The 143,423-nt window shown below is 46.1% G+C and overlaps 2 protein-coding genes and 1 non-coding gene across 3 annotated transcripts in view; 2 read left to right on the top strand and 1 right to left on the bottom strand.

The window, feature by feature from the left end:
- The first annotated feature begins 25,437 nt into the window (after positions 1-25,437).
- SMS (spermine synthase) lies at positions 25,438-71,587 on the top strand. Its single transcript, XM_037512614.2, has 11 exons — positions 25,438-25,543; positions 45,981-46,101; positions 49,213-49,306; positions 49,820-49,884; positions 54,371-54,546; positions 55,306-55,460; positions 56,172-56,261; positions 63,655-63,769; positions 64,454-64,533; positions 69,008-69,123; positions 69,515-71,587. The coding sequence occupies exons 1-11, from the start codon at positions 25,495-25,497 to the stop codon at positions 69,552-69,554; spliced, it is 1,101 nt and encodes a 366-aa protein (XP_037368511.1). The 5' UTR covers positions 25,438-25,494; the 3' UTR covers positions 69,555-71,587.
- LOC119246831 (small nucleolar RNA SNORA3/SNORA45 family) lies at positions 59,266-59,396 on the bottom strand. The gene has a single exon (XR_005125582.1). It is a non-coding gene; the product is annotated as a small nucleolar RNA SNORA3/SNORA45 family (small nucleolar RNA).
- Positions 71,588-97,702: 26,115 nt separating the features above from the next.
- Positions 97,703-143,423, top strand: part of PHEX (phosphate regulating endopeptidase X-linked) — a 167,010-nt gene continuing 121,289 nt past the window's right edge. Inside the window, exons 1-7 of the mRNA XM_037512613.2 lie at positions 97,703-97,961; positions 105,198-105,266; positions 111,310-111,471; positions 132,574-132,660; positions 133,684-133,910; positions 140,663-140,731; positions 143,133-143,249. Coding sequence (XP_037368510.1) covers positions 97,844-97,961; positions 105,198-105,266; positions 111,310-111,471; positions 132,574-132,660; positions 133,684-133,910; positions 140,663-140,731; positions 143,133-143,249 — 849 coding nt within the window. The 5' untranslated portion in view covers positions 97,703-97,843. The remainder of the gene's footprint in view (positions 97,962-105,197; positions 105,267-111,309; positions 111,472-132,573; positions 132,661-133,683; positions 133,911-140,662; positions 140,732-143,132; positions 143,250-143,423) is intronic.

The raw sequence follows: 143,423 nt of genomic DNA, 5'->3' as shown, positions 1-143,423 counted from the left end.
GCATAAGTCTTCTGGGACCTCTGCTCACCAGAGTGACTCAGAAATCCGAGGCTGATGGTGTAGGGGGAACATTATGTCCTGAATGAACACCCATTGATGTTTTATGGACTCCACCCCCCCACACCCATGCCAAAGAGATCCCAGGTACCGAGGTCTGCAGCTCCCAGCATGTCATGAACCTGCCAGGATTCTTGACTTCCTGAAGCAGGGCTGCTGGGAAATAAGGGTGGAGTTCAGCTGCAATGACTGGTATGAAACTGAACACATATGGGCCTGGAGGGGGGCTGTGTTTTGCCTGTCTTCGCGTGCATGGGGGTCTCAACTCAGACAGCATTACTATAGGACTTATTGACCAATTAATAATCTCTTTCTCTCTGTCTCACTTTCCTCTCCCTCGTTTCATTTCCCTTGTAAATAAGCCTTTTACTAACCTTTTCCTGTGTGCCTGCCCTTGGGTCTTGTCCTGAGATTTTTTTTTAAAAAAGTGCAAGGGTGAGGACTCACATCCGGGCCATCCCATTTCCCTTAGGGGTTGCCCTGTAACAATGGGTCAGCATGTCATCTCCAACTTTGCCAGATGCCATGGGAGAGGGGAAAAAAGAGCTTTGAGATGTCACACATCAGCAACAAAAGTCAGCAGCCTGGAAGTGATGCGTTGCACAGTGGCCACAGTTTGCCATGTAACCCCACCCAACAGGAATAGGACCGGTAAGTGGGTAAAACAGGCTTTATTTAGTAAATAACACCTAGTAACATTAGCCTCAAAAAATAATAAGCAAATAGTGAAAGAACTCCAAGACATCAAGAGATCTATCACTACCATGGTTAGATTTCTGGCACGTTCTAATGGAGTTTGTGGCAAGTACACAGATGTGTCAGGTAGGGACCAGAAATCACAAGACAATAGGATATGTTCCTTGTGAAATAAAAGGAACAATGCATTTGTTGAGCTGGAGGAGCATGAGATACGTACATAGGTGGCAACCTCTCACACTGACTCACAACGTTCCCAGCCAAGGCGAATGTGTCACTGTCTTATTTCTCTCTGACAGCTCTCATGGCCCTTACAAGGTCCCATCTTCCAGGCAGAATTGGGGCGGGGAAGACGAGATTGAGTTAATTTTATTAACCTCAACCCAATCTCTTAATCTAAAATGTCCTTGTAGGTAAACATGTCTCTACTAGGATGACTGAGTGAACTGATCAGCCTTGAGAGTTCCAACCCCCCTCTGCGCCTCTCGTAGATGGCAACTGTGGGGGGGGGGGCGTGGCTTCCGTGACCTCATAATGGCGAAGGGCAGTTGTTAATCCTCCCAAAGAAAAGCAGGATCCGGGCCTCCCCCCTCCTTTCCTCCGCTTTCCCAGGAACCTAGCTAACACACACACACACTTCCTGCCTTGGTATTTCAACCTGGAGGGAGGAGATCAAAACAATGGTGTCTTGTGACCTCCCTCCCAGATTCCACTCCCCCTTTCTTTTCCCTACAACTGAGGCCAGAAGGGGGGAAACTTTCCCTTCTCTTCTTCAGGGCTAGAGGAGGAGGGGGGCTCCCTTCAATTCTGTACACAGGGCCTGTGTATTAAAAAGGAAGCTTTGTTACTTAGAATTCCCTTTCTCCAAAAAGCCTGGGGTTTATGCACATTGTCTTACTAAAAAAAGGTCAAGAAAATCAGCTTTGAAATTCAAAGCTGATGAATGGCCTCTGTGTTCTGGCAGCACCTGTCTGTCCTTTCTTTCCTGGGACAATAAGCTTGATGACTTTGTTAGACGAGACTACCAGGAACTAGAACCTCAAGGGAGGGAATCAAAGTGCATTGGTTTAATTCTTATCAAATGTGTGTCCCGGAAAGATGAGATTGGATGAACTAAAGTAACAAGATTCATTATAACTTTCAAAAACATGACCCCCCCAATGAAAATATAGAATGAACATATGTCACAGGTTTTAGGCGGTAGTGAGAGAACCAACAGGGTGGTAAATCTGAAGAATTCCTAAAAAGGAGAATTCCAAAGACATGTATATGTTCAAAAAGGAAAAGCATACAAAAGCATGTTTGCTAAGTTAGAAGTAAAACAGGGCAATAAAACCATAACCTCTGGGGTTATCACTTCTGCACAGCAATCTTTTGTTTCTCCAAGTTAACATGTGTGAGCCTTTATGAGGTAACAGTGTATTCCGTTGAAGCCCTGAGTAATCTTTGGGTGGGCCTGTTAGATAAAGGCCTTGAAATAGAGCTTTATTTCCACATTGAAAGGACAAGCAGTCATCCTTTTGCCTTGTTCCCAAGCGTTAAGTCATCTTTCTTAACATAGTTAAATGTTGCATGCATCCCACCCACCTTAACAGACACAAACCCAGTCCAGTGAGAGCTGACAGAATAAACAGCCATAAGTGGTTGATAAAGAACCTACAGGAAAAAAAGCAAGTATTTTAAGCTGATTCAGGTTTCTGCCTTAGAGACTCATGTGAATAAGTTATCTTTAAAAACCTAAAAGTGTGATGTTGTTTCAAACCTACAGATGTTAGAGATACTTTATTATTCACAGTTACCTTTTTTCATAGAATCATAATCTAGATAGATTCAATTAACCTAAAAGTTTCCATTACCAAGGCTGGTTAAATGAAAGCTTAATAAATCTGGTTAAATGAAAGCTTAAGGGCATGTGATAATTATTTTTCAAACGTCATAGGTTACCACCACCCATGAAATGTATGCCAGCCTATCAGCTTACTAAAGTCAGACATTATTTCATAGATAATGCATATTCAGAGTTGGCTTAACTTTAAGGAATTTAAAGCTAAAACAGTTCATATGTAAGCCACTCCAGCTGATAGTAGCTTCCAAAACAGATCTGATTTGTTAAAAAATCTCCAAACAGCTCATTTGTAATACCATCCTTCCTCTTCAGAAAGTTTTTGAAGTGTCCCCTTGGTTAGAGAGAAATAAAAGAAAACAAATATTATAAAAGGACAAAAGCTGCTCTGAGTAGCTGTTTCCCCATGGAATTTTACTTTCTGAGCAGAGAAAAAGATCATCTGATTAAAAAGCTCAAATTTTCAGAAACTTTCTTTGGTGTGTAACATAAGCACATTTCCATATTAAGGTTAATTCAGCTGAGGAAAACATAATAGCGCACACAAAGCTTTTCCTTTAAAAGTTGAAGAAATCTAAGACACTGCTTGTTGGTGCAGAAATAAGAAATCCAAAGTGTTGCTTACTGAATGCCTGACTGTTTTGTTTCCTGCAAGAAAACAGAGGGATGTTTGGAAAAGCATCATAACTCAAAAGCAGGGCCAAAGCTAAGAAACTGAACTGACTGTGTCTCAAAAACCTGGGGACATGGACTCTAATCCAATAGGGAATTACTCATGTTCCTGACCTTGTGGGCTGCAGATGTGCTGCTATTTGCAGAGACTGTAGCAGGCTGGCCAAGAGTTTTCATGAGTAATGGAATCTGCAGTGGCTTAAGGAGCTGTAAATCAGTAACTCTGAGATCTCCTGATTTATGGGACCAATAAAATTTCAAAATAACGTGCAAGTCCAGCATGGTGTTAACAACCTCTTTTTTCGCCAGATAATAATATGGGAGGGGGGACTTACTAGTTTTAATCCCCATCAGTTCATAAGAGATGAGGCTTCATGGACTCTTTATTTTTGAGGCTAGTTCATCACCAGTGCATTGGGGGTTAAGATCACTTCATTCTCTACCTTGTATTATGAGTAATAGGCACAGAGAAGAACGTGTGTTCATGGCCCATAGCAATGCAGGCTGCTTGCTCCTATGACAGGTGATGTGACAGGGTTATCATCTGCCTTAGATAGAATCTTGGTTCTTGAAAGCTCTTCTTTAGATCATTGTCTCACAAAGAGGATTTTTTTCAAATGGTGAGGAAATAGCTTTAATCACTAACCAAATTCTCTGACTAGGGCACATATTCAGCTTTCTTCTGCCCTTCCTGACCTTTAAACAAGATCAGATCACATTCCCTGAATGCCGATTACTAAGCTTGCTGGGCTAAGCTTTAGGGCAAAATTTCTCCAACTTCAGTCTTCATAATTATAGTTTGAAAACTTACCCAGGGGCCTCCCTGGTGGTGCAGGCGGTTGAGCGCCACACTGTGAAGCTGTCCGCAGCCTCTGCAGTGCGGGTTCAATCCTGGCCGGCTGGTGAGAATCCCACATGGCGCAGCAGACCTCTTCTGTCATGCCCGCTGCTCCCCTCAGCAGTGTATTTCGTCAGTCTGCCTGCTCCGTTCCCCGCTCTGGCTCTGGTGAATCCTCTCACCCTCTTGCGCATCTGGCCTGTACTTTGGTTCTTGTATAAATAAAATTACAAAAAAAAAAAAAAAAGAAACTTACCCAAACAGCAGATTTCTCGGTTTTAGTGCCTTTGATTCTGAATGAAGTCTGAGATGGAGACCTTGGGATCTCATTTTTTAATAAGCATAGTATGATTTTTGATGCACATGACCCGTGGACCCCCATCCTGAGAAACATTGCCCTAGAGGCGATAAAGAGGTAACACACCCAATTTCAGTAATGGCAGCCAGTTCTGATCAACCTGCTCTAAGTCATTGCTGTCCCCTTCATAATTACCATGTCTTCTTGAGTTACTTGAATCCTGTAACTATCCCGTTACTACCCACACTTTCACCAACTGGTTGTAGCATTCATTGATGATTCTTGCCTAAGTCAATTAAGAAAGATGACAGGGGATAAACTGTGAATTTTATATTTCCATCAGTCTTCTATGTTTATTATTTGGCTCTCTACTACATATCAGAAAGGTCTTTCTCTTCTTATTTATATGCACACTTATTCATAAGTATGGACTCATAGATTCTTACTATGTTCAAGAAACGTCATTTATTAATTTTATGGTCAAATTGTTCCAGAGTTGGCCAGTGGGAATCTTCAAACTGGCTTCTTTGACCTTTTATATGTCCCATCATTTCTTAAGCGTTGTCTTACTTTTTAGTACAACATCATCCAGGCTCATCTCGTATTTTCCTTGCTCTAGTTTGAAATCACTCACTGCACTAAGGATTCCTGCTCCCTTTTCAAGGAGAATATTCTTTAGAAACCAAGATCTGGGTGCAGGGTATGTTCATCATTACTGGTGTAATTACTTTTACCCTCTCAGCAGACAGAGCTGGAGAACAGATACACACATATGTGTGTGTACTTACATACATGCATATATGTATTGAATACACAGAGAAACATATCTATATCCATTTCTCTATCTAAAAAAATGATCCCTCAAAAATAAATAGAATGAAAGAGACACCTCCTGTTCCAATCCAACACAGCAGCATCTAATCTATTCCTGCCTCCTTCCATAATTGTAACTACCTTCTCCAACAATGAAGAATATCATTCACAAAATATACACTTATTTACTTAATCCTGGAATGCACAGAAAGTAGTTTTCAGAATTGCAAACTCTCACCTATGCAAAAGAAATAGATTTCTAACTAGAGTTCAGTGTTTGCTTAGAGTTCTTTTTCTCCAAATTCTGTGTATCAAAGTTTCTTGGATTAATGCCTCCTCCCCGGTTGACTACATTGTTAATTTGAAAACTGCTTCAGTTCCTTTGTCTCAATTTGTCTTCAATTTTAAGGTCCCCTCAAATGTTATCTGAATTCACTAATTTCTGGAGTGGTCTATCATGCAGCAATGGAGAACCCAGTCATCATGGCATCACATGACATCACTTTGTCCCCTTGTCAATGATGAAAAGTTGAATCATTTGGTCCAGCTCTTGTCTACCAGAACTTTCTATTATAATTAATTAGTAATCTGTGGGGTGTCTCATCTTCTTTCTTTAGAAACTTTTGCTACATGAACTTACTACCACCACATCAATGATCAAGGGATGCTACTTCAGCATTACCTTTTTCTCAGTGGAAATGCCTGCCTTAATGCCACAGGGATACAGGACAAGGTTAGAACCTATTGACTGATTTACCCAACATGTGGGCACCGCAGCTGACAGAGGAGGTAGAATTCCAGCTGTGATGAAAACACTTGATTCTTTTTTTTTTTTTAAAGATTTATTTATTTATGCCTACAAGAGCTGGGTACAGGCCAGAGATATGGGGTGGGGGGTGAGAGGATTCACCAGAGACAGAGTCAGGCTGACTGAGTGAAATACACTGCTGAGGGAACACCAGGCGAGACAGGAGAGGTCTGCTGCGCCATGTGGGTAGCTCCCTGGCCGGCCGGGAGATCAAACTCATGCTGCAGAGGCTGCGGACAGCTTCATAGTGCAGTGCTTAACCCCTTGCGCCACCAGTGTTTTCATCAAGTGAAAACACTTGATTCTATTTGTAGTTCAACAGAGTCAGTGCTTAGAACAAAACACACTCTGCAACTTTGCCAACTTATGATTCTGCTCCTGAATCATGAGATTTGAAAAAATGAAAAAGCAAAGAGCAGTCTTTTCATTTTAAGGTTTTCATAAGGAGGATCGGGTGTCCACCGAAAAAGAAACCTATTGAGGACACTTGTGGGATCCCCAGCCCCCTTATTCTCAAGGAGATTGTCTTGGTGCCCAGAGTTCCTGCTTGTCAGCTGGGTGTAGGGTCACACAGGGGGCCTCTCACCAAGGGCAAAAGTCCTGGTATGAAGAACATACTGAGAAACCAGTATTTGCTGAAAACAGGAAGCAGATATTAGAATAGAGATCATATGCTTAGACTGGCAGGAATAATAGAGCCCCTCCCCCCAGGCAATAGCCCCTGGTCACTCCCCGCTAGCTTACTTCCGCAATATCATCCCCCACGCATATACACTCCCTGCATGCCCCACCGCTGCACCTGATTCCAGTAAATACAAGACGGTCTTTGGAGGCTGCACATTACAGCCCTGTGCAGCCCCTCCGGGCTTCCCATTGCTTCACATGGACTTTTAGAAATCTTTCCTCATCCTGCACCGCTCCAGACACTGCCGCCCTGGGAGTTGACAGGCACGCTTCTGGCTTCCACAATAACACAGTTGTTTCCTAGATAAGATTAACATCCAAAACTATAAAACTAGGGCCTCCCTGGTGGCACAGGGGGTTAAGCACTGCACTATGAAGCAATCCGCAGCACCATTTACATCCCTAGCAGGCCAGACAGCTACCCGCATGGTGAGCAGACCTCTCCTGGCTCACCCGCTGCTTCCCTCAGCAGTGTCTTTCAGTCAGTCTGCCTGTTCTGTTCCCCGCTCTGTCTCTGGTGAATCCTCTCACCCCCCACACCTCTGGCTTGTGCCCCAGGTCTTGCATGCATAAATATTTTTAAATGTATTATTTGATCCTCTTCAAGCCATTAATTCATGGTCCTCTTTTATTCCAAATGTACACAAATTCATGGAGTTAGCTCCAGTGCCAAGGATGACACATTGTAGGGGCTAAGTGTGTGCACTCAAGAATGGGAAACCCGGTTCTCTTACTCACACAGCATGCCTACTCTCCTGCTGTATGCCAGGAACTATCCTAGGCATTGAGCCTCAGAGCTTAATAAAACGCAGCCCCTGCTTCAAGGACTCACAAACCATAGAGGGTGAGAAACAGAAACAATGAATTATAGCACTCGGGGTGGGGGCAAGCATAGATACAAATATGCATTGGGTTTGCTGTGGGTGCATTTATAAGATATTGTCAATTTACTCCATAATTTAGGCTCACTGAAGTGTTAGTCATAAGGAAGTACAAAAACAGCTCAGCATCTCAGTAAGCAGCTGAAAGAAAATAGCAGTCACTGAAAAGACAAGCAAAGGATTCCATAGTCTTGTATTCCGATGTATCAATGTCATCCTTTCCTCCTCATCATTTTTTTAAGGGAGTATTTCAATTAACTGACAAATTCCTAGAATTCCAGTGTTGCTAAACTGTCTCAGAGTAGTACACTGCCTCTTATAGGAACAGAGAAGAGGGTAAGGAAAGGCCTCCTGCAGTTAACCTGAGTTAAAATGATACAATGATTTTTAAAAAAGATTTATTTTATTTATGCATACAAGAACTAGGGTATAGTGGGGAGGGCAGTGGGTGAGAGGATCCACCAGAGACAGAGTGGGGAGCAGAACAGGCAGACGGACTGAAATACACTGCTGAGGGGAGCAGCAGGCGAGTCAGGAGAGGTCTGCTGCGCCATGTGGGTTGCTCCCTGGCTGGCCAGGGATCAAACTCGTGCTGCAGAGGCTGTGAATAGCTTCATAGGTTGTGTCTTAATTCCTTGCACCACCAGGGAGGCCCCTAAAATGATGTAAAGATTTTATGAGGTTTTTCTTAGTATAGCTGTAGCTTTAAAAACGAACAGTCAGAGGCCTCCCTGGTGGCGCAAGGGTTAAGATGCAACCTATGAAGTTATTTGCAGCCTCTGCAGCACAAGTTCAATCCCTGGCCAGCCAGGGAGCAACCCACATGGTGCAGCAGACCTCTCCTGACTCGCCCGCTGCTCCCCTCAGCAGTGTACTTCAGTCAACCCCCCTGTTCTGTTCCCCACTCTGTCTCTGGTGAATCCTCTCACCCTCCGTGACTCTAGCCTGCACCCCAGCTCTTGTATGCATAAATAAATAAATAAATAAATAAATCTTTAATAAATAAATATGAACAGTCAGAAAAAGAAATCTATTCTGAAATCTTGCATAGGTCTATCCATACATAATGACAAACTTCTTTATTTTTCTATAAAAAATATACTTAAAACTATCTGGAAATAGGACTAATCTGTATATTCTTTTCTGACCTGCTTTTCCTACCTTTGTAATAATTGCGGAATATTTTTCCACATCATCAAATAGTCTCCCTATGATATCAAATTTAAGGACAGTAGTATAAGAAAAGAGAATGTTGGAATAAAATTGCTGACTAACTACAAAGTTAGATTAATATGCATTATTAGTGTTACAATTTCCACCAGGAAAAATCATTTGCATTTCTCCAGGACCCCCCAAAAATCACTCATAATCTTATCTTTCTACTAGTTAATAGGTAAAAATATAACTTCACAGAGTCTGGGCCCTAATCAATAGTAATTATTACATTAAAGTTATATTTCTCTAGACCACTGCAACCAATATGGCAGCTACTAGTCCCACATGACTACTGAGCACTTGAAAGTCCAATGAGACTGAGAAATTGAAGTTTTAATTTTATTTAATTTTACTAAGTTTTAATTTTTTTTAAAGATTCATTTATTTATTTATACAAGCACTGGGTACAGTCAGAAGCGCGGGAGGGTGAGAGAATTCACCAGAGCCAGAGCGGGGAGCAGAACAGGCAGACTGACGAAATACACTGCTGACGGGAGCAGCGGGCGGCAGGAGAGGTCTGCGCACCATGTGGGACCCTCGCCTGGTGGCCGGGGATCGAACCGGCGCTGCAGATGCTGCGGGCAGCTTCGCAACCCAGCGCTGAACCACTGTGCCACTGGGGAGGCCCCCTAAGTTTTAATTTAATTGAAACTGAAGTAGTGGGCTTTCCAGTTGGTGCAGGGGTAAAATCTCAATGCTATGAAGCTATCTGAGCCAGCCACTGCAGCATGAGTTCATGAGTTCAATCCCTGGCCAAGGAGCTGACTCACATGGCGTAACAGACCTCTCCTGTCTCGCCCGCTGCTCTCCTGGGCAATCTCAGTAGATTTGCCTGTTCTGCTCCTTACTCTGTCTCTGGTGAATCCTCTTACCCTCTGCACCTCTGGCCTACACCCCAGTTCATGTATGCTGAAACATAAATTAAAAAAAACCTGAAAGTTGTAAAAAATATTTTCTCCATTAAGCTCAACTTTATTGTTTTAGTAGGACTACATTTCACCTTAACTACTACATCTCATAGATAGTGCCAGACCACACTGCACATGTCCAGTCTGAGTCATCTCTCCTGTGACACATACACCCATTGTTACCAGTGAGTTTCAGCAGATTGACTCAACTCAAAATGCTTTCCTCTATGCACTAATTTAATGTTGAAATGTGATTATTTGAACCTTTTTTTTAAAGATTTATTTTTATTTATGCATACAAGAGCTGGGGTACAGGCCAGAGGTGTGGGGGTGAGAGGATTCACCAGAGAGAGAGTGGGGAACAGAACAGGCAGATTGACTGAAATACACTGCTGAGGGGAGCAGCAGGCGAGTCATGCTGAGCCATGTGGGTTGCTCCCTGGCCGGCGGATTGAACTCATGCTGCAGTGACTGCGGATAGCTTCATTGTTTCCGTCTTAACCCCTTGTGTCAGGGAAGGCCTATTTGAACCTTTTTTACAGAGAGCATCATTCACAGTGATACCTTTGTGAATCATGATTGGTAACTAAATTGAGATATGGCATATGCTTTATAAGTAAACATTTTTAAAATAAACCTAAGTATAAACTAATTTTTAAATTCAAAATGAAGGTATATTACTAATGCAGAATTCAACAGAGATGTAGACACTAGTACTACAGCACAAGGGGGGAGTAAACCAAGGAGACTGGAAGAAAGAATGTTGAAACTTCCAAGTAACTGCTACAACAGAGCAAAACAAAACAGCTGGTATATAAAAATTGTTTAAAGATAATAAAGAGTGCAATAGTAAGGGACATTATCAGCAAATGCAGAGAGTGAATTTGATGAGAACAGTCAACAAAGAATCAGTAAAATTAGTTGCCTGCATTCAGAATTGAATATCCAGTGAAAATTGTTTACAAAAATGAACATAACACGCTCTGAACTTGTAACTTTGGCCCACTTTATAATGGTTTGGATTCTTGCACATGAAAGGAAACCAGTTATAGATGGTGATAGTTAAAAAGAGTATTTCAGTTATGGAAATTTTGTTTAAAATTTATGACTTTTTTATAAAATGAAATATCTTCAATGAAAGTAAAAAGAATTATCTGTAGGTTAACAGGCAATTTTAACAGTACCCAAGATAAATTGATTCAGAATTTGAAAAATTGTAAGTATTTTTCCTTTGCTTTAGTTGACCTATTATTTAGGACTGTTTGACTAATACTTTGGGTATGTTTTGTCTCAAAGAACTGCCATATTTGCAAAGAAATGCCAATTCAGAGTCTAAACACGATGGCACAGATTTTTCTTAACGTTTTGCATCAGTCAAAGAAGAATTTCAGTTAGATATTAAAAAAATACATCATGATATATGGTCCTCCAACTGTAAGGTCGAAATTCCTGATTTGTTGAAATTTGAAAACAGAGACTGGTCTTTTTCTGGTGATGCCATACCAGTATATGATACACATTTGTGCTCGGTTTTCTGAAATTGACTTTCTGAGAAGTCTCCTGGATATGTTTCTTACAACTGTCCAGCATATACATGCAAATGCAGTGACTCATCGCCAGTTGAGGAAACCAGTGAGAAAAGTCCACGATGAATTTAATATTCTGTGTTCCTTGACAAGCTTGTTAGTTTAGCCACAAAGAGTTTTACAAGGTTTTATTGTGCTATTGCCACCAGTTCAAGATTTACTTGCAGCAAAAATAATGCTTGCCGGATAACCATGAATTGTAAAAAGACAATTTGAGTTACATGTTTTCTCACGTATATGGCATTGCATGTATTTTTTAAAAAGATTTATTTATGCAAACAAGAGCTGGGGTGCATGCCAGAGGTCTGGGGGGTGAGAGGATTCAACAGAGACAGATTGGGCACAACAGACAGATCGACTGAAATACACTGCTGAGGGGAGCAGTGGGCGAGTCAGGAGAGGTCTGCTGCACTATGTGGGTCATCTCCCTGGCTGGGGAATGAACTCGAACTCATGCTTTAGTGGCTGCGGGTTGCTTCACAGTGCTGATGCTTAACCCCTTGCGCCACCAGGGAGGCCCCTCGCATTGTATGTAAACAAGATAAATGTGGACCTCCAAAAAAGAGCAAAAGCTTATTTATGACTTAGCTAAGTAGGTATAAGAATTTATGTGGTTGAAACTGAAACTTCAAAAAAAAAAAGATACTGAAACTTCATGATTCATATCAATAATTATGATTTATATATTTTCCTAAAGAATCTATATGCAGAAGATTTGATTGGTGAAAGACCATGATGTGTCTGAGACACAGTAACTTAGCAGGTTTAGAGCCCTGTGTCTCTGCAAAAACAATAGATGCTGAGTGGAAAAAAAGAAAGGCCAAGACTAGATTATGAAAAGTCTTTAAGCCATAGGTGACGTTTGAACTTTATTCGGTAGGCAATTGGCAGTGATTGAAGAGTCAGCGAGGGGGTTGTTGAGTCATTGCATTGGTGTTCTCCGCCACTAACTATAGAAGTTAGAGGTGCATGAATTGCAGGGAATTAGTTCTTACTGTACAGGTTAGAAAGACTAAAGGCTTGGATTTAGGTAGTGGGAAGTAGCTGAGAGAAATAAGCTGGATCTAAGAAAGATTTGGTGAGTATGGCGAGTCATGGGAAAGACTCATGAATGACTCCAAAGTTTCTGATGTGGCCAGCTTTGTGGATGGTGATTCAAAGTCTGGTTTTTTTTTTTTTTAAAGATTTATTTATTTATTTATACAGCACTGGGTACAGTCAGAAGCGCGGGAGGGTGAGAGAATTCACCAGAGCCAGAGCGGGGAGCAGAGCAGGCAGAGGGACCGAAGTACACTGCTGAGGGGAGCAGCGGGCGGCAGGAGAGGTCTGCGCGCCATGTGGGAACCTTCTCCAGTGGCCGGGGAGCAGCCGGGGATTGAACTGGCGCTGCAGAGGCTGAGGGCAGCTTCACAACCCAGCGCTCAACCGCTGCGCCACCAGGGAGGCCCAAAGTCTGTTTTTTTTCCCCACTACTTATTAGTGTGTAAATGTCTCAAGTCTGAGATTACATGAGAGAGACCAAGTTAAGAAGGTAGGTAAAGCGTTCAGTTTGATGATTTGACTTTGACTCTGTAGTGGGTGAATATAATCAACAGATAAGACCAAAATCAGGGGACGAGGTGAGAGCCAGGAGTGGAGAGAGAAGTTCTCCACCTCCACCGTGTCTCACTTCACAATTATTTGGGGGGAATGAAAAACCCCAACGTCCAGCCCATGCCACAGCCAATCAAATCAGGGATGGGACCCAGGCAAACCAATTTTGGAAAGATTCCCAGATGATTCTAATATACAGCCAGGTTTGAGAACCATTGGTGCAGGAGAAGGAGGGTAGATGTGCCAAGGAGAGAAGCCTGCAGAAGCTCAACAGTCCGAGAGTAGACACAGAAAGAGCTAAGAAGTCTGTGAAGGAGTTGTCAAGTCAATGAGAGGAACCCAAATAGCGCGATATCATGGAAGCCATGGGAGAAGGCGGCTTCAACAGTATGAAACAATGAAGAAAGATCAAGTACTAAAAGCACTGAGAAAAGGTGAGTAAAGATTGCCAAGTAGGGTGAATGCAAGGTTGTGCTGGGGAAAATAATCGGAATAAAAAGTGTGTGTGTGTGTGGGGGGCCTCCCTGGTGGTGCAAGGGGTTAAGACACAGCCTTGTGAAGCTGTCTGCAGCCACTGAGGCATGAGTTTGATCCCCAGTCAGGGAGCTACCCACATGGCGCAGCAGACCTCTCCTGACTCGCCCGCTGCTCCCCTCAGCAGTGTGTTTCAGTCAGTCTGCCTGTTCTGCTCTGCCTGTTCTGCTCCCCTGTTCTGCTCTGTCTCTGGTGAATCCTTTCACACACCCCTACACATCTCTGGCCTGTACCCCACTTCTTGTATGCATAGGTGGATAAATCTTTTTTTTTTTTAAAAGTGTGGGCATGTCTCTACATACACATATACATGCATATGTATACATACACATATACGTGTGTGTTTGTGTGATTGTGCCAATCGGCACCCATGTGAGGTTTGCCCCATTACCCTGAACAAACAGGAAGGACAGGAGAAAGCAAAAGGCTGAATTGATACAGGGTTGGGAGTTTGTAGGGAGAAGGGTGAGGCCTTGAGGGTTGAGGACATGGTGATAATCATGAGAGGTGAGTGATAAAGTGAGGGCAAGAGGATGTGGTAGGGGACAGAATGTCCTACTGTGATCAAAGAATGGGCACATGAACTTTTAGTGTGCTCTGAGGACTGTCCTTGGCCTTGACCTGAAGCTGCCTTTACCCCACCCACTCACCTGTACTGAGAATTACTGGAGCAGAGAGGGCCTTGGGGAATCTTCTAAAGAGAAGCCGAAACCCCACTCAGGCTGAGGCAAGCACGGAGGTTACACAAAGTTGTCGGTGAGGGTGACCTGCTTCCAGGAGCCCTGGCGGAGGGGAACAGGGCTGGACCAGGCTGCGCCTCCTGGGTCTTTTTGCTGTTGTTACATCTGTGAGCAGTGAGTGGAGTGAGAGTATCAAAGAGACGACTTTTCTGTTTTCTTCAACCCTTAAAAGGCAGAATGTTTCCAAGACATTTAAACTTGTCTTAGTGGCTGCGGTGTCACATGAACCTCAGGAGCGTTGCTTCACTTTTTCCTTCTTTTTAAAACATTCTTGGGCCTCCCCCGGTGGCGCAGTGGTTGAGCGCTGGGTTGCGAAGTTGCCTGCAGCCTCTGCAGCGCCGGTTCAATCCCCGGCCTCACTGGGTGAGGGTCCCACATGGCGCGCAGACCTCTCCTGCCGCCCGCTGCTCCTCTCAGCAGTGTACTTCGGTCCTTCTGCCTGCTCTGTTCCCTGCTCTGGCTCTGGTGAATTCTCTAGCCCTCCCGTGCTTCTGACTGTACCCAGTGCTTGTATGAATAAATAAATAAATCTTTAAAAAAAAAAATAAAACATTCTTATATCTTTTATCTATTCATTGTTTTGATATCCTTTCATTTGAATATAATTTCAAATGCTTGCCTATCATCTGTCTGTCTGTCTATCCATCCATTCGATTTTTTTAGTAAGTTGGAGATATCATACCCCATTGCCCAAATGCTGGAGGGTGTAATTTCTAAGCCCCAGGGCTTTCTCCCAGGCAGCCACAGTCCGCAGATCAAAGTCAGGAAATTTAGCACTGCTACAAAGCTATTGTTTAATCCAGTTCTTGTACCATTTTTGTCAATTGTCCTAGTAATATCTTCTATGGCTGTTTTTCTTCCCTGGCCCAGGATCCAACCCAGAGTAACACATTGTGGTTTCACTTGTCATGTGTCCTTAGTTTCTTTTCGTCCAGAACAGTTCCTTTGTATTTCTCGACCTTGACATTTTTTGAAAAATGTCGGCAATTCATTTTGTGGAAGACCCCTTACTTTGAATCTGAGGTTATGTATTTTTGGCAAGAAGACCAGAGAAACGCTGTTAGGTCCTTCTCAATACCCCGTGGTAGGAGACACACGACTTGGCTCCACTGATGATCTTACCATTGTTTTGTCAAAGAACAGTAAAGAGGCTTAAAAGATTTCAACCTGTTTAAATCTCTTATCATTGCTTTGTAACAATGGAACGTTCTTTTATCTTCATTCTTCCAGACTTACTGCTTTGCAGTAAAATTTTCCTTTTGCACAAATATGAAAATGCAAAGTTTCTAAATTATTTTGATTGATTGCAAATAACCAAAGTGCAGTAACCTGGTGTTTTCTTAAAGAAGCAAATTTAAAATAACACATGTTCATTTTCACTTGCGGGTTTTATTCTGAAGAGGTATACTTAGATTGAAATGAAATCTACGACTTATCTCAGATAAAAGTGATAAAAATATATACTTCTAAAGAAAGGTGACTCAAGGTTATTAAAGGACTAAGTTCCTGACACAATGAACATATTTTTAAAATGTTAATATTAATATATAATATTTAAGTGCGAGACTGCTATGATTATTAGCATGACGTGCCAGGCAACGTTCTGTGGCAGCGGAAGAAAGCATGTCATAGTGGAGAGGGGTGAAGCTGGGCTTGCAGCATGGATGTCAGCAGTAACTGCCGCAGAACGGATGTAGCCCGACAGAGGGGAGTCGCAGGACTGGTTGTACCAAGGGGAAGAAGCTGAAAACTGAGCCAAAGATTTTAAAATACGAGCTGTGTGGGCGTGTATAAAATAACTTGCTTTCAAGAAGCTGCAAAGGGATCCAGGATCAGGAAAAAAAGAATATTTGTTGTTTTGCCTTTGCATGCCAAAATGGAGTCTCTCTTTTTTCTTCTACCCTTTCCTTAAAACAACAATCGCCTGCATGTAGAATGAGTCTGTCTTAAATGAGCCATTCAGTGCTTTTTTTTCTGCTCTCTCGTTCCCAGTCCCCAGCGGCAACATGAAAGGCGAGAAATTCTCCTGACTCCGGAGTCAGACTCAGGCTGGCGCATGACTCTCAGCACATCACAGGCCTCAGCGTCTGGTATTTAAACAAGAGAAACCTTATGGGTTGTGAAGATTAGAAGTGACATGTGTGAAGAACTCACAGTACTTTACAAACATGGTTGCCCGGGGTGGACATTTGGTAAGTCGGATAACGGGACAACGTAGCTTAAAGAAAAGGGCCCTGGCCTGGGCACTGGAGCCTCAGAGTCTGGGTCTCTGAGCCTTCATTTTACTAACAAGCGCTGACCTTGGGCTGGTTCCTCAAACTTCCTGAACTTCGGTTCCATAAGGAAAGAGTGTTGTGAGACAACAACACAGCGCAGGACATGTTTGAGGAGACGCCAGCATGCTGCCATAAATGCAAGGAGGAAACTCTCTCACTGGAGAACTGAGCCCTGTCCCACGGCCTGGTCTAGGGGTGCCATTTGAACCAAGCCTTGAATGCTCACATGTGGGCTTTTCCACTGGAGAAAGGGGATGTTCCAGGCGAGAACAAAGACCCGAGGGTCTGGCAGGTAAAGGGCATGGTGCCACAAAATGGAGTCTGATCCACTGCCACACAGTCAGCCTCTGGGCCACCTCCTACTGTGAGGTGGTGGTGCATTTTCAGATAAGTGGACCTTCTGTGGGCTCTGGAAATCTTTTAAGTCTACTGTAGGGAAACGGTGACTGAAATGGGAGCTGGCCTATAAACTTTTAGGTACCCGCCATTTGGACTGGGGCAAGAAAACTGCCAGTTAAACATCAATCTTTTTTTGTAAAGATTTATTTATTATGTATACAAGAGCTGGGGTACAGGCCAGAGATGTGGGGGGGTGAGAGGATCCACCAGAGAGAGTGGGAAACAGAACAGGCAGACTGACTGAAATACACTGCTAAGGGGAGCAGCAGGCGAGTCAGGAGAGGTCTGCCTCGCCATGTAGGTTTCTCCCTGGCCGGCCAGGGATCGAACTTTTGCTGCAGAGGCTGTGGGCAGCTTCATAGTGTGGTGCTTAACTCCTTGCGCCACCAGGGAGGCCCTAAACATCAGCCACCTTCCATGTGGCTTTCTATGTGCCAGGCACTGTTCTTAGTGCGATACTTCTAATAACTATTATGCTCCTCAGAACATGAGGTGCTATTACAGATTTATTTATTTTTATACAAGAACTGGGGTACAGGTGCTGTTACAATACTGCCTTCACAGATGAAGAAATTTAGGTCCAAATGACTAGGTCTTTGCCAAAGGTCATCAGTAAACCTGTGCAGGAATTTAGATTAGGACCCAAGCCAGCTGACAAAACATTCTGCTGACCTGCCTCCTCACACTGAGGAAGAAAGGAATCTATCTTACAGAAGACCATATTTAAGAAGCACTAGTAATTGAGAATTCAATCACGTCTTCGAGTGCAGATGCAGTTAATGCTGCCTTCAGAAGAGAAGGCAGCAAGTTACTTCTTTATGCCAAAGCACACTCTATTATTTGCTTTGGTAGCAATTTTGATGACGCCATTCTTGGGCATTGGTGCTTATGTAATGTATTCCAATCATTAAGTCCCTCCCTCAATGCACCATTCTTTGTTGGAAATGGAAGGAAAAGGAGAATTGTGGAGATGAGGGCTTTGCACGCAGTATAGGAAAGGCTGTCAGGGTGTGCCTTCTCAGGGCTGAGGGAAGTCTCAGGCTGCCCATCTTCCCTCTCAGTCAGGCTTTTTCAAACTGGAGGACCCCTGTGGTGTGTGTAGACACATCTCTCCGCACCGCACCCCCGAGCCTGAGTGCAGGGAGGGATGAGAGGAGTGGCTGCAGGGTAATAACAGGACTGATGTATCCTTCTGAGGTTTTTTTTTAGATTTATTTTATTTGTTTATGCATACAAGAGCTGGGGTATAGGCCAGAGGTGCGGGAGGGTGAGAGGGTTCACCAGAGACAGAGTAGGGAGCAGAACAGGCAGATCTACTGAAATGCACTGCTGAGGGGAGCAGAGGGAGAGACAGGAGAGGTCTGCTGCGCCATGTGGGTATCTCCCTGGCCAGGGATCGAACTCATGCTGCAGTGGCTGCAGATTGCTTCATAGTGGTGAGACCTAACCCCTTGTGCCACCAGAGAGGCTCCTCGATCTGTATTCTACATGCTGCTTCTAGAAGGGTCAGTATGCACACAAATGAGGATTATGGCTGGCACTCAGGGTGCTGGCTTGAAATGTCTCAAGGGAAGACTATTTTGTCATTTACTTTTCTTAAATGATCATCTAGAGGGTTCTACCAATGACTTGTAAGGGGCTTCTGTCTGGGCTGTGGACTGCCCGGCATCCTGTGGGCCAGGAATCAGAGTATGGCAGGGAAGTCACAAGGGCTGGCTGTCACCCACAGCTACCTTTCCCAATACCAACCCAGGGTACTTGGTCTCTGCTTGGAGTCCTCTGGGGCATCGAGCATGATGTTCTATTACTCAATTCATTTCAAAAGGCACTCCTGTGTGCTAGGCACTGGGCTAATTACTGGTTGCACAGGGGCAAAATCAGGCTCTCTGCAGGAGCTTGGTACTTAGCATAGGGTGCACCATACCAATGGCAGCACCCACCTCGCCACCTACCTACCATTTATCAAATGCTGTTGTATATGTATTCACTTAATCCTTGCAGCAACTCCTAGGTGACTCTCACTATCAGCTCCATTTTACAGAGGGGAACGGAGGCACAGAGAGGTTGATGGACCTATCTACTATCACAAACTAGTAGGAGGTGGGGTAGGAGTTGTTTGGTACAGATAGCGGCACCATTCAAAGATGGGGAGGCAGAGTGTCCTCTCTCATCACACTCTCCCTGATGGCAAGGGGGTGCCTGCTGGTGAGAGGCACATAGTCTCACACACCTTGGGTTTGGGGAGTGGTAAAAAAAATGAGGATACTTTGAGGCAACAGGCAGGGCCATCCGAGGTAGCACAGAGAAGAAGCGAAGAGCCGGCTGCTGGATCTATCTGCCTGTGTTCTAGTACTGATTCTAGCACTTTCTAGCTAACTAACCTCTTGGTGCTCAGTTCACTCATTTGTAAAATGGGAACAACTGCACCAACCTCCTGGAACAACTGCACCAACCTCCTGTGATTAAGTAAGTTAGCATTTGAGACTGAAGAAGCTCTCAAAGCAGAGCAATGTCAGGAGGGCTCGCCACCTGGTCCTCGTGGTCCCAGGCAGATACCCATTCCAGAACCTTCTTTGGCTGCATGCAGGAGCAGTCCTTCCTCTTAGGTCCTAAAATATTTGGCATTTTTTTGACTTAAGGATATTTGTTTATCAACAAAGATGTGCAGGACGACCTGAATTTAGGGGTGGTCTTGGGGTCAGGATGGAGAAAAGCCCTCCTTCCCGCCAGGTGGGAAAGCACCCAGCAGTGCTGCCCCTGGAGTCAGAGGACCCCGCCCAGTACAGAGCCCGGGAACAGCCCAGGAACACTCCCATGCTCTTTGCTCCGGGAAAACCCAGAGGAAAACAAGGTTAGTTTCCCAGTCAGCCTTTAGCTTGGTTCTGTTTTGCAAACTTCAGCTTCCTTCCATCAGGCGTTGACTTGGTACTTCGGGCGATGAAGTTCACTTACTAAAAGTTTTAATACAGCTTTACTTCCAAACTTGATTTGACTACAGGTTTTTAAAAAAAAATATTTATTTATTTATACAAGAACCGGGGTACAGGCCAGAGGCACGAGAGGGTGAGAGAATTCACCAGAGACAGAGCGGGGAACAGAACAGGCAGACTAATGAAGTACACTGCTGAGGGGAGCAGCGGGCGAGACAGGAGAGGTCTGCCGTGCCATGTGGGAATCTCCCTGGCTGGCCGGGAATCGAACCTGCAGAGGCTGCGGACAGCTTCACAGTGCATCGCTCGACCCACTGCGCCACCGGGGAGGCCAGGCTTTTTTTTTTTAATTGAGGTAAAATTCACGTAACAGAATGGGTCGTTTTACACCAACTCACTGGCATCTAATAACGTGCGAAGCTCAGCGTCCAACGCCTAGATCTAATCACAGACATTTTTCGCACCCCACGAGGAAACCCAATCCCCATTAAGCAGTCAACTGCCGGGTCACATGGTAACTCTGCTTAACTTCGAGGAACCGCCAAACCGTTTTCCCCAGTGGCTGCACCATTTTACATTCCCACCAGCAACAGATGAGGGCGCAAATCTTTCTTCTGCATGCTTGCCAACATTTGTTATTTGGGAGGTTAAAAAACGTATTTATTTATTTATTTACTTACTTACTGACATGACGGCCATGCTCGTGGGTGTGAATCGGAGGGGTGTCCCTCTCGGTTCACACTCCTTTTTGTTTCTTTGGTTGGTTTTCTTTTTTTCCTTTACTGAGGTCACGTGCTTTACAGCACCGCACACGATTTAGGGGACTGGGTTCACACGTCCTCAGATATATGTGACCACGCGATCACCACCATCAAAGCACCCATCATCCTTTACCCTAGACCACTGAGCCCCCTCACCCTTTGTTCACACCCCCACTCTCCCTCTCCCTGTAGTCAGCTCAACCTCACACTGCCTTTTGAGTTGGCAGTGGCACCCTCGACCTGCCACTTGGAATTCTTGTTTTTTTTTTTTTTTTAATCCTGCTAACCCCCACTGCACCTGGGTCAGGGCCCAGGCAGCAGCTGATTTTAAAGCTACCCTGGTGATTTCACTGTGCAGCCAAAGTTGAGAATCACAATGTCAAAGATTCCAGGTCCCTCTCTGTTGGTTACACAGTCTTAAATTAGCTAGCTGGCGAGGCCGCCTTCATCTGAAAAATGGCAGGGGACTGATCCAGATATCTGTCAGCCATTCTAATCCTAAACGCCGAGGCCAGGGTTTTTAAGAGAGGAAGTGATTTCACCACAGCTGCGCAGGAGGCAAGTCCAAGGGTCCCTGGTGAAACTCGAGAAAGAGCAAAATAAGGAGCAGTGAAACAAAAGGCTACTGGCTTTATTTTTTTTAATTTTTATTTTTTAAAAGATTTTATTTATTTATTTATACAAGCACTGGGTACAGTCAGAAGCGCGGGAGGGTGAGAGAATTCACCAGAGCCAGAGCGGGGGGCAGAGCAGGCAGAAGGACCCAGTACACTGCTGAGGGGAGCAGCGGGCGGCAGGAGAGGTCTGCGCGCCATGTGGGACCCTCCTCTGGTGGCCGGGGAGCAGCCGGGGATCGAACCGGCGCCGCAGAGGCTGCAGGCAGCTTCGCAACCCAGCGCTCAACCGCTGCGCCACCGGGGAGGCCTGCTACTGGCTTTAATGACAGGTATAGCAATCAAGGGCCACTGGGCATCCCTGCGTCTGCACCCTCCTTTTACAAGGAAGGTTGGGGACAGCAGCGCAATGGGTGGGCTCTGAGTTCTTACAGCCTGGAGGTTTCCAGCTAGCACCCTGGCCACCACCACCACCTTCTCCTTTTCTTTTCTTTCTTTTCTTTCTTTCTTTCTTTCTTTCTTTCTTTCTTTCTTTCTTTCTTTCTTTCTTTCTTTCTTTCTTTCTTTCTTTCTTTCTTTCTTTCTTCTTTCTTTCTTTCTTTCTTTCTTTCTTTCTTTCTTTCTTTCTTTCTTTCTTTCTTTCTTTCTTTCTTTCTTTCTTTCTTTCTTTCTTTCTTTCTTTCATTTCTTTATTTATGCATACAGAGCTGGGGTACAGGCCAGAGATGAGGGGGGTGAGAGGATTCACCAGACACAGAGTGGGGAACAGAACAGGCAGACCGACCGAAGTACACTGCAACATTGCAGGACAGACAGGGTATCTCTCCCACTGCGCCTATAAAAACTGTTACAGGTGTCCAATCGGGCCAGACCTCGGGCAGGCCCGTGTGGAAGTGAGTTTTATTTTATTTTATTTTTTACCTTTAAAAAATTATTTTATTTATGCATACAAGAACTGGGGTACAGGCCAGAGGTGTGGGGGGTGAGAGGATTCACCAGAGACAGAGTGGGGGGCAGAACAGGCAGACTGACTGAAATACATTGCTGAGGGGAGCAGTGGGAGAGACAGGAGAGGTTTGCTGTCTGCTCCCTGGCTGGGGATGGAACTCGTTCTGCAGAGGCTGCTGATAGGTAGCTTCATAGTGCTGAAGCTTAACCCTTGCGCCCGCAGGGAGGCCCTGGAAGTGAGTTTTAGATAAGAGTTATGTTTAACACTGGGTAGAATTTTACTAAGAGGGTCAGTGATTTGTCACTCTATGTGTTGACTTCATCTTATCCTCACTGCCCTCCAGCCCCCTGCTCCCCTACATCCCAGCATACACTTGGATTGGAGCAAGACAGTATTTTCTCGTGGCAGCGGTGGGTGAACGCACACCGTGGGGGAGTTTGGGGCTTCCCAGCAAGCGGGCGTTAGAAAGGACCCCACATGGGCTGGGGTCAGCACCAGGTGCTCTGGGGGAGCTGTCAAGGAAGCGGATGCTGTTGGGGGCCATTCTTTGATTGGGTGTCTTGCTGGATCTTTCTAGAAGGAGGGGAGACCAGGCGATGGCGGTGGTTGGTCAAGCAGCTGCTGCTCCTTAGTTATGCACAGGCCGAGGGGTGGCCGGGGGATGTTTGTGGTTTGGGGGAGGCTCACGTGTTCTCGGTGTCAGGCATGTTCTGGAGTGGCCTTGCTTGCATCCTGTCCCACCCTGCTCGCCCAGCAGCCCTGTCCGCCGCCGGTGCTCTGGAGGACTGTTCACGTTCACCAGAGGTGTTTGCCGGCAGGCGGGGAGTTGGGGGCGCTGCTTTTCTGTCTCGATCGTCTTTTTTGCTAAGAAGAGACAAGTTACCAGAAGACATTAATCCAAGATATCTGCATTTTCACCATTGCCAAGATCTCATGGATTAGGAAGTTGTTTAAAAAATGTCAGTGTCATTGGGTAAGTCTCACTTGCTTTTGCATTGCAGGATGAGTTGCTAGATTCCCTGATGTGACAGCAGCTGCACAGGCTACACTGGTCAGTTCCCAGCAACAAAGCCATGATTCGTCCTGTAGCAAGCCTTGAAGTCGGGGGCTGAGCTTAGAAAACCCAGGCAATGAGAAAGCCTTCCAGTGTTGGAGGTGTTTAAAGCAACAGTCCTTGATTCCTATCCATGCCCTATCTTTAGCAATCTGGCCAAGATTGTGTCATTTGTGGATAATACCTGCATTGCAAACATTCTTAAAATAATTTCCCCAAATCCCCAAACAATGTCAGTTCTCTACCGAGGCCCATTTATCACTGACATTGTGCCCACATCATTAAGCGTTTTTGTTAAACTCCACTTTATTCTGACTAGCTCCCTAGTTAATAGGAAGGCATCTCAACGATTTTCATATGTTCTTTTATTTTTTTATAATAAATTTTATTTTTATATTCCCCATACAATTGCAACTCCCCAGTTTTGACCCCAATCCCTCCCCTTTCATATGTTCTTTTAAAAAGATTTATTTATGCATACAAGAACTGGGGTACAGACCAGAAGTGTGTGTGTGTGTGGGGGGGGTGAGAGGATTCACCAGAGACAGAGTGGGGAGCAGAACAGGCAGACTGACTGAAATACACTGCTGAGGGGAGCAGCGGGTGAGACAGGAGAGGTCTGCTGCGCCATGTGGGTCACCTCCCTGGCCGGGGAGCGAACTCGTGCTGCAGTGGCTGTGGATAGCTTCATAGTGCTGCATCTTAACCCCTTGCGCCACCAGGGAGACCCTCATATCTTTTTGCACCTTGTTGAAGAACAGTGAGCCACTGGTGTTGGGCTTTCAAGCCCGAGCTCAAGCAGGAGCAGGAGCCCGAAGGGAGTGGAGGTCACTGCTGCTGTCCCCTGCACTGCAGGACGCAAGCTGCTGGGCAGGCCCCGGGCAAAAGGAAATTTCAAGACATCACAGCAAAGAATTAAGCCAAGTGCAGGACCTTCAGTTCCAGGCCCTGTCTCACTGCCCAGGTTCTTGGCTGGTGGCGCCTCCCCCGCCTTGAAGAGGCACACTTGAGACCTGTGGAGCCCCACTTCCCCTGCAACTAGATGGAGGACACCTGCATTCCCAGTTACACGACTCCAGAGCAATAGCAAGAACTGGAGAAGAGTCCAGAAATAAAGATGGAACAGAAGCAGAACAGCTAATGAATTGAGCCTTCGGGGCTCCTTCTTCACCGAAGGGAAAACATGCAGTCACAAACAGGAGACCTGGGTAGGAAAAAAAAAATAATGCACTTGTTAAAAAGGAAGCCCGGTTCTTCCCCGAATGGTCTGTTAAAGAACATTGTAAACCTTCCTGTTAAAGGAAAGACCTGGCCCAGCTGGAGAAAGGGAAGGGGCTCAGCACAGCAGGCGCTGGGGGTGGCCTGCCGGAGAGCTGAGTTTAACATCTGGGTTCTCCTTTTTGTGGTTCTAGGTGAGCTCACTGATGTGACTTTTGCCCTTGCCATTACAGTAATTCCTGTGGAGCTTCTGGGAAGCGGGAGCCCTGGGCCGGGCGATGAGGAGGGAGTGAGGGCAGGGACACTACTGTTCTTTGCTTTGCCGCATCTCCCTGGACTCCAGGCATCACGCCCGATTCAAAGACAAGCCGCCGCAGAGAGGTGGACCGGCGCGCCATGGAGGCGCGGCGATGGAGGAGCCCCTCTGGGCTCTGCCGTCCCCCAAATCCACATTCACCACGCGGTCCGCTTGCTTGCTTCTCCCCCATTCCCACTAGGCAGGAAAACCTGGGTCCCTGCAGCGCGCGAGCTTTCTAGTCGGCCCTCAGAGGCAAAGGCAGCCCCGGCTAGGAAGAGGGGGAGCGCAGTGCTCGAGGGTTCGCCGGCAGCCCCGGAAGAGTTAAGGGAAAGGCGGTCGGACTTTCAGACGACAGGGGTGGATCCCGGCGTTTTCTTTTCTGGGCTCGGCCGGGAAAGGCGAGGGGCTCGGCTGGGGGGGGGCGGGGAAGGCCGCGCTGGAAGCGCAGGGGATGGGGCGCCCGGAAGTCCGGCTGCGGTGTCTCCACCTAAGGTGACCTAAGGGATGGCGGGAGCGCCCCCGCGGTCCTCGGCGCGGGGCGCGGCCATTGGTGACGCACGCCGGGGAACGCGGCGCCCACGTTGCCACCATTGCTCTGGGAGGCCTCACGCCCCGCGCTCGCGCTCGGGGCTGCCCGCGGCCTCGCTTCCTCCCTCCCGGAGGCGGCGCGACCCCGCCCCCGCGCCTGGGTCGCTCCCAGCGGCCCCGCCCACTCCTCGCCCGGCCTCCCCGGCGCGGCGCCCCCCCCGCCGCACGCCGCCGGACCCGCCGCGCGGCCCCCAGCCTCCCGCGCCGCCCCCCCAGGCATGGCCCAGGGCCTCGCCGCACTATGGCAGCAGCACGGCACAGCACGCTCGACTTCAAGCTCGGCGCCAAAGGTGAGGGCGGGCGGCCGCCACCTGCCCGGCCCCGCCGCGGCCGCCCCTGCCGCCCGGAGTGCTGGCGCCGGAGCCGGACGCGGCGCGCGGCGCGGGCCGAACAATGCGGGCGGCTCGGGTGCCTCCGGGGCGGCGGTGCCGCGCGCGCTGCGGGCCCGCGTGCCCTGGTGGCGGCCTCCTCGCGGGGCCTGGAGGGGCCGCGCCCCGTCTCCTCCGGCCCTGCCTCCCCGGGGGGCTCCGGGCGCACCTCCCGCGCCCCACGCGGGCTCGGCCGTCCCCACCCGGTCCCCGTGGCGCCGCGCGGCGCCGGGGCTCCCCCCACCCCACCCCGGGAGCCGGGGAGGGAAGCGCGCGGCGGGCCCCGGCGGGGGGTTGTGCCGCGCGGGGCTGCCCGCGTGACCTTTTCCAGTGTCCCAGACGGGTGGATGCCCCCCGGGGCGGGGCGCTCCTCGTGGGGGGCGCGGGCTCACCTCGTGGGAGCCGCGAGGCTTGGCGGGGACCGCGCCGCACTCGCAGAATAAAATCCACTAAGAGACGGAGCCCCCGGAAAAGAACGGGGGCGGGAAAAGGAAACGATGGCTATTGGGGTGGGGGGGGCAGGTGAGGTCTGGGCGCGGGAACTGGAACTCCCCGATCCCCGAGGCCGGCGAGACGGAGAGCCGACCCGAACGGGGCTGGGGAAGCGGGAACTGCGTCCAGGAATTAGGAGGGGGAGGCGGATTTTGCAGGCTTTCTTCTGGGTGCTTCTACTCTGGGGGGGCGGGGGGTGGGGTGGGGTAGGACTGCGGGTCTTTTTCTGGTGCCTTTTAAATCCGGGAGCGCCGCAGACGTGAATCTGCGCTTCCGTAGGTCCCACTAGCAGCGTCTCATCCTTCCCTTGCTTTTTCACCGTGGCCGCCCATTGGATGGAGCGACCTTCTCTGTTTCCACGATTTGAAACGTTGTCTTCACGTTCTCTAACCCCCCTGCCCCCCCCACCCCGCCACCTTTTTTTTTTTTTTTCACTTCTGAGTACTCGGTGTTTTCTGCGCCGACCATCTCCGAAGGCACAAGGTTTAATAAACATGCCGAGGATTTGCACTGAGAACTAATTTTGCGTCCTGGAGCCTCTCGACTGCTTCCACATGTGACGTTAGCCTGTGTCTCAGCTTTTCCGAACCTCAAGTTCTCTGTGGTTGAAAAGGGGAAGGAACGTGCCCACCTCCTAGTGCCTGCCCTATAACACTTTTAATGTTATGGAAGTTTCTGTAAAACACTGCAGGGTCAACTCATAACAGTGTATGTGCGTGGTCGCGAAGTGACTTGGAGAAAACAATGCATTTTTAGTTTCCACATTTTTTAGGTCGAGGATGCAGGAATGCAAGAACCCTGCTGCGGAGAATCGGGAGACAAAATTGTGATTGGGGCTTGTAGCCCGTGGGGTGTGAGGTAGCTAAGGTTTTGTACAGAAATTACTCGCCGACTGAAGGGCTTGTTAGTGGCCATTCTAGCATTTTCAATTAGGGGTGAAACTCGAGGAAGAAATAGTGGTTCAAGGTCGCCCAGCCAGTACGAGGTCTTTTTAGGGATTGTCCCTGGTGGTGAGCACCTGTGAACACTCAACCTGCAGTTTTGGAGCTGGGGTTTTCTGAACTTAAGACGGTAGTCTCGGGATGAATCCTGAAGATTATGGCACTCCACGCCAGCGAATGTCCTTGCCTGAAGCGTTAACCAGCCTTGTGAAAAGATGGCTCAAAGTGGCTGCTTCTTTGTTCCCTTCCAACAGTGGGGACAAACCTTCACTGCTTGAAGAGAAAGGGAGTGAATACTTGGGGCTGACTCTGGGGCCAGAGAGAGAACCATGGGTGTGCAAAAAAAGTTTGAGAATTTCCAGCCAATTACTCTTAGTTGCCAGCCTTTTAATCTTGAGCCAGGTTTGATGGCAAGGGAAGAACATTTTAGAAATACCAAGGAGGGGTGTGTGTATATGTATGCATCTATGTGAGATCTGAGTCCTTACAAAAGTGTTTCGTGAGAAAGAATGCTGATTCTCACCGTGTTCCCCCATCACTCGAGGGGGGGGCATGTCACCCCTACTGTCTCTAGGCATCCACACTTGTAAAATAAGGGGATCTTAGTGAGAAATCTACCATCTGTGAGGTCTCCAAAAACATTTATTTTAATTGATAGTAATGAGTCAAAAGGCATTACTCTTGGCATGTGAGTATTGGATGTGACTCAAGGGTGAGTCAAATGCCTGTGGAGCCTAGATTCATGGTCTTCTTTTTCTCATTTGTCAGAAATGGTAATGCAGTTCCATGATGTGATTTTAATGGAATTGAACCTGAGCCAGGTAGTTATGTTACCATGTTGCCTTTCCGTATAACTTAGTTACGCCTAGAACCCAGCTAGTGCTCAGCGGCCACTGGGGCAGTTATAGATTGGGCCTGGTGGTTCCTATTTAGTGTTCCGCCTGATGAGGTCACCCAGGACATTTTTGCTAAAAAATAATCTCATTTTTCCTCATCTCTGAGGATTTAGCCCAGAAAGCATTTTGCGATTTCTCAGCCTGAAGCTGAAAAGAAGAAACCCCTCCAGGACCTCCCTGGTGGTGCAGGGGTTAAAGTCTCAGCGCCAGCCACTGCAGCACCAGTTTAATCCCCTGCCCCCCTGGCCTGCCTGGTCTGCTGGCCCAGCAGACCTCTCCTGTTTCTCCTGCTGCTCCCCTCAGCAGTGCATTTCAGGAGATCTGCCTGTTCTGCTCCCCACTCTGCCTCTGGTGAATCCTCTCACCCCGCCATACTTTTGGTCTATACCCTAGTTCTTGTATGCATAAATAAATAAAAATAAATCTTAAAAAAGGAGGAAACCCCTCCCTGGGCTGGTGGAAAACGACACATGGTTTGTTTCTAGTCCTATAAGAGCTGGCTACACAGGGATCAGCGAGGTTCTCATAGCCTGTTGGAGCAAACCCTGGCTGACCAGTCAGCCCCAGGAAAGCCTAATGGTGTCTATATCCATTTCTTCCCTTGGACTTGGAGAGTCTTTGAAGGTAAACCTGTAGACTGTGCCTCCTAGTCACAGTTCTGGTACATCATAGGCGTTTGCTTCTGCTGCTTAAATGGACCTGACCTGATGTTGGTAAAGGGGGAAAGCTAGTTCCAGTCCATTAGGGCGACACAAGCACACATTTCCCTGTAGATTATTTAAGAGGATGGATCCTGAGTGGGGAAAACCTGACTGATGCTTTTAGTCCATCTCTTGGATCACTGATCTGCAGCTTATGTAGAGAAACGAAGTAACTTGTGTCCCTCAAGTTCACGGATTTTATAAGAAAAATCTTGTTCAGTAATTGTCAATTTAATTAATAGAAGGTGGTGGCCTAGACCAGAAAGGTTTAGGGTAGGCGCTTTTGTGTTTTTTTTCGTTTTTTTTTTCTTTTTAAAGATTTATTTATTTATACATACAAGAACTGGGGTACAGGCCAGAGGTGTGGAGGGTGAGAGGATTAGTAACACATTAAATAACAGCCCAGCGGCAGGCCCAATATGTCTATTATTCCTTTTGGGAGGAGTAGGTTTCCTTCCACTGAAGACCAAGCCCAGAGCTGTAAGCAAATATCTCTGGTTCCTTTTCTAGACAACTCTGAAAACATGAAAAGTCGGCCATTTGCTGTTTGTTAATTGTCTCAAAGGCTAGGCATTACTCTAAGCACATTACATAATCCTTCCGGCATCCCTGCCCTGGGATAGATCCTGTATCCCCATTTTATTTATTTATTTATTTTTAAATATTTATTTATGCATACAAGAACTGGGGTGCAGACCAGCGGTGCAGGGGATGAGAGGATTCACCAGAGACAGAGTGGAGAGCAGAACAGGCAGACTGACTGAAATACACTGCTGAGGGGAGCAGCGGGGAGACAGGAGAGGTCTGCTGTGCCATGTGGGTAGCTCCCTGGCCAGGGCTAGAACCTGAGCTGCAGTGGCTGTTGATAGCTTCATAGTGCTGTGCTTAACCCTTTGTGCCACCCGGTAGGCCCTGTATCCCCATTTAAAAAATTAAAGAGTAGGCACATTGAAGTTTCTCACCCTGAGAGATAGGTAGCTGGGACTCAGCCATTTCAATTTGATTCCAAGGCTGTGAAAGGCTTCCTTTAAGGCTATGATTTTCGGTGACCCAGCTTCTTCCCACCTCCACGCCCCCCACCCCCAACATCCAGAGGGCTTTTGGCATTATCTGGGGAGGTGCTGCTCACACCTGATAGTTCAGCACAAATTGATTGGCTCCTTAGGCTCCAGGGAGGAAGGCCTCACCTGGGGGGTGGTGGGAAGTAGGTGCAGCCAGTGCCCTGAGGTGACCCCCTCCCTCACTGATTTCCTGAAACTTCAGCCCATCCGCCTAGCTCCCACTCTGAGTATCTACTGAGCTTCTTTCTGGTGGAGGCACACAGTCTTTGTGTGTTTTAAATGTAATTATAAGCATAAAAGCCTAAACAAGACTGTATTGGTTGCATCTAACTTTCATGTTCAAAGGTAGAAAAAGCTTTTCCCTTCCCCCCTCTGCATTATCATCCCTTTCCTTCACTCTGCTGTTGTGATAAACACCACCGCACCCACCCACACACCCACTTGAACATGAAGGGGGGGTGATGACTAGGAGTGGGAAATTTGTGCCTGCCCCCCCAACTCTAGCTTGACTGAATGGAGGGATACCTTTAATTTGCATTCTTAATCATCTTTGTCCCAGTAATTCTCATGCAGATGAAGTGTGCCACCACTGCAGTGTAATCCTTGCTGAAAACAAAAAATCCTTTGAATCAGAAGAATAGGTGGCAGACTCATCTCACCCAGCCACCCATCAGCAAGTCCTTAAGTCCTGCGGGTCCTGCCAGCCTCACACTTGCTTACCTTTGTCCTGGCTATGCTGCTTTACCACCATCCCCCCGTGGGAGCCCTGTCTTCCCTTTTCCCAGTTCAAAACCATCCCAAGCGCCTCCATTACCCTGTGGTTAAAGCTGAGATACCTTATTAGCACTTACAAGGTTGTTCTCTACTGGTCCGGCCCTCTGCCTCCCCCAACTCATAAGCGTGAGCCTCTCACTCCTTGTGCTTCACATAGCCGGGAGGCATCTGGAATTGAACCATGTTACCTAGGTGTTCTCTCCTGCCTGAATTGTGTTTGCAAATGTTTGCGGACCGCGGGGGGTGGGGGGGTCTCTGTTGGAGTCTGTCTTCATTTGGCAAGCTCGTTGGCTTTGTTGTGATTTTCTCGAAAACTCCCTTTCTCTCCACTCTGCAAAAGATTTTAATTGCACTGATGATGTTCTGTATGACTCCAGGCACATTGCCGGGAATTCATTTTGTGAGCTTGCCATTAATTTGTATAAATGATAATGATTGCAGTACAGTTCCAAAGTTAAACGCATTTCTTTAAATCTTTGGAGGTGTAGTGCATAGTAAAATTAGTTTGTGCTTTTATATCAAGAAGCTGCATGGTTCTTATTTGGTGGCCCTCTTGTTTCAAGTGCATTGGGGTAACAGCTGTTTAAGAAATCGATTCTAATGGAAGCATTAGGAACCATCCCCACCCCAGCTAGGGAGAGATTTTTTTTTTTTTTTAATTTAAGTACTCCAAGGTCTTACGTGTCTCAAGGGGAGAGCATTTTCCAATTTAATAACTGGTGGATGATTTGCGTTGGGTGTTTGAGGCAGGGAAAGCAGTTTTGTTTGGCAGAGGAGCTGTTAGAAATTTGGAATCTTTGCATCCTCATGATGTAATGAATTGGCTGGGTTGGAGTCAGCACCTGCAGGCCTGGAAGGGACCCTCAAGTGCCGTGGTCTCATAGTTGGAAAAGTTTCATCTGTTGGTGTCAGGCTTGGTACCTGGGCTACCAATTTATGGGCTTTATAATTTGAGTTAAGACTATCACAGTTACACTTACTCTTGGCAGGTAAGAATAGAAAGTCACTGGATTGTGGTTGGTGTCGATTTAAGAATGTGTTCAATAAAGCTATTTTATTGAATTGAGTTTTTGGAGGCATGCATTTTCTGAGCGTTTCAATCCACCATTTCACTGCAGTTGTCACCCAAGCCTGCGGGTGTGTGCCGCGGCTGCAACCACCATTTCATGGTAGTTTAATTACAGGCTCAGTTCTTTTGAAAAGTCGGGAAACCTCCTCAATTGAATCTGCACACCAAGTATGTAAACCATTGCACAAATGCTCTTGTAAACCGTTGCAGCTAGCTAGGCACCTTTCCAGACCCCAGGAAAAACAACTCTGGGGCCATCAGCTGTGGTGGGCCTGCATTTCATCAAACTGATCCTGTCGTCTGTGTTCCGGAAGGAGCCACTGATGTAGTGGCCATACTTGAAAGTTGCTGGTAATGTTACCGTGTGACCAAGGGGTACCCAGGGACCCTCCCAAAAGCTCTGTTGGAGTCCAGCATCCCTGTACACAAAGGCAAAGGAGAGTCTTAGTGTGAAAGAGCTTTACTAGAATTAGTGTGCATAGAAGGGGAAGAGAAGAGAGAATATTTTTCCCAATAAGTCACCAAAAATGACCCATCCCTTCGTGTGCAAATGTCCAACCAAACAGGCTCGGCCTGAGGACCACCGAGGCCTGGAAGCTTGCCACAAGTCTAAGGTACCTTCTAGTGGGGAACCACAGCAAGGGGGTGAAAGGGGCCAGGCAAGTCTGGGACTAAAGGGACAAAATCAAAGCACAAATCGAGAGAATGGCCATTACTGTCAGCTTCACCACCCATCTCCCCGGTGTCTCAACATTTCTCTTCCCCACTGCCCTCTTCCCAGCAGCACCAGGGTGCAGGTAGGGCTGCAGGAACAAGCGAGCTCAGTTTCCCAGAGCCCACCTGCCTTCTGTGCTATGTGTCTTCACATGGTGGCTCGCCCTGCCCCTGGTTTCCAGGAGCTAGTCTGAAGCAGGGAACATGGTGCCTCCCCTAACAGTAAGAACTGGTAGCATGTTCTAGATTCCTGAGCTGACTTGACCTTCCTGGTAGTTTTACATGTATCTTCATTTCTCCTTTTGCACAAAAGTGCTGATGATACCAAAATCCCACACACCAAGTTAGGTGGGACAGCCAATAAACTGTTTGGAAGAGTGTCAGATGATACATAAAACACTTAACACTAATTTCATTACTTAGGACTGAGTACTTTGAAATTGTGCCAGTGGATAAAGATATACTCAGTTATAAAGAGGTGTGATGTTAAGAGTGTACTGAAAGATAAGGACAGTTCTGGCAGAAGAAGGGGCAGAAAATAATGGGTTGGCATGTGATTTGAAGCTTGGTCTGCTTATTTAAAAGACCCCTTCAAGTTATTAAAGCAGGGCCTCCCTGGTGGCGCAAGGGATTAAGCACCGCACTATGAAGCAATCCGCAGCCTCTGCAGCACGAGTTCAATCCCTGGCCAGGGAGCTACCCACATGGCGAGGCAGACCTCTCCTGTGGATCCTGGTGGATCCTCTCACCACCCCCACCCCCCGCATCTCTGGCCTGTACCCCAGCTGTCGTATGCATAAATAAATAAATCTTTAAAAAAAGTTATTAAAGCAGAACACTTTTATTTTCCAGATAACACTTCTTTGGATGTATGTTGTGGGACTCTATTTCCCTGGGGATGAGGCTTTTTTCCAGTGAGGATCCTGAGCAATTTCTAGGACACTGTTAGCTTTGACACTAAATTGTCTCTTCCAAAGAACTGCGGGTCATAGTGGACAAGGCAGGCTGAGATTTGCTAACAGGCGTTTTGGATTTCTAAAGGTGAGTATGGAATGTATCTGAAACTGGGTTCAACGGGGGATCCTTTTAGCACTTCTTAGGACCAGTGCTGTTGGTTCCGCTTTGGAAATAGTAATGGTGTAGGTTTTATAGACGCTCCACCCTGAATCTTTGAACTGCATAATGCTGTTGCTAAGTGGCCTGTTTGGTTCTGGAATTTTGAGGAAGTGAGTCCTGGACCTGTCTGTCCAAGTGTTTGATTTTCCTAAGTGTGATCCCTCTAGGTTGGAGAAAGAAGTGCTTATCATCAGTTTACTCTCTTTGGCATGAGGTTCAAGAGAGAATACGATAGGAATTTTTTTTTTGTTAAGATTTATTTTTGTTTATGCAAACAAGAACTGGGGTGTAGGCCAGAGGTGCTGGAGGTGAGAGGATTCACCAGAGACGACTGGGGAGCAGAACAGGCGGATCTACTAAAATACTTTGCTGAGGGGAGCAGCGGATCTACTGAAATCCACTGTTGAGGGGAGCAGCGGGCGAGACAGGAGAGGTCTGCTGTGCCATGTGTGTCAGCTCCCTGGCCGGGGATCAAACTCATGAACTCATGCTGCAGTGGTTGGTGATAGCTTCACAGCACTGAGACTTAACCTCTGCACCACCAGGAAGGCCCATGATAGGACTTTTTTAATGTTTTTTTTTTTTTTAATAAAGGATTTGGTTTTACTTGAAGACTGCAGAAGCTGTTGGAGTAATTGTTTATGTATTTGTTAGTGTTTTTTTTTTCTGTTTTAAAAGTTACTTGCTTATTTTATAGTACTTCAAGGGTATAGGAGAAAATAAAGGGGGAACCCAGATGTAATCCTATCACAGGTAGGTAACCACTGTTTATGTTTTCGTGTATGGGAAATATAGCCTATTCTTGTCGCTTAAATTACTAAAGAAGGCTACACAGTGTCATGATTTAAAAACATTGACTCTCAGCGCCCAACTGCTTGAGTTTGAATCCTGGCTTGACCACTTACTAATTGTGTTATCTTGGACAAATTCTTGACCTCCCTGTGCCTTGATGAGTAGGCTGTACTTTGTTAATAGCATCCAGTCTTGCACCATTAAGTATGATGCTAAATATAAGTTTCTTGTAAATGCTCTTCATCAAGTGTGGAAGTTTCCCTCTTGTTTCTACTTTTCTGTGTGCTTTTATTTTAAATCAGTATTGAATTTTTGGGAAAATTTTTTTTGAGTCAGTATCATGTGATTTTTCTGGACCTAATATGGTGGGTCACATTGATTTTTGAATATTGAACCAGTCTTGCATACCTGCACTAAATCCCACTTGGTCATGGTATGAAGCTTTGCATATTGCTAAATACTTAATTGTTAAGGAAATTAAGGGTTTGTTAAGGATTTTGTGTTTATATTCATGAGAGATATTGTTCTGATCTGCAGCTTTCTACTGGATTATTTTAGTCTGGTATTAAGGTAATGGTTTCATAACCTGAATTGGAAGGTTCTTTAGACTGGGTGTTAATTTCTTTAAATGTCTACTTGAAGTCTCCAGTGAGATCATCTGGGCTTCAAGGTTTCTTTTTTCAGAATTTTTAAATCATGGATTCCACTTCCCTAATGGTTATAGGACTGTTCAGGTTATCAATTTCATATTGGTGAGTTGTGATAGTTTGTGTTTTTCAAGGAATTGACACATTTTATTTTTAGATTGTCAAATTTATGTGTAGAATTGTTTGTAGTTTTCCTTTAGTGGCAGTCTGTGTTATCTTTTCCCTTTGTCAGTTTTGCTAGAGACTCAACTTTATTGATCTCAAATAGCTTTTTGCCTCAGTCGCATTGATTAATGCTGTTACCCTTACTCCCTTCTGCTTGCTCTGGGTTTGTTTTTTTTGCTAGGTTCTTGAAGAGGGGCCACAGACGAGAGGTTGAGACTTGAAAATGGAGGCAGGTACTCTCCTTCTATAGTGTGAGAGGTTTCCATTAGCCATGAATATAATTAACTCTGCTTATTCCTTAATAATCAGAGATCTGAGTTATATTGGTTATTTTTAAAAATTCTTTAAATTTGTGTCTTTTCCATCATTGTGTATTCCCCTTAAAATTCCCACCATCAATTCACCCATGAACCATCACCACAGTGTCTTGTGCTCTTCTCTCCTCTGTTTTGATCCCATTTCTGCTCTGATTCATGGTTGCCTCCTAATTTTGTTGTTTTATATTGGTTATTAACTTATTTTTTCCCAACCTGTAATGTAGCTAACTTAAAGGTAGGAAATATTCCTCAGATGATTCTAGTCTCAAAATCTAAGAATGATACTTCTGTTGGACATTAAAGTTGTAGAATTGGAGCCAAGTGTCTCGGTTGGTTAGTAATTGAGAACCGGAAAACGTCTGAGACCGGGAAACTACAGCTTTTGGCCTAATCCTGCTCTTTTTTGTGGCCTTTCTTTGTAGTTAACTTTGGCATTTTTAAAAGGTGGTAGAAACACACACACACACACACACACACACACACGGACGTGAGATCTTTACCAAGTGGCCCTTTACAGAGCAAGTGTGCCCACCCCGCCAGCAGGCCATCCAAGTCTAGTGGCCTGCTTCCGAGCCACATGGAAAACTTTACAAGGCTACATTGCCAGGCCCTGACCTGGCCTTTTCCTCATCTGGAATCCATCACAGCACACTCCCCTCTCCATGTCCTGGGGGTTTTGACTTGGGTCCTTTGTCTCTCATTTCTGCACTATCCTCCAGAACACTCTTCTGCACCTCCTTGGGCCTTAGTAATTTCTTGAGGTCCATTCTGCAGGGGGCCCACCTGGATGCTGACTGAGCAGCAGGCCCTGGCCTAACCCAGAGGAAAGGAAGGCGCTGGGGCTGCCTTGGGACAACGCCGATGTAAATATGATTTTAAAAAAGATTTATTTTATTTTTATGCATACAAGAGCTGGGGTACAGGCCAGAGGTGCGGGGGGTGGGGGAAGGTTTGGGAGGATTCACCAGAGACAGAGCGGGGAACAGAACAGGCAGACTGACCGAAGTACACTGCTGAGGGGAGCAGCGGGCGCGACAGGAGAGGTCTGCTGCACCATGTGAGTTGCTCCCTGGCCGGGGATAGAACTTGTGCTGCAGAGGCTGCAGTTAGCTTCATAGGTTGTGTCTTAACCCCTTGCGCCACCAGGGAGGCCCTGTAAATATGATTTTTTGACTGCAGAGTTCAAATAGCTTTACCCGCAGAAGTGCTATTTCATTGTTGATTCAGAGCCTGTCATGGGAGCTTAGGCAGAAAACTTAGAGTTGTTTATTGAAACAGATGGTATCGGTGTGACCTGTAAGGGATTCTACCCTCCTGAAGTTGGCAGAAAACTGGATAGTCATGATCCTGGTTGGGTGCTGGAGAGCCATTCTCATCCTCCTGGATGCTAAAGAGCCATTCCCCAGTTTCTCTTACGGGGAAGAAATCTGGTGGAACTGAAACCATTGCAGTGGCTAGACTGTGACCTGTTCTCATCCCACAGCTCGGTGACAGCGGGGGGCCCTCCCCAGAGTCCCGGTGACAGTTCTGAACTACAGGTAGGGAATGGAGGGGTGGTCTTGGTCTTGGTCTCGGTACTAGTGCAGGTACCTTCCTAAATCTCCTGTCCTCCCATTTCCAACCCTGCACGTCCCCTCTGGCCACCTTCCTTGTCCATATTATGCTGCTGCGGGCCTGGTGTCACCTCACTACTTTACCTTCTTCCAGTTGTGTTGAGTGTGGCCCCCAGAGAGGGTTCTTGGTGGTGCTGACCTCTTCTGTGCTCCCTGCCTGGATGGCCTCCCCCTGCTCTTGCCTGTGTCCTTCCTGTTTTCGGAAACACTCAGGCCATGGCATCTTGGGTTGCCTGATGTTCTCCAAGGTTTCTGGGAGAGAGCAGGTGGCCTGGTGTAGCCTCATGACTACCGACTGGCAGCATCACCCCTACCCCCTATAAAAGCCAGACTTTTGCCTAATCTCCCCTCTTTGTGCCTTGTTTTCTAACTCCTGGCTAGTCTCCCCCGTGGGCTGAGTCAGAATGGGCTCTCGGCTCTCGGCACTATCTGCCTGCTTCCCGCTCACACGTGGGGGCTGCTTTTCACACGTCCCTAGTCTTGTGGGGCTAGGGGAGCTGGCTGGACAGGAAGAAGAGGGTCACTGTTGCCCCTTGCTCTGGTTCCAGACTAAAGAAGGGTGAGCGCTGTGTCTCAGCTAGGTTTTTATGAGCCCTCCTTCAGCTTGGTAAGGAGGATAAAAGGAGGGCTGCCTGGTGGAGGGGCCTGGGTTTGTTTGGGAGGTGCAGGAGCTGGCCCCATGTGTCTGTGGGCAGTGCCCTGTCACTGCTCTCCTGCAGAGGGAAAGGGAAGGCAGGGCAGATGCTAAAGGGCACCGAATGTGAGCTTTAAGAAATAATCACCGTGGCTAGTTTTCCTTAATGCCCTCTGCATGGAAAGCCCGGCTTGTCATTTGTGTCTTGTGTCTGTCAGTCTAGTTTCAGCTAGGTCTTTCCTGGTCTTTCTGCAGTTACTTTTTTCTGGTTTTGTTACTCTTCTGTATGAACATCAGGAACTGCTTTGAAAATAAGTCCTCCAAGTTGTTGATGTCTTTGTTGCTTTCTGCATTCTGCAACCCCTCCTTGCCTCTTGCTGAATTCAGACACCAAGGCTGGCTGCCACGCCTTTGGGCAGGACAGCCGGCTCTAGTGCCCTGGACAGTGTCTGCACCCAGCAGCCACTCAGACATCTGTTATTCCATGGGGGGAAGGGGGGGCGGGCAGCTGGTGGAGAAGACCACTCCACTCCTTCCTTTGCAGCCCCTATAATCCTGGTACCTGTGTTTGATTGAAGAATAGACTTCTGGAACTTTCTGTCGCCTTACAGAAACTGAGACTTTTACAGCTCAGCTTGTTTGATTGGGTGTTTCGGGACTGCTTTATTGAGATAGGATCCACATGCCAGAGTTCCCTTGTTTAAAGTGTACAAGTCAGTACCTTTCAGAATGTTCAGAGTGTGACTGTCACTTCAATCAATTTTAGAACATTTTTATCACCCCAGAGACTCCGTACACCCCTTTAGCTTTCACCTCCATCCTTCCCAGGCCTTGGCAACCACTAATCTGCTCTTTGTCTCTAAGGATTTGCCTTTGTGGCAATCTCATGTGCTCAGAACTGCAGTGTAACATGTGGTCCTTCGGGACTGACTTCTTTCGCTTAGTACGATGCCTCCCAGCAGCACCTGCGCGGTAGCATGTGTCAGCGCTGCATTCCTTCATGGCGTGGTATGGATCCACCAGCATGTGTTTAGCCATTTATAACTGGATGGGCATTTGGGTGGTTTCCCCTTTTGGCAGCTTGGGGATTGCGTGATGATTTATCATCTTGCAGCTGTTGTGAACAAAATGGCACGTGGGAACATAACACCAAGCTGTGGGGTAAGGACAGGCCAAGGGGCCACCTGCTAGACCTTCACTTTAATCCCTGGGAGTTATGAGGCTTCTGAATGTTTGAGAAGTTGCCTGACACATCGACACTTTAACATTTTTAACAAATTTAAATTAGTGTAATTTAAAATTTCAGCCTTAAGCTCTTTTTTTTAAAAAAAAAAAAAGATTTATTTATGCATACAAGAGCTGGGGTACAGGCCAGAAGTGCGGGAGGGTGAGAGGATTCACCAGAGACAGCGGGGAGCAGAACAGGCAGACTGACTGAAATACACTGCTGAGGGGAGCAGCGGGCGAGATGGGAGAGGTCTGCCGTGCCATTTGGGTTTCTTCGCACTGGCCGGGAATCGAACCCCCTCTGTAGAAGCTGTGGCAGCTTCACAGTGCTGTGCTCAACCATCTGAGCCACCAGGGAGGCCCCTTAAGCTCTTTTTGATTGTGAAATATGAAGATGTTCTCCCGTCCTTAGGCAAGTTGCTGGCTGTGGTGAGCGGTTTGCTGTTTCTTACTCTCAGAAGGATTATGCCTGCGGCAGTGGATGGGCTCATTTTAACTCGAAAACCCCGTGAATCCAGCGTACGGTGCTGTGGGTTTGACCGGTGCCTGCACTCGTGTCCCCACCACTACACTGTCAAGCCCGCTGGGCTGATGTTTTAGGCAGATAACCGGAGTGACTTCAGCCTGTGTTTGTGTACGTTTTCCTTGTCTTCCTCTTCAGGGGTCTAGTGAGAAAAGCAGGAAGCTGGTTTGTGTGTGAAGGGAACCTGCACGAGGCAAGCCGGCCCTTTAGGTTCTCTGACAGTACAGGCTTGGGTTTTGGGGTAAGGACACCCGTGTTTCTGCGTCCTCTTGCAGGGAGCTACACATTTATCTGCCTCCAGCCAACTTCCTGGCCATCCTCCTGACCAGAGCGCAGACGCAGAAATGGGGAGGTGGGAGGGAGGAGGGAGCGGGTTGGACCCTGGGATCTAACTGGAAAATATGGGTGGGGCAGACCAGCTGGAGGGAGTGGAGAAGGGTGGGTGACTTAGGGCTGTGGGGCTCTAGAAAGATCCTGGCCTGTGAGTTAGAAGGTGGGCTGGCAGGAGGCTGGGCTTTGGCCCTGGCCAGCCGGGCAAGGGGCATCGGTGGGAATCATTAACCACTCCTCTTCGGAGCTCGAATAGCTGGAGTCTCCTGTGGGAGAGAGACTGGGGGACAAAGAAATGTGGAACAGGGGCTCGATGGCGTGTGAATCTCCAGCCTGCCGAGAGAGGTTCTTGGCAAGAACAGATTTCATCTGCTAATGCCCTCAGTGTGGTGCTGCTCCAGTGTGAGAACAGAAGGGAATGAGGCTGCTGTGGTCTGTTCCCGCCCCTGACCCCAGGAGGAGACTGGGTGCTGCTGGGGACTGTAGCCTAAGGAAAACCCACGCTCCCAAGTCCCGACTATTCCTAGCTTGAAGTTGAAGATGACCCAAAGGTGTTGGGAGAGTTAGGGTTTTTCTAGAGGTGTGAGAATTGCTTACTCCCTCAGGGTAACCTCTGTTGTTGGAATTCACTTTTTCAGGTGCTGTACTCCACTGCTTCCAGCCCAGCATAGTTAGCATGTTTATCTGCCTATTTGCCAAGGGGCCTGGCACCTTTCTTTCCAGCATGAATTCCTCAATTTGGGCCAGTAAGGTTGGGTCGGTGCAGTTAATTTACTTGGGCCAGTAAAGTTGGGTCGGTGCACAAGGGTTACCCACCTTGTGGGTGACAATTAAATGACTTGTACCGGACCCCAAGGGATGGAGGTAGCTAGTGTTGTGTGGGTGCCAGTTTCTTTACAAGAACCCTTTGAAATAGTGCCCCTGTTTGATGGTAGAGGGAATTAGGTCTGTGGATGAGTGAGATCTGGCCAGTGAGTTTGGGTTGAGCAGAGAGGCTCTGGTGGGGGATTTGTGGGAGAAGCTTCAGGGGGAATTCATAGGAGATCTTAGGTGGAACCATTGATGGGAGGGAGTAGGGAAATCCCAACCTGAGTTTGGACTTTGATTTCAGATTTTCATTGGGAGAACAGTTGGACAGGAGGCAGTTTGAGCTGAATGTTGGGGTTCAGCCATCTGGAGCTGATGGGCAGAGTAAGAGGATGAGACTCCCCAGCAAAGCCTAGAAACACATCCCATTGGTCATGAGGTTGGGGGTGGGTGGAGCTTAGGCCTCTCTCCCTGCCTCCCCTTTGGCCTTCCCTTCTGGTAGCGGGGCATTTAGTTTGGACCAGCCCACGAAGTTGATTCTTTTAAAACTGTTGCTCACACAGCAAGCAGGCAGTGGTCTGGAAACAGACATTGAGTTGCCAGGTGGACAAAAGGACATATTTTGCCCTGGTCTCTGTGTTTGTGACCACATTGGAAGACTCTGAAGGATGATACACAAGTTTCACATCATTCTTGCCTGGCCGGCTTTCTAAGAACTTTTGGCAAGTGTTTTACCAGCCTAATTCGCACCACCATTTTTGCTTAGAAGCCGGATGGTTATTAATCTCTTTTAACTTTTGAGTCTACTTTCAAATGTTGTGATTTGTGGACACTGCTGACATTGCTGTCTGTGTTCCTAAGCTTGGCTGTGCTCTGACCCCAGGCTCATTTCTCCACGTGTTAGAGTGTCTAGTCATTCTCAGGGAACTCTGTTGCCCACTCTTCCTGTCTGCCTCTGGGCAGTTGGAGTATGGAGTCTTTTTTTTGATGGGGGTGAGGGGATAACCCTACTCAAATTTTTTTTTAAAGATTTATTTATTTATACAAGAACCAGGGTACAGGCCAGATGTGCAGGAGGGTGAGAGGATTCACCAGAGACAGAGTGGGGAACAGAACAGGCAGACTGACGAAATACACTGCTGAGGGGAGCAGCGGGCGAGACAGGAGAGGTCTGCCATGCCATGTGGGATTTTTGCAGGCCAGCTGGGATCGAACCCGTGCTGCAGAGGCTGCGGACAGCTTCACGGTGTGGCGCTCAACCACCTACGCCACCAGGGAGGCCCAACCCTACTCACATTTGTAGCCAGTATGACTGTAATTGCCAAAGTGCTGTGAGGGACAGACAGTCCTTCACACCGTATTGTCAGCTTCACTTGAGGGAACTTGATAGAAAGGAGGACATCTTGTTTGGACGTGTGTGTCATGTGCTTCTTACTAGACATACATGAAGGGAGAAGTTGGATATTAATTACAAAGTATCTTCTGGGCATGTCATGGGTTACCTGTGGCTATGCTTAATATGGAGTTTGGACTTCATTCGGTCAAACATTTTCTATACCCTTTTGGTAATCAGTTTGGAGATAGTAGAGGGGGAATTGTTTTTCTTTTTTGTGTCTAATGGTTTAGATCAGTGGTTCTCAACTGAGGTGCCATAGAATTCCCCAGAAAGCTTTAAAAAACGCTTGATACCTGGGTCTCACCCCCAGATTTTTATTTAGTTGGTCTAAGATGTGGCATCCAAATTTGACATACTCCCCAGATACTGATTATAATGTGCAACTAGGAGTGAAAACCACTCATTTAGATATTCTGGAAACTGCAAAGATACAGTAATAAGGATGATCCATTTAGCTGAATAAAATAAATTTGCATTTATACACAGACATCGAGCACCTGAGAGCTAGTTGGCCAAGCAGGCCACCTTGTTAAGCTCAGTGAAGCTGAAGCTCATGTTTTTACCCTGATTCTGAAAAAAAAGGAGGGGGGGTGGGCACTGTTTCGGCTCCAGTGCCTCTTTCTGCAGCAGTGTGGATGACAAGGCTAGTCCCCAGGGCAGGAGGAAGGCAAATAGAAAAATGAAGTGGACACTTGGCAAAGTGGCACAGTCCCAGAATCCCAGCAGTGCTGACACTCAGTGCCCTCAGGGACTACGCAGTGGCGACGGCCAGGAAAGTTCTGCAGACCTGGTGGATTTCTACTGAGCTTGGCTGGAGCGTGTACGTCCAGAGTATAGAAACAAGGAACACTTCAAATTGGGCTCAAATTGGATTTCTTTTGTAATGTATTTTTCTTCAGTTTGAAGCCTGGCTGGAGGGGCCTCCATTAGCTCGCCCAGTGCCTTCTGCTCATTGTGTTGGTTAGAAAGGGGGTGGGGGGGGGTTTGCCATGCTGGGCTGGCTTGGCCAGCAGTCAAGGGCTTTGTGTGTAGCAGACAAAGACAACCCCTCTCCCTGGCCCAAGGGACGGAGTTTGCCCCAGCTCAGTCTCAGTGCTGAGGGGCCTCATTCACTGCAGAGCCTGGCCGGTGACGCGCAGGGTGGCCTTGTGTGGATTGTCCCCTTGCCAGCACGGGGGATTTGTGTTGTTTCGTAATGTGCTCGCAGTGCCCGTCTTGAGGCGATTTACCAGGAGTGATGATTTGTTTTATGCACTTCAAAACAGAAGATGTATTCTCTAGCCAAGGAGGGCTTGAATGATGACCCAGGGCCTTTCCTGTTGGGGTGATCTGTGGGGGCACACGTCCTTACCAGTGTACAGCTTGACCAGGTGGAGGCTGGGCCCCACCAGGCCTCATCAACAAACACAAACCAAACAAGATCAGTGTTTTTATCAAGGTCAAATCAGATTTTTTTTTTGGGGGGGGAGAAATTCCATCTTAAAATTATAGTTCTGGGGTTAAGGCTTCCCCCTTTTCATGCCCTGAAGCCAATGCCAGAATATAGCAAAGCCAGGCAGACGATTTTCTGCCAAGTGAGTCTCCAAAGCACACTTCTGCTGGGAGTGAGCCAGCTGCTAATGAGACAGGGGGTCCCTGTGGTGTTGATTAGTGTGTGGTTGGCTTCTGCCTCCTCCATGTGGGGCTTTTTTGCAGAGGTGGTCTCAGTTCACTCGGGTTGCCCACCACTTGACTCTCTGGTGGCCCAGGGCCCCTGTGATTTTCAGCTGCTCGGCTTCCTCCTTCTTCTCTGTCCCTGGGGGAACCTCTTTTGTTGTTTTATGGAGGGGTTGCAGTCCCTTTGCTTTTTCTCGCATCTTCCTCCGTGACCTGCTTCTCTGTCCTCTGCTCTGGAGGTTTGGGAGTACTCTCTGTCATCAAGTTTTGTCTGAATGTTATGGTGAGTATCAGTTGTGCTGTCTAGCTACTCTGTGTTTGAGGATTCCAAAGATTTAAAACAAAGGGTTCAGGGCCAAGCACCCCCTCAAGGCCCCAAGTCTCACAGTCTCCGCTGCCCAGTGCTCCTTGGCTTGTGGCTGTCATCACTCCAGCTACTGCCTTTGTTTTCTTGTCCCCTGCTACTCTTTTTCCCTGTGTCTGCTCGCTTGTCTCTTTTAAGCACACCTGTCATTAGACTTACGACCTTCCTGGGTAATCTGAGATGATCTCCTTTCTAGAGTCTTTTTGCTTGATGACAGCTGCAAAACCCCTTTTCTGAATAAGGGCATGCCTCCAGGTTCTGGGTGGTTGGACTTGCACATGCTTGCTTAAAGGGAGCCACCATTCCACCCACCACATGGAGGGTGGGGGACCCTTGTTTTTATTTTTTTTATTTTTAAAGATTTATTTATTTTTATACAAGAACTGGGGTACAGGCCAGATGCGCGGGAGGGTGAGAGGATTCACTGGAGACCGAGCAGGGAACAGAACAGGCAGATCTGCTGAAATACACTGCTGAAGGGAGCAGCAGGCAAGGCAGGAAAGGTCTGCTTTGCCATGTGGGACCCTCGCTGGCCGGCCAGGATCGAACCAGCACTGCAGAGGCTGCGGACAGCTTCACAGTGTGGCACTCAACTGCCTGCGCCACCAGGGAGGCCCCCATTTTTATGTTTTTTAAAGATTATTCATGCATGCAAGAACTAGAGTACAGGCCAGATGTGCGGGAGAGTGAGAGGATTCACCGGAGACAGATCGGGGAGCAGAACAGGCAGACTGACTAAAATACACTGCTGAGAGGAGCAGCGGGCAAGACAGGAGAGGTCTGCCGCGCCATGCGGGATTCTCACCAGCTGGCCAGGATCGAACCCACGCTGCAGAGGCTGTAGAGAGCTCCATAGCGTGGTACTCAACCGTCTACGCCACCAGGGGAGGCCCCCCTTGTTTTTAAATGGCAATGAACTCACATTTCTTAAGGAAGTCTCTGCAGCCCCAGAATAAGACACACCTGTGGTCCAGCTGCACTGGGACCGCGGCGGCCTTTGTTCTCACTGTGCGCAGGAGGTCTTGGGGAGACAGTTCCCAGTGTCGCTGGAGATAGGCTTTGTGAAATGAAACAGAAACCCTTAACTTACAGTGCAAGTTTTGGCATCACTTAGTCAATAGGAAGGGTTGCAGTGCCACTGTGGTCAGCTGCGAATCTTGGGTTCTTCCCTGGTCTGGGTTCAGGTCACAGGGATGTTTCCATGCGACTCTTGGCAGGTGCATTGTCCGGCCATGTGGGAAAAGCAGCAGCTTGTCGAGTGCAGCTGGGGCGGGTTTTGGCTCATTTTGGTTCTTCATCTTAACCCTTCTCAAGGAATGACTTTTGTAGCTATAACTAGGAAAGAATAAATTGCATCTTGCCTTTTCTCTAATTGCTAATGTTGGATGTTTTCGAAGATTCTGATTTCACGTGAACCGGCAAATGTTAATGCAGCTTCTAGAACCTCTGCTGGAGTCCTACCTGAGGACACCAGAGCGCCACCTTAAGGGGTGTGGGGGTCAGTGTGGGGGGGTTTGACTTCTAGACTGAGGAGGGGATCACAGTGCCTAGTGGGTTTCTGTGGGTGCAAGGTTGTTCAGTACCTACCGTTGAGCAACATGTTACTGAGGCACCATTTTTTCTTCACTGATAAAAGCAACCCATTGTTACTGTACAACACCTGGGCCTTCAAGCTGAAAGATTAGAAGTGATTGATAGTACCCATCACCAGAGGGTGGACAGCTTTCTACTAGTACTCTGGATCCTCATTAACTAGCCCTAAAGCAGACTGTCATTACATTTGCATTACTCTGACCTCTGGTTAGGCTGAACCTCTTGTCACGCCACCTCTAAGTGGCTGAACCTCTTGTCACACCACCTCTAGTTGGCTGAACATCTTTTGACTCCTTGACAGAGTAGCCCGTGGTCAGTCAGTCGTGTTCTTGTGTTGTGTGTTCTTGTATTGCCCGCTAATGTCTTGAGGGTTTCCTTGTGGGGTTGAGAATGTAGCTCATGACAAGGCGTCAATGGCTCTGGTGACTGTTGAGATTCTTTTGTAAAGTTCAGTGCTTAAACTGCCGTGTTGACTTTCCTTCTAAACATGTTTTCATCCTAATCATCTTGCCTTCTTGCCCTGTTCTCTAGCTGATGGAGAGACCATTCTGAAAGGTCTCCAGTCCATTTTCCAGGAGCAGGGCATGACAGAGTCAGTGCACACCTGGCAGGACCATGGCTACTTAGCAACCTACATAAACAAAAATGGCAGGTGAGTTGGTCTTAAGTGCACACTGAAGGGGGTGGGGTGGACAAAAGGTGGTGGTGGGGATGTTCAGGTATATATATATTTTTCCCCCTTTAGCATTTTTTTGGGAGGGGGCTAGAATTGAGTGCTTTTCGCTTCAACAGCACATTCGAATCACCTCGGAGAACTTTGCAGAATTTCCTGCTGGGGTACTCTCCCAGCGGTGGAGGCCACTGGGCATCAGTATTTCTCCAGATCCCCTCAGGTGATGGCACTGTGTGGTCAGAATCCAGAGCTTTGGGCAGCATAAGCCACTATTCAAGGCTGATTAAAACACAGATTCCTGGGCCCCACTCCAAGAGTTTCTTAAGTGGTAGGCTTGGCAGCACCTGAAATCGCATTTCCAACAAACTCACAGGGGATGCTGATACTGCTGGTTCACTGAGCATGAGTGCACAGTGCTATCCCAGGGCTGAGTGCTTATCAGCTAATGCAGACCACAGTCAAAGGCTGGATAATAAGAAGATCCGATCCACAAGTAGCTCACCAGAAAGCTTAGGTGATCCAAGAATTCAAAGTTAGGGTTTTTCTTGTTCTTAATCTCTTTTTTTAAAAAAGATTTATTTATTTATGCATACAAGAACTGGGGTGCAGGGCAGAGGTGCAGGGGGTTAAGAAGGTTCACCAGAGACAGAGTGGGGAGCAGAACAGGCAGGTCTACTGAAATCTACTGCGGAGGGGAGCAGTGGGAAGACAGGAGAGGTCTGCTGTGCCATGTGGGTCAGCTCCCTGGCTGGGATCAAACTCATATTGCAGTGGCTGGTGATAGCTTGATAGCGCTGTGTCTTTAGACTCTGTGCCACCAGGGAGGCCCAGATGTTGGTTTTTTCCTTAAGATTATAGAGTATCTATAATCTTTACAGTCAATTTGTAGATGAAAATGAATGTGTTCTAAAAATAGGAAAAGAAAACCAAATTAAGAAATGACCAATAACAGAAGACACGAATGCACTGAGCTTTATGTATTATATCTAGGCTGGTTTAATATGCAAAGCCTAAGTTTCTTGGTATATTTGCACTGTGAATTTAGAATTGTGAATTGGATATATTTCATGGCTTTCAATCCCTTGCCCCAGTGTGTACAAGTGTTCCACGTATGTTCATTAATGTCCCGGTATTTCTGCCTCGTTTTTCATTTAAAGAAAAGATACCACCCTGCCACAGCCCTACAGAGGCCCAGAAGACAGTGCTGAGAGATGAGGGAAACTTGCTCCTGAGCCCACCACCCCTCCTGTTACTCTGTGCCTCAGTCTACACAGTCCACTCCTTTGGTAGTGATTGTTCCCTCTCCCGACGCCAATCAGACTGCCCAACCTGGGAGTTGTATTAGCAACTACATAGCAAACCTCCATATATATTTAGCAGACACCTCCAATGTATCTATACTACATCAAAGATGACCCAAAATCACCTCTAACTGCAAACCCTCCTCTGCACTCTGTCCTCCTCCATGCTTTGCCCAGTTAACGGCAGGTCTCTAGAAGTAACTGGAGAGGTCTGTGGCTGCCCTTGAGTCTGAGCTGTAGGTGCGTGCCCAGCTCCTCTGTGTCCTGGCCTCTGCCCCACCCTCTCTGCCTGTCTCTCACTGTCCGTGAGACCACAGGAAAGTGGACCATATCATTGTGGTCGGACGAAGCCTGTGTGGCCTAAAGGCCTCTGCAGTGAGCCCTGCCTCGTGTGCATGAGCAGTTTCTACCCTACACATCATTCCAGTTCTCCAGAGGGCTGAGAGTTCTTGCCTGAAGGGAGCTTTTGACGGACAAGAGGTGTTTGGAAGTTGCTTCTGAAAGCAGAGGAAATACAAGTCAACATGTTTAAAGACATTTCTACCTTGGTCTCCCTCTTCTTGTTCAGTAGCTGGAGCCCATCCCCAGGGTACCCATTCTAGAGGCTCAGTGGTCCCTCTCTCTCAGGGGGAAGGATTGCCACCCCACACCCCACTTCTAGTTAATGGCTCCTTGTGATGCTGAGGTCATGGTCCTGGGGCGCACCCAACTCTTTTCCTCCATTTTTCCTCTGACAACTTTTTGTCTTTCATTCAGGTTTCACGTCCAGAGGTTAGTACTTGACCTTAGCTCCCAGCATTCTCTGTTCTGTGCCACTCTGCTGGGAGAACTCTCAGGACCACCCAGCGGTTAAGGGGCGCCATTTCTCTATCCTTCCTTCATGGGGCTCCTCTCTTTTGTGCTGCAGGAGGAGGGGGGATGATCAGCTCATTCAGTGTAGATGAGTGTTGGGGGTTCCTGAGCCTAAACTTGATTTTGACACCATGGAAGGGCTAAAGGTGAAAATACACTGGTTATATTGGTTTCGTCCAACCACACTGCCTGTGTTCCTTGAACAAAATTTATCTTCTGATTTGGTATTTTTCAGCTGTTTTGTCAGCCATAATTTATAGTGAGGAATAGTTTTATATCATAACCCTGTATAGGCATGTCTGCTATGTACAATACAAATACACACATAAATCAAAATATCTTACTAACTCTTGTTGCTTGTAACACATTTATTTCATCCAAAAAAAGCTGGTGAGGTTCACTAGTTAGGGGTCAGAAAACCTTATATGCAAGGAACCACATAAGGTCGCATATTCTGTTTTTTTTTTTTTTTTAACAATACTTAAAAAACGTAAAAACCATTTTTGGGGCTGCAGGCTGGAGGACCTGGCTTGGCTGACCCTGCACAAAATGAGTCGCGCTGCCACCTGCTGGCAGTCAGAAAACAGCCTCTAAGCTGAACTCCGTTCACTTGCCCTTTGCTGCCCTCCCTCCCCTGCCTGTGGGGCAGTGGTTACTAACCCTGGCAGCCTCACAGATTTGGGAGCCTTCTTAAAACTCAGATGCATGGAACTTGCTACTGAGTCACTTCTTAGGCGCTAGAACCTGTTTTAAAAACCTTAGTTAGCATTTGACTCTTCTCTAAATTACTGATTGTCCTTTTCCCAAAGAAAAGGCTCGAAACCGAAAACAAAAGGGGAAGAAGCAGCGATCTTTCTTTCTTGTTGGGTTGGCCTCTTACTTTCTTTTGAGTCCCAGGACACCACCACTAACCTTAAGATTTCCCTTTCCTTTGTAGCTTTGCCAACTTGAGAATATACCCACATGGATTGGTGTTGCTGGACCTTCAGAGCTACGAGGGTGACGCGCAAGGCAAAGAAGAAGTTGAAAGTGTTGGTTCCTCACTTTTAATTCCTCAAGTGTTAGAGGAGTGTAAAATGTGCTTAGTCGAAGAAGATTATCTTCATTTGATTACTGACTGACCGGTTAACTAGATTTAAGCTTTCCTCCCTCCAGATAAGTGATTCTAGAAGAAAACTAGCTCCTCCGTTGTGAGGATCCAGCTCTCGCCTTTCCCTTGACTGCTTGAGTACTCAGTACTGACTTGACTTTGCACGGGGGGGAGCATAGCCTTTAACCAGGATGTCACCTTCACCGTATCCTTTAACCTTAGTGTCGGTAGCTGACACTGAGTTTTAGGTCAGGTCAGCACCGTGCAGACTAGCTGGTGTGGGGCCAGGCTGGGCCTGGAGGCTGTGCAGGGGTAGGGGCAGGACAGTGGACATGGGTTTCTGCCAACACCTCAGTGCTCTTGTCAACACGGCCTCGACCTCGTGGCCTGTAACTGAGCCGTTTTTCCCCAGCTTATTCTATAAGCCCATTGATTTCTTTACTTTTCATTGCAGCTTTTGAACAGAGTAGAAGAAAGAATGAAAGAACTGAGTCAGGACATTGCTGGCCAAGTGAAGCGGTAAGGCCTCTCCCGAACGTCCTTTTATGTTTGCTTCAGTGGGGACGTGATCGGGGTGGTGGTGGCGTCCCTGGTGGTGTCTGCTTAAGACTGGAAAAGATCAAAGTCCACTTCTGCTTCTGGCAACTTGGTGGACTGAGCACTAGTGGGCTCCTCGCACCAAATGAGACAACGTAGAAGACACACAGATTGGCAAATGCTGAGTAAAGTGAAAGTAAGCCAGAAGGGGATGCAGAGTGCGTCCAAGGAGCTGGACCTGGACAAAGCCACGGCCTGGGTGGGGCTGCCCCTTTCAGACAGGGTGTCAGGAACCCCTCTCTCAGCCTCTGAAGAGAAAAGGTTGTCTCTGCTCAGTTCTGGTCCCCATACTAGAATTAAACCATTTTAAGAGATCAATGACAAGATAGTGTGATCGAAAATTCACCTCAGAGCTTTCCTGTAAGAAGACATGGCCAGGTGCTAAGCATCGAGGCTCACCTGATGTAAAGCTACAGGAGGTTGCTGACTTCAAATGACGATGAAGACAGTTAACCTTTCCCTGTGTGGTAGTGTAGCCACCAATCACATGTGGCTATTTTTAAGGTAGGGTAATTAAGCCTTGGTCTCACCAGCATCGTGTCAATCACTAATGGCTAGTGCCTTTCATATTAGAGCAGATGTAGAACATTTCTGACACCACAGAAAGTTCTGTTGGAGAGTGCAGAGGTATTTGCCAGTGGTGTCAGGCGTTGAGAACCTTCCTTGATAGAAATAACAGTTTTGACATTTGTGGGAAGGGATAGAACCTTGGTAGGCCCTAGGAATTAAGAGTGGGAATTATGGATGCACAGCTAGTGATTCTCAGCAGTTTGCTCTTTCCCTTGCCTGGGTGGTTCCTTACCAGGCCCCTAGGGAGGCCTGGCCTTTGATCATAAAGGCAAATTCACAGATGCAGGCGCGGAGGGACTTTACCAAGGTCACTCCAACGTGGACCCAAGTGGCCAGAGCACAGATTGCTCTAGTTGATCACTTTCCAGAAGGGATATCCTTGTTGGCAAGAGCAAGGATGTTTTAAGTACTTCAAGGCACAGTACATAAAATCTGATCAGCTCTAGGGCAGATGTGAGATACACGATAACTGGAAGGTTGTTTAACGTAGGGCAGGAAGCAGAACATGGCCCAGTGCAGGACTTGCCCGCTTCTGTGAAGTGTGCCAGAACACCCACATTTGTTTACCCCACCCACGCTCAGTTTAGGTGGCCCCAGCCTCTTCCCTAACCTTCAGAAATCACAGCCACCCCCACACCTCTTTCTGCAGTCCACCTTGTCCTGTTTGCAGTTTTCCTTATCTGTTCCCCCTTGAATTGAGCATTCTCTTGTGTTAAGTTGTCTTAACTCCATGATAATGTCACAGCAAAACACCTTTGATTTTGCTGGTCAGATTTTTATCGGGGTTACTTGGAGTGAGTAAATGGATGGGGAGTATATATGTGGGATTTGGCATTCGTGAGAAGTCTAGTTCACTTGGGTTTTTCGGTATAGAAGTTTGCTAAGTGAGAGTGGAATTGAGCTTTACATTTTCAACCCAATGCTGATCTGGTTTTTGCTTGTCATTGATTTTTGTGTCTTTTTATAAATTCAGGGTGGGAGGGGACAAGAAATTGGGAATAGTTTGAGTGTCACTTGGTATTGGCTCAAAAGAACAAAAATGGTACCACTTTTCTGGGGAATAAGATGGTTACCGAGTCAGCCTTTAGCAAATGTGCCAGCAACATGTGAAGATACCACCCCTTCACGGCCAGTGACTTAGACATGAACTTTCAACTAAGTCATGGGATTTATTAGAAAATTACCCTTTGCAAAAGACAGGAGGAAAACAAGTTCACTTCAGATAAATTCATTTTATTTTAAAAGAAAAATGAAAACATTTCTTGACTGTTTACAGTATACATGAGCCCCAGGATATGTGCCTGACTTTGGCAGAACCCAATTTCGATTTTCAGCAGAAAAGGATGAAGCAAGAGTCCCTGACACTCCCAAATTATCTCCTCAGCCTGTCGGGGGAATGCACTGTGTGCTAGGAGGGGTGCCTCATTGAGATGACTGGCTTCCCCTCCCGTGAGAGACCCTTGTTCTATACCACCCTTTAAAAACCTTTGTGTTGCAGTTGAGGAGCGAGCTCTTTCCCTTAGCCAAGGCCCCATTGGCACACTTGAGAATGGGCATTGTTTTTTTCCAGTGGGCCTGTGCACAGTTCAGTAGTTACCTGTGTCAAGGCTGGGGGCAGTTTCTTTTTTTTTTTAAAAAAAAGATTTATTTATTTATGTATACAAGAACTGGGGTGCAGGCCAGAAGTGTGGGGGGGTGAAAGGATTTATCAGAGACAGAGTGGGGAGCAGAACAGGCAGATTGACTGAAATACACTGCTGAGGGGAGCAGCGGGCGAGTCAGGAGAGGTCTGCTGTGCCATGTAGGTTGCTCCCCGGCTGGGGATCGAACTCATGCTGCAGTGGCTGCGGATAACTTCATAGACTGCATCTTAGCCCTTGCGCCACCAGGGAGGTCCCTGGGGGCAGGTTCTTTCCCGGAGAGCCAGTGACTTGATGTGTCACCTTCATCCAATGTCACTCCACTCCGACCACCACCCATTGGGCAGGGGTGGAATAGGCTCTACTGCAGACCTATTGGCCTGCTCTTTGGGGGCTGCCCTGATTGGGGTCCCACATTCTGCCAGAAGAACTCGTCTGCCTTCTATTCCAGCAGCTTGAAAGATGAAGTGGTTATACCAGGAGCTGTTAGGATTGAACGAGAGTTTATGGGAATTTGCTTGGTAAATCTCAGTGCTTATTATGGATCCTAGTATTTCTTGATAGAAAACTCTGTTAACTTCGAACAGGTTCAGACCATACTCTTGGGAACAGGAGAGCAGGAAGGGGACTCAGCAGAGCAGGTCAGGGATGGTTACCTGGCCTTTTAAGTGTCTCTGGCTGCTTTACTGTCAACACCCCCGTGCTTGAGACATGAGACTTGCATGCAGTGGTTGTGTGTGCAACGTCCTCATTTTGTGTTCAGGTTGGATTTGCCAACCCTCTTTCTAGGTCTGTTTCCCCCTACTGTTTAGTGTCCTCTGCTGGTAGTTCCTAGTACATTCATCCTGTTAAAAAGACTGAGCATTTACCAAAGAATGGAAAGAGAAAATCATCCATTTGCAGCCAATCAAGTAATACTTGGTTCAGGAACAAATCGTTTTTTTTTTTTTTTTTTAACATTTATTTGTTTATATAAGCACTGGGTACAGTCAGAAGCGTGGGAGGGTGAGAGAATTCACCAGAGCCAGAGCGGGGAGCAGAACAGGCAGAAGGACCGAAGTACACTGCTGAGGGGAGCAACGGGTGCGGCAGGAGAGGTCTGCGTGCCTTGTGGGGCCCTCGCCGGTGGCTGGATATAGAACCAGCACTGCAGAGGCTGCGGGCAGCTTCGCAGCGCAGCGCTCAACTGCTGCGCCACCAGGGAGGCCCCAGGAACAAATCTTGCAGACATCAAAGGCACTGATGTGCAGATTTGTTGGGGAACCAGGTTTGTTGGGCAACCCCCAACAGACTACTTAATGATTTCAAAGGGAAAAAGCGGCCCTTTGCACATGTAGTGATCCCATGGCATCTGATCTAACCGGGTAGTCATACTTGGCACCCAGTGGTAGGGCACACATGTTGGGCCCCTGATGCGGTACCTGCCACTGTCTGTGACAGCCTGACTAATGAAAAGATCCTCAGGCAAACTTCATTTAAAAGTAGAACAGCTTGTAGGCATGGGACTAATTGGGAACACTTGAATGTGGATTCTGTGCTACGTAGAGGCATTAGAGCCAAGCGGCAGTGTGCTTTTGTGCACCATCCTGAGCCATCTTGCCCAGGTATTTGGGAATGAAGTGTGATTGTGCCACTGGCTGTTTTCTTTAGCTCTTAGTTGAAAATTTAGAGCATTGCAGGAAGGTTTTTAAGAAAAGTAACTAATGTGGGCCTCCTTGGTGGCGCAAGGGGTTAAGATGCAACCTACGAAGCTGTTCACGGCCACTGCAGTGCGAGTTCGATCCCCGGCCAGGGAGCTACCCATATGGCACAGCAGACCTCTCCTGACTTGCCCGTTGTGCTGCTCCCCTCAGCAGTGTATTTCAGTCAATCTGCCTGTGTTGTTCCCCACTCTGTCTGGTAAATCCTCTCACCCACCCCACACCCCAAACCTCTGGCCTGTACCCCAGTTCTTATATGCATAAATAAATAAATCTTTTCTTAAAAAAAAAGAAAAGAAAAGAAAAGTAACTGGTGTATGGCACTGGTGTCCATGTACGGCCCTAAAAGCCAAGGCTCCAGGTAGGTCATGTACTGTTCAGGACTCAGTCTGGGTCATGTGGCTTTTGTGCCCTCTTGCTCCCAGGTCCATTTCTGAGCAGCCTCTCCATAAGCAACATTCTTCTAAGTCTCCTTCCTGTTTTTTTTTTTCCCTCCAGATTGCCACCCATAGTTCGTGGAGGGGCTATAGACAGATACTGGCCCACTGCTGATGGCCGCCTGGTTGAGTATGACATAGATGAAGTGGTATATGATGAAGACTCGCCATATCAGAACATCAAAATCCTGCACTCGAAGCAATTTGGGAATATTCTCATCCTTAGTGGGGATGTCAGTAAGTATTCCATTGATACCCCAATGACTTAACAAAGTGATGACATATTATAGTGCTTTCCTGGTAAATATTCCTGTAGTGGATTTCACCAAGTGTATCTTTGGCACAGCAGTTTTTTTTTTTTGAAATGAACATTTGCATCTTTAACCTGTGGATTTTCTGGGCCTTCATGTTTTATAGTGGAGGCCTGAAAGCTTTGTCTTAACATTACTTTTTCTTAATTTCTTAATTATTTGGAGTGGTTTATGGATTTTTTGGATGATATATTAAGAAGGAAATATAATTGCTTATTTTTTTAAGAAAAATTTTTGTTATGGAAAATTTCAAACCTGGGATGAAAAAATAATATGATGAAACAATGTCTATTTACCCTCAAGCACCAGCCATTATCAAGCCCTTGGCAATCTTGTTTTCTCTGAAGTCTGGTCTACTTTCTCACTCATTTTGAAGCAATTCTCAAAGTCCTGTTACTTTATCTGGAAAGATGTATTTGCTTTCAATTTCTGAGCATAGTAGAATATTTGCAAGAATGACTTTTCCCCACTGATTATGTGTGTGTGTAAATAATAATAGGTTTTGGATCAGTAGGGTTGATAAAAATTCTGCAAACCAAAAAAAAAAAAAAAAAAACAAAACAACTTTGCACATTGTTAAAAGTTTTTAAAGAATTTTGGGGTAGATTCTAGTACTTTCTACCAAGTCAGGTAGTGTGTGGGTTTGGGTTGACTCACCATTTTTGGATCTCTTTCTCCTCCCTAGATTTGGCAGAGAGTGATTTGGCGTATACACGGGCCATCATGGGCAGTGGCAAAGAAGATTACACTGGCAAAGACGTTCTGATTCTGGGAGGTGGAGATGGGGGCATATTATGTGAAATAGTCAAACTGAAACCAAAGATGGTCACGATGGTAGAGATATCCTTTGTCTGCAAGAGACGCTCTGTGGGCTGCTTTTGTTTTCTTCCTCTTCAGTCTGAAGACTATTGTTTTTGTTTTTTTTAAGATTTGTTTTTTATTTACACAATAGCTGGGGTACGGGCCACGGGCGCGGGAGGGTGAGAGGATTCACCAGAGACAGAGTGGGGAGAACAGGTAGAGGACCAAAGTACACTGCTGAGGGGAGCAGCGGGCGTGACAGGAGAGATCTGCCACACCATGTGGGAATCTCCCTGGCCAGCTGGGAATCAAACCCGTGCTGCAGAGGGTGCAGACAGCTTCACAGCGCTGCACTCAACCTACTGCGCCACCGGGGAGGCCCTGAAGACTCTAGGCGAGGCACATGTTATGAAAACTTCCTTCAGCAAACACTGAGTTTAGTACCTATCAGTAGCCTTTCTGTGTGACCACCAACAAGGAAACAGAGAATCTACTTGAAAATTAAAAGTACAAGTGACTTGGGCACAGCACGGGTTTGGTGTCTTCTCTTCAGCAGTTGCTGAAAACTGATTCCTCTTGAGTGTCATTGGTGCAAGAAAACGTTCTCATTTAAAAAAAAAAAATCTTGTGATGGGCCAATGAATATTCTAAAACTTGTTTGTGTTAACCTTTCATTTAAAGTATTACTGTTTCAGAATTCTTTGGTTGCATCTAGATTCACAATAAGTTTCTCCTTAACCTCTTGGGAACATTGACCAAATGGTGATTGATGGATGTAAGAAATACATGCGAAAAACGTGTGGCGACGTCTTAGACAATCTTAAAGGAGACTGCTATCAGGTAATTGTTTTCCACATAATTTTCTGTTTAAGTCCACTGATAATATAATTAATGTTATTCATGGGAATTATACCTTGAAAACAGCTTTTTAATGATTAAGTATAATTAGTATAATTAAGAAAATCCTAAGTATAGTTAAGAAAATAAATAGATCTTCTTGTAAGGGAGGAAAATTAATTTTCACTCTACTCATTCTTGACTGAGACCCTGTAAGAAGAGAGATTAGCAAGAGAAAACCATTTTATTAACATGTATGTTATTAACATGTATGCTTCATATCTACATGGGAGATCTTCAGGGAAAAAAGGTAACAACTCAGAGGTAGACATAGAATTTAGGCTCAACTAATATCTTACTAGGAAAAGTGGATGGAGTTTAATAAGCCCTGTGATGACTGGATGGGAGGTGTGGTAGTTTGTAGCAAAGTTGTTAGGGCTGATGACTTCTCTCCTATCCTGGTAAGAATCCTTATTTCCAGGTTGAATGCCCCTGGCTCTGTCTTGATGGCTCTGTCCTGATGTAGCTCTAGGGGAGTTCAGAAAAGGCCCCTCCCAGCATTTGCACCGCCCCTCCCACCCCACTCCAGTGTTCAAAATAGTAAAATACTATCCCTGTTCAGCTGATTCCTCAATATTCTTTGGGAGGGGCTTGGTGTAATATAGTAAACCACCAACTTTAGATTCTATATTTAATGACATTAATTTATTCTTTTATAAAATATGGCATGTCTTTCTATGACCTGGCAGCCCGTTACCTTTTGTCTCTCTACCCTAAATAATCTCTGTGTCTGGATCCTTCAGAGGAATGCAGATGCTTAGAAGGTATAGATGATTAAAATGCCTGATACAGGAACTGTTGTTTCTCACTAAGCAAATTAGTTTCTGTCCTAAGTCTTACTTGCATGTTGACTGATCACTGTAGTTTGTAAGATACATTTTGTATTGTTTTTTGAGGCTGCGTGTGCCTATAATGATTGTTGAGCAAAATACCTAAGCAAGTACATTTTATTTGAATCATATCTTAAATGTGCACACCCAGATTTGTAAACAATTTAGGAGTGCTTCATTTTGTTGACATATAAATCATTTATGCTCCACCCCCCCAAAGTGTGTGCATCCAGTTAATTTTCCTGGCAAAGTGGTGTTTGAAGATGACTTGGGAGGGCCTCCCTGGTGGCGCAGCGGTTGAGTGCTGGGTTGCAAAGCTGCCCGCAGCCTCTGCAGCGCCAGTTCGATCCCCGGCTGCACCGGAGGAGGGTCCCGCATGGCGCACAGACCCCTCCTGCCGCCCGCTGCTCCCCTCAGCAGTGTACTTCATCACTCTGCCTCTTCTACTCTCCTCTATGACACTGGTGAATTCTCTCACCCTTCCGTGTCTCTGACTGTACCCAGTACTTGTATAAATAAATAAATAAATCTTAAAAAACAAAAACAAAAAACAGGCATTCCTCACAGGAACTACAGGGAACTACAAGTTCTACAGGGAACTACAAGTTCTACAGGGAACTACAAGTTCTACAGGGTGGGGGTGGGAACAAACACTGCTGAAAAATGAACAATGATGTAAAATATATATAAATAAAAAATAAAAGTAAAAAAAAAAGATGACTTGGGAGACTGTTTCAAAGTTTAAAAAGGAAGGAGAGAGTAGCGTGATAGATCTGTTTCTGGATGAACTACAAATTGCTATTGTTTGCAAATGTTTGCATTGTTCGCCTAACCTTTGCCTAAAGTGTTTTAATACTGGAAGATTTACCAAGTGTGTATTATTTCTATTTTATGGATGAAGATTAAGTTGACAGAGTTTAAAGGAAACTTATTCATGCTAGAGGGTAACTTTACAGAAGTGACCCCAACTCACTGTCTCCTAGGACTGCCTTATATGCATTAAGAAAAAAACAGAACTTCAAATCCAAACCTGCATTACTGTGGACTTGTAGGCTGTTGTAATTAGAGATGGATGTAAGTGGGAAGTTTTACTAATGGCCCTGGGCCACAACCTCTTGACTGGCTGGTCCATCTGAAAGCCAAGCACCAAGGGCAGGTGGTGACAATTCAGCATTTTCCGGAGGGGAAGAAGGAGTGTTTCATTTGAAAAGAACCTTGTGAAATTGGGTACCCACAAGCATCCTTTCTCCTGCTTTCTTTCTGGAGCAGAACAACCACCAGGGGGAGCCTGGAGAATTTGTAGATAGTTTCCTGGAGCTCCCAAAGGGGTTGGGAGTTCTGGTCTGTGGGGGAGCAGCAGGCAAGCTCCTAAGCCATTAAAATGCTCCTATTTAAAAAACCACAGGGCTTTGCAACTGTGTGTCACTTGAAAAACATCACTACCTCTTAATATTTTTTAAGAAATCAAAAATATTACAAAGCATTCTGCATTCCTTTTATAGTGAGAAAATAATCATAATACTAAAATCATTAATGTAGTACAAAAAGAAAAATCAAAAAAATTCTTTTACTGATTTATAAGATTTCCATGTAAAATAATAAATTAAAATATTAAATTTTAAAAAATCTTTAAAGAATTAACATCTGAGAAAGATTTCATTCAGAAACGTAAAGATGATGGTGATGGGCTGTGGGTGATTTGGTGGCGGTACCCTATGGTGGCGATTCCTAATGAGGAGAATCCTAATGTAACCACAATGAAAAAAATAAGTTATTACTTAAAAAAAGAAAGAAAATGTTCTTATAGGGTTTTTATATTAAAAAATATAGAACAATTTAAAGGTTGTCAAACACTTCAGTGGGTTTTTTTTTTTGAAAAGCACTTATGGCATTTAATGAATCTTCCTCCAAGTGGCTTCAGGCTACCAGGACACAGGCCCCTCCCACACCCTTAATCTTCTCAGCTCTTCTACTGACAATCACAGGCTGCTTTGGAAGCTTTCCCTTCCCCAGAACTTTGTAGTAGCCCTAGACTAGAACAGAGAAAAGAGTTATGTTACAACAGTTACCAGCCCTGCTGTGGATAAGCCTATCAGCCTTCTCCATGCAGGGGAAGGTCATGTTTCTGACCTGGGCACTACCAGGCCCACTGATTGCCCTTGCCAGTGAATCAAGACCAGCAGATTCTGTCCGAGAACTCTAGCACACCAGGACAAGAGCTGTGTCAGGATGTGACTCTAGTCTTGGGCTTTAGTGGTATTTTAATGGAAGGTCATATTATGATTTTTTTTATCTTGATATCTTATATTTTCCTAATGTATTATATGTATATATTTTTATCACAAATATTTTGAATGTTTAGAAAAGGAGAAAAGGAAGAAAAAAAGAAATGCAAAGACGTATATCTTAAACCTGTCAGCATAATTCATTATGTGAATGATATAGAGGAGAAAGTAATATTACCGGATGACAAAGTATTTGAGACTCTCTAGCAATCATTCTTTTTTTTTTAAAAGATTTATTTATTTATTTATACAAGCACTGGGCACAGTCAGAAGCGCGGGAGGGTGAAAGAATTCACCAGAGACAGAGCGGGGAGCAGAGCAGGCAGAAGGACCGAGGTACATTGCTGAGGGGAGCAGCGGGCGGCAGGAGAGTTCTGCGCGCCATGTGGGACCCTCCTCCAGTGGCCGGGGAGCTGCCGGGGATCGAACTGGCATTGCAGAGGCTGCGGGCAGCTTCACAACCCAGTGCTCAACCGCTGTGCCACCAGGGAGGCCCTCTAGCAATCATTCTTAATACTCTTTAGGTAAAATAAAGTTGTGGTAGAGGGGAAACTACCTAAATAATTGAAACTATGTGAAAACTAAAGGCAAGGTTATATTAAATTGCCAATATACAAGGCATTTCCGCTAAAATTAGGAACAGAATGAGATGCTTATTATTAGCTTTATTTAACATTGTTTTTGAGGCATTATCCAATACAGTATGGTAGGAGAATGAAACAGTATAATTTTAGAAAGAATCAAATTATTTGCAGAAATATGACTCCTTAGAAAATCTAGAAAGCAAGTTGAATTAATGTGAATTGGCTCAAGTGATTGGATAAAGGCAGACTAGGAGGTTTTTTCCCCTCATGTGCTCACTTTACTTTTCTATAGCTTGTTTAATGTCCTTGTTGATCATGTCTACCTCCACCTCCAGTTTCTGGTTTGTGATGCCTCCTTCCCAAATTTTTTACTCTTAGCCAGAACTAAATAAAACAAAAATAAGCTTTTAGACTATGAGAAGCATGAGTGGTGACCAGAAGGGGACGAGGAAGGGAGAGTGGGCAGGAGGTTAGGTGAACAGGGTAAAGAGGTCTAGTTGTACAGTGAGGGACAGAGTTGGGTTGAAGAGTGGTGAACTCAATGTGGTGAGTACAGATGTTGATGTTTAATACTGTACACATGACGTAGATTATAATGTGAACAAAAAAATTCGTTCTCAGGACTACCACCTAAAGGTTCAGTCAACTTGCTAGAGCAGCTCACAGAACTCAGGAAACCAGTTTACTCACTAGATCACCAGTTTATTACAAAGACTGTAACTCAGGAACAGTCGGTTGGAAGAGGTATGTGGGGCAAGCTGTGGGGAAGAGGCATACTTCGTGCCTTCTCGCCCATGTCCACGCTCACTGCCCAGCAGTTCTGTGAACCCACCTCAAGGGCTCTTGGGGACACACTGAAAGCCACTGACAGCTGGCCAAGGAGCTGTGCCTCTGGTGTTGTAGAAATAAATTCTACTTTTTCCCCAGGCAGAGGAAGAACAAGCGGTACTTCAGGAAGGGGGAGGGCAGGAGAAGCTTTATTACTCATGCGTGAGGTCCCAGACCTGAGCAGCCCCGTAAGGTCTGAGCACCCGGTTAAAGACCAAGGGTTCCTTTTACACACAACTGTGTCCAGATCTGTTACATGGATAACATCGTTTCTCAGCAGGCGCAACCATTTACGGCAAAGTCCCCCGACAAGGGGGCAAGGCAAGGGGGGAAGATGCAGGCATACAGGTTTGGCCTTGGAGAGAGAGACCAGCTTGGCCGGCTGCCCGACCTTGTAGATAAGAGTGCTGAGGCCCTGGCCATGAGTCTAGAAAGGGAAGGACTGTAAGTCAGCAAACTTGTTGATGATGCCTGCGTTGGAGTGTTCATTGCTCCTGCTGGAATCTTTATTATTTCATTTGCTCAGTAATATATTTTGCTTCACTGGAAATCAGCTCTGCTCTCTATTAAAACTGGCTTCCCTAGCAACCAGACCTTATCCTTAGGTACTCCCCCAAAGGTCACCCCATTAACAGAACAAGAGACCCCTTTTATCACTCTGCCCACTTTGAAAATTCTAAGTCATTGGAGTTGTGAGCCAGGAACAGTGAATGAAGACCAAGTGTGTGTGAAAAACAGGGTGGTGACGGCGTTTTAGGTCACTGGTAGGACTCCTGAAGGGTTGTGGCCCTCCAGTGTCTGGAAGATGGGGTACTCATTTTCCTTTAAAGGAAAGCCTGGCTGGTGACCTGGTTCCTTTCTTTCCCGGGAACTGATTCTAGACAGGACTCCTGTGGTTAGAACTTAGGGAGACAGGACTCCTGTGGTTAGAAGTTCGGGTCATTGCTAGGCAAGCAGGGGCTCTCACGCGGGCTGAGGGGTGACACAGTGGACCCTCACTGCAAATGTGAACGGGCAGCCGAGAAGAACCCTGCCTTTCAGCAGTCGGGAGGAGAGGACCAAATTCAACCAGCCACATCATGAAACAGCAGATGGCAGTTTAATGCAGGGCACAGAATGAACTTTACATCCTTAGAGATGTTTGCAAAGGTATTGTTACTGCCAGAAAAGGGGGAAAGAGTGTGGTGAAAAGGAAACTAAGTTTTTGCTGTTAAAATCCATTCCGGCACTTGTCATGGGACCGCCAATAGAGGACGTTGAGGTGATGTGGAGAAGAAAGTGTACCAGCACCTTCCCCACCCCCTCTTCCCCAGACCCTGCAGAAAAACACACATCTGTCTAGTGGGGACACTCTCAGCCCCACGTGTTCATTCTGAGTGTGAGCACACAATCATGAAGGCATATAAGCCGGCCCTTCATGCTTCCATTTTTGACAACCAGTTTTTTTTTTTTTTTTTTTTTTTTTTAATAGAGGCATGCTTTATTTATTTGTTTGCTGGTTTGTTTGTTTGTTTTGTTTATACATGCACTGGGTACAGTCAGAAGCGCGGGAGGGTGAGAGAATTCACCAGAGTCAGAGCGGGGAGCAGAGCAGGCAGAAGGACCGAAGTACACTGCTGAGGGGAGCAGCGGGCGGCAGGAGAGGTCTGCGCGCCATGTGGGACCCTCCTCTGGTGGCCGGGGAGCAGCCGGGGATCGAACCGGCGCCGCAGAGGCCGCGGGCAGCTTCGCAACCCAGCGCTCAACCGCTGCGCCACCGGGGAGGCCCGACAACCAGTTTTTGGGGGTCTTTTTATTTCTTGGTTTTTTAAAAAAGATTTATTTATTTATGCATACAAGAACTGCGGTGAAGGCCAGAGGTGTGGGTGGGAGGGTGAGAGGATTCACCAGAGACAGAGTGGGGAACAGAACGGGCAGATTGACCGAAATACACTGCTGAGGGGAGCGGCGGGGGAGACAGGAGAGGTCTGCTGCGCCATGTGAATTGCTCCCTGGCCAGGGATCGAACTCGTGCTGCAGTGGCTGCGGACCGCTTCATAGGTTGCGTCTTAACCCCTTGTGTCACCAGGGAGGCCCTGTTTTGTTTGTTGGTTTTGTTGCTGTTTTATTCAAGTGCGGCTGGTTCACATCCTCCTCAGTGTTTTGGAAGACTAGGGTCAACCCCTTTAGTGTAGTCCCTGTGTAGCACACCTGCCACTGAAGCACACACAGTCCTCCACCAGAGAACAGACCACCAGTGCCTATTGCCCATTCCACTTCTCTATCAGCCGTCCACTCTGGATGGCCTGTGCCTGCTGTTGACATTACGGGCTGTGCAGTGTGTTCTTTGGTCTGAAGAAATAGTCGGCCATCAGAGTGGTCCGATAGCTTCTGTTCAGGTCTGTCTTACAGCACTGTCAGCATTTGCATCTACCACCAGGTTAGCACAGCCAGTCCACACTCAGTGTCTATTCCTCCTGGGACTCTTTGTGGTCCCCCAGGGCTCCCTGGGAATCTGCCCCAGCAGTCTGCAATCTCTCTCGTGTGCTGGTGAAAAGAACACAGCCCACATCTGCATGGCTGCAGTGCCCACTGCCCCCTCATTTCATGGACCCAGCTGTACCCCTCAAGTGAGCACACAGGGCTACCAGCTTATTGATTCTAATCACCTTCTAAACCTGGATAGGAATTCCAGGCATCCACATGCCCCGCTGTACCCCTCAAGCTCCCATAGCGATTTCCACAGAGTGGGCCCCATACAGGTCAGGTTTCCAGTGACCTCCTGCCTGCCTGTTGGCTCACCCCCATCTTTTTCTGTTGCCTCTGGAAGGTTCTAATAGAAGACTGTATTCCAGTACTGAAGAGGTACGCCAAAGAAGGGAGGGAGTTTGACTATGTGATTAATGATTTGACTGCTGTTCCGATCTCCACATCTCCAGAAGAAGGTAGGTTCTCGTTTTTATTTGTTTTAACCAAGATATTGTTCATGGAGGTGTTTCTCTAGGCACCATGCGAGGAAGAAAGGATCTTAGAGATTGTCTACTTAAGTGCCTTCATTTTTTCAAAGGTAGTTAATCTGAGGCCCTGGGGAAAGATGACCGGATTTGGCTTGTTCTGCCACTCAGTGAGCAAATTAGCAGTCATTTGAAACATTAACTAAGATGACTCATAATCAAATCACTGAAACTAGCTCCTTTGAAAATTTACATTATATTTTTAAGCTGCTTGGGACAAACTAGTGACCTTTCAAAGCAACGTGGGAGACATTCTTCCTGCTGAGTTTGGGGGCTCCCACCTGCTGACACTGCAGGCCCTTTCTTAAAGCTGGTGGTCTTGCAGTTTTCAACCACTGCCTTTGGGTGGAATCTTTATTGGTGTCATGAGAACAGTGCTAAGTGGATGTGCATTTGGTTTTGACCTTGCCCATGTTTGTGTGTGTGTGTGTGTGTGTGTCTGTCCATGTCACCCCATATGACAGTACAGTATGGTTCATGAGTAAGCTCAAATATTCAGCCTAAAACTCGTAGTTCTTTCTATTGGTATCATTGAAGTAATAGTGTGAATGTTTGACTTTGTGCTTCTGATGCATGAAATCCCTTATCTATGAGATTTAATTTTTTTTAATCCAGATTCCACATGGGAATTTCTCAGACTGATTCTTGACCTCTCAATGAAAGTACTGAAACAGGATGGGAAATATTTTACACAGGTAGGCTACCCATTTTCCACCAGAGCTTGAATTTTATATTTTGAACTTTGAATGTGTAGTCTTGATATTTAAGTCTTTAAGGATAGAACAGCATAATTGGATAATGTTCTTTCTGGCAGTAAGTTTCGTAGTAAGTGATCTACCTGTTATCTATTGGAACTTAATGATTTTTGTTATGTCCTGTTGCCACAACCATCCAGGTTTACCAGCCCTGGGCTTTGACTGTAGTATGAACTGTTGTCACCAGATGGAGACACAGATTGCGTTTTTCCCTGCTTCCTGCTGCCCCATCATCTTCTAGCCAGCTTGCCCATATAAATGTGATCCACTGCTTTGGCTGCAGTATGGGCTCCTGCCACAAGGTGGAAACCAGTTGTAGTGTGCTCATTCTCTGGGGGGTTCTTTATTTTAAAAGAAAGTTTGAAGTTTGTCTTTCCTGATAGGTTATAATAAAATGGTAAACATCCAAAACAAAATTTTGAAAATATGAGCAAAAGGCTTAATTGATGACTCAGTCTCACCACTTATTTAAAAAATCCATTGATTAATACAAGACAAGCACCTAAGTAGAATGGCAGTCGTCCCTGTGACGCGTCGTCAGTTTTCAAGAGAATCCCGCCTCCCCTCTTCCCACCCCACCTTCCTTTTAAGTGTTATTTTTTTAAATGTCAGGAACTAGTAGAGAGGTCTTAAGTTTATTCTCCTAAGGGGGCATTTCAGCCAGATGCTGTATAGTTAACGGGATCTGAGATCAATAATGCTGAAAACATCCAGCACGGTTGGGAGACACCTTGAATTAGTCTCCAGCCCATCCTGGTTTTCTCCTCTTCCCCCTGCATGTAGGAGCACCCATCTCCCACCCCAGACTGGCAATTAATCCTAGGCCTTGTCCAGAAGCTTTTGGGGAACAGGTAATTGTCTGTGAATGAACTCTTTTCCTGTTGTTTTGGAGTGTTTGGGAACACAGCCTAGACTTGATTCTTTAAAGCAGGGATCTGCAAACTATAGGCCAAATCTCACCTACTTGTTTTTGGAAGGTTCCTTTGGCACAAGGCCACAGCCATTCCTGACTTGTCTTCCATGGCTGCTTCCCTGCTGCAGCAACTGCCCCGAATAGCTGTGATGGGGACATCTTCTGTTCCGCTCTTTAGAGAAAGTTTGCTAATCACACCTTACAGGAAGCCCACAATGAAACCTGCTCAGACAAAGTCCCCTTATTTGTGTAAAAGCAACCTGGATGATTCAGGGCTTTGAGTTGTTCCATGAGTGGCCATTTCTCAAGCAGAGCTCACCCATAGATTTGCAAATAGAAGGAAATCTTTCACAGCTTAAGTTGGGGATCTTTAACGGGCAGAGGATGAAAATAATTTGGTTCCTTGCAAACCAGTTTGTAGTAGATAGCAAGTAAATTAGGAAGACAGAGTGACTGTTTCTTAGCTTTAGTATTTGCTTGGTGGACAGCCTTCTTGGGGAACTGTGATCTCAGTGAGGAAAACTAATATGAATGCTTGCTTAAATGGTTACATGACCCTTTCTTAAATATGAATGATTGAGACTTTGATAACTTCCCTTTGTTAAATAGCATTTACAAAAAAATACATTATATGCCCAGGACTGTGTTTCTAAGAAGTGTTAAAAAAAAAAACTGTATTGAAAGATGTGTTAGGACATGTTTCTTGTCCCTGCGTGATCACTGTTGGAAACTCAAGGCGATCCTGTTTTATAATACCTGGGGTCAAACGGCACCTTGGAAGTCTGGCTGCCCCCCATAGGGAGAGCCATGCGCACTGGGCAGAGTCGCCTTTGGGGAAGCAGAAGCCCACCAGGATGGGACACGCGGCTGTACCAGTGGAGTTGCCACCGTGTCATCAGTGTAATACTTGCTTTAACTGCTGTGGAAGGCCCAGGAGACACCTGTGATTCCCCCACTCCCTCTCCTGGGAGTGGGGTGAGACATGAGATGGCAGCGTTGGTGGGCCTTTATTTGGCGACTGACAAAAACTAAACGTTCCTGCCTGACGTGCTTGCATCCCAGTGGTCACTAGTATCACTGGCTGCCACGAAGCTGGGGGTGTCTTGAATTGGTGGGAATTGAGCCAGGGGGATTTGAGTTTGGAAGAATGGCGTTCGCGCGGCCAGGAGCCAGGTCCTGGGGCTTGACCTCCCTCCCCCTTCCCGCCGCTCCACATTTCAACCAAAATGATACATACAGAAAGACTGGTGTAAGCTGTGATGCCACAGTACTAACGCCCCTTGCCCTGCACTCGGGACCTGCACGCGGCGGCACCCTCGGCCCTCCCGTGCTGCCTAGCACTGGCTTCCTCCCGGGAGGCGCCCGCCCTTACTGTGAATTTTTTCCTATTTCTGAGCTATTCTTTATAGATTGTTTACATGTGTCATTTCCCAGCTCATACATACTTTCGCTCGTTTTGAAATGGGTAAAAGTTGTATCTTTCAGGATATATTCTTCTGGACCTGTTTTTTATGTTACAAAAATTACACAAGCTGACTATTAAATTTAAGACAGAGAAACAATACAGACATCTTTTAGGGAGAACTTTCTAGAACTAAAGCTACTGAATTGGGGTTTACCCTCAGGAGTTGCCCTCTCCTTGCCCCATTATTCCCTTTCTCTAATCCTTACTAGGTACTTTCTTCTTTGCTACTAGACTTGTGTGTTGAATCACTCACGAGTCATTCTTAAAAAAAAGCAGCTCCATTTAAATAAATACACAGGAATGTGAAATGCAGCACGTTACTTTTTTGGAGTAGGTCTCTATTTGTGGTGAGTTTTTTCCTTTTTTAAATTGCTTTTTGACAGTGTTGGGGAAGAACTAATCAAAACTTTCCTGTTTCCTCACCACACTGTCTGAAGAGGTCCTCCCATGTGCCTCTATAAAAAGTGCACTGTCGCGTTGATGGTGGCAAGGAAAACCGTTGAACGGTGTGCCTTGGTGGCATTGCCATCCTGTAGCTTCCTCGGGGGTGATGTGTGTTCTAAAAACAGCCGGGCAGTGTTTTCTATTTGTGAATCTTAAATTACATGTGTGGTGTTTATATACTCTCCTGGTGAACTTGATGTTGAAACCAAATTATATGCTGGGGAAGGGCACTTTGGCCAAATCCACTGCAGGATCCCAGATGATGGGTTACTAAACAGGCTGGCACTGACGCATACGTCATGCTGAGCGAATGTGCTGAGTTAAAGCTGCCGAGGCCAGCTCTCCGAACGGTTCTCTCTCCCGCTTGCCCTTGGCAGGTCGGGTTGGTTGCTTTTGTAGTGCCATTCCCAGGAGTATTTGCATCACAGGTTATCATTATTTGTAAATAATTTCATCGTACATTGCTCTTGGCTATTTTGAGGCAAATTTAATAGTGAAGTTCTTGCAAAGAAATAGAATGAGCTCATAAAGTTTTTTGAATATTAAGAACTTCAGAGGTTAAAAGGAAATAGATAGCATTGAATAACATTCTTTTAAATCTGTTCTGAAAAGCACTTGGGAGAAAATTTTGCTAAAATGAGGGCAAACTAACCCAGACCTACGGAATGAAAGTCTGCATTGTAACAAGATCTGCTGTGATTCATATGCGTAAGAGGGATAGAGCTGCAGTGCTTCTAGAACTAGGACCATGTGGAATTCTTTCCGTAATTCTACTGTATCTTCACCAGCTTCTGACTCTCCACCTTCTCTTCTTCATGGTCACAGAGTGACTGCTACAGCTCCAACTCCAAATGTCACATCTGGGTTGTAAGCTAGAAGAAAGTTGAAGGGGTGGGTCACTCTGTTTATCCTTGATTGTCCAGAATAAGAAAACGTTCCCAAGCAGATGCCCGCTATCTCTTTGCTGGGGACCGAAAAGTGGTGGCAAGAAGGGGAGAAAAATTAGAACATTGAAGTTGAGAGAAAATATTTGGTAAGGAGTGAAACTGGGGAATCGCTTTAGTATGTATCCTGAGTAAATTTTTGTCCTCTAATGCCGTAAATTGTGGATCTGGGGGAGAAATTACAGGATATGGATTCATCCTTTGTCAATATTTTACACTCTTCAGAGGGCCATGGTGAGAGGCATTCTGGAAATCAAGAACATTATCTTTTTGATACTTCATTCTCTGCACAATAGTGTCTATTATTGGAAAAACTGATTTTGAATGGGTTATGTATGAATCTTTGCTAATTGCATGGTGTTGATACAATGACTGTGTCACTAATGAGAAATTGGTCTCACTGCTTTCTATTGCTTCATACTCCAATAATTTGAAATGGCTTGGTAAATGAGGTGGAAGGATAATGAGCTAATGGATCTATAAATAGAATTCAATGCAGTTTGTGAAAGTACAGAAGCCTTATCTCATTTTCAGAGGTGAACTTTTATCTAAAGCCAGAATTGTTCTCATTTAGTAGAGACCATCAAGTGAGTGGCCCCTTAGCGGAACTCCGTGACTCCATTGTTGGCTTTTCTCTCTTTGATTTAGGGGAACTGTGTCAATTTGACTGAAGCCCTGTCACTCTATGAAGAACAGCTCGGACACCTGTATTGTCCTGTGGAATTCTCAAAGGAAACCGTCTGTGTCCCTTCATACTTGGAATTGTATCCTTTGACAGTAGCATTGTGCTGCCAGCTAGGACAGCTGAGTGAATCCCAGGCTGGTTTAGCATTTTGAGTCTCAAGAAGAAACAGCATTTGCTTGTTAGTATAGAAAGCCCTGGTTGTCTTTCAAACAAGGTTGTACATTGGAATCCCTTGGGAGCTTTAAAGCAATACAGATTCCTGGCTCCCACCCCCAGAGATTCTAGGGTGTGGCCTGCTACAGCTCCCCAGGAGTTGTTAATGATGTAGTGCTCTGCTGCAGCATCACCTGGAACTGGGCAGACACGCCAGAAACTCAACCCGACTTCCCATTGGTAGGCCAGCAAACATGTTTACGGGGAGGCCTGTTCTTCTTGAATCACCTGTTCTTATTCCTTGACTCCCTGTCCAGGTGGGTTTTCTACACTGTTTGGAAGAAGGCTAAACCTTGAAGGTCGGCTCGCTCTGATCACGCGTGCTGCAGACGGTCCTCCTGACCTTCACACGCTATACATGACATCGAAACAAGTCAGGCAATTGATTGTGAATTCCTTCCAGTTTTCTTTTTTTAATTATTATTTTTAATTTAAAAAAAGCGAATGGAAAATGTATATTTTGATGAGCTAGGGTGTTATTTTTTGAAAGTCAGCTGAAGGATGATTAGACACCACAGCGAAAGCTGCTAAATGCACTGAAACCCTAGAATGTGATTTTTGTTACTTTTTTTTTCTGTGTGGGCCTCTTTTTTTTTTTTTGTTCGTTCGTTTGTTTGGTAGCCTTTCAATTTGCTTGTTTGGAGGAATGGACATCATTGTTTTTATTCTGGAGGGAAGTTCTTGTTGGTGTTTCTTTTCCCAAAAATTGACTTAAAGATTAAAATTTGGTGCTTACAAGAAAGTTAAAAAAAAAAAGAGAATACCAATGAATCAATTAAAATCACAAAAGAAATTGTGCGTGTGTGTGCTGTTTTATTTCAGTTTTTATTTCAGTCCAGTCCCCTCCATCTAGCTTCTGATCTCACAGAACAAAGGTGTCTCCTGGTCTTTTTTTTAGTTTGGTTATATCACTCAGTACCATTTATCTCTTTATAATAGGATGGCCTTAGGGCCTTTTTTGAACAGAAGTAATGACTTCATTTACCACTGGAGGTAAATGATACACAGGCTATTACATCCACCAGTTCTTCATTACAAAATTGACCTGAGGATAGGGAACGATTTGGCCTCACTATAAAGTTGAAAGTCAAAAGTGGAATAAAGATCATTTTGGATTCCTGCTGTGAATTTTGGGCAAGGTGTTTGGATGCAGAGATAGCGATAAATTTGGCTGGAGGGACCCATGACGTGCACCTCGAACATGAGGAAAGTGCATGTAACTAACAACGTGGCAGTGGATTTGTGGTAATAATCCACATCAAGATTGAATATTGAGCTGTCCGATAATCACTGAGTATTGTTTATATGAAAGGTTTTTGCTTTATCAATGGGATAGGTTCATTTATGGTGAATTTGCAGTAAGCCTTAAAAACGAAATATTCAGTGCCTGTTTTGAGATAGAATATTTGTCAACTCAGAACATTTTTCCTCCCATGATAGGTTCTTGGTATATGATAGATACCCTTTAAAAATGAGTGTGTCTACTCCCCCCCCTCTTGTTTCTTACTAGACTGGCACAGGAGAAGAAACGACATAGAATAAGAGGAGTTAGTCATGTGCAAACTAGATAGGCTTTCAACAAATTTCTCTTGGTTGAAAACAGCATAGGTAAACATGAAGAATCTACCCACCCCCCTTGGAATTGTCTACCATGCTTTGCAAAGGTTCTGTATACTGTGAGATTGAAAACAATGGTTACTGTTACTGTTAGTATACCATTTTGGATTGATAGAATGGTTTCCATTTTAGAAAAGATGCCTGAATATGGTGTTATTAATTTGTAGGCATAACTTTATACTTGAAGACTGGCTTGATGCCAAGGCTAAATCCACGGATAAATCTGGTGACATATAGGTCCTGCCTGCCAAGAGCCTAAAGTTAGAAATGAGGTAAATCAAGTTGTGCCATGCCACATGCTATACATTTGGGAATGGGTAAGGGTATGGGAAGAAGAAAGGAATGGAAATGTTTTTTTATTTGGGGTGATGATAAATTCTGACTCTACTCATTTCGTTGTATTGGAGAAAGGATGCTACCTGTTTTGAACATCTCTTTGTAATTATTTTAAAAGAAAAGCTTGCAAGTTGAACTCTAAAAACAGCTACATTTTGCTGCATTGTAAGGAAATGTTCTAGGATCCAGCCATTGCTGTTTTACTTAAAGTGGCTGTCGTGTCAGAATGTTATGGTCGCCTTTATGATTTAAAACAGTATACCCTATTATCATAGACCTACTTTTTAGTTAAAGACAAGTCACATAGTTGTTTAAATTCTATTCAACACACCAGATATCAAGAATTGGTTTACTGGGCCTCCCCGGTGTGCAGCGGTTGAGCGCTGGGTTGTAAAGCTGCCCGCGGCCTCAGCAGTGCCGGTTCGATCCCCGGCCGCTGGGTGAGGGTCCCACATGGCACGCAGACCCCTCCTGCCACCTGCTGCTACCCTCAGCAGTGTATTTCATCAGTCTGCCTGTTCTGTACCCTGCTCTGGCTCTGATGAATCCTCTCACCCTCCCGTGCTTCTGACTGTACCCAGTGCTTGTATAAATAAATAAATACATCTTTAAAAAAATTAAAACAAATTGGTTTAGGACTAAAACATGCTATTTTCCCCATTCCATTTATCAAATTCCACCCAGATCCATTATAGATCATGTTTTAATATATGCGTGGGTGTATTTGAGGCCTCTATATTCTGGTGTATTGGTCTTTTTGTGTCTTTGCACTAATGCCTTGTTATCTTAATTGTAATAATTACACAACAATCTAGAAAGCAAAAAAAAAAAAGAAAGGCTCCTTTCTCCTGATAATGGGATTGACTATTTTGTAAAAACTTACTTGACTGTGATTAAGTGCTGGGTGAAGTGTGGGTTGCCATAGTTATTGTACTGGGTGAGGCCAGTGCTGATATCAAAATAAAATGCTACACTGCTCCTTCCTGTGTAGCTGAACAGCCACGTCCTTGCTTGCCCTAACTGGTGCTGACATAAGGGCTTGCGTTTGTCTCAATAAATTGATAAATTTCATTTATTTTCCTGTGACTCCTGGGATGGTTGTGTGTGTATAAGTGTGTGTAAGAGATGATTTCTCATGGCCTGTATTGGAGACTTGAGTAGTGCTACTCAGACTGTGGTCCTCCATGCATTCTTTGCATTCTAAGTGCTTTGTTTTCTTCAACTCCCCCCCCCCCCCCCGCACACACACCCCCAGCAAGATTTTCTCTATGAAGGAGGAAAGTGTTGATTGACTGTAGCACTAGCTCCTTACCCCAGTGTTGGAATAGCATTTTGAATGGCACTGTTGTAGACACCAGTCCTCAAAAAGGTTATTTGATACCTGTTACTGTAGTTTGATGCTGCTTATTGGATACAGGCTGCTATGTGGCCTTTATTTTTTTTTTAAAGATTTATTTATTTATGCATACAAGAGCTGGGGTACAGGCCAGAGGTGTGGGGGGAGGTGAGAGGATTCACCAGAGACAGAGTGGGGAACAGAACAGGCAGATTGACCGAAGTACACTGCTGAGGGGAGCAGCGGGCTAGTCAGAAGAGGTCTGCTGCACCATGTGGGTAGCTCCCTGGCTGGCCGGGTATCAAACTTGTGCTGCACAGGCTGTGGATTGCTTTCTAGGTTGCGTGTTAACCCTTGCCCCACCAGGGAGGCCCCCCCTATGTGGCCTTTAGAAATGACCTCTGATCATGGATTGCTGAATGTCTTTTTGTATCAGATAATCTTTTACATTGTTGTGCTTTGGGTTAATAAACCACTTTATTTAAATCATCTTGCTCAGTCTTGAAATAGCTTTGTAAATTAGATGTTAATGTCACTGGGTTCGGCCAGCAGTCAAAATTTGATATGTACCCAGCAGGTCCCATGGCTGATAACAAAATTAGGTTTTTTGCTAGTAACAATGTTGATTCCATCTTCTATCATTTTGAATTTGGTAGGTGAAAACCCGCATCATGGCTTCTTAAACTATTTCATCCTTGGACGCCTTGGGCAGCCTGGTGAATGAAGCCTGTAGCGCCTCCTCAGACACATGTTTCTTAATATGCAAAATGATTGCAAGGAAACCTTTTATGCTTTCAAAAATGTATGATTAAATATTTGTACTTTAATGGCTTATTCCGTAGCTGCATGTAGTGATGGGTCAAATGCCCTATTTCTGAAGTCATAGCACAAACAAACTGCAGCCACTGAAATGCACTAAGAACATATCCAATTCCTTTTGTGTAGCAATGGCCATTGCTAACATGGTTTGTCACTGAATGTTCATGCTTAAAGAATAGGCTAGATTTCATTAGAGGTTAGTGAAAATAAAGATAAGGATGTTTCCCCATCCACGTTCAGGACTCAGCATTCCATGGTGAAGAACTTCTGTCCTATAGTTTTTGCTTCCCTTGTATTTAGGTGGTGGGGAAGGGCAGCTGGGTCCCTTCAACCTTCAGTCAGAACCTCAGATCAATGCTGGCAGATCAGTTCTCTTCAGCCAGAACCATTTAAAATCTCAATTACCCAGTGCGGTCATTCCACTGATTTCTGCTTTAGTCATTATTTCAAAAATGAGCAGTAGAACACAGGCAAGAAGTAGCCTGGTGCTTTTGGAAAGCGATTTGAATACTCTTGGGCGTGATTTCCCTGGGACATCAAATGATAGATGTGACTGGACAGGTATGCTTATCTCCTGTGTCTAGGGGTTCTGGAGACACCTTGGCCAGCTCGTGAATGCAGCCAGCGTCCCCAGGCTGTGTCTGAGCAAATCCTCGATGACGACGCGTTGGGGAAGATGGCCCTCTGCACAGGAATGTAATGGCCTAAATGAGTCCAGGGCTTCCCTGGTGATGTGGGGAAACTGGCCAGGTCTGGTGGCCAGAAACCCTCCAATATGTAGAGAGGGGGTTCTGGGAGGTTGCCGCACCCCATAACCCAGAAATGGGAGCCCACAGTAGTAAGACTGGCTGTAGACGTCGGCTTTGCCCACAGTGGTAAAGACTGGCTGTAGATGTTGGCTTTGACCCGGGAGTTAATTACTAGAGATGGTTTCTGCTTCCATTCAGAAATCCTTTTTTCCGCATGGAGCTCTGGGGTAGTTTTACATCTTCGTTGATCATGATGTTAGCAACTTAGGTTCTCACGAAGTGATTCTGACAGCTTCGTGTTCATTGCAGAGAGGCAGGCTCCTTGGGTTACACTCTGTGTCCTTTACTTTCCACCCGGTTCTGACTTTGCCTGCTTTCAGTCGTCCGAGTTAAATTTGATACCTGAAATCCCCTCTCTGGCATTCCTCCCACTGCCGAGGGAAGCTTCTCTCATAGCTCCGGCATTCCTTCACTCTCGGTGTTGGAGGTGGAAGTCCTCAGTATCGCCCATAGGTACTTAGCAAAACGTGACTTTAAGGGAAACAATGTACAATTAAACCAGGCCCTCAACTAGCATAGTTTCATCAACACTGGCCTGTATTTCTCTCTGCTCATCAAGTTATGAGGAAGTGATATGGAACAAAACCATGTTATTTGAGGACTCTGATGTGTTTTCAGTTTTATTAGTCTTCGTCCCAGTATATATTGTCCATACATGTTTAAATGTTTAGTGTCTAATGAGAGCGTGTCTGGTGGAAAAAGAACACACCTGAGTTTGTTTTCTAAGTTGGCCACGTAACACCTGGAGGCTCTGAAGTGGCCTGGGGGCGGGGTAAGCAAGACTTCAGCCCGAGTCCAGCCAACAGCTGGAATGTAAGCTCCAAAGCCTCAACCGCGTCCCTCTGGCTGGCACTGGTCGGTGTCGGATGCCTCGCACGTGTCGTAGGCACTTCGTAGGAGGGCATGGACCCCATGTTGGCAAAAGCACTGGACTGGTGAAGGAAGCCCTCTTCACCAGGCTCTCGGGTTCCTTCCTAGGGTCCCCTAGGGCTGAAGAGAAGCAGAAATCAGGAAGGTGTATGGCATTCAGACCAGGATATTGGAACGAGGTAACATCCACAGCCACTAATGTAAGTTGGTCTGTTGTTTGTGCCCCTCTGCCCACCCGCCCTTGGCTAGAATTCTTGCACCAGGTCTCCCCTTAGTTCCAGACATCCTTGGAGGCAGGCTGCAAGGCCTGATCCTGGACTCTTTTTTTTTTTTTTAAGATTTATTTATTCATACAAGAACTAGGGGACAGGCCAGAGGTGTGTGGGGTGAGAGGATTCACCAGAGACAGAGCGGAGAACAGAAAAGGCGGATCCACTGAAGTACACTGCTGAGGGGAGCAGCGGGCGAGACAGGAGAGGTCTGCTGCACCATGTGGGTTTCTCTCTAGCCAGGGATCGAACTCTGCTGCAGAGGCTGTGGATAGCGTCACAGTGCTTTGCTTAACCCCTTGTGCCTGCAGGGAGGCCCTGATCCTGGCCTCTTGTGCTTAGTTTCAACCTGGCCATTGGCGCCCACTGAAAGAGTCCAGAAGAGTCTGTGTACTAAAATTATTAAGCGTAGTAGGGACTTGTACATCACCAAAAACATGGAAATCACGAGTGCTTCTGAAAAGCAAATTACAAATAAACGGGGAGCAAATACACAGATGGGAAACTCGCCTAGCTTAGAATGCTGGATGACAATTAGTTGTGGGATGGGGAGGGGTGGAGTTGAAAAATCAAATTTTGGGATCACCGTGAAGACTGAATCAGGCAAGAATCATCCCCTAATGTAAAATTTTAGGAAATTTTAACAAGGATCATATATATGTGGCTTTAGAATGTCTCCCACAGATTGCTTGTGAGTTGTGTAGCAGTTTCTTATTGCTGCTGGAACAAATTTAGTTCTTAAAATAATGTGAATTTATTATTTGAACAGTACTAGGGGTCAAAAGTCTGAACTGAGTCTTACTGCGCTGAAATCAAGGTGTTGGCAGGGCGGGTTCCTTCCGGAGGCTCCAGGGAGTATCCGTTTCCTGCCTTCCTTAGTTTCTGAAGACCACCTGTATTCTCTGGCTCTTGACTCCCTCCAGCCTCAAAGCCAGCAGCGTAGCATCTTCAAAGCTCTGCTTCCATTGCCACGTCCCCTTTTCTCTCATTCCTGCGTCCCTGTTGTCAGGCCCCCGTGGGATTACATACGGCCCACCTGGATGACCCACGCTCATCTCCCAATTCAAGATTATTCGTGACCGCTGCGAAGTCCCTTTTGTGATATAAGGTAACATTCATGTAAGATAAAATAAAGGGTTCTGGGAATAGGCTGTGGACATCCTTAGGGGGCCGTTACTCAGCCTACCTCACATTGTAAGAGTAGCAGTAACTTGACCGTGCAGAAATCGAACAACACCTTGACCAGGGGATTGAAACAACGAGGAGCAGATGGGCTCGTGACCTCCTGGTCGTGGCGAAGCTGCAGCGCCAATTAGTATTTGGCTCAGAGCATTACCTGAATCCAAGACTGGGGAAACATGACTCCAAATGAGAACCATTCTATGTTTTAGACGGTCTGTATTTTTTTAAGTATTAGTGTCAAGCAAGACGAGGCCGTGAACAGGTTTCCAGATTAAGGGACGCTCGGGAGACGTGGCAATGAATGTGGCACCAGGCCCTACACTGCATCCTGCACGATGGCTCCCATGGACAAGGCGAACGATGAACGGTTGCTTTGATGCAGGTATTGTGTGAGCATTAAACTAACTGAAGTTCTTACTGCAGTTTTTAAGTTTGCAATTTTTTCCAAGTAAAATGTGAAACATTAAAGGGAAAAAAATAAGGGAGGCTTGCTTGCTCTCAACTCAGTTGGCCTCCCGTCTGCTTGAGGGCCACGTTAGCCAGGCTTTTCGACACAGCATCAAACAGGCTCAAGAGGCCCGAGAAGCCCCCCAATAAGCACGGGCCGCCTCTAAGATCTAGCGCAGGAGGAAGTAAAACGTAGGTTCGCAGGCCGCCGAAGTGCGAGTGGCTGAGTTGTGTCTTTGGGGCTTTCCTGCTGTCGGCTGCACAGAGAAGAACCCGGCCCTTCCCGGGTGCCGGCGGGAGATGGTGCCGGCGGGGTCTGCCCGCGAGGTCTGCCGCCGGAGAAATAAAGGCCGCCGCCAGCTCGAGTCAGGACAGGGCAGCGGTGGGGCCGTCTGCACTCGGGTTCTCCTGCGCCCTGCCGGCTCAGAGACCGACGGCCTGGGGCAAAGATCTTGCTTCAGAGACCCCCTCATTTCTTTGCTGTTCGATGTTTGTTGCTGAGCTTCGGCGAAGACACTGCAGGGTGTAACAGGTTTTCTTTTCCTTCTTTCCCCATGCGTGTGGCAGAAGAGCAGAATGAAGAGCAAGAGGGGGGCTGAAAGCTTTTTATTTAAAGCAAAGGGTCCCGTGCAATATTTTAAATTTAAAAGTAGGATCTCATTTAAAAAACTACCCAGTTACGTTTTACAAGAAAACCGGCGGAAGACTTGACAAGGTCCCAGTGGAATAGCAGCTGCGCCCTGATTTAGAAGTAGGAGCGGAAAACTAGGACAGTGCTGGTTAAGGCTGAGTGTGAGTAAGGAGTACCCAGGAGCTCCTGAAAATGCAGTGTGATTCAGTAGCTCTGGGACTGGCCCAAGAATCTGCATTTTGCTCGCAAGGAGACCACGTGTTGAGTAGTGCCGAGCTGGAGTGCTGCTAAGTGGAAAATCAGATGGCTGGCATCAGACAAATGCAGAAAGCTGTGGTGAGACTCGCTACTGAGCTGAAGTGTTTTAAATACCAACTTACTGCCACAAGCAGCCTCGAAAGCAATGGGCGTTGCCATAGTAATTGCTAAAATGAGTTGCTGTTTGATTTCCAAGGGTTAAAAATGTTCTCATGGATTTTGTTAAAAAGACAACTGGACAAACCATTAAGCTGGGGCTTGGTTTTAAGCTCCCTCTACTCCCCAAAAGGCATTTATACCCCCAGCATTTGAAAAATTACAAAACTCTCTGTGGATGGAGGCCAATTAGTGGGGACTTTGAAACGATGCACGATCCAGAAATTTCCAAGTCCTTCCCAAATTCTGAAAGGATATGGAGGCCCTGGGTAGTGTGCAGAGATGACCCTGACTGTTAGAACCTTCTACATACAAGGATAAAGGATTCTGCTTTTTATTCATCTAAATAAACATGCAACTCACTGAAGCCTTTGTTGTGCTTTGATTTCATGGGTTTAGGTAAGTTTGTTTATTTCTGTGGAGAGTAAAACCAGAGCAAATTTTAATTCCCGCTTGTGTCTTTTGCGGGTTTATTCAAAATACAAGGGATAATAGGGGAAGGATTAAGGGTTACACGATTCAGTCCTGACATTGTACTAGAACAGCTTTTAGTGGCACTATAGGCTATGCTTGGCGCAGCCTCTGTCGGGGGTCACAGAAGGCGATGTTTGGAATATATTCAGGGCAGTGTGTGGAGGGAAGAACGTGGGCAGCTGCTTAAGCAGCAAAGAAAATAAGCAGAGAACACCATCCCGAAGCAACGGGGCATGTGAGGCCCGCTGAAAATAGAAGTGTGGATCATAGGCTATTTCTATTTTATTTATTTAAGGAATCTCCTTACCATTTTCCACAGATGCCGCTCCAAATTACATTCCCACCAGCAGAGGATGAGAGTTCCTTTTTCTCCTTGCCAACATTTGTCGTTTCCATTCTTTTTGATATGGGCCATTCTCACAAGTTTCATGGTGACCACTGTAGGTGTCTATCCAAATACGAAGACTCCAGCTCAAAAAGATTTATCTGCTCCTGTCCGGGCAAGGGAGCGGGCCCCATGTCTCTGGGTCCAATCCCACCTGCCAGCCACTCAGGTGGATAAGCTGGACATGACCCAGTCACCGTCTTGCTCCACCTGCTGGGACTCAGAAGGATGGACCAAGTAACCGGGCGCCCTGGGGATGGGCTCCTGAGACCCTCCCGTCAAGTTGAAAAAAGGACTCCACAGAAGCCAGTGAGGCCATTAGGGTGGGCCCTTATCTCATCTGACAGGTATCCTTGCAAAAAGGGGAAATTTGGACCCAGAAACACATGTGATCTGAAGATGGAACGTCATCCTGCCAGCCAATGAATGCCTGAGGAGGAAGTCACGAGACGGATTCTCCTGCACAGCACTTAGGCGAAAGCAGCCCTGCTGATGACACCTCTGTCTTGGGCTTCTGGTCTCCAGAAGCGTGAGGGAATAATTGCTCTTTAAGTCAAAGTTTGTGGAATTTTGTTAGAGCAGCCCCGGGAAACTAATACAGATGGTCTCAGAAAAGACAGCAGATGGAGGGTTTATGTATTAATCAGCTCTTACTGCAGTAATGCTGCATAACAAGTGAACTTGAAATTTCAAAAGTTTATAGCAACAAGTTGATTTCTCCCCATCTGGTAGTAGACTGGGGCTCAACTGATCCAGGTTGGGCTCTGCTGGGTCTTGTTCCAAGCTGTGCGTTGGGTCTAGGTCTGCTCTAATCTTCCTTGGACCAATGGCTGCCGGAGACACGTCCTCATGGCAAAAGGCATGCAGGGGACCAGCGCAACGATGCAAGCCCATTTCCAGCCTCTATCTGGTCATGTCCCTCACTGTTCCATTGGCCAGAGCACAATGCATGGCCACGCTTGAGGCCAAGAAGCAAGGAAGTGTGCCTGCCAGTCATCAGGCCATGGCCAGGGTATGGACGACAGGAGAGAGCTTGCGAGCAATAATTCAATCTACCACATTTGACTAAGAAGTGAATGTAAAATCCAAGGCATGTTTAATACCCCCTGTTCAGAGTTCATGGTAGAGTTCTGAAAATAGGAAATTCTGGAATTTCAGAACTTGCTTGTGAAGGGCTGATCAACAAAAGTCATCAGCAGTTGGAAAGGTACTTGGCAAACGTAGCAGAAGTGATCTAGAACTGTATTCTTTTCCTATCTGTTACCCCTCACTGCTTTGCTCCTGGTCTTTAAATTTGCAATTCCTTTAGAAATGGCACCTCAGTGGGCCTCCCTGGTGGTGCAGGGGTTAAAGTCTCAGCGCTATCAAGTTATCGCCAGCCGCTGTGGCTTGAGTTCAATCCCCAGCCAGGGAGCTGACACACATGGCGCAGCAGACCTCTCCTGTTTTGCCTGCTGCTCCCCTCAGCAGTGTGTTTTGGTAGATCCACCTGTTCTGCAACCCACTCTTTTTCTGGTGAATCCTCTCACCCCTCACCACCCCCCCACCCCGGCCTACACCGCAGTTATTGTAGGCATATATAAACAAATCTTTAAAAAAAAAAAAAAAAGAAATGGCACCTCATTGTAGATTCTTAAAATAAAACTCTTCCAGTACCTTCCCACATGTTTGCTTCTTCAACCTTCACCTTTATTAGATGTTGTCAGATTGCTTTCCAAAATGGCGCGCACACTTCTCATCCTGATCAGGGCATGAGAGTTGGAGTTGCACCATTGCCAGCACTTGGCATCTTTAGACTTGAAAATGTTTGCCAGTTTGGAGGTGTGAAATGGTAATTTCTTGTGGTTCAAATTTTTATTTACCTGATTACTAATGAGGTTGGGCACATTTTTCTAAGTTAATTGGCCAGCCAGTGTTCCTCTTTGGAAAATGCCTGTCTTATGTCCATTGTCTATCTGGCTTTTATTTTCTTTTTGATCTGATGTGTTTACATCTTCAGGATAGCAATCCCGTGTTGGTTATATTGTTACAAGTATCAGCTCCCATCTGCCTTTGTGAAATCTTTTTAAGATGCACTTTGTTTTAATTACACTTTATAATCAGCGAGAGATTAGTTTTGGCTATGCTTTGTCTTTTCATTTATCAACGGGATTTTTTTAAGACTCGTGCTCGTTTTTCATTTCAGTGTGGTCAGATTTGTCCGTTGTTCACTTTCTGGTTTGTGTTTATTATGTGTTGTTTTAGAAACCTTTCCCTAGCCTGATTGTCTCTTAGAATAATTTTTCAGTGTTTTAAATGTTTGCTTTTCATAATTAGGTTTTTCATTTATGTAGCGTTCTCTCTCCCTCCCTCTCCCCTGCTTTTTCTTCCCCAGTAGAATGTGAGAGTTTTTGATTTGGTTTTTATTTTTGGTATGCTATGTGTTGCGAGGGTATTTTTTTCCCCATTGTGATCACCAATTGTTTCAATACCCTTGATTAAATTGTCCGTTCATTTCCCTGTGATTTTAAATATATTTGTTGTCCTACATGAAGTTATTCATTTGTTCGAGCCTGTTTCTAGGTGCAACAATTTTTTTGAACATCGAGAAAGTGATCGTTGATGGCTATACCAACAAATGTGCTTTAAAAAAGATATACAGATGGCTACAGAATGCCAGTGGATTATATTTTATCCTAGAATGTTATAGAAAGGGAAATATATTGATCACAGTCTAGACAAAATTATTTTTCTGACAACTTACTATATAATTTATTTGTAAACATTAAATTAAACTGCTAAATTATGTGGGATCAGTTATTATATGCTAAACAACTGCAATATAACAAATTGCTGAAGATGCTGTGATTCAAATATCTCATCAAGGGTGATAATTATACCCAAGATTATTAAATTTGTAGGCAGAGCCATTCAGCCTGTGAAATCCACCACACACACACACACACACACACACACACATACCTGCCCCTCCTTATATCTTGGGGACAGTTAAACTAAATATGTTAAGCCAGGCCCCATGCACCACCTTGCGAAAGAAACATGGGTTTTTAATAACCACAAAATTGTGCTTAGCTAAACAATGAAATTGATGTGGTTATCTGTCTTGATTCATACTTTATAACCCAGCTATTCTCCAAAGTGATCAGAGGCAGCTTGACGTGTTACAACATATTTAAAAGAGAATAGCTGAAGTAGACAGCTTTAGTTGCCATATTGTGACATCACTGATTCCAACCCCCTTCAGAATGATTCCCTTCTAGGCATTTCCAGAGTCTGATGCTTTCTCAATTTCACCTCCTAAAAATAACCTTGGATTAAGTGCAGTGTTGTAGAGTTTCTTAAAGCACAGCCAAAACTAGTTGCCTGATGATTATAAAATGTTATTAAAACAAAGTGCATCTTAAAAAGATTTCACAAGGGCCTGCCTTGTCAGTCTTGCCTTTGCCACTAAATTCCGGGAGTTTTCTATATGTCATTCAAATCCCGGATTTGAATCATCCAGGATCTTATAACTAGACTTTCTAAGTCTTAGATTCTAAACTTTATATTGGTAGCGTGCTAGGTTTGTTACAGGGCAGGGAGAGGGGCAGCCCAGACCCCGAAAACCTGCCTGCTCTAAATAGGTTCTGCCATCCGCCACATCAACACAAAGCATATGAGACTTTAATGGGAAGGAACTTTAATACAACTCGGAAACAATACAGGAAAGGCAAAGAATCTAGTTTCTAAATCAAGCACCCAAAGTGACCCGTCCCCTCGTGGGTAAAAGTCCATCCAGATGGGATTGGCCCAGAACAAGGCCCCAAAGCCTGCCACAAGTCTAAAGCATCTTCCAGTGGGGACCCACAGAAAAGGGTCACAAACAACCAGACAAGCCCGGAAGGAAAAGAGCAAAATCAACATCAAGATAAAAACCGCCATGGTCACCTCCCCACGGGTCTCACCCACATCTGTGTCACCCAGTCCACGACCAAAAGGCAAGTGCCATTTCTTCATGTGTCTCTCGGCTCCATGTGCCTCCTCCAGGTCTCCTTCTGGCTCCATCCTGCTTCCTGCCTCAGTCTCCTCTGCAGCTTCTTCTCTCCCTGCTCAGCTCCACCCTCCCTTTGGGTGGGGCAGGAAACCTGGAACCTCTCCCTTCCCTGGGGACCACCCTGTTACAGGTTGATTCTCCTCCCTGGGAAACTGATTCTGATATTGTTTCGGCAAGAATAGCTCCAGTACTACAACGCTACCTACTGCATCATGGCCATGAGGTGATCATTTATTCATTAGCCAGCATCACAGATACAGCCTATGTGTCAATATCCGGTGAGGCCCTCAAAAAATATCCTCCCATCTACTCAGGGAACAGTAACTCACAGGCATGAAATAGGGGGGCGGTGTCTCCTGAGCCCGCGTGGTGACACGTAGAACACGGACACTTAGAACAGTGCAAGTAACAGTCTAAAATGGCGGAAAAGGGCGAGAGAAAGGAGACGGCGCTTCTCGGCACTGAAGGGAAACGCTGAGGGTCAGGTGGAGGAGGCCGGGAAGGGGCGGCGGTATCTTGTCCAGGTTTCTTTTTTTTTTTCTTTTTTTATTCATCACCATTTCAGATAGAAATGTTTAAGGGAAACAGCAGGGAAGGGCTGCCAGGAACATAGCAATTTGGTTTACCAAGATCATTATATTTAGTACTTTAATGTCTAGTTTTTGAGGTGGGGGTGAGGGATGTTGAATTTAAGAAAAAGTAAACAGTTGTTCTTAATTATACCATACCGTGGGACTTGGCTCGCTAGCTTCCAACAAAAATAATCTCGTCTTTTCACCATTACAGGAACATCAACAATTAAACAGAATCGAGGGTCTGAGTGGTTCTGACTGGGAGTTATGACGGTTAAATAGTGCTAAGCCTTTGAAATGAGTAGTAAACTCCGAATGGAATTCATGGCGAAGAATGTCAGTGAGGCAGTGGATGTATCACCCCCTTAGGAAGACAAATGATCTTTTCCTATTTGCGTAATGTATTACATTTTTGAAATTCATATATCACTTGCTGAATTTTAGATAATACTAACACAATAAAATGTTCTCAGAATTTGACATGTTGAAAGAATCGTCTCCTGAAACAAAGGAACTTGCATAAATTGCTTTATTTAAGAATAGCCGTCGGGGCCCTCAGGGGCAGAGGAGCTCCTCCCCACACCTGAGAGCTGTATTCCTCTCCTTGCAAAATAAACAAAAACCTCGGGGGGCCTCCCTGGAGGCTGCAAGGGGTTGGGACTCAACCTACGAAGTTGTCTGCAGCCGCTGCAGTGCAAGTTCGATCCCTGGCCAGGGAGCTTCCCACATGGTGCAGCAGACCGCTCCTGTGTCGCCCGCTGCTCCCCTCAGCAGTGTATTTCAGTGAATCTGCCTGTTCTGCTCCCCACTCTGTCTCTGGGGAATCCTCTCATCCCCCCCCATCACCACCTCTGGCCTGTACCCCAGCTCTTGTATGCGTAAATAAACAAATCTTTAAAAATAAACAAAAACCAAATTCCTGCAGTTGAAATCTCCTTGGGTAGTTGATGGGCAAGGGTTTAGATTGTCAAGTGTGTGATAAGGGCTACAAGTTTGCCTTTAGCCCTGGGCAGGAGGAGCCCTGCCGGGGTCCTGGCTTCACTCTGGTTTTCCTAGGGCCATTGTGATGGGTCTACAGCGCCAAAGGGGATGTGCCTGTGTTCACCTCTGGAACACAGTTTGCATCCCCGAGACTTGAAGTTTCCTCTCCAAAGTGCTCAGAGCCCACTTCCAGGGTGCCTGGGGGGCTCCTTCTCAGCTTGTCCCATCACTTTGCTGGAAGAGCGCCCCGGGCCCTGTGGGGGTGTGCGGGGGTGGGAAGGGAGTGGCTGAGGGTCCTGTGTCAACATGTTTCTGAACACCAGAGTCTGAGAATTCTAAATGGGAACCTGCAACCTTCCAGGTGGGTATTCAGCAGGTAGGAGAATGGAATGGATTTGATGTAACAGCTGATAGCGAGCTTTGCAGCTTTAAATGGCATGTGGTTGGACATGCAGCTGCACTCGTCTCGGGTCCTACAGTGCAGGAGGGGGCTAGGGGAACTGTATGACAAGAAATCTGTGGACAGTGATTACTCATGAAGCTACTTTGGGAAGACTAATGGTATCCATTACATTGTGTCAAGCAAGCTCTTTTTAGCGCCAAACACTTTCAAATCCATTACGAAACTGAAAGTAGTCCATCATAATTTGAAGCTCTTAGCTCCCTGCCTCTATTTGTAGACGATGACTTCCTTGGTTTTCTTTTTTTCCCCCACTGAGTATTCTATTGGCAGAAAGTTCTAGAAAACAGGGTATGTCTTCATTGACTAAAAATCAGTCTCAGTGGACTTGGAGAGTACGTGACATTCAGGAGTCAGGTGAGTTATAGCAGAGGCAGCTTGAAAGAAATGCTGCCCCTTTTTCTGGACCGTGCCTCACAACTTCAGAGAAAGATCTGCTATCGCTCCTCTATTCCTTTCTCTCCATCCCAGTTGGAAAAGCATATTCCACAAGTAGACTTTTTAGGCCCACTTCTGCCATCCCATTGGGATTGCATCCATCCTGCAGTAAGTACCTTCTCTGACAGGTCCCAGAGATACAAAGATTTCCAGGCCCTCATCCTAACCCTCAATGGCTCCAAGACAGTAAGAAACACACGGGTGTTTGCTCATACTGGACTGTCCTTGCTACCTGTGGGAACTCACCAACTGGGAACGGGGTGCTGTGGTCGGTGGTGAGGAGCTAGATAAGGGACCTGAGAGAAAAGGACGTTATAATTTGTGCTATAATTTGTATCCTTCTAATGGCTAATGAAGTCCAGCCCCTTTTTATGTTTATTGGTGACTTGGAGACTCTCCCTTTGAGTTATCTCTTCAAGTTTTTTGTCTACTTTTTTCTATTGCTCAGTGTGTCTTATTGCTTTGTACACTTTTTGTATCTGTTTGAGTCGGAAGGACAGGCACCCTGTCCGCATACCTTCCAGGCAGAGTGGCAGCCATCAGCAATGCCTCGGGCAGAGTCAATGTGCATTTTTTAAAAAAAATATTTATTTATTTATTTGTTTATACAAGCACTGGGTACAGTCAGAAGCGCGGGAGGGTGAGAGAATTCACCAGAGCAGAGTGGGGAACAGAACAGGCAGACCAACGAAGTACACTGCACAGGGGAGCAGCGGGCACGGCAGGAGAGGTCTGTGGCACCATGTGGGACCCTTGCTGGTGGCCGGGGATTGAAGCAGTGCTGCAGAGGCTGCGGGCAGCTTCGTAGCCCAGTGCTCAACCGCTGTGCCACCGGGGAGGCCCCTCAATGCGCATTTTGTGTTGGGGAAGCCCAGGAGTTGATGTGACTTTAAGGTCGTGGAGGAGGAAGGGATCCCTCCCAGTCCCTGGGCTGCTCCGTGGGCCACTGGTAAGCCATTGCTTACCAGTGGATTCTTTTTTTAAAGCTTTATTTATTTATGCATTTAAAGATTTATTTATTTATGCATACAAGAACTGGGGTACAGGCCAGAGGTGCGGGGGAGGAGGTGAAAGGATTCACCAGAGACAGAGTGGGGAGCAGAACAGGCAGAGTGACTGAAATCCACTGCTGAGGGGAGCAGCGGGCAAGACAGGAGAGGTCTGCTGCGCCGTGTGGGTTGCTCCTTGGCTGGCCAAGGGATTGAACTTATGCTGTAGAGGCTGCGGACAGCTTCACAGTGCTGTGCTTTAACCCCTTGCGCCACCAGGGAGGCCCCTATGGGGATTCTTAAATATTGAAGGAATATTCTGCCTCTCAGCCCTCACCTCTTCAATCTGCTTCCCTCCCTTCTCCTCCCTGTGCCTTTCCTTTCCATTTCATTCTTTCTTCCTCTCTCCCTTCTGAATACCTCGCTTTGACACAGACAGCCCTGAATAAAAAGTCATCTATGTGTACATCTGCGGGTGACAAAACATATGCACTATTAAGAAGCAACAGCAAAATAATGCCTAACATCCCTTTAGAATATCTCTGTAAGGTAGAGACTATTATCTTCATTTGGCAGATGGTAAAATGGCGGCACGAAGAGATGAGGCGATTTTCTCCAGGTCACATGGAGCTAAGCAGCAGTGAGTGCTGGGAGTTCCACCCAGGGTGTTCAGTGGAGGATGCCAAGCATTTAACCGCTGGCACTACTGCCAGGGGGCACCGTCTGGAACAGCATGGAAGCATGCACCCTCCTGATGCACCACGAGTCACAGGAGAAGCAGAGAGAATGGAATTGTAGCTGTCAGTGTTCAGTCAGGAAAACCAAAGGCACTCTAGGTATTCCAAAAACAGCATATTTAATACAGGGAGTTGGTTTCAAAGGTTTTTGGGGAATGGTTGGCAGAGGAGCAAAGAGGGGACAATGTTGCCCAGAGTTGAACACATCGGGTCCTCCAATAACTTGTTTCCGTCAATGTTGTTTCACCGTAATGTAGAAGAGAAAAAAGAGATTTCAGCTGACACTGAATAGAGCATGTTCCTCCAGGGCCTCGAGGGCCTGGTTCTGGTTGGACACATCACTTTGCTGTTTCCAAGAACCTGTGGACAGAGTTAAGTGAGGACCGATGGTGGCTGCAGAAAGAGGAGCCACAACAGGGGGCAAGGTGTTGACCCGGAGTCTGCAGCACACTGGCCCCTGCTGTGGCCGCTCCTGGAGCCTGCGGTCACCTGCCGTCTGGAGCCTCTGCAGCTGCCACCCCTCCACCCCTCCTTTAGGAGCTCACATTGCTTGCTGGAGCCACGGACAGAGCAGGAGCAGTAAACAAAAATCAAAGCAGGTTTCTGCTCCCTCCTTCCTTCCAGGCTGACGAAGGCCTCCCATTGACAAAATCTAACAGGAACTCCGCTGGCCATGGAGCCTGAGAAACGCAGTGTGCAGGCTTCGCAGAGCACACACAGGAAGGGCAGAGTGGGCTGAGGGCCATCCGCAGTGTGGCAGCAGGAAGTGGCCATGAGGGGAAGAAGAGAGGCTGACTTTCCTTGAATCTAAGATACAATCGACTGTGAGATGTGCTGTAACATCACGTACTGTTAAGAAAGAGAATGCTGTCACATTAGGCCACATCCTGCTTCTAGAGATCTTAAAGCTTCAGCCCAAGTCCCTCCTAAATTGAATGCAATATGGTAAGTGGCTGCCCTCAACTTACCTGGAGTCTAATGGGCGAATGAGTTCTCTAGAGATCACTGTAATAGAATGTAAGCGATGGGACAGGTTGCCTGAGCTCGGCGAGGAGAGAGGTGTAGGAGGAGGAAAATCTGAGCTGACTCTTAAAAGAGGCAGCCAAGTTTCCTGAGGAAATGGTCTTCCAGGCAAAAGGAGAAATCTTTTTTTTTTTTTTTTAAAGGAGAAATGTTGTCTAAGGGCACAAAGCCTGGGTGAAGTTTGGTGTGTTTGGGAACGTGAAGAGGTTTAGGTAAAAACCGGGGAACCATCCAGGACGAGCCTGGAGGATTATGTGGGTTCAGTCATGTGAAGCATTTTGATGTTTTCCTGCCAACTGACAGCAGCCGCCAGAAGGTTTTAGGTGCCATCAAAAGTCCATCTGAAATTCGACCCAGCACGGGTTTGCACCAGTGCGGCTGCAGATGCTATGAAATACTGAAACGCCTGCTTACTTGACTTGCCTGTTGTAGGGGAAGGTAAAATCAGGCTTTTCTGCCCTCCCGCCATCAGGAGAGATGACGGATCCCTGCGGTCCTGAACGCATGCCTGATGGCGGCACCTGGAGTGGGGCGTGGGCACAGGTAGATGGGATTCACCTGGGCGGAGACTGGGCTTCTAAGGGCGGCGTCACGGGGACGCCAGCAGAAGCCGAGAATGAACAGAAGCCGAGAGAGAAGCAGAGAAGGCCGGAGAGCCCAGACAGAGTGAAGACTTGCTGGGGGCTGAGAGGCCTGCCAGCCTCCCGGCCCCCCAGCACCCCTGCCTGTTATGTACCTGATAAACCCCAGTAGAAGCCTGCAAAAAGCCACTGAGGGCTCTGACTCCTCCTTTGCCCGGTCTGCTGGATCCTAGAAAACCTGCCCTGTGGTGTTCCTGGCCCTACACCGGTGTAGCCTCACCGCGACCCTCACCCCCGCCTACCACCCCCGCCCCTCTCCTGGCCTGCTTCAGAGCAGCGATGAAGAGGTGATGCCTGTGTTGACAGTTTAACTAAACTGCTCCATGGTTTGGCTGCCTCAGCAGCCATTTTTAGTCAGGTGGCCTGCGGGGGCCTTACATTGACACTAGTCGCCTCCCATGGGTGCAAGACCCAGGGCATGCTTGAGATAGCAGCCCGCAGAGCCACAGGCGAATGTCAAGTTCCTGATAGGACTTCCCTAGTGGTCCTTGTGATCAACAGTCCTGTTTCTCAGCACACCCATTGGAGCTCACCCAAGCCATGTTCTTTTTGGTCTGAATTGACCAACCTGGCCTCGACCTGGGAACCCCAAAGCATTCTACCTGTGCGCCCGGGAAAAGGCATGTGCCTCAGGTACTGCCTCTCTTTGCAGGTCCTGCACTCTGCCTTGACCTTCCTGGATGGCCTCTGGAGGTATGCTGTGTCCTTGCTGCAGGACCTGTGAGTAACAATATACTTCTCGATTTCAACTTCTGCAGGTCGTCTGAATTGAGGTTCGCCATCCAGCGCCCTGGGCTCTACTTAACAAAGGTTACAAAGTCTTCACAGTCTCAAGCGCAGGAGCTACTGAAACTAGCCCCAGCCCGTCTGGCGCCAGGCCGTACTTGTTGTTAAAGTTCTGGGTGTCATCCAGGTGTCACGACCTCAGTTTGTTTCGTTTTGTTAGTTCTTTAGTTCACCTTCTTATATCATAAAGCGGTTCAATGGTTTCTCTAAACCAGTGGTTCTCAAAAGGTGATTCTTAGACCAGCAGTGTTCACATTAGCTGGGACCTTGTTAGAAATGTAAAGTTCAGGCCATCCCAGACCCGCTGTGCCAGACATCCAAGGGACAGAGCCCCGCCATCTGTTCTAACCAGCCCCCTAGAGAGTCTCGTGCCTGACCACTCAAATTTGGGGAACACCTCTCTCTGCCTCTTGCCTTCACAAACATCTGAGAACTGGTTGTATTTGAGCAAAGGCGTACAAACATCTATATAGGTTACTCATCTAACTGATTGGTCAGGGTGAGTCTGATCAGTTTGAGGATGAGGCATGTAAGTACCAGTTGGATGAGTAGTTATATTCTAAATCGCGCCGCGCAACAGAGCGCTTGGAGAAGGTCTCAAGGGTTTCGGAGAGGTAGTAATCGTTTTGCCTTTGTCTATATTTGTGATTCTTTGGTATCTTAAGCCCTTGCAGGCCCAGGGAGGGACTGCCCCTGTGTGGTTAACTAACTCCTAGACAGTGAGTGACTTGTTTGTGAGCGTGCAGACCCATTACGCCAGAGTCCATAACCCTCCTGCCTTCCTTGATTAGGGTCCTAATCACCCAGGACACCGCCCCCTGTCCTAAAACACCCCGGAGCCAGGAATTGGACAACTAGAGACCATGGCTAGAGCCCAGAGCTTGCTGAAATTATTCAGACGAATCCTAACACTGCTCAGACGCTTACTCGGCCTGGCCCATTTCTTCTTTTGAAAACCACAACAAAGGCTCTTGCTCATGCTCCCCTCTCCCTCCTTCCACACTCTGAGTAGCCCCTGTGCTCCCCCTGTGGCCCTGCCTGGCGTGGCATGCCCCTTCCTCTCGAAAACTAACAAAGTCTTCTTGCAAAGGCTGCCCCTCTCATCTTACCATGCGCAATTAAAGCGAATCTGGATACATTTCACACCAGGAGCCAGGTAGATTTGAGTTCCAAGGGGCTCCATCATTTACCCATCATGCTGTAAAATACAGCAAACCCTCTCTTTCACGGGACTGCTGTAGAGGACTGTCGGTAATGTACACAGTCCCGGGGAAGCCACGGCAGCTGGATGGCCAAGGGGGTGAGACATTCAAGAATAAAATCCCTTTGCAGGCTGCAAGTGAACAGGTGTGATACCCGCTGCACAGTCTTTCCAGTGTATGGATGCCTCCTTGTCTCCAGTTACTAGCACAGCCCATCAGTCATGGGTATTGCCATTGTTGTTCCCTAACCAAAAAACTTGCTTTTCAGGTGTAGGGTAAAGAAAAGTTCAGGCTTTTCTGCCCTCCCGCCATCAGGAGAGATGACGGATCTTTGCGGTCCTGAACGCATGCCTGATGGGGGCACCTGGAGTAGGGTGTGGGCACAGGTAGATGGGATTCACCTGGGCTAAGACTGTGCTTTTAAGGGCGGCGTCACGGGGACGCCAGCAGAAGCCAAGAAGCCGAGAACGAACAGAAGCAAAGAAGCAGAAGCAGAGGAGGCCGGAGAGCCCAGAGAGAGTGAAGACTTGCTGGGGGCTGGGAGGCCTGCCAGCCCCCCGGCCCCCCAGCACCCCTGCCTGCTGTGTACTGGGTACATCCCAATAAAAGGCCTGCAAAAGCCACTGAGGACTCTGACTCCTCCTTTACCGGGTCTGCGGGGTCCTAGAGAACCTGCCGTGTGTCCATTCCTGCCCCTAACGTCAGGTCAAAGTGCAAGTTTATTTCAGTGTCAGCAACATCTCGGTCGTCACGGCAGTAAACTTCACTGGGGCGGCAGGCGCCTCTGCAGGGAGGCTACGGCTCAGCTGCCCCGGGCAAAGGCCAGGGGGGATGGCGGGCACTGTCCCGGCCAGACATTGGAAGCAGCGGGGCTGGCGGCGCTGGCAGGTGCGGGCTGGGGCTTCAGGTCTGGGCTGGCGCGAGGTCACGATGGCCTGGCCCGGCTCCCGCGGCCGCTGTAGCTCCAGGAGCTGCGTCACGAGGTGCCACCCCCCCCCGGGGCTTGGCCCACAGGAAGCCCAGGTGCTCCACGTTGGTCTGAGAAGACGAGGTCCATGCCCTTCTGAAGCCATGGCCGCCGAGCACCCCCCCCCACACCCGGGCGCTTGCCCTGGCGGGGCGGCTGCGTGGCCTGCGCGGGGGGAGGGGCGGCAGGTGAGCGTGGCCCGAGGGGGGGAGGGGCGGCAGGTGAGCGTGGCCGGCGAGGCGGAGTCCTGGGACCGGAGGGCGCTTCAGTCTGGGTGGGGGGTGGCAGAAGCGGCCACACCTCCTTGTGGCGCCCTGTGAGAGCGCAGGTGGCCCTCCCCGGGGACCCACGCCAGGGAGGCCTCACGGGCCCTGTGCCAGGGGCGGGCCCTGCACGAGGCCAGCAGCAGGGGCGCCGCAGGCGTGTCGAGGAGGAAGCCACCGCCCGGCTCAGGCTCTCGGGCGCCAGGTTGCCGTCCAGGTAGGACAGGGCTTCCGCTGCCGCTGCCAGGCTCTCGGGGGCGCAGCATTTGCGGGGGGCGTGTGGGGGGGGAGGTGGAGACAAGCCCTGGATGCTGCAGCCGTGCAGCCGGTGCGCGTCCCGCGTGCACTCCGCACGTAGTGGGTGTCCGGGCGCCGTCGCCCTGCAGGTTGGAGGGGTGGAGGTCGGGCTTGTGCTGGTCGCTGGGCTTGTCACCGTCACGCGGGTCCTCGATGACGGGTCAAAGGGCTCCCTGAACTCTAGTGCGACGGCTCGTCGCCCGCCGCTCAGCCGGGTGGTATGGACAGGTGGCCCGGCTGTCCACGCGGGTCTGGATGTCCTGGCCCAGCGTGAGTCTGCTTGGGGCGCTCTGGGTGCAGAGCTAGGCTGACGGGGGTGGGGGGGGCAGCATCTTGAGCACATGGTTGTGGTCATTGCTGGGAAGCACAGCTGTCAGAGAAGGGGGTGGAGGGTGGCAGGGAGCCGAGGGGTAGCGAGGGGCTTTGTCCTCTGACACCTCCGGGAGGATTGCAGGCAAACTGCCGGCAGCTATTCCCCCTCCCTCATACTCACTCATGGTTTCTGTCCCAGTTAAGGAAACAAAACTGATGATTAGTCTCTTCTCAATAAGAATTAGAGGAAGCATAGTTGATCGCTTTTCCTGGGCCCCAGTGTCATTTTGACGTGCTCCACCTACCTTCCCTAATTACCTGCCGTAGATAAGCAAACTTATCTAGTGACCTGGCAGAGAGAAAAGGTTGGAATTTGAAATCCCTCACCCTTAAGACAAATACCTGCCGTGTGACCTTCCGCAAAGCACTTAACGGTTCCAAATTTCAGTTTCTTCATCAGTAAAAGGAGATAAACACCTAGCTAAGAAAGACGTTCCAAAAGATCAGATATAATGTAAGTAATGAGTCTCATTAGCAGAAGGCCTGGGACTTGAACCCTCCCCAGTCTGAAGGACCTGCCAGCAAATCAGAGCCCCCAGCTCTGAGTTTTCAGCTGTTAGCTCTTCTCCCCTGCTCCTCACTTCCCTCCCTCCCTCCGTCATCAGTGAATGGATGGATACATTTTTCAGGATTTGAATCATTTCCTTCTTGCTCACTGAAATTGTGGCCCACGTGGGATTTTACTGCCTGAAACAGAGGACCCTGCACATCCAAATAATGACCAGATGTGCTCCTGTCCAGCATAAAGACTTGGCCTTGGTTCTCATTTCAGTCACTGAAGCTGGGCTCAGGTTGCAGGATTCCATTCTTCCTGGAAAGATACCCTTACCTGTGGGTCCTCCAGGTAGAGCCCTGAATGCCCAGGCAAGTCCCATTTCAGCTGTGCTTCCGCCACCTGGAAGCCTTTTATTCTCTCTCTTTTTTAAAAAAGATTTATTTATGCATATAAGAGCTGGGGTACAGGCCAGAGGTGCAGGAGGGTGAGAGGATTCACCAGAGACTGAGCAGGGAACCGAAGAGGCAGACTGACTGAAATACACTGCTGAGGGGAGCAGCGGGCGAGACAGGAGAGGTCTGCCTCGCCATGTGGGTTTCTCTCTGGCCGGCCGGGGATTGAACTCATGCCGCAGAGGCTGCGTATAGCTTCATAGTGCGGTGCTTAACCCCTTGCGCCACCAGGGAGGCCCCATTTTATTCTCTTAAGCTGCCCTTTCTTGCAGGTCCTCCAGGAGGTCTTTCCAACAGACCTACCACACAGGGATTTCCATTTCTCTGGACACTTACTGGCCTTTAGTGAACTGAGTAGGCTGCCAAGGGTGTCACATATTTTCATGAATCTCCAGAAAGGCTCCTTTGCCTTCTCTCACAGCATCTTGCGCAGGGCCAGGCCCCTGACGAAGGCTCAAGAAACGTGTGCTGCATCATTGATGACTCTAGTTCAGGTTCCAGATAGTTCTGGAGGTTCTTAAGTGGATGCCAACCATACTGTTAATAGGCTTACCCGCAGCATATGCTTTCAGTTCCCTAGTTGTTCGAGCTCTTGAGAAATTTTAACTTTTTTGGGACAATTTCCCCAGAATAATGACGTTTCACTAAATAATATGCCATCGTTTCAGTATTACACTCTCAGGCAAAGCACATTGACCAATTTCCTCATCCTAAGAGTTTGTATTCAAAGAACATAGAATGGGACGATTTCGAGCTGCGCGTTAAGTGTGGATGAGTGTTTTGCTTTGGGTCATGGATGGGGGTGGTGGTGGGGGTGAGGAGGCAGCATTTTCTCCGGATTAGTCCAGGGATCAGTAAGCTTTCTCAGGAAAGGGCCAGAGAGTAAAGCTTTCAAGCTTCACAGGCTGCAATGTTGTGTCATAAAACTCCTCAGCTCGGAGCTTGGAGCAGGCAAGCAATCATAACCAAAACGTGAATGAAGGGCCATGACTTTGAGCCATCGAACTTTATGTGCAAAACAGACGGTGAGCAAGAGCTGGCCCGCGGGCCTCAGTTTGCCGACTGTAGGGTAAAGTAAAAAAGTATCAGGCTTTTCTGCCTCTCGCCATTAGGATTGATGATGGCTCTGCGGTCCCCCCAAAAGTTGAAAAATGAATACAAAAATGGCACAAAATGAAAACTGTGCCTTATAACAAATAAATCACCAGAACCTTTTCTTCTACTAATCCCTGCCCACTCTCGCACCTGCCTTTATTCTTTTTGGTGAGTAAATAAACTGTCACTGCATTACATTCTGTGAACAATCTATTTTCAACATCTTGAACGTTGTTTATTACTTTTGTCAACTTGTTTTCGTTGCTCAGTTAATCCATTTTTCAGTGTTTGCGTGTCTTAATTTGAGATGGGATGCATCATACAGTCAATGGAAGGACTGTGCTTTGTTTCATACTTTTTCACTTAGCGCTTGAGTGTTCAGGAATAAACCCCTGGTGTTCAGTGCCGCACCGGCGCGTCAGGGTAAGCCCCGCTAGCCCTTACCTGGGGGGAATGGCCAGTCCCCGGCGTGGGGAAGGCTGCCCAGCTGGCACCCCACGACCTCCATTTCACTTCAGCCTGGAACTGGAAAAAGGTGCAGAGACTTGAAGGAAGGAGGAGGGGGGAAGCAGTGGGTCCTGGGGTCCCGCTGCGTGGATGCCCTCTCCCCTATGCGTGGGGAGACTGGTCAAGCTGCGCTGCAAGGCAGTGACCCCCCTCGCCATCCTTCTGTTTCCTGGATTTCCTATACCCCCCCCACCCCCGGGTGGTCCTTGGGTCCCAGTGTTCTCATTTGCAAAGCAGATGAAAGTATCTTTGCTATCAAGCAGGTGGGCTTGTGGTGAGATGGCAGTGGGGCAGGGCAGTGCAGTGGCCATGGGAAGTATCATCATTTGAGCATCTAGAAGGACTTGGGAGATGGAAAGCCCCCCAGACACTGGTGTCTGAGGTTCCTGAAGCCCCTTTTTAAGAGCAAGTGGCTAGGGCTAACTTGCATGATTTTCATTGCTCTTAATTTTCCCTTCATCGTTAAGGGCCAGGAACTGGAGGGGCTGGGGCTGAGCGTTGAACTTGATAGATGTGATTTCTGATCTCATGCAGCTCAGATAAGAAATGCTATGGCGTCAAGCCCGTAAACTCTTGGGAGAATCCCATCCTAAGAGCCAGGGCCTGCTAGGACGTGCTATGGAAGAACAACAAAAAATGAATGTCCACAGGCAGTGAACATGCAATATCTACAGGTTATAATGATGTCATAGCCAGTACAAAGGCTTAAGGTTCTTCTGATTTGGGAGTAACATGAAATCAGCAGAAAATAAGGTAGGATGTTACAGAGTAAGTCTAAAACCTTGGGAGATGCCCAAGGCAACTTGGGAAGAAATCTCAAGGGTCTAAAGCCTGACCAGGACTAACTAGCCAGACAGGATTGTGAGTTCGTGACCATGTTCTACTGGGCTCGCCAGCTTCTGATGAGCTCTGGTGTGTCCATCTCCCCCCGCCACCCCACGGCCATGTGTTTTGTATGAGAAAAGTGCTTTACTGGCTTCTAAAGGTGCATAAACCCTCCACCCGACCCCACTCCCACTGTCCTGTGGCCTCCAGAAAAGCAAAGACAGGGACATAGTCATTGTGTTGTCAATTAATGACATTTATATCATTGGATGATAAAATCTATATCATTTTGTCAGGGGGAAAGGATGTCCTGAGCTAATCCCATGCAGGCTTTGTGGACCCCACCCCCACCCCAGACCAAAGCCATCAAGACATCGGGAAAGACAAATCCCGTCACCACCAAAGGGAAGGTGGCTGGGACCTGAGGGTGGAGTTGGGCAGCCAGGTTGGGTATAAAAACCAAACACGTGGGCCTTGGGCTGGCTGGCTCGCTGTCGCTCGCCTCCTGGCTTCACGGCTCCTGGCTCGCGGCCAGCTCTCAGAGAGCCATTTGGGGTTCCAGATCGGCGGATCGGGTAGGACGCATTTAAAACTTTGTCTCCCACTTTTCTCCCCGAGCCGTGCATTTCCTCATTTCCCCTTCCCTTGTAAATAAACCTTTTATGAACCTCTCGCGTGTGCCTGCAGTAGAGCATGGAGAAGTCCTTTTAAGCGCGCGGGTGAGGACCCACAGTCAGGCACCCCGTTTTGTATCGGGGCTGCCCTGTAACAATTTCAGTAACATTGGACTGTGGTCCTGCTCCATGACGAAAGCTGATTTTCACAATTGAAATTGTTATCCAAGAAACCAAAGACCAAGTCACGAACCAGTCCTTCGAGTGCCACCAATTGCCCTTTAATTCCTCCTGGGGAATCTGCCCGGACGCCTCACGGCCACATGACCACGTGCGGAGCAGAGGCTGCCGCGGCGGGCCCGGAGCGCAGCGGACGCGGGCACACCTGCCCTCAGAACACGCCGGGGCAGCATCTCAGACCATCTCTTTTGTGGTTGCTCGTAAGCTTAATTCGAACACTTGCCCATCTTTTGTACAATTCTTAGCACCACGAGAGGAAATGCTTTTTTTTTTCCTTGAAAAAGAAGTTCCAATCCAAACCATCAGCCTCTGTAGGTTGTCTTAATTGCTACTTTGCACTGCGCCCGGCTCTGCCTTTTGGCTCACGCTGCCGTACACAAAGTTCCTAAAATAAAATGCTCCAGGATATCCCAGGGACTCTTAGAAGGCTTTAAAAAGGGACTCGCAGACTGCAAGAACATCTTTGATGAAGACAATTCAGGCGAGCAGAACGATGATTGCAAAAGAATCCCGGGATTCATTGAGCTCTTGAAGTGAGTCTGGAGAGTCCCTGCCACCTCACTCATCACGGGGTGGGGGCGTTTGACGAGCATCCCGTTTTGATAAAGACAATTTCTTTTTCCTCCCCAAGTGACTATACATTTAAATAGCTAAAACATCTGTTCAGCAACGTAGTAAAACATGCACACGCGGAGCGCCTGACAGAAGAGCCTGCCAAACAATTGGTAGAGGGACTTTGCTGGGGGAGAGACCAAGATAAAGCGACCGCTGTTTGTTTTGTCTGGTCAGGGGGAAAGCCAAGGCAATCAATATTTTCAGTTTCTTTTATTTCATTTGTGAGGAATCATTTGAGAAAGGGAGCGAGGGGAGATTTCCGGAAGGGACTTTGTTAGCTGTTGGTAGAAAAGCAAGAGAACCTTGGATGTCAACACCTAACAGACCCTTGAGACCAGCCCCCAAACCAGGAAAAGCAACTTTCTTCTCGAGTGGCCTCTCCGTCCCTCCCGATGGAAGCAGAAACGGGGAACAGCATGGAGACTGGAAAGACGGCCAACAGGGGCACGCGCATCGCCCTGGCTGTGTTCGTGGGGGGCACCCTGGTGCTGGGCACCATCCTCTTTCTCGGTAAGTGGGGCGCTGGAGGCCAGGGAACTGGGCTAGTGCAGTGGAATTTTCTTGTGCTTTCTTCTGGCAGACCTTGTCCAGAGGCAGGTGGGGGGCTGTTTATTTGTGTTAGCAGGTAATGCAGCCTTGGTTTTGATTAAATAGTCAAATAGAAAGAAGCCGTTTCTTTGGGAGGCTAAAAAAACATGCCCAAGCACCGAATGCATAGTCCGGAATGCAAAGTGGGTAGAAAGTGGCTTTGAGTGACTGGAGGATTCTTTTGCACTGGGCAATTTTTTTATGCATTGCATATAGCAATATGAGTGTTGATGAACTCATCGTCAGGCTTTTTCATTTAGTTGGCGAGGAGAGACTGCGTCGTGATCAGAACCTTGCTGGAATGTCTTTCCATCGGATTTTTGTGAATGCCTGCATGGCTCATGAAATGCAGCTCACAAAATACACACCGCTCTTTAAACCTGCAGCTTTGATGGTATTCAGTTGCTCTCAGATCCAGTGACTCTGATGGGATGAAATGACAAGTCTGCCTTTCTATTAGGTTTAAAAATTAATATGAAGGAAAACAGAGGTTTCCTTCCCCAGATTTGCAAGGCCTGGTGATTCAACTATTTCACTGACTCTCGGTGGGAATGAATGTACCTGGAGAATATGATGAGTAAAAGCATCCTCCAGTGAAAAGGAATAACACATCTTGGAAAGGGGGGGTGGTGGGTGGCCTCAAATTGTAGGCAGGTTGAGCCCTTGACTGTCACCCCTTTGAGTTTTTTCCCTACAGCTAATGAAATAGCCGAGACGATTTCATTAGCTTGAAAATGATGTAGGAGCAAGGAGATTCTAGGTGCAGTTTGAATCGTAGCCGCCTGGAAATGCTCCCTGTTGGCATGTGCGGGATGCACCAGGGCATGTTTATTTTGGCAGCGGAGAGCTGGTCATTAAACTTTAAAAGACGTATGGTTGTGTGGTCAAAAACTCTGCTGAAATGAGCAGACCGTCTTTCCATGTTTTCTGTGGCTGAAGATTTAGGAAATTAGATGGGTTGATTGCTTTATGGTACAGATCAATCTCCTACTCCTGCCACTGAATTTGTGGGTCGTGAAAATCGTGAAGATTCTCAGCACTTGCGACTGCGTCAAGTGTCCTACTCTGAAATTCAAAACTCGGGGGGAAATGATGAGGGCATGCCGAAGGACTACACGCTCTGTGGGAAGTTTCTACAAAGTTAGGCTCTTTGTGTTTTGTAAACACTTCCAACCTTCAACATCCAAATGTTTATAAAAATATGTACCTTTTTTTTTTTAAATGATGTTACTGCTGCTTGAAACCCTTTTGAAAGTCCACGTTATAATTACATTTTGAGACTAAGTCTAGTCATTGGAATATTCTCGATGGCAGTCCATCTTGGCTCTTTGAAAGATGATTCTCTGAAATGTTTAGAGCACAGTGAAATTCACCAAGTTGGGCAAGGCTGTTATGAGGAAGGAGGCCTGAGTGAAAGAGAGAACATAACTTTCTGGGGTATGGTCTGCCTGGCTCTCACCACCATTTTCAACTCCTTTGCTATTTGTTTTTTTTTTTTTTATATAGAGGCATGTTTTATTTGTTTGTTTATTTTTTTTTTTTTTTTTTTTGTTTATACATGCACTGGGTACAGTCAGAAGCGCGGGAGGGTGAGAGAATTCACCAGAGCCAGAGCGGGGAGCAGAGCAGGCAGAAGGACCGAAGTACACTGCTGAGGGGAGCAGCGGGCAGCAGGAGAGGTCTGCGCGCCATGCGGGACCCTCCTCCGGTGGCCGGGGAGCAGCCGGGGATCGAACCGGCGCTGCAGAGTCCGTGGGCAGCTTCGCAACCCAGCGCTCAACCGCTGCGCCACCGGGGAGGCCCAACTCCTTTGCTATTTGAAGTGTGGTCCTGGGCCAGCAGCATCAGGGTCCCAGGGGAGCCTCAGCTGCAGCCCAAACCTACTGATTCAGAGTCTGCATTTTCACCAGCGCTTCAGGTGATTCATTTGCAAATCAAAGTTGGAGAAACATTGCTTCAGCTGAGTCCATTTGTATATACTCCTTGAGGGAATTGGCTTTAGGATAAATGCACGTTCTAGGCTTATGTCAAATGCTGCTGCATGATTTCAGACTCTGTCCCTTCCCGCAGGCCCTTCCTTACTGCCCTGTCCCCTAGGCTCTACACCCACCTCGGCCCTGCACCTAGCGGAAGTCCTTGTCTGAAAATCTCCAGGGACCTGCCAGGCAGGTGCTCTTTGTGCTGATTTCAAAGAATCATCTCTCAAAGAGCCAAGATGGACTGCCATCGAGAATATTCCAATGAATAGAATTAGCCTCAAAACGTAATCCGGCAAAATTCTTGACTCTTCCAGGCTCTTCTGGGTTGACTTGTTGGTGTATTTTTCTGCCTGTCTCAAGTTCAGTCATATATCTGTAATAGCTAGTTCTCTCCTTACCTCTTCTTTGCATTTTAGGCTCTGGGGTAGTCTCTTTCCTAAATCGTAGTCCTACAGTAGGAATGGTTGCCACTGACATTGGTGTGGTCTCCATGATGCGAGAGCACTAGGATGAGGCATCAGGTGTAACTATATACCTATGACCAGTTTCTTATATTTTGGGGCGGGTACCCAAGCCCATCTAACCAGATTGATTTATTTACTTATTTTTAACTGTTTATTTTAAAGTGTCTCTCTTTCCTTTCCTCTTCTTCCCCACAGTCTGTTTCGCAAATGCAGTGGTTGGCAACATTTTTTTGTACAGGGCTAGAGAGCAAATATTTTCAGCTTTCTGGCTCACACTTTTGCAGCAGGAAAGCAACCATAGACAATATGTACACTATGACCTGGCTGGAGTCCCACAAATTTTGATTTATGGGCATTGAAATTTGACTTTTAGATAATTTCCTTGTGTCATGAAATAATGTTCTTTTGCTGTTTCACCCCCCCCACCCCAGCCATTAAAAGAAATAGTAAAAACTATTGTTAACTCAGAGGCCATATAGAAGTGGGCAGCGGACGGGACTGGGTCCCTGGGCTGCAGTTCCTGACCTCACAAATGGGCCCCCCCGTCTGTGGATGAGTCCACTGCATTCTAAGGTCATAGAGAAATCCTGAATGAGAAACCACGCTGCTCTTTAAGTTTGTTCAGAGTTCCTAACCAGTAAAAGGTAACATTTTCACTTTTTATACAAAAATAATTATTTTCTCTGTTGCGTTTGCTTCATTCACTTACACCTTCCCATTTCATGTTTCATTCACTTATACTTTCATATTATTTGTGCTTGTGGACGCTTAATTTGCAAGATTTTAAATAATAACCCCCCACGAATATAATGGTCTTCCTTGAGGGATTGGGTCTGTGTCCCAACTAATTTAATATAAACCTTCCCTTTACTCATCATCAGGTAAAGATACCTGATTTTCGTTCTGCTTCTTTAAGAAATTTTGAGTTAAGAATTATTTTCCGGGCCTCCCTGGTGGTATAAGGGGTTAAGATACAACCTATGAAGCTCTTTGCAGCCACTGCAGCATGAGTTTGATCCCCGGCCAGGGAGCTACCCACATGGCGCAGCAGACCTCTCCAGACTCACCCGCTGCTCCCCTCAGCAGTGTATTTCAGTCAGTCTGCCTGTTCTGTTCCCCACTCTGTCTCTGGTGAATCCTCTCACCCCCCACACCTCTGGCCTATACCCCAGCTCTTGTATGTGTAAATAAATAAATCTTAAAAAAAAGAATTATTTTCCATGGAAGACTAAGTTTTCAACCCCTTCATTACCTTAAAAAATAAAAGGCTAGGGGCCTCCCCGGAGGCGCACTGGGTTGAGCGCTGCACTGTGGAACTGTCCGCAGCCTCTGCAGCATGGGTTTGATTCCCGGCCAGCCAGGGAGATTCCCACATGGTGTGGCAGACCCCTCCTGTCTCGGCGACTCAGCAGTGTACTTCGGTCCTTCTGCCTGTTCTGCTCCCCGTTCTTTATCTGGCGAATTCTCTCACCCTCCCGTGCCCCTGGCCTATACCCCAGTTCTTGTATAAAAATACATAATAAATCTTAAAAAAAAGGCTAGTATCAAGAAGGTATTGTCCAGAACCATAAAAATATTGCTTATGATATAGATTATTTTTCTATTATAAAAAATAATGCATGGCTATTAATGAACACTTGGTAAACATGGAAATAGATCAAAAGAAGAATTTCCTCCATGGTTCCACCACCCAGCCATATTCATCAAAGTGATTCTACTAATCTTTATATTGTGGATGTCTATTTTTACTTAGTACTCTTTTTTTTTTTTAAAAAAGATTTATTTATTTATGCATACAAGAGCTGGGATACAGGCCAGAGATGGGGGGGGGGTGAGAGAATTCACCAGAGACACAGTGGGGAGCAGAACAGGCAGACTGACTGAAATACACTGCTGAGGGGAGCAGCAGGCGAGACAGGAGAGGTCTGTCTCGCCTTGTGGGTTGCTTCCTGGCCGGCTGGAGATGGAACGCGTGCTGCAGAGCTTGCGGATTGCTTCATAGTGCAGTGCTTAACCCCTTGCGCCACCAGGGAGGCCCTACGTAGCACTCTTAGAGAAATCAAAGCACACCTTTATGCTAAGATAGTTTTTTTTTGAAAAGAGGCCTGAGATGTTCCATTGGCAGTTTTCCTGAACCTATAATGTAGCATAGTAAAAAGGCTGTTTGGAGGAGGATGGCAGAGAAAAGAGCAAAGGAAAAGCAGAACTCCTCTGAGAATTTGGGTCAATAAATGATATCAAACACCACACTGGTGATTGACGTACAGGTCTTTCCTCTCTAGCAGAACTAGAGGTGCCACTTCCTTTCCGATCCTGCGTCTTGCTTGAGGATGCCCCAAAAGGCCTCGGCCCCCCTCACCTCCTGGCCTGTCCCTTTGTCTTGGCCAAGTCTCTAAACGATTCCTTATTTCTGCTCACAGAGAACAGCCATAATGTACCCTCCACCACTTTCTTGGCCACTGAAAGTATTTTTGAAATAAACTCACATCTGCTAGTGTCCAGGCGCAGCTGGAGGTTACAAGTAGGGCACCTTTCGCCCTCCTGCAGTCATCCGTTCAGATGATGTTGCCAGGCGGAGTGGGGAAGATGAAGGTGCTGGGGAAGATTCTTGCATCTCGTTGAGTTTTCGCTTTGGTGGAAATAGCGGGAAGCTTGGTTCATGGGCTGCCTATGTCTGGTAGCTAGGCGGGCCCGGTGGAGGAAGGCGTGTGAGGTAAGGGGGTAGGCCAATAACTGTCCTCCTGCTGGGTGACCAAGTTATAGTGACATGTGGCCTCTTTTTGCCCCACCTTCTCCCCCCCCCCCCCTTGGCTATATGTGTGTGGATGGTTTAGATGAGATCCAGACCTTTAGATACCACACACTGTAGCTTTCTCCTTCCGGCTGGATTTACTCCAAATGGCAGTTTGTAAGTTTCACATTTCCCACCTCTCATATAAGAAGGCACCTGTAGGTAGACCGTGAAATCATAAGACAGAAGCCACAGATAACCTCCTATGGAGGGCCTTGAGGCCTTAACTAGTTGTTATAGGACAGCCCCGATATTGAGCGGGTTGCCTGGCTGTGGGTCCTCACCCGCGTGCTTTAAAGGGACTTATGAATACTCCACTACAGGCACACACAAAAGGTTCATAAAAGGGTTATTTACAAGGGAAAAGGAAATAAGGAAAATGTACAACTCAGGGAGAAATTAGGGAAATAAAGTCTTTCATGCGTCCTACCCGATCCGCCGACCTGGAAACCCAAAGTCACTCTCCGAGCTGGCCGGACGCTGCGAGCTGGCGGGGAGCCAAAATGGGGGACCCCTCCAAAGCCCACATGTCTGGCTTTATACCCACCTGGCTGCTGAACCCCACCCGCAGGTCCCAGCCACCTTCCCTTGGGTGGTGATGGGATTTGATTTCCCAGTGTCTTTGGCTTGGGCCTGGGGTGGGAGTGGAGTCCACGAAGCTTGTATGGAATTAGCTTTAGGACAGCCTTTTCCCCCTAACAAGTCCCCCCTTTCACTTTTTTCACCTGGAGGCCTGGTTAAAACACAATTGCTGGGGGCCTCCCCGGTGGCGCAGCTGTTGATTGCTGGGTTGCGAAGCTGCCCGCAGCCACTGCGGCGCCTGTTCGATTCCCGGCTGCTCCCCGGCCACCAGAGGAGGGTCCCACATGGCGCGCAGACCTCTCCTGCCGCCCGCTGCTCCCCTCAGCAGTGTACCTTGGTCCTTCTGCCTGCTCTGCTCCCCGCTCTGGCTCTGGTGAATTCTCTCACTTCTGACTGTACCCAGTGCATGTATAAACAAAACAAAGAAAGAAAGAAAACATGCCTCTATAAAAAAAAATGTTACAAAAAACCCCCAAAAAACAACAAAACACAATGGCTGGGCCCCACCCTTAGATGGGGGGAGGGCTGGGCAGGGTTCAGTAATTTGCATTTCTCCCTAGCAGGTGCTGTTGCTGCTGCTGCTGGGCCACCCATGGCCCCTACTCTGAGCAGCTTTGATCTACTTATACCCCATTCTTGTGACACTACGAGAGAACCAAGTCTCACGGCAACCCAGAGTCCCACCGCCGTTATCTAGCCAGTGACCGGAGTCAGGATGTGCGCCACCTAGCCTACTGGAGTGTTGAGCTTCCTGTAAACACTGTGTTAGGGGGAAAAGGCTGTCCCAAAGCTAATTCCATACAGGCTTTGTGGACTCCACCCCCACCCCAGGTCAAAGTCAAAGACACTGGGAACTCCAAATCCCATCACCACCAAAGGGAAGGTGGCTGGGACCTGAGGGTGGGGTTAAGCAGCCAGGTGGATACAAAAGGCAGACACGTGGGCTTTGGGGATCCCCCATTTTGGCTCTCCACCAGCTCGCAGCATCCGGCCAGCTCGGAGAGTGACTTTGGGTTTCCAGGTCGGCGGATCGGGTAGGACGCATGAAAGACTTTATTTCCCTATTTTCTCCCTGAGTTGTACATTTTCCTTATTTCCTTTTCTCTTGTAAATAAACCTTTTATGAACCTTTTATGTGTGTCTGTAGTGGAGTATTCATAAGTCCCTTTAAAGCACGCGGGTGAGGACCCACAGCCAGGAACCCGTTTAATATCGGGGTTGCTCTATAACAACTGCAGTGGGCGACCTGACACCAAAACTTGGCACAGGCTGCTAAAGGGGGTTACCTGATGGTGCCCTACTACATGCCAATAATTGTTTTATTTTGGTCTGTTTTTTTCAGTGAGCCAAGGTTTCTTAAGTTTCCAAGCCAAACAGGAATACTGCCTGAAGCCAGAGTGCATCGAAGCTGGTAAGTCCTTTTTCCATCCTGTGTCAGGTTATAATTATGGTACCTCAGGGAGTGGAAGAAAAAACAGGTAGTATTTTTAGGGTTCTGTTTGCTTGAGGTTTACCAAGTACCAAATGCAATTTTGTTAAAATTTTCAGTTTACTTTCAAGTCTGGGTGTGAAGCAGTGGGGCCTACCTTTCCTGTTTCCTCACAAAAGCAGCTGTGCTATATTCCAAGTTCTGTGGTATCAGGAAGGGGTTCGGGAGGTGGAAAGGCCTCACTGGAGACCCTCCCTAGGGCCTCAGCGAGATGTGGAGTCCTTTTCTCTGAAGCAGGCTCTCTGAATCTTCTGGTCCGTGGGCCTGACCTGTCCATGTCTAAGCACCAGCCCTCTGTGAGCCCATCCTTCTCCGGCCCCAGCAGTGCCCTGGGATCCTTCCAGTCCATGTTGCAGGTCAGATTTTTCTTGAGGTGACTGGGCTGTGTGTCACTGGGTACCCGAAGGTGAAGATGTGTACTGAAAGTTGCCTCAGTTTTGCCGCAACTACTAGGTTCCCTCTGTTAATCAGTGTGAGGGCTGAGATTTGCAGGCCCAGTATCCCAGCACCCCACCCCATTCTTGGTCTCCTTCCTGGAAGAGTGAGGAAGATTTGGAAATTCCCAGACTCTTCCTTCTTGCCAGCGTGACCAGGGGTTTCTCCGGTGGGGAGAGTGGGGCCTGGAGTGGGCTGGGCTGCATGTGGGGCAAGCAGAGGGCAGGTTTAGACCTCACGTTCCTTGTACTTTTGCTGGGCTGGGCTCTTGTACATGTGTGAAATTTGGGATTTTTGACACAGGAGTAAAACGTACAGAATGACATTTAATAATGTCGCCTCCTGCCAGCTAGGGTGTTTGGCCTTGATATTCTGTTTTTAGTTTTCACTGTTGGTGAATGACTTGCTAGTGTTGAAGAAAGTACCTATTTTGCTGTTTCTATAGCAAAAGGTTCACCACGGATACAGTCTTCTGTAGCATAACGTGAGCCTCATTATACTCGGGGGTCTGTGGAAGGTGCAGAGCTGGGGGGTATGTGGTTGGAAAGTTCAGGAGACGGAAGTGCTTGACGGCTTTCTGGACCTTTTCTGAGCAGGTGCCAACCACTTCTGAAGTGCCTCCTCTCTATAACTCTCCCTCCTTCTCTTCTCCATCTCCTTCCTCATCTCTTTCAAGATCACAGCTTGAGGAAGACTGCAAAGAAGGAAAACCGGAAAGTGTATGCTAATGAGGGTGGGCAAGGGTTGATGGCTAGTGGCTTGAAGCCTGAGCTGGCGACTGACAGCACACAGGATCTGGGCCTAAATACATAATCATCCCAAGCCTCAGTTTCATCATCTGTAAAATGGGAATCTCAGTTTTTACTCATCATACCAGTTGTGAGAATAGAAGAAAATAATGATGGTGGGAGCAGGAACCCAGTTCCACAATGCTCCGCCCTTATCCCCACACCAGAGAGCAGCTGAACTTTCAGCTGGCAAAATGGGATGTGACCTCGATTTCTCTGATGGCAAAACTGTGCCTTAGGTGAGGCAGTTTTCAGCTTTGTTTACCCTGCTATGAAACTGTGCATCTAGCCCCATAGGATTTAGTAATGCTCTTGCTTCCGGAGTGTCACTCCAGGCTTTGCTGGAGGAATCATATCATCTGTAGTAGAAGTGTGGTGTTACTTTTCAAAAATCTGAAAATTTATGAGCTCAGAAACATATCTGGCCTCAAGAGTTTCAGTTGAGTGTCTGTGGGGTTGTTATAGCAAAGTTTATATGCATGCGGCCACAGTCAGCTATGGACATCCAGGATGCTCAGTTAAATTTGAATTGCAGATGTACAGTGACTCCTTTTTTTTCTGCACAAGTATGTCCCATGCAACAGTTGATACTTACACTCCGAAAGTAGTCATTTATATACAGTTGGAACTTCAACGCCCATCCTGTATTTTATGTGGAAACTGATTTATAGACCCTGCGCCTGACAACTGTTCTAAGAACTTTACACGTATTTGCTCATTTACTTCTCGTGAAGATCCAGCGGGGTACTGTCATTATTCCCATTTACAGGTGAGCAGACGAAGACACCGAGAAGTTAAGTAACCAGCCAGAGGTTTCATAGATACTATTCGGCGTGGCTGGGTTCGAGCCCAGGTAGTCTGGCTCCAGAGTCTGTGCTGATGCTATTCTGCCTGCAAAGTCTTAGCATAGTTGCTGAGTCAGAGGCAATGCTCAATATTATCAATATTAATGATTTTATTCTTCATTTGTTTATCACGACCACCCTCTCCCTGAAGTCCTGATTCATCTTAAGCAAAACAAAACAAAACAAAACAAAACAAAACACAGGCTGCTCTGTGCAGGTGCCCTCGCTTGTACTACAAAAGCAACTTGTTGGAGACGGCGTGATGATTGACTTTATACGCAAGGACTTGAGGGGAACCTGGCCTTCTACAGATTTCCTTCATCATCATAATCCTTTTATTAAATCAAGCCTCCCTGGGTTTGCTCCATGGCACTTAGTAGGGGTGCAGGCGTTTTAGTGTATCTTGACCATGGTGTCCCTTGCAATTCAAAGTGGCCTTATCCCCTGCAGGAGACGCAGCCCTGTGCCCGCTGTGAGTGATGAATGATGGACTGGGAGGCTGGCGCTGGCTCCCCGCTGGGCAGGCTTGCTTCCAGATGCCGTGTGCAGGATGCATTCCCCCTCTTTGCAGCAGGGCTGAGGTCAGGGCTGACCTTGCAGTTTTGCTAGGTACCTGCGAGGATACTGAGGAAAGGATACATGGTGGGGCGGAGGGGGGAGTTTGGGAAGGCAGCCAAAAGCTTTGTGCTTATGTGACTAAAAATGCCTGCAGGGTTTCCGGTGTGTGACTGTAAATATTGTGTGGAGTGAAGCTTGCCTGATCCTCGGCCCCAAGGTGTCACATAGCAGATTCCTCCTGTGGCTGCACAGCCAGAATAATGATAAATACAAACCGCAATGAAGATGTTGTGTGTCCTAGCATATTTGCATATTAATTATTATTGGTCAAATAGTAGCTGGCAGCAATGTTGTAATTGGAGACAATCGAGTTAGTTCTGAAAGGGAACGCTAAGAAGTCAATTTTAAATTTATCAAACTTCGAAACCAATTTTTTGCTTTTTTTTTGGTGGTGGGTTAAAATCGGTGGGAGTTTGAAATCCCATAGAAATTGGGACATTTGTAGATCATTCATTTCACCCAGGACAAAAAGCTGTTTGGAGTTTTCATAAAAAGTCCAGGCTAGAGAAAGAGCTAGTGTGGCTCTGAACCCTGGAGGAAGCACACAAGAAACCAAGTGGTGATAGGCGTGTCCAAATATATGCAGATTACACTCTTTTTTTTGGTCAATTCATTCATATTTAGCTGACAACTCATTGGATTCTCATTACTTCAAATAGAAATGTGTTCTGGCATTAATTAAAGGATGAAAATGACCCGGCATGTCATCCTTCCAATGTCATTAAAATATTGGCTGCCTTTAAAAAGAATCAGTTGGTGCACATCTTTGTGCTTGAGTGGCAGCCAGCGATTGTAGGACAGTTGGAAGAGAGCTGGAGCTCAGTATTAGGGATTTTGGAAGCTTCTCGGTTTGTAATGAGAGATTTCTTTTTTTAAAGCCCGGGGATACATATTTGGGAATGCACAAACACGCGCTGTGCACTGTCTTCAATATGTAATTGTGTGAGGGCTTATGAAGGCAGAAAAGTGTCACTCAGCCTAGCGTGTCTTCCCATTAACTTAATCTCAGTTCTGCTCTTAGACCTGAGTGAGGGAGCCCGCCCTGGGCCCCTTGTTTTCCATGCCCCACTTTGTCCTCCTCTGGCCATGCCGCTCTCCTAGCAAGGAGTCTGTGGGGCCAAGTCAACAGCTCTCTCCAGTATCCCCAAATTCCCTGCTGGAGGACCCCAAGCCATATTTGAGGGCCTATGTGGGTTGCTTCCAGGGGTTCATTTGTCAAGAAATCTCACCCAGCGTTTCCGATCTTGATGAAGGTATAGTACAAATATACCTTTTAAAAATAGCTTTTAAATATACCTTTTAAAAAAAGCTAAAAATAGCTTTTAATTACAAATAGCTTTTAAATATTTAGAGATGACATGCAGGCCTCTATTTCAGGTGGCCTTTGCTGGAGAACAAACCACTCCAAAGCTTAGAGGCCTGACACGAGAGCCATTTCCTATTTCACGGTTGTGTGGGTTCCACAGGGGCTTCCCTGCCGATGTTGCCTAGGCTCGTTCTTGTAGCTGCATTCAGCTGGAGGGTCGCCTGGCCCGAAAGGTCCAAGATGGACTCACATGTCTGTGATCCCCCCACTCCCAACAGATCCACGTGTACATGCCTGGCAGGCGGCGCTGGCTTGGTCCTCCTCCATGTGCCTTACCTCCTCCAGGAGGCTTCTTCAGAGGGTGGCGTCAAAGCTCCTTTCAGAGGGAGTTTACATGAAAAGTTCAAGGCCTCTTTAAGCCTAGCTTTGAAACTTGAGGTCTGTTCCTGTAAGTCACAAGGCAGCCCAGAGTGAAACCTTGATGAGAGACGAATGCTAGAGCCATCTTTTTTTTTTTTTAACCGGATATCCTCCTTTATTTTTTTATGAATTATTTTATTTTATATAATTCTTACATCATTTTTCATTTTTGCCTAATGTATGCATTTTCATTTGGGTTATATTCCCCATACAATTCCCACCCCCTTTTTCTGACCCTAATCCCTCTTCTCCTCCCCCACTGCCCACTGCAGTGTGTCTCTGGTCTATAGTTGCTTGTTGATTTTGATTTTCACTTTCTTATAGTCATTCATTTTCCTGGTCCCTTATTTAGGTTTTCTAAATTCCTGCTATGAGTGAGACCATCCGTTATTTTTCTTTTTCTTTCTGGCTTATTTTGCTGAGCATGATCCCTTCCAGCTCCATCCATGTTGCTGCAAATTGCATGTGTTTATCTTTTTTGAATGCTGAGTAATATTCCATGGTGTATATGTACCACATCTTCTTGATCCAGTCATCTATTTTTGGGCATTTGGGTTGTTTCCAAAGCTTAGCTATTGTAAACAGTGCTGCTATAAACATAGGGGTGCAGGTGCTCTTTGGAATTAATATTTCTGTGTCCTTTGGGTAAATACCTAGGAGTGGAATTGCTGGATCATATGAAAGCTCTATGTTTAGTAGGTCAAGAAATCTCCACACAGCTCTCCATAGTGGTTGGACCAGTTTGCACTCCCACCAGCAGTGCAGGAGAGTTCCTTTTTCTCCACATCCTCACCAACACTTGTTGTTGCTAGTTTTTTCAGTATGTGCCATTCTCACTGGTGTCAGATGGTATCTCATGGTAGTTTTGATTTGCATTTCCCTGATTACAAGTGATGTTGAACATTTTTTCATATGCCTGTTGGCCATTTGCATTTCCTCTTTGGAGAAGTTTCTTTTTAGCTCTTCTGCTCATTTTTTTGACTGGATTATTTTCTTTGTTTTTGTTGAGTCTCATCAGCTCTTTGCAGATTTTTGTGATCAGTCCTTTATCATTAGTGTTGGGTGCAAAAATGTTCTCCCAGTTGGTGGGGTTTCTCTTTGTTTTGGTTACTGTCTCTTTTGCTGTGCAGAAGCTCTTTAATTTGATGTAGTCCCAGCTGTTGATCTTTACCTTCACTATCACTGCTTTGGGTGATGTGTCTGTAAAGAGGGCTAGAGCCATCTTGTGGGAGCAAGAGAGGCATGGAAGAAAATGTCACATGCATCTTTGCGGACAATTCACCATGGGATTCATTTTGTATTCCAGTCCCATCCTCCACAGATGTTAGGGGTGGTCCTGTGAAAACCAATAACAATAATACCATGAAACTTTTACCCACTCGCTCTGAATCCAGTAATTTAATATGGTGAAGTTGACTCAGGGAGTCATTTGAGGGGAAATGTAAAAGCCAAGCCTTCGGAACTGGTTGATATGAAAAGTTGTTTAATTTGGAAAAGAACAGTACACAATGTTCAGTGTGTGTCATTAATCCTATGATTTTCTTTTGAAATAGCTGCTGCCATCTTGAGTAAAGTAAATCTATCTGTGAACCCTTGTGATAATTTCTTCCGATTCGCTTGTGATGGTTGGATAGACAAGAATCCAATTCCTGAAGATATGCCAAGCTACGGAGTTTATCCTTGGCTGAGACACAATGTCGACCTCAAGTTGAAGGGTAAGTTTCTACGGGGATGTGATGATGCACTCTAAGAGAGCAATATTTGACATGAACAAAATAGTTTTGGATTTGAAGCATGGCAGCTCACTTTTTAACTATGTGAAATTCATTTCCAAGATTTGTTAAAATGGAAGATTGGCAGTCGCGGGATTCTAGTCTCCCAGATCTCAACGCAAGCCTAGCATAGGTTATGTTTGCATTTGATAATAAGTTCTACTGCTGAAGGATGAAAAGCATTGGACTGAGTTTGGGAGCAAAGGAGCAGTTAGTAAAAGTTATGCTACATCAACATACGCACGTTTGTTGTGTTCCTCCTAAACTTCATCACTTGCTCATTGTGTCCTGGGTTTTCATGGCTTACAAAATGTACTTAACACCTAATCGTTTGTTGACGTCACAGTTGAGAACTCTGGATGACCTTGTCTTTGTCATATTGTTCCTGTTAACTTCTAATTTGGCTTTGGGAAGACTCTTTTCTCACAGGGCCTTTAGCAGCAAGCTCAAGCACACACATTCACATGCGCATGTCCTCCCTCTCTCCCTCCCAGATGTGGAAATGTCCTTATTAGAGGATCCTCTGTGTATGTCAGATCTAACTTTTATTCTGAGCTACTGGAAAAAGCCACTTCAGGAGGGAAGGGGGAACATTTCAAAGCCAAATAAGGTAACTGTGGCGAGAAGGCAAAAGTAATGTGTTTTTTTCCTTCTCTTTTTGATAGCTGTGAGATATAGCACCTACAGAGAAGTTCTGAGAAGTTACACCAGTCATTATTTTTCTTGTCTATTTCCATTTTTGCAAGATTTTGAGTACATGATAATTAAATATGTAGCAACTTAGAGATAGCAACTTATAGTATAACAAGTGAAAGGATTAGCAAAATAGTTAGATACATGTTGTCAGTTACAAGGAAAATTGTGCTTACATTTCACAACTAGATGCCCATCAGATGGATTGAGTGTTTCTACTAGGAGACCCAAACTTAGTTTTTCTAAGTCATCCATGAGAATTTGCAAGAATGTCGGGGCTTTCCCCTAACCCAGTGGGTGAATTTCCTGTGCCCTAGAACCATAAATAAGTCCTGGAGGAACGAATTTACTAATATTTATATTAACTCAGATTGGTCCTTCACTCACTGTTCCTGCCTATTTCTTGTTCCCTTCTCTGGCTTCTTTTCTTCCTGGGCAGATAGATGTACGTGCGGGCGTGTCCATACACACTTGCACACACCATCCTGGATAAGAAATACTGCATTTGCCAGGGAGATGCTCCTTTTACGTTAGCTGTAGCCAAAAGATTTCTATCTCCAGGGCATGAAGCAGTTACAATAATTCACAGAACTTTGTGGAGATGTCTTAATGGTAGAAATTAAAATCACCATTGATGTGTGCTCTTTGAGGAGAATACTGCTTTTGGACTCCTTCAAAATTCAGAGACATGAGGGTAATTGTTCAATAGCAGCATAGGGGGTGTTTCACTTGCTGCTTTGAAAAATGAAAATGTTATTTCCAGGCTCATTTGGGAAAACACAAAAGAGCAAAAATAATATGCAAAAAGTGAGGAGAAAGTCACCATTAACTATCCCTGGGAATAACTGGTAATAAAACAATGGAATATGTATATTTCCAGTTTTTTTCCATGCGTGGGTATGAATGCGTGGGTAACCTCATGCATAACCCATACATTAAAAAAATTAGCCTGTATGATGAGTTTTAAAGCAGGATACTCTGTAACCTGCTTTAAAAAACGATGTATTCCTCAAAGACGCAGATTATGTCAGTAGATGTCCTTTCTTATTAGTAACAGCACTAATAAATATCCATATATACACATCCCTATGTCCTTACCTAAATGCATCCTTAGGATAAATTCCCAGAAATGTAATTGCTGTGTTGAAAGAACATCCACAATTTAGTTTTGATGCATATAGCTAAATTGCTCTTTAGGGAATTATTTCTACATCTTTCTCTATTTTCTTGCTGTTTTAAGTGGTGGCTTTTCTCTCAATTGTTTTTTTGTGGTATAGAGGTCAGCAAACTATGGTTGTGGGCCCAATCTAGCCCACCATTTTTGTAAATAGAGTTTTATTGGAAGAAAGTCAGATGCATTCTGTTTCAGTAACTGTGCTACTTGAATAGTTGTTACAGAGACCGCACGGCCAGCAAAGCTGGATAAAGTTTGTCAAGCCCTGATGACTGGTGTAAAGCTTTGATGTTTCTATATTGAGTTTGATTAGAACTGTTTTATTAATCAATGTGGTTTTTTTGGTGGTTTCTTTAGGATTATTAGGCAGGTGGTCCTAAAATTAAGAAGTCATTATAATTTTGTCTCTCCCTTTACCTTTATTCCATTGGCTAGAACCTTCAGAGGAGTGCTGAGTGACAGCAATGGTAATGGGTATATTTTCTTATGCCTAGCTTGAGTAATAATGCCTCAATGTCCCCCCCCCATTTCTCTTTGCTTATAATAGGTATTCTTTATTGTGTTCTGGAAGCCTTAGTTTGCAAAAGGCGTTGCTCAAGAAAAATTTCCCTTTACAATCTATCAAGGGACTCCGATGGAGTCTTTTAATGTCTCTAGATTTTCCCATGCTGCACTTGTCATAATCTTGAAATGAACCCTATGAATGGCTTATTATTTTCTTTGGTGACACTGCCAGAATTGAATAAGCTAGTATTTGTTGCATACATTTGTGTCTATATTTGCCATTCATATTGGTCCATGGATTTCTGGGTGCCAGGTTTGTCCTATTCTGTGATCAAGATTGTGTTGGTCTCATGAAATGAAATGGGAGAACTCCCATTTATTTCTTTGCTCTGGTAAAGTCACAACCAAATAACATCAAGTTATTCCGTGACAAGCACTGTGAAGGATAAATTTGCAAAGTCATCATAGGGGTCTTCAAGTGCCAAGGAGAGCAAATGGTGGAGTAAGGTGTCTTTGTAAGATAGTATCATCGTGGTGCCTGCTGTATATGTTTGAAATATACAATATGTATTTATTCTTTTATTTAAATAATTGTTTTATTGAAGTAACGTTGGTTTCCAACATTATCTAAGTTTCAGGTGTTCAGCATTGTAATTCTGCATGCTCACCACCAAAAGTCTAGTTTCCATCCATCACCGTGCACTTGACCCTTTACCCATTTCACAAGGCCCTCACCCCCATCCCCTCCGGCGACCTTTCTGTGTCGAAGGGTTTGATTTTGTTTTGTTTGCTCCTTTGCTTTGTTTCCATATTTTCCACATGAGTGAAATCATACAGTATTTGTCTTTCTCTGTCTAACAAAATCTTTAAGTTTAAATTTTGAGGTCATTCAAACATACAGAAAGGTGCAAGAATAGCATAAGGTACCCCCTTAAGCCCTTTACCCAGATTCCTGATTGTTCTTTTGCTACATTTGCTCTATCTGTAAATCTACATTGTTTCATTATGTATATATCTGTACATATATAGATAGATAGAAGATGGTAGATATGGTAGATATGCAGATTTATATTTTTCTGAACTCTGCAAGTATTTACAGATGATTAGATATCCTTAAAGTATGTAGAGCTTTTCAAATACCATCTTTTTTTAAACATCAGATCTTCAGTTTATCTCTATTCTCTAATCTGTGTATCTACATATCTCTCATTCTACCTTCCTATCCATCAACCATCTGGGTAATGCAAGGTCATTGTAGAAGAGCTGTTTACGAATAACAGGAAGAAACATCAAATCCCACCATCTAGTGATAATTTTTTAAATGCAAATATACATATAAAATTATATATATATTTTATAAAGGACTATATAGTATATTCTATTTTCATAAACTGCTGTTTTCACTTGACATGTTAACATCTTTTTGTGTCAGTAAAAATAGATCTCTATTAGCATTTGCCATGACTGCTTTTGTATGGATATAATTTATTTAACTCTCGTGTCACCATTTAGGTTGTTTCCAGATTTTTCCTCATTGTCAACCACTTAGCACAGAGATAGATTTGAATCATCTGTGTCACTTTTGGCCAGTTATTTATCTCACCTATTCAGTTTTCTGATCTCTCAAATGGAGATAAGAAGACCCATTTCAAAGGGTTTGTGAGGACTGAAGGAGATGACCTATATAAATTCCCCAGTCCAGTAACTGGCATGTAGCAGGTCCTCAATAAATATTTGTCCTTCGTGATTCCTTTTTGTCTCAAAGACAGTTCTAAGGTTCATGAAGTAAAGTCTATCGAATACTTCAAGATTTATTCTGGTCTTTTGTAAATATCATGTGCTCTCACAAAAATATTGAATACCACCTAGATGTTTTTCCTCATCCTTGATAAAAAGAGAGAACATCCAAAAATAAAACCCAATGCTACCAATCAAAAGAAAACCATTTTCTTATGGCTGATAGAGAACACACAGATATGCCTGTCCAATTTGAGAAATAAAATGGATTTGACAGACCTGGCTGATGAAAAATTGCCCTCTATAGATGTCAGCAACCAGGCTTCATGAATTTTTTCTTGAAATGGTATATAAGACTCGACTCTCTACTTGGAAAATACAATTATTTCTTGTTTTCTCCAAGAAACAGGGTTAAAAAAATACTGAGTGTAGTGTAGTCACATGTTTGAATGCCTTAAAATTTCCTTCCTACAAAAGCTCTCAAATTTGTCTTTATGTGGCCATGAAGATGATACAGCACGCTTTGCTTCTGAGTGGCCAGATGAAAATTTTGCAAATGAGCACTTAGGAAACCTGAGGCCATGAGTGAGATAGAACACTCGTGTCAAGCAGAAGACAGATGACTGCAGGTAGGGCCAGCTCATCTCTATTATGGAAGAGCAGTCTTTGCCAATATTTTGTAAAGAGATGCAGTATATTATATTATGTTCAAGTGCAGACAGCAACAGCAAGAAAATAAGACGAAGTAGGGGCTGTGCATTAATGAGCAGAGAAAGCTGATTGCGATTCCTAGATAAGTGATTGATTTGTAAATACCTGGCTGAGATGCAAATGGTTCTCATAATTAAGCAACCCCCTGACAATCTCATTTTTTCCTGTAAACGATCCTAGCCAAATTGTCTTCTGTAAAGTCATCTGATAATTAGGAAGTTCAGGTTGTCGAAGGCAGTGGATTGTCATTTTCTCGTACCACGAACACAGTTTGGTGACTTACCAACGTGAGCCTTGGCATCGTGAAGTTCTCTAAAATCGCTGCTCTCGGGCTGGGAAGGACGGTGGGGGGGTGGAAGGGAGGTGCGAAGGAAGGAGTGACCCACCGTTGTGTTGGACTCGATTCCTGTTGAAAACTCAGCCCCTGGATAGCTCCATGAATCTGCTCTATCAACTGGGCACACCCACTCAGGGCAGATTCCTGTTTTTCTGACCATGCTGGTTTTTTCACGCGGCTGTACAGGAAGCAACAAATCGCCCAACGACACACGATGCCACCCTCCTGCGTGCGCGGAGCGGCGACGTGTGAGGACTTGGGCCTTTATCAAAGACTTCATGTACGAAATGAAGTTTTACTGGAAAAGGTTACTGTTTTTCGGGTTTGCGTTTTTCCTAATCTCAATATACTACTTAAGTATGGGTAGGAGAGGGAGGCAGCTGCGGGGACAGGGAGTGTGAGGAAGGGGAAAGGAGTTGTCAAATGAAAAATGGTTAGCAACTTCTTGTCAGGAGACATTCACTTGAAACATGGAAATGAACTTCTTCGCAAAGTTTCTTTGACAAATGCGCGTGTGGTCTGGGATATGTTGTCTCTAAAGAGCTGGAGAAAGTGAAGAGGCCTGGGGTGGCTGCTTATGTGAAAGCATGTGTCCCAGTATTCTGACAGGCAGCAGCTTAGCTTTCCTCCTTGTGTGTCCCTTCCCGTCTCCTGTGCATGTCCTCGTCTTCATGGTTGACACTGAATCAACTCCATGCATTTGACTTTAAAACTCTTCCCCAGGATTTTATTTTTTATTTAAAAAATTAACACAGTTGAATTTTTTTTAGATTTATTTATGTATGCATACAAGAGCTGGGGTACAGGCCAGAGATGAGGGGGAGGTGAGAGGATTCACCAGAGACAGAGTGGGGAGCAGAACAGGTGGACTGACTGAAATACACTGCTGAGGGGAGCAGCGGGCGAGTCAGGAGAGGTCTGCTGCGCCATGTGGGTCTCTCCCTGGCCGGGGATCGAACTTGTGCTGCAGAGGCTGCGGACAGCTTCACAGGTTGCGTCTTAACCCCTTGTGCCACCAAGGAGACCCCCTTCCCCATGATTTTAATGTAGCTTTTTGCCATCATGCTCAATGTTGCAAATAAGTTAGGTGTGCTTGATGAGAACCTGACCTATTCATTACATTCATTCTGTGTTGTATGCGTTTTAGTTTGGGGGAAAATGCACTCCAAATAGAATAAAATGTGTAGCATTTTGACTCTATTAATTAATCTGTGTACACAAGACTATTTAGTAAGCATTTATTTTTCCTCACATCAATTGCTTTCAGCCACAAGTAACAGGTAGGCCAACTCAAACTGGCTTAAGCAATAGAGAATCTGTTGGCTACATGTCTAGTCATAATGTGAACTTCAGGTAAGGGTTGACCCAGCAGCTGAACTCTGACATTAAGGATCACATTTCTTTCTTTCACTCTCCTCTGACATAAGCTGTCTCACAGTTCTTTCTAACACCATTTGATCAAAAGTTTGTTGCTACTAGCAACCAGAATTTACACTTCCTCATTCACATCTAGCAAGAGGCATTGTGTTAGACACAGGAGGATACAGAAGTGCAGAGATTAATAAATCCCCCAAGACTACCTTCATGGAAATGAGATGAGATCAGGTACGTTCAGGGTGGTATGGCTGTAGACCCTTCAAGGAAATCATAACCTACACATTAGAAATGTTTCACTGCATATTATAATCAAGACTCTAGAGCTGTACTGTTCAATACAGTAGCCACTAGCTTTGTGTGACTTTTGGGTACTTGAACTATGGCCAGCTGGAATCAAGATATTCTTTAAGTATATGTTCTTTAAGTGTCAAATATACACTAAATTTCAGGCTTCATTTAAAACCAAGTAAAAGACCTTATCAATAAATTGAATTTATTTCATTGCATATTGAAACACTAATGTTTTAAAATATATGGGGTGACATGAAATATACTATTAAACACAACCTCACCTTTTCCTTTTTGCTTATTTAAATCTAGTTAGAAGAAAATTTAAAAATTATATATGGGCCTCAGATAATATCAATATTTCTGTCAGACGGTGCTGCTGTCAAGCCCTGAAGAGGACATTAGAAAGGTGAGCTCTCTGGGAATGAATTCAAATTATTTCAGTGATAGACAAGGGGCAGAGCACACCTTTGTTAAAAATAGACTCCTGCTTCCATCTCCAGTCCCTCTGTATCCTGTTACGCTGTTAGTGACCTTGCAAATTGAAGCCATTTGTGACTACTTATTCATTTTTCTCACTTATGTGTGTCTGCCCCCTTTCCCCCCCCCCCACCCCCTTGGAAGATTGGTCAATTTCACAAGAACCAGAACCTGTTTATCTGGGGCTTTCACTGTGACCCAACACCAACCATAGTGCCTGGCACATAGCTGGTCCTCAGAAAATGCTAGTTGAAGTTGTTGAAGAAAGGAGACAAAGAACTGCCGCTGTGAATGGCTGGGTGGCCACAGGGTGGGTTGTGGGGTGCTTTCTTTCTGTGCTGGGGGCCTCGCACGCGCTCCAAGAGGCGCCGGAGTTGCCCTGATGAAAGAGGAAGAGTGGTGGTCAGTTGTTCCTCATTTGTGTTGCAGCCTCTTTGTGAGCCTACTTCTTACCTGGCGTTGCCATTGGGTGAATTCAGTGAGATGCGTGGAGCCTCTCGTGCACAGGGGTCAACCCGCAGCCCCTGTTCTGCTGTTAATTTCATGAGAATTCAATGAAATTTTTCCTTTTTCCAAATTTGAATTTTTCGGGTTATGGTTTTTGCTCTTCCACAGGTACACACGTTCCACTCACCTTCCTTAAATGAACATTTTAGAAGCGCTTGGCACAAATCACAGAAATTCCCACTCAATGGAGGCTGAGAAGCTTAACAAATGTCAGTTTCTGAATTGATAACAAAACCATCAGCATTGTTAAAGTAAAATCCAGTGACCTAATTCCCCTCCTCCCCCCAACATGCCTGTAAATAAGGAGGCTGATCCTGAAAGAGACAAGCCTGGAGGCAAGAACAATATGTCAGGATATTGGTGTGTATTCCCAAGTTTGACTGCCAGACCTTGATCATGACCTCCAACCCCAAAAGGCCTTGGTAATCTAATTGGGCCAACAACACTTTGATTGGGGAACGTGTGATTTTAAAAACACTCCTCTGTTGGTTGAAAACCTGTCACTTCGAAAAACTTGTCAATTTCCTTTCTCTCTTTTCCCTCATTCTGAGGGGATTCCTAAACTCTGGCCTCCAGCCCCTCAAGATGGCTGTCAGTGGATTTCAGGAACATGGATAGAAATATAAGCTCATTTTTCCCCCACTAACCTCTGACAGACTGTTAGCCTGTTCTTTAATTATGAAAGTAGGTAACAAAGCCTGGTATTATCAGCAGTGCCTCTGACTAGTTACCGGTGGCAATCTGTGTTCTTTTCCTGTCTTCTCACAGACCTTGCAGGTGTCTTGAAATACTCTCCACATACATGGCCACTTCAAAATCATGCGTTGCTATACTCAATGCTACGTGTTACTAGTGAGTTAATCAAGTAGCACATATGACGTCAGTAAGACAACAGTTAACAGGGCTTCGGAATAACTGGTTTCCACGGTAAACTGGTGTTTCCTAAGTACTTATAAACACGGTTCTGAGAGTGGTCTGTGGGTTTGAGGCACCTGTTCAGGGGATGTACGGTACAGAGAAGATGAAGACCCCTGCCTGTGGAAGGATTTCTGGGCCAGGGCCTCAAGAATGTGTAGTTTCATTTAACTCCAGGCTTTTGAGCCTCCTAATTTAGGTGTTTTGAGCAGAGTTGGCTATTACATGGCCCTGCGGGTGCACTCCCCACCCCCAATTTTTGAACCGTCTACTGCCTGGAGTCCCGGGATAATGAACACATTACCGACAGCTAATGTGTGTTCCGAAGGATAGCACATGGAAGCAGAGATTAGTGTTTGGAGGTTTGTGCTGATGCCACGCCTTGAGCTCATCGAGGACAGGCTTGGTGGGATTACCTGTGCCACGAATAAATTTATTTATAGATGAAAATGCCCAGGGTGGCCACATGCCTATTTTGAAAGCAGAGAGTGGAAGGTCAATGCCCAACTCGAGAGGATACACTTTTGGCCATGGTGTAGTTAAAAAATATTTGCAAACAATGCAAGTGATTGAAAATAGTAATATACAAAGTTGTCTTTATTCGTAAGCACCTATCATGTGGCGCATGAAAGAGCTTGTTTGTCATCTGATCTTAGAGATAGGGACTGTTGGTTGAGCTTGGCACTGTAGGGCTAGAGGGGGGCTGGAAATCTGGAGGTGCCGTGAGTGAAAGGGAAAAACTGAATCAACACAACTTGGCTTGGTGGGACAGCAAGGAAGAACAAAGCTGTTGGTGAGAGATGGCGGGTGAAATGAGCGGATGAAGGAGGTCGAAATCCATTTGTGAGACTTCTTGACTTGCAGCAGGGAACGCTGAGCTTTCGGCGAAGTGGAGTGACAGCCTGGAAGTGCGATGCGTGTGAATATTGACTGAAAAAAAAAAGTGGAAAAGCAGATGAGGGGGCATTTTTGTAGTGTAAATATTGCAACATGTTATGAAAAGCTTGAATGTTGTAGGAGGAAAGAAACACTTTTCTTTAGAAGACCGTCACCTAAATTTAGCCTCTTGTGACTAAATATAAGTTCTTCGACAAACTAATGACACAGGATATGTGCCTCCTGAGAAAGACACAGATCCACCCACAATGACACTTCTCAAACAGCCCACACCCAGGCCCACACTGTTTCGCACGGTTGGGGTGTAGAAGTGTATTTTCCTGTGCAGTTGTTCATGAGGCATGCATATTTTTGAAAAGCCACTTCCTGAAAGAGGATGACTGTTTGGAAAGGGAAGAAAAATCTAGCTGGCTTTGGTGGTAACGCTGAGGAGGCGTACCCGTGTCAGCTTCGTGGTAAGGGTTCCTGAAGCTCCTCCAAGTCCCCACGTGTTCCTGCTGTTGGTGGCCAGAAGCTGGAATAATCATGGAGCTGAGACTGTGGGGTTTGTGTAGGGACTTCCCAGGGTCATCCAGATTTCATAGCAGAAGCAAATGACTCAGATTCCTGGACCTTGAAAATTTATCTTAGAGAAACGGGTCAGTCACTTACCTTTACTGTACTCATAATCGGTCAGCGTGCAAAGCTCGGGAACTAAGAAAATTGCAGAGAGTGCGTGACCCAACTGAGTTGTCCATTTAATTTCCAAACTCTTGGATGAGACAGCTTTAGGGGGCTCGCACTCTCAATTCTGCCAACTTCTCAACGGTGACTTGAAGGCATGGATACGTCTTCGAGCAAGTTTACAATGTGGGAAAACCCTCATTTCTCCACCGATTTACAACTAATGGTGGGTATTTCTATTCAGTATTGTGAACTGAGCCTTTGTAAGTGTGTATTACACAGAGAAGTGGCTACTAGGATCAGCCATCTTCGAGGTGACCTGATTCAGTCAGTCCTTAGTTACAATTTGTTGAACTCTCTAGGCCGAATTCCCAACAAGCCTGTAAGATGTAAGATTTCTATGCATTTCTTGAATAAGGAGACAAAAGCACTGAACAGGATAATAATCAGCCCAAGATTGCACAGTTTATCGGTGATGGACCTACGATTAATTTTCAGATATGATTTGACCTTTAGCAATGGGTAAAAGTCCTGAAAACCAGGTGGTATTAACCTATTTTACAGTTGTGAAAACTGAGGCTTAGAGAGGTTAAGTAACTCACCCATAGTCACGCAGCTTGTCACCTCCAGAGGGGCCTTCCAGAGCAGTGCTGTGCAGTGCACATGTAATTTTACAACTGTAAATCCCCTGTAAGCTTGCATCTTCTTTTTTTCTGTTTGTTTAATTTTTATTTATTTTTTTATTTTCTATATACTTTACATCATTGTTCCTTTTTTGGACAACATTTGCTTGCTTTTCTCAGGTGTAGTCCCCATAGAATTCCCACCACCCATTCACCCGTGCACCATCACCATGGTCCCTTGCGCTCTTCCCACCCTTGTTTTGATCCCTCTCCCTCCTCTCCCCTCAAAATGTCTCTGTTTATAGTTGCCTGTTCATTTTGTTTTTTAATTTATTATAATTATTTTTCCCGATCCCTTATTTGGTTCCCCTATTTTCCTCCTATAAGTGAAACCATCCGATATTTTCTTTTTCTTTCTGGCTTATTTCACTGAGCATAATCCCTTCTAGCTCCATCCATGTTGCTGTGAATGGCATGCATTTATCTTTTTGATTGCTGAGTAGTGTTCCATTGTGTATATAGACCACATCCTCTTGATTCAGTCATCTGTTTTTAGGCATTTGGGTTGTTTCCAAGTCTTACCTGTGATAGATAATGCTGCAATAAACATAGGGGTGCATACGCTTGCATCTTCTAATAGCCACATTAAAAAGTAAACAGGAAACAGTTGAAATTATATCCTTTATCTAACCCAGCATATCCAAAATGTTGTCATTTTGGATATAAAATGCAAGCAGTATTAAAAAATATATTCAGGAGAGTTTTTGCCCTCCTTTCTACTAAGCCTTCCTAATCCAGTATGCATCTTACTCTCACAAGACCTGTCCTTGTGTCCCAGCCACCTTTCAAGCCCCAAGGGCCCTGTGTGGCTGGCCGCGGGCCTGGCAGCTCTTCTAGAGCTGCACTTCTCTCCCCCGGCTGCGCAGTGAAATCACTGGGGAGCTTAAAGAACACGGATGCCCAGGGCCTCCCCGGTGGCGCAGCGGTTGAGCGCTGGGTTGCAAAGCTGCCCGCAGCCTCTGCGGCGCCGGTTCGATCCCCGGCTGCTTCCCGGCCACCGGAGGAGGGTCCCACATGTCGCGCAGACCTCTCCTGCCGCCCGCTGCTCCCTCAGCAGTGTGCTTCGGTCCTTCTGCCTGTTCTGCTCCCCGCTCTGGCTCTGGTGAATTCTCGCACCCTCCCGCGCTTCTGACTGTACCCAGTGCATGTATAAACAAATAAAGAAAGAAAAACATGCCTCTATTAAAAAAAAAAAAAAAAAAAAAAAAAAAAAGAAAGAACACGGATGCCCAGGTCCCTCCTCAGAGGTTCCGATGTTATGGTCTGGGGTGCTCCCAGGCGATTCTAATATGTGGTCCAGTGGGCCGATTTCTTCAAAGGTGATGCCCAAACCACCCAACTGTAGCCGCTGTCCATAGAAGGGTCTGTGAGCTCTCTGAGGTGAGAGCCATTCAAATAACTGCACTGGCGACAGGCTTTGCTTGTTGACATGAAGGGACGCCAAGCAACACCCTAGGTAATTGATTAATTTTTCTCAATTTACCTTTCCCAGTGCCTTGGCCAAGTCCTGGAATAATGGAAGAAAAGAGCTTTTGTTTCTTCCCCCGGATTGGCACGCTGGCCCTCCATCAGTGCCGGTAGATGAGAACATGCAGGTCTATTGTTTCAACTGAGGTCCCAGGCGGTGGTGTCCGCCCTGAGCCGGGAGAGGAGGAAGCGGGGGTTTGAAAGCTGCAGCTCGCGGCCAGAGTGAAACATGTCTGTGTGGAGAAGGAGTGGGAAGCGCTGGGTGAGGAAAGGAGGCAATTGTGGCTGGGGCTGAGGTCTGAAGGCCCACAGGCCCCAGGGGCGGCAGGATGCCCACGAAGCTGCGCTCTCCAGCGGCCTCACCGCCGGCCCACGCGGCCAGACTTCTCTCTCTGCCCCTGAGACCTGAAGGGAAACGCAATATTCGGAATTAGAATGTCTCAGCGCGCCCAGAGGTTCAGTTGTCCTTAAAGTGCTTGATGGAGTCATTTGGAATAATTTTTATACTGCTTTCTTTTATTTCAATCCAAATGCAGCTTTAATATTCCGGACACATTTGTTATTCCCCAGAATGAAAAATACTGGAACTTCTGTAGTGGTAACACTGTAGTGACATGCCATTTTGTGGGTTATATTTATTTGACTTTAAATGAAGCCAGAGAATGCACAAATACTGCCGAGTCTTCCGTAGCCTGGGCTAATTAATACCCTATTTCATCGAATCAAAAATACAGTTTCAGTCAGCTGGAAGATGCGCTATTCATTCATGCGTGTTAAGAAAGACCAAGCCGTCACACTACACGTTCTTATCTCTTGGGATTTCTATGTTCATGGAAAGTGTCCTCTTAGATTTAAGCAGTATTTTTTTTAATAAACATTTGTGCTTTATTTATTTATTTTAATTTATACAAGCACTGGGTACAGTCAGAAGCGTAGGAGGGTGAGAGAATTCACCAGAGCCAGAGCAGGGAGCAGAGCAGGCAGAAGGACCGAAGTACACTGCTGAGGGGAGCAGCGGGCGGCAGGAGAGGTCTGCGCGCCATGCGGGACCCTCCTCCCGTGGCCGGGGAGCAGCCGGGGATCGAACCAGTGCTACAGAGACCGCGGGCAGCTCCGTAACCTGGGAGGCCCAAAAGGCTGCGCCACCGGGGAGGCCCAAAGCAGTATTTTTTTTGATCATACATTGCTCTTTTGCCTTCACTAAAAAGGAACATGTAAGCAAAAGAGATTGGTGGAAGGCATTCTTAAAACTTTTTCAAGGGATCTTTTTTATTTTGAATCATCAGTGTTTTTATGTTCTTGGAAAATGCTGTCCTTTGTCAGCAACAACAATGGTGATTCCACATTTTGTGAAAAAGTGCTCTTTGTCTCGGGGATTTTCCTCTAAGACTGCCCTTTTGGATATGTCATGCACTTTTCATTTCACTGCCAAATTGTAGTGAAATCTTTCTGGAGACATTTTAAGTGGCAATTTACCAGCCTCGCAACCATCACATTTGAGGCGCTGGATCTGTGAACTGCTAGATCAAGTTCACCCGCGGGCCGGCAGCAGCAACTGCACCGTGACAGTGCCTGACTGACAGTTTTAAGATGGATTCCAATTTCAGAGATGTTCAGTTGTGAAAAAAAAAAAAAAAAATGGGCTGCTTAGAATTGATGAAATATGTACCCCAGCTCCCCAAGTGCTTGTCCCATCCACCTTCTTAAGGTGCTTCAAGCAATTTCAGCAAGATTTCACGATATTGATTCCTCTGCATGCCTGGCCTTTACCATTGCAGTGGGGTAGAAGCAAAACTCCCCATTTGCTTCTTCCACCCCAGTTTGCTGCTCCAAGGCTGCACTTGAATACAGTTCCTGCCAACCTTTAGTGTGCACACGAAAATACCTGGGAATCTTCCTCGAATGCAGATTCTGAATCAATTGGTCCAAGACACTGATCCACGAGTCTGCATTTCTGGCACGTTCTCAGGTCGTGCTTCCACTGCTGGTCTGGGAGCACAGGGTGAGTAGTCAGGCTTCATGACAAAATCTATGGCCGCAGCGGCGCTCTGCCCGTGCAGGAAGTTAGCACCTCTCCAGGGTGTGCTCGTGGTCGATTTATTTTTTCCTCCATTTATATTCTCATTTTGAAGAAAATCTATATATCGCAGATGTCATCGCATTGGGCAAATACAAAGATTTCTTGGAATAAAAAAGAGGACAAACATTCTGCCTGTCCTGCCTTATGGCACAGGGAGAGGGATTTCTTCCCCTTAATTTGTTTTCTGAAAGATTGGCTCATTTTGTTTTCCTTTGCCTTCTTCCCCCCAAAACTTAGGCAAGTTGAATTTATTAGGAAATCTGCATGTAATTGCAAATTAACAACCTACCCATTAATACCACATTAGTTCATTGTGATTAATAGTATCTATGTGAATGTTTAATGAATTAGTAATGACGGACTATTTGCTTTCAAGTGTCAAGAGAACATTGCATGTAAAATGGCACTACCCATAGCCGGAAAATTAATTATATGCTGCTTGGATGGATAATAGCTTGTCACAACCAAGATATGTTTGTTTGGATAGTCTCGTGGATATTCGCACAGCGAGAGATACTTTTTAAGACACGCATGGACCTTTTAATTTGTAAGATGAGAAGAGAATTTTATTTTCATGAACAGTTAAGATAGTCTTGGGAACGGATATTTATGGGCCACACGCACACAAATGCACAGATATGTGTCGGGGTGCTCACAACTTCCGCCTGGGTCTGACTGGAGAGACTTCCCCTCATGGCCACCGCTTACGTATTTAGTTCCAAGCTGAACTGCGTCTGCTACCTGCTGTCGGTTCCAAATTCATAAGTCTGCTTCCCCAAGCTCCTCGTGTTTCTTGTGACTAATTCTTTCCCTCTAGCGAATCATTTGTTTTCTCTCTGATCCCTCACCCGGGTTCTGTGATGCCGGCCATCATTGTTTATTTCTGTCTTTGCCCTACATCTGAGGAAGCGAAGGTCAAGGAAATGATGTGACTTGCCCAAGCCAATCCGGCCGTATAATTTCCCCCCCACAAATTATGGGTCTAACATTTCAAATGTCTCCAGTTTTCAGCCAAGCGGAAAGAGCCGCATGAGCTAAAGTTCTGTCCAGCCGGTGCCTTTGAGGAAACCCAAGAAGCCAGTGTGAGTGGAGTCCAGAGTTGGAAGGCAAAGGAGGCAAAAGACAGCATCGGAGAGAGAGGAGGGGCCAGAGCCCACAGGCCTGGAGGCCTCTCAAGATTCCAGCCTCTGTCCTCAGGCCTTGGGAAGGCATCTGTCAACGGCAGGATGGGTGACGGGCCATGCGGTTTGTGGGAGCACATCCACCGTGTGTGGAGAATGGCTCGGAGGGGTGGTTGAAGTGTGGAGACGGGTTCATATTGATCTGGTTTCTGGCTTGTTTCAGAAAGCCCCGAGGGTGGCTGCTTATCCTGCGTCTCTGGTCTCCTCAGGACAGCATTAAAGGGGCACCGTCTCTTTCTTGTAGCCCCTAGTTTCTTTGAGCCTAGGAAGGTGCTTTGCCAAGTACCCCCAGTCACCTGGAAGAAGCCACTAGGGGAGATACAGCAGCAGTTGGTGGGCACGGGACTTAACTCTGCTCATCACCGCCTTGTCCCTTCGGGTCTTGGCTTATGCCAGAGGTGCTGTTGCTTCCCCTTTTGGGGGGAGATGATTCTGGGTAGAACAGGAAAGAGAACGTGGCTCTTAATGCTTCACTGTCAAAAAAGTCCATTTTAGAGGGATCGTGTCCCTTGACCACACACTGTGGTTTGAAAGCCAGGAATAGCTCCTCGGCTGCTCTTACCTCCTCAGGGAAGGTGGGAGTGAAAACAGAGCTTAGTTGGGAAGTGGTTTTTTAAACCTATGTTTACAGTGTTTTGATGCCTCTTTCATAGATGAGGGAGGAATAGTGAAGTCTGGAGCTCAGATTTTTTAGGATTTCAGGGATGTAATATTTATCCCACTCTCCCCCATAGGGTGTGGTATAAGCTCGACTTGAAAATAGTTGTTCTGGTTTTTTTTTTTTCCACCCTGCTAGTCTTCCTGGCGTGCTGCTGCTATTTTGCTTCTTGAACCAGTGACTCAACCCTCACCTCAAACCTTGATTGCGTTTCACCTTTGAGAAAGGGACTTTTTAAAGCTGGGCTTTCCAGAACCGAGGAGCTAACTTGGGCCAAAATGGGCCAAAGCAAGGAGCATGTCCAGAACAAAACCAATCCAAACCCAGCAGTGCTCTCCTTGAAAAATGCTGCCTTCAAATCACACTGGAGCTGCAGAATGAGGAAGTCAACAAAGGAAGGAGCAAAGGCTCCTGAGTGGAGTTTGGGTGGGACAGGGAGGGAGGATGGAGGGGTTCTAGGGGTTCTGGGGCCTCAAGTATCCCCAAAGACTGGTGATAATGGTCAAGTGCACCGCAGTAAAGACGGGGGCATAGGAAGAGTGCTGGTGAATACTGTTGGTTTAAACTAGTGGTTCTCTAAGCATTCTCTGGACATGCAGGGTTGGCATTACCTGGAAATTCGTTAGAAATGCCAGTTACTGCACCCCATTCCAGACCTACTGAATCAGACACTCTGGGAGAAGGATCCCACATTGTTTTAACTTGCTCTCTTGATGATTCTGTCGCACACTGAATTCTAGAAACCTCTGCTTTGGGACGAGGGCATGAATTGAAGTCAGCCTGAAGGCCCAGCTAACACTGTTCTGCTCTCTCCTCACCAGGCCTCCCCCTTCTGGCCAGGCACCTAGAAAGCTTGTGTCCCTGGTCACAAATAGGGTGACAGGACATGGGGGTAGGTGTTTCAATGCAGAGTCACTTCACCACTGCAAAAAACCAAGTCTTTATGCAACAAAGAAAGGTCTTTCTTCCAGTGATGATTGCAAGATCAGTCAAAAAATTCCACGAGGGAATCGCTGCCCCTGGCTTAGCCACTGGGGGCCTTGTTCTCACCTAGGAAAACAACTGGTGGAATTTTACCATGTATCTAATGGTGAAGTGAGCGGGAATAGGAGATCTGGGTCCAAATCCAAGGCCTAACCTTTACCACCTGAGCTTCCTTGGACAAGTTCTGGTTTTTACCCCTTTGGAATGGGGTTAATGATACATGCCTCTTAGGCGTGGTGAGGGGCTGGTGGAGGTCATGTACAGTGTACCTGGCTCACAGCAGGCGCTTAATAAATAAAGGTTGTCATCGCTGGGCCCCTGGACGTCTCAGGATTGTTCAGGAAGGACCCCTGTAGGGGTATGTAGTGTACGTGGCCTTTTCCTTATCATGTTGTGATGGTAGAAATAAGAGGCAGGGGGAAATAGACTTTCTACTATAGGAAAAACCTATAGCTGCATTCTAATGACTTTAAGTCCCACACAACCCTTACATTGAATGATCTGCTAAGATACCTATGATCTAACTAGGAAAGCTATTTTTATGAGTTAAAATATCACGTTGGCAGATTCATTGTGATGCTTTGCTGTCAAAGAGTAATGTTAACATTTAATTTAAATTATTTTGAAGTATAACCCTGATAAGTGTAATTCCTATAAGTTCAGTTATTAGTGAGCATAATTACAAGACTGTAATTCTATTGGACTGTTGAAGTGTCTGGCAGCTTTATAAAAATGATTCCCTTATGGATGAAGAGGTCTTTTGGATTAAAAGGAGGCTTATTTTTATGTTATTCGGTGACCCGTGATTTGGATTGATGAGTTAGAGGTTTTTACTGCCCCTAAAATCCTCTGCCCCCTTTCCTCGAGCTATTGCCAACCAATTATCATTTCTAAGATGATCATAAAAAACGAACAGAGGAAAGAATTCTGACAGCCTCTCCCCCTGTTTTTAAGTGGGAGTTTTCCAGCAGAATGAGAAATATCAGCTCTTATTGTCTTTTCAGTATGTCAAACAGCCTCATTTAATCCCATGCTTGACCGGCTATGGGGCCGAGGAGCTGCAGAGTCTTGTGTCACAGGCTTCGTGGGAAAGCGTGAGGGTTCCGGGCACCACAGACCGTGACGTCGTTAACTTGAGTTTTCTTCTTTAATGAGAATAACAACGGGCTTTGCAAGCTGATTGAGAGTCTCCCGGTCTAACTGCAGAAGAGTTTAATACCCATGAAGTGCGAGTTAGAAAAATGGACTTTCTCAGAACGGTAAATAAACCGAGGAGCCTGCAGACCAAATTGAAGTCTGTAGCCTGGAAAATCAACAAGGACTAAAAATAGCAAGATGAGAGGTGACATTCAACTGTGAACCAAGGTGGTTTTTCAGTACCACCAAAGAAGCCAGGTCATGATAGGACAGGTTTGAGAATATATACACAGTCTCTGCTTACCCCTGAGGCTTTCATGGCAACTGCCAAGTGACCACCACTTGCACTGGCTGTGCGCGTGGCCCTGTCACCTGTAAGTCAGTGTTACCCCATTAAAAATTTCAGAAGCTGTCTGACTATCTCTCTCTCTCTCTCTCTCTCTCTCTCTCTTTCTCTCTCTCTCTCTCTCTGCATCTATGTCTAGAGAATGTTTTCAATTCCGAGGTTTGTTGCACTATAGGTTTTTATGAACTGCAGTTTTCTCTTTCTCTTGTAACATGGTTTGCACTATCTGGAACGGGAGGGGGGTAGTTAAGAAATCCTCCAATCAACAACACAGATGGTGATGGTGAGGGGAATGCCCTTGTATGGGTGTACAATGCTTTAGGGATGTTTTAATAACCTGAGCAGTTGCCTTTGATAGGCAGGCTTTGTTTTCTGCTCATTATTACTGACTTTCTAGGCCAGATTTTATTCCTTTTATCACTAACTCAAGTGCAGAGCTCTATAGAAGGACGCGCTGTCTGCATGTCAGTGCTCTCCTACCTGCTCGGGTACAGAGAAAAGGAGAGGAGAAGGGCAAGGGGGTGACAAAGACCCCAAGTTAGCCGAATTCTGGTGAAATGAGAATTTCAGCACCAACAGTTATTGCTAGCCGGGCCTGGCGAGGGCCTGGGAATTGCCCCGCTTCTCACATGCGCGGCCTCTTCCCCTTTCCTGTGATGCAGAGTGCCTTCGGGGTGCTCGAGGAACGTTCAGTCTTGGAGTTCTTTTGCTCCCATGGCTTGTTTTTGTCCTTAGGGCCTTCATGTTTGTAGCCTGTGGAGTCTTTGTAGCATTGAAACAACATCACAACCCTAAATGAAATTTGGATGATTTATTTCCAAATCTGCCCCCCCTCCCCCCAAACAATCTCAGGACTGTGGAAGCAATATGGCGGAAAGGCACACATCCTATTTGAATGGAAATAATATATGTGGGTATGGCCGTAGGGCTTTGTGTTTATTACAAAAATGCAATCTCCTTTTTTTTTATCCTTGGGGCTAGTTATCCACTTTTGTTGTTCTGATAATAAGAAAGAAATGCCAAACAAGTTGAAATAATTGAAAACGCCCACATTCAACACAACAATTTGTTTGAATCCATCCAGTTTTCCACTCTTGTTTGATGTTCAGGTGCTTATAAAAAAGTGGACAGGAATTGTGGGTGGCATTTTCCTTTGAAATGTAGGACTTGTAGTTAAGAAGTAGATTCCTCATTAGGAAATATGTAATTATTCATTTGATTAGCTCTGTATATCATGTCTTGAAACTATTTGGAGTACCGTAGGAGCATCTGTTCTACCACCAGATGGAGGCAGCTAGGTCGTTTCAGAATAAACTCCAAATGCCTTGACAAACGTAGTTAGACGTAGCCTGATGTAGGGAGCACTACATCATTACCTAGCTATTCTTTGTCTTGGCTTCACATCAGTAAATTGATACTCTCAACTACATCTAAGGTGTTCTTCTGGTGGGGGGAGGGATTTGTTTTTTATTGAGTCTTGGGTTTCCTCTTATTTAATGAATAGCGACAATTGTCATTTTCCACTTCAAACAATTGCATCAGTGGTTTTATAAATAGTAAATCCTTTTCCAGGTGGACTTGAGTCTGTGTTGGCAGCCATTTTATATACATGGCCTCACATAAATGGCCAGGACTTTGAATGTGTAAACAGGCAAGTTTTCAGGCAATTTATGTAGGCTTTCCAATCTCGCCTTTCCATTTCCTGTCTAAACAGCTTCTCCCATGTCCACAGCATGTTTATGCACCATTGAATAAAACTTCTAATGGGAAATTTCTTCCAGGTGACCTCCCTGAGAAGCTGGACTGTGAAGAAATCTTAAGAAACCCGACCCTGATGAAATTGCCTGTTGAGAATATTACTCCGTGCAGAGACAAGGAACAGAATTCAGTTATTTTTGGTTCTTGAATAAATGAGTTCTGTTTCTTTTTGTGTGGGTGGCAGAAAACATTAACCCCTGCAGAAGGTCCACTCTCAGTTGGAAATTGAACTTTGGTTTCTTTGAGTTAGGAGAACCTTGGAAGAAGAGAATGTTAAATTGTTTTTATTTACCTCAAGCAACTTGGAATTGGTTCTGCTGTCTGCATATCTATTATAGATGTCTCTTTCCCAGGGTTGTCTGTCTTCACAATGAATTTTCTGGAGGCCGGGGCAGTGATTATCAAATGACCTCCAACTTGGCACCATGTGTGGGTGGATACTAATGAATCCTTTCTTAACCTTCCTAGCACTTTTGGAGAAATCAATCAGTAGAAGGCGGGACATTGAAGCCATCCAGAAAGCCAAAGTCCTTTATTCCTCTTGCATGAATGAGAGTGAGTAATAAAGCAAATAAATAAAATATTTATCACATTTCTTCTTAATGTTTAAAGATAATGTTGAAGAAAAAAAGCAATGAAGAATTCTGTCAATGTTTAAAAGTGTTGTTGAAGGAAAAGAACAATTCTCTGGGTTTTAACCAACCCTGTCTTAGTTAATATTCTGTGGTTGGTTTGATGGGGAAAATTTTATTTCTATGACTTGGATTTTTGGGGTATCAATTACACCACAAGAAACTTGGGTGGATCCAGAAGGGTAATCCCCACTGGTATGGTACAGAAGCCAGAATGCAGAGACCAGCTCTGCTCTGAGGAGCCTCGGAGAGGACACTTGGGAGTGTTGCTATGTCCCAACTGGGGCCTAGAGAAATACAGAATCTCAGGTGGACCAGGCTCCTCCTGCTTCTTCAGCTGCCTGACAGACATCTTTGTTGGGTGTCTTAGGTCTGTTTCAGCATCTTGGGTCTGACTGGAGTTAAAAGAGACACTTGCCTTTTCATTTGATCTGCTTTTTGAGAGATATTGCAGGAAGAAGCTAGTGTTCCCTTGAAGTCTGTTGGCTAGTTTAGGATTTGGGGTATTATTTGGTGAGCTAGAAGAGGGCAGTAAAAGATGATGAGAGGGTCTTACGCATGCATCACTTTCATCCGGGAGTGACTGGCTTTGTCGAGCAGTTTCCTTTAGTTAGGGTTGTTGTTTAGTCTCACAGGGTGTTATCAGCCTATCATCTTGTTGACTGCCGTCAATGCAGTGAACCCGTCTTTTACTGTAGGCGATATCCAGCAGGCTTCCTAGTCAGCTCTCCTGGCAAGAGCCCCAGGTTTTGGTAGTCACATTGACGTGTGAGTCACAGGTAGTTCTGGCTCTGTGGTTGTATTCATTCTAACCCACGTTTCCCCAACAGCGGGAATGTTGAGGCAGGGTCTTCAGAGTATTTTCTCTTGAGCAGATGCACTTGAACTCTGGTTTGGTGATCCAGTTTGCAATTCTAACTCTCCCCTCCTACCTGCTCCCTTCCAGAAGCAATAGAAAAAGCAGATGCCAAGCCATTGCTCCACATCCTTCGGCATTCACCTTTCCGCTGGCCTGTGCTGGAATCCAACATCGGTCCTGAAGGGGTTTGGTCAGAGAGAAAGTTCAGCCTTCTGCAGACTCTCGCCACATTTCGTGGTCAATACAGCAATTCTGTATTCATCCGTTTGTATGTGTCCCCTGATGACAAGATGTCCAAGGAACACATCTTGAAGGTACAGTGAGGCCTCGTTCATCGTGTTTAGTCCAAGATTACATTTACTGGGGGGGCGGGGGGAGGGTGCCTTCCCCGGGAAAGAGACTCATACTACCTTAGTTAAATGGTAACTTAAAAGTTCTCTTTAGTAGGGTCTGGGCTATGCCCCAAACCCCAGGCATTGCAGAATGTAACTTCTGAACAGCTCAGTTCTGTCAGCCTTTCAGGAAGCTGATCAGTGAGTTTCAAGTGATCTGTAACCTGGCCCTCAAATATCTACACAGAGCATGGGGGAGGGTGGTGCCCTGAACAGAGGAGAGAACATGGGCTGGGGGGTTCCCTGTTCCCTTTCCACTAACGTCCTGTGTACTGGCCAAGACTTTAAGTATCAAGTTCTTTGGGAATCTCTCCCCCTTCCTTTCCAAAGATAAAGCAAAACTTGTTCCAAGTGTTTCATTGTGTTTTCTGCTGGGAGAGTAAGCATCTCTTGCAGAATGAAGTGGGCCAGGTAGACAGACCCTGAGGTAAGTGATTATATTGGGACAATCAGGAGACTATCAGGGAACTACCAACAATGAAAGATTAATCAGTGCAAGACCTTGGCAAGAATTCAAATAACATTTTTCAATTGGTTGATGTGGTTGATCCTGCAGTTCCTTTTTCTTGCTTCTCTCGTTTCTTTGAGTAATTATGAAAAATTTGAGCCATTGATTTTTTTCTCCCCTAATTCTCCCCTTTGTCAAACCAGAAAATATTAATGATATACTGGTATTCAAATTGCATAAAACCTGTCGAGTGTATTCCTCTCTCCGATACCAGCCAACTTTCCCAAATCTGCATTCCAGAGTTTATTTTGGGGGGCTGCCAGGGTCTGGCATTTTTTCTGGAAAGGACCAGATAGTATATACTTAAGCTGTGCGGGTCATATGCTGTTCTAGCCCTTGTGGCCCCTTCACGTGCCCTTCCCGGCTGCTGGGACCCTGGGCTTCCCCTTGCTCTCAAATCACGTCCCTTCTGGAGGGCAGTGACTGGTCCCTCAGCTCGCGAGACTCTTTGACTTCTCCCCCTTTGTGCTCTGGGGGAACACTCTCTCCTACCACAGACTTTCCTCCCTCAATGCACTGAGACTTTCTTTTCCATCAGGTTCTGTTTTCCTCAATGTTCTTAGTTTTTCTAATGCCGTAAAATCATGGCGATAAGAAAAGACCCGCCCCCCCTCCTGGCCCCAGGCAGGCACAGCATAGCGGATGTATAGCTGGGTGAGCAGGTGGCACCCCTGGGTGAAGAGAAAGGCACATGCTTCCAAAGGGCCATGTGCCCCTACATCAAGGACACACAGCGTGGCAAGCAGGGGTGGCTCAGGCCCACATGATGTCCCTCTGCGAAACTCCCTGTGGTGAGATGGCACGGGATTCTCCGCAGGCGTGAATGGAGGAAGGAAATACAAAAAATACAGGAAACAACAGAAGCTGATGGCCACAAACCTGTCTTGCTATGGGTGTTTGTGCTTATTTTATGGAAGGAGATAACAAGAGTGTGGATTTAAGGCACGATGAAAGTTTTGAATATATGTGATGCCCAAAGAGTGTTTGGAAGGCAAGGGTTGTTTCAGAATGTGTTACTGAAAGAGTGATTTACAGTTATCTTCAGTCGGGCCCGCATTTGTCTGTCTTGGAGCAAAATCCAATGGCAAGGAGAGACTGTCTTGGAAATGAAGCTTTTCTTATGTCTGTCTCTTCCTTTCCTACATCAAGTGTCATCAGATGTTTCTGGTCGTATTACCGCTTTGTTTCATCATTTGAGGTTTACTGTCATTGGAGGACAAAATTTGAATTTTGACCTCAATGAATTGGATTTTCTAAAAACATATTTTACCATTAGCTTGCAGTGTTCAGATCATTTGTGCATGCAAGGATTAAAAATCCCCAAATCACACAGTGTCCTAATGTTGGCCCCTTGAGAACATCTTGTGCCTCAAGAGTTTGTATGTTTCTAATGACATGGAGTCGACTGACCTTATTCGGTGTGTTTGGTGTATCTAAAATGTTCTCTGGAAACTGTAACAATCTGGTGGTTTAGAAAAAGTCTAGTAGCTTCACTTGAATTATCTAAACTTACAATAAGTGGGTTTCGCTTCATCAGATGGAAACTCTGGCTTTCTTGACATTGCCTACAATTCCCTTTCCTATGAGATTGATGCTTGAAATATTTTCCAAGTGGCGCAAATATAATTGAAAGCCAAAGAATCTTAATCATAATACTGTTTCATAATCCTGGTTTTCTTAATTTTTGGAAGAAATGGTGGTAGATAGGGAATTGCAGTAGGATGAAGCCAGGTTGGCTTATGAATTGGTTGTTTTGGGCTAATTAGAGAGAAAGAGAGCGAACACAATAATCTGAGGATTTTAACGACACAGACAAGATGGATGTTATAAAAACACCATTTCCCCCCTTGAAACAGAGCTATATATTTTCCTTGAATTTTTCATAGCATCACTAACTCTTAGCTTGGTTTTTACAGAAGTTGTGTGTAAAGGAGAGATTTTTCATGGGAAACTATGATTCTGTACAGATTTTATACATTAAAAAAGAAAATATTTGCCTTTTGGCCAGAGCCGCCATCTTCCCATAAGTCACCAAGATTACCTTCGCAAAGGGAAAGAGGAGAGGCCGCTGCTGTATGCTCTCTAGGCCTTGTAGAAAACATTCCGACATCTGTGAGAATCTGAAGGAAGGTGATATAGATACCAAGGGGATGGACACTGTTCAAAAAGAATGACCCACATCAAAACTGAAAGTGTCTACAATGTTAACCAGCATGTATTTGGCATTGCTGTACACAAGTAAAGGGCAAGATTTTTTTTTTAATACAAGAGCAGGGATACAGGCCAGAGGCATGGGAGAGTGAGAGGATTCACCAGAGACAGAGCGGGGGACAGAACAGGCAGACTGACAAAATATACTGCTGAGGGGAGCAGCGGGCAAGACAGGAGTGGTCTGCTGTGCCATGTGGGATTCTCGCTGGCTGGCCGGGATTGAACCCGCGCTGCGGAGGCTGGGGACAGCTTCACTGCGTGGTATTCAACCCGCTGTGCCACCAGGGAGGCCCAAAGGGCAAGATTTTTGCCAAGAGAATTAGTGTTCGTATTGAGCATGTTAAGCTCTCTAAGAGCCAACATAGCTTCCTGAAACGCGTGAAAGAAAATGGTCAGGAAAAAAAAAAAAGGAAGCCAAAGAGAAAAGTACTTGGGTACCTGCCTACTCCACCCAGAGAAGCTCACTTTGTTAGAACCCACGGAAAGGAGCCTGAGCTTCTGGAACCCATTCCCTGTGAATTATGCCATGATAGGTGTGAAAAAAGACCTCTGGACTAGCAATAAAAAGAGAACATTTGAGATTTTAGTAAGATGAAGAAGAGACTAGAGAAGATAGATCAAACAATCTAAAGTTGTATAGACTAATGAGGCAGGCATGTAGGATCCAGTTTTTTTATTCAGATGCTTCCAATTTTTGATTTGTAATTTAGATTTCATATCCTGTTATTTTGACTTAACTTTTAAATGTGTGAATCAGATTTAAATAAGAAAATCTGTTGGGATCCATTTTATTCAGTCTTTAAGTGGTTGCTGGTATTCAAGAGAGAACATGCCATATTGAGAGAAGGTTCTGGATAGTTTTAATGCATTTATTTTAGTTTGCATATAGTTAGCTCACTTCATGATGGACATGTCTGCAAGTTTTGACAAATGTGCAGTCATGTCATGACCACCATATTCAAGCAGAGTAGTTTCACCACCTCCTCCCAGATTCTTATTTCCCCTTTGGAGTCAGTCATTCTCCCTATCCCATCACCCTATTCTCTACCCGTAGTTCTGCCTTTCTCATTGTATGATCAAAATTTGTCTGTATTGTGGCGTGTATCAGTAGTTCATTCTTATTTATTTATTTATTATTATTTTTTTTTTATTTTTTTTTTTTTATTTATTTATACAAGCACTGGGTACAGTCAGAAGCGTGGGAGGGTGAGAGAATTCACAGAGCCAGAGCTGGGAGCAGAGCAGGCAGAAGGACCGAAGTACACTGCTGAGGGGAGCAGCGGGCGGCAGGAGAGGTCTGCGCACCACGTGGGACCCTCCTCAGGTGGCCAGGGAGCAGCCAGGGATTGAACTGGCGCTGCAGAGGCTGGGGGCAGCTTTGCAATCCAGCGCTCAACCGCTGCGCCACCGGGGAGGCCCTATTATTATTTTTTAAAGATTTATTTATACAAGCACTGGGTACAGTCAAAAGTGCGGGAGGGTGAGAGAATTCACCAAAGTGGGGAACAGAATAGGCAGACTGACGGAATACAGTGCTAAGAGGAGCAGCGGGTGCGGCAAGAGAGGTCTGCGTGCCATGTGGGACCCTCACCAGCGGCCAGGGATCGAACCGGCGCTGCTGAGGCTGCGGGCAGCTACGCAGCCCAGCGCTCAACTGCTGCGCCACCAGGGGAGGCCCAGTTCATTCTTATTTAGAACTTAGAACCATTCAGTTGTGTATCACACTCTCTGTCTACCAGCTAAAGAGCATCTGGGTTGTTTCCAGTTGTTGGCAATTACACATTAAATTACATACAGGTTTTTGTATTAGCATAAGTTTTCATTTCTCTTGGATAACTACCTAGAATAGGATTATTTGGTCATATGTGAGTGTGTGTTTAACTGGTTTCTGATGTGACTGTGCCATTTGCATTCCGATGAGCAATGAATGAGTGATCTGCTTTTTCTACCTACTCTCCAGCACTAAGGATTTCAGGGTTTTTTTTAACCCCCATTTTAATATATATGTAGTAGTGTTTTACTGTGGCTTTAATTTATATTTTCCTAAGGACTAGTGACGTTGAGCATCTTTTCATGTGCTTATTTTCCATCTGTATATTTTTAGTGAAATGTCCAGATCTTTTGCCCACTTATAAATTAGGTTATTATTGTTGAGTTTTGAGGGCTCTTTATATATTTGGGTACCAGTTCTTTTTCATACTTGTGATTATCAGATATCCTTTTCTCTATAGCTTGTCTTTTCATTCCCCCAACAGCTGCTCTTTTACAGAACAAGTGTTTTTAGTGTTGATGAAGGTCAATTTGTGGATCATGATTTGGGTATATGTCTAAGAGCTCTTTGTCCAAGTCACAGAGATTGCTCCTTATATTTTTTTCTAGAAGTTTTATAGTTTTAGGCTTTACACTTAGATATGTGCTCTATTTTTTATACGTGGTATGAGTTACAGATTGGGGTTCATTTGGGGGCATATATATGTCCAGTGGTTCCAGCACATCTGGTGGCCTTTAAGGTGCTGAAAGTTTTCATTTAAGAAATTATATGCTATACTTCTACATAATAATAATTCTTCTTAGGGCCTCCCCGGTGGCGCAGCGGTTGAGCGCTGGGTTGCGAAGCTGCCCGCAGGCTCTGCAGCGCCGGTTCGATCCCCAGCTGCTCCCCGGCCACCGGAGGAGGGTCCCACATGGCGCGCAGACCTCTCCTGCCGCCCGCTGCTCCCCTCAGCAGTGTCCTTCGGTCCTTCTGCCTGCTCTGCTCCCCGCTCTGGCTCGGTGAATTCTCTCACCCTCCTGCGCTTCTGACTGTACCCAGTGCTTGTATAAATAAATAAATAAATCTTTAAAAAAATAATTCTTCTTCTTAGTTGTTTGATTATTATTTATAATAATATTATATCCTAAACTTTCCAAGAAGTGTTCTGAAATTTGCAAAGATTTCCCAAAACAAAATTCATAAAAATATTAATACAGTTCCATATTTTAGGAGTTGGAAGGTAGAAATTCTGAGTGACCAGCACTGTCCAGATGGAATTTTGCAAAATACTGCAATAAGAATATGAGATCTGGAGACAGGTTTAATGATTCTCCTCTGAGCTCTGCCTGATCCTATTAATTTGGGAAAGCCAGTCACGTCTCTGGCTTTTGTTTTCCCACCCATTAAATAAGTGGGACACCAGGTAAGATATTCCACCCAATTTACCCAAAGGACACAGAAATATTAATTCCAAAGAGCACCTGCACCCCTATGTTTATAGCAACACTGTTTACAATAGCTAAACTTTGGAAACAACCCAAATGCCCAAAAATAGATGACTGGATCAAGAAAATGTGGTCCATATACATCATGGAATATTACTCAGCAATCAAAAAAGATAAATATGCAATTTGCAGCAACATGGATGGAGCTAGAAGGGATCATGCTCAGCGCAATAAGCCAGAAAAAAAAAAAGAAAAATACCGGATGGTCTCACTCATAGCAGGAATCTAGAAAACCTAAAAAAGGGACCAGGAAAAAGAATAACTATAAGAAAGAAAAAAATCAAAATCAACAAACAACTACGAACCAGAGACACACTTGGGGAGGGGGCGGTGCGGGGAAAGAAGGGATTGGGTCAAAATCAGGGGGTTGCAACTGTATGGGGAATATAAAAATAAAAATAAAAATAAAAAAAAAGGTATTCCACCCAAATAACTTGGATGCTCTTCAGTTTTTGATAGAACCTCAACAGGAATAGAAACCATGCATCGGGGAAGCCGGAGCAGGTGTCTGATACTTTATAATATCTGTCATCACTGATGAGTCTATTTACATGTAGCTCTGACAATAGTAAAATGTTTTTGTAATGGGGACGCAAGGTCAACACGTGGTGGGGACACAGATAATCTCATGGGTCTTGTTAACACGCTCCGTAAGAATTCCCAGTGCAAGTAGAATGCTTTGTTTTTATTTCGACAGTTGGACCAAGCCACACTCTCCCTGGCGGTGAGGGAAGACTACCTTGAAAATAGCACAGAAGCCAAGTCTGTAAGTTTCATTCAACTCTGTGCCTTGTCAGGCTGCTGTTGGGGTCACAAGTTGTTCCAAAATCCCCTGACTTTACCGGTGATGAGCAGAGTGGCTATCTGATAACTATATCCCTAGTGCGGGAAGCAAAGGCCTTTTATTCATGCAGATAAAGGCCATTCTCTGTTTTCTGGAGGTCTGGGCATCAAGGCTGTGCAAGCCCGCATGCTCAGTGCCCTCATGGTCGGGCTGCGGAGATAGCACACTCACGTGAAATAACCAGAAATGAGCCTGCGGCCATTCCCCAGCGGCGCGGGGATCACGCCCACGGCCCTAGTACAGCCAGGGCGGTGATGGTGAGTGCCCACCTACTAATGGTTCTCAAACTGTAGTGCTTAAGAATTGCCTGGGGGCTTCTATTACATGTCCATTCTCGGGCCATAGCGCTGGAGAGGGTGATGGAGTAGACTGGAAGTGGGGGACCAGGAATGCGTTGCCTTAATAGGTGCTCCAGGCTAACAGAAGATTATTGAGAACCAAATCAGTCAGGTTAGACTACCCTGGAAACCTGGTACTGAGGTTCCCTGGAGACTGGATTAGAGCTGGCTGAGCTTTGGTGAACTTCCAGAGGAACCTTATACCCCAGGATCCCCAGACCAGGACCTCTCTGGCTTCTGGCGCATCCGGAGAGTGCATGAAGTCAGACTGGAAAGTGCCGACTCACAGTAAGAAGTCCCTGCTCCTGGCTGCCTCTAATCCCTAGAAGGCTCTGGAAAGCAGGACACTAGTCAAGATCTGAGGCAACTCTCTGGTTGAGGACACTCAGCAAAGAGGGTTGGTGTGCTGCTTTTCTTGACAGTGAATAGAATGAACTTTTGTCAATCTGGGGGCACCTCTATTTCTGCTGAGGTCAAAACAGCAACTAGGCTTAGAATCTTCTTTTCCTCCACTCCCCACACCCAAACCAGTCACCCAAGCCCTGTGTATTCTACCTGCAAAATATCTCTTCTACCTGGTGCCTCCTTTCTAGTCTCACTCCCCTGGGCCAGACCATCATTAACTCTCCACTTGATTCCAGCAAATAGCCTTGGAACTGTCCCCACCTCTTCTTTATTCCAAGGTGTCCCCAGCATGCTTTTCCTCACAAGCTGTGATCTACATTCCTCAGAGGGAGTTCAGGGCCTCTTCATGAGCCCAAATCACCTTTGCTGGCTCATCTACTTTTATTCTTTCCCCCACAAAGGCAGCTCGCCCCCTCACTGGAGGACTCCTTACTGCTTCTGAAGCTCTCGCAGGCTATGTCCTCAGTTTCCCCAAGCTGGAATCCTTCTCCCGCACTTGTGTTTCCAAGCACTTAGCAGATTCATTAAAGAACTTATTTTGGTCTCCGAATGTTCCAGTTAGTAATTACACGTTTATCTCCCTCCCTGGATCACACACTGAGAACTAGGCTCAAGCATTATTTCATTTTTCATCTGTACTCCCCGCCACCCCCAGACGCACAGAATGCCTAGCAAGACATTTTGCACATGCATTGACTGAACAAACATTGCTCGAATTGAACTGGGAATTGCAAAACATTGTGTCTAATTATGACTATTTGCAAGGCTTCTTAGTGAGCGAACGAATATTTATTAAGGGCCTGCTATGTGCCAAGCACTGTGTAGGTCTCACGGTCATAGACATAGTCAGCCTAGCTGACAGGGTCAAGGTACATGGCAAGGAAGTCTTATTTTCCTCCCATAAATATGAGAAAATTTAATACCCGATGTATTGAGTTCTCACAACTCTATCTGACAGGAGAGGTGACCCCCCAACTAGATTCCTCAATTCCCATGTGGTAAGGTCCCCACTCCAATGACATATGCATCACCTGAAAGTGGGTTTAGAGCACACAGGGAGGAAATTTCTTGTCCTCCTCCTCCTGACAACTGGGAGGGCAGGGCCTGCACCGCCTGGTCTTTAGCTTCTTAGGGTGAAGGTGGGTCAGTGGAGCTGGAAGAGAATGAATCGCAGTCCCCGCCCATTTTTCTGGATCATGCCTCCTGCCTTTAGCGGCAGTTCTTTCCCATTATTTTATTAAAGCTTCCCTCGCCCGGAAAGAAGACTTCTGACCTTGAACTTTCTGTTCTGGGCTCGTTGGCGATGTTTCATGTACGCTATCACTGGTGGCTAGAAAACTAGTTCTTTCGATCCTTGCTGGCTGGACAGCCGCATCTCCCATGAAAACGGCACCCACGTAGCCGTCACTCTGCTTTCTCCAGAGCGGGGGGTCGGGCTTGCACACTACGTGTGCACACTTGGAGTACAGAGTGAACACGAAGGGCGTTTATTTCCACCCATTGTTTCTGATCTTCTGTGGCTCTGAAACGTAATTCCTAGTGGTCTGCTGTAGGGTCACTGGCTGCTCTTTCTCTCGTAGTATCGGGATGCCCTTTACAAGTTCATGGTGGACACTGCCGTGCTTTTGGGAGCTAACCGATCCCGAGCAGAGCATGACATGAAGTCCGTGCTGAAATTGGAAATTAAGGTAGCAGAGGTGAGTCTTCATTGAAAGTCTCTTTCTTTTCTTTCCCTTATTTTAAAGGCAGTATGTCGCGAATGAAAATATACGCCGTAGTTTTTTGTGGCCTCGCCCCACCCTGACTCCCAGGTAGAACGTCTCTCTGGGAAGAACCGTGACAGAAAGAACAGCTCTACGTTCCTCCACCTC

This window comes from Talpa occidentalis, unplaced genomic scaffold (assembly GCF_014898055.3).
Source record: "Talpa occidentalis isolate TD23 unplaced genomic scaffold, MPIMG_talOcc4v2.1 talOcc4.15, whole genome shotgun sequence".
Lineage (NCBI taxonomy): Eukaryota > Metazoa > Chordata > Mammalia > Eulipotyphla > Talpidae > Talpa > Talpa occidentalis.
This window is presented reverse-complemented; position numbering and strand designations above follow the sequence as displayed.

Bases quoted from the DNA above. Each gene is read 5' to 3' on its own strand.
- SMS (XM_037512614.2), top strand. From the start codon at position 25,495: ATGGCAGCAGCACGGCACAGCACGCTCGACTTCAAGCTCGGCGCCAAA. The intron at 49,307-49,819 runs GTTGGTTCCTCA...TTTTCATTGCAG, and splicing joins GCAAAGAAGAAGTTGAAAGT to CTTTTGAACAGAGTAGAAGA. The intron at 54,547-55,305 runs GTAAGTATTCCA...TCTCCTCCCTAG, and splicing joins CATCCTTAGTGGGGATGTCA to ATTTGGCAGAGAGTGATTTG.